General features: G+C 38.3%; 1 protein-coding gene across 1 annotated transcript; it reads left to right on the forward strand.

Annotated features, from left to right (window-relative positions):
* Nucleotides 1–25,195: 25,195 nt before the first annotated feature.
* CNOT2 (CCR4-NOT transcription complex subunit 2) lies at nt 25,196–109,479 on the forward strand. Its single transcript, XM_054278028.1, has 15 exons — nt 25,196–25,266; nt 75,037–75,159; nt 85,950–86,016; nt 89,348–89,495; nt 90,102–90,284; nt 92,664–92,743; nt 93,894–94,019; nt 96,534–96,658; nt 98,148–98,268; nt 98,380–98,536; nt 100,333–100,394; nt 100,491–100,540; nt 101,342–101,442; nt 102,026–102,170; nt 108,984–109,479. Exons 2-15 carry the CDS (start codon nt 75,049–75,051, stop codon nt 109,068–109,070), a joined length of 1,563 nt encoding a protein of 520 aa, XP_054134003.1. The 5' UTR covers nt 25,196–25,266; nt 75,037–75,048; the 3' UTR covers nt 109,071–109,479.
* The last annotated feature ends 4,599 nt before the right edge of the window (nt 109,480–114,078 follow it).

Consider the following 114,078-nt stretch of genomic DNA (forward strand, 5'->3'; position numbering starts at 1 on the left):
GAGGCAAATGGCAGCACAACGGGCTTTGGGCAGGCTGCCAGGGCAGCACCCTTGCTCTCCTCACACAGGGTGTATTGATGGGCAAAGCTGGCTGTCAGCGCCTCAAACTGTCCATGAGAACAAAATGTCATTTGGAAAAGCGTATGTGTTGATCAAACTGCTTGGAGAGACAAGCTCTCAGGGTTGAACACAACTCTTTCCCTGGTGCTTAGTTCTTAGGCTGGCCTGCAGAAGTCAGGGATCCTGGCATCCTTTACTCATTAATACTGAATTAATGCTGGAGCCTGGAGAAGCACAGCTTCAGTCTTGCCCAGGCACGTCTGCAGGCTGGAGCTAAGTTAACCCATGCACATGACAGAAAGTTCATGTTTCCAGCCTGGCTGTGGGAACACAAGCATTGCCTGACCTGATAGAAACTAAAAGTAGCAAAGAGAGACAATGCATGATCAAACATAAATGCTGTTGATGCAAAGTCTAATCACTGCTATTTTTGAGCAAAGTTGAATAATGAGTGTGTAATGGAGGATACATACTGTTGCTCAGTGTGGTTTCGATCTGGCTCCAGGAACCTGACCAGCAGCACCCTTATTGCACGGTCCAGCCTGAGGTATGTTTGCAGAGGTTGTCCATCCCAAAGATCTGTCAGGCAGCTCAGAAAGGGAGAGCAGCCAAAGTATAGGAACACTGAATAGTCTCAGAAACAGTCACACTTCAGATCTGCTCGATGTTCCTGCTGTCAGTTATACAAAGCAGCATTAGTGTTGTAGGACAGACTATTTTCAGATAGACAGAGTCAGATTTCAACATTCACTTAGATTCTTAGTTTTGCCATTGCATGTGTTAGGGGTTTTTTTGTTGGTTTGGTTTTTCTCCTCCACCCGAAATGGCTCAATTAGACCTAATGCCTGGCACATATTCCCTGGGATGGGCTGCCAAGCTGAACTGTGACTTATGCTTATTATTTAAGGCTCTTCTACTGTTACTTGGAGTGATTTTGGTTACACCAGTACTGCTCATGCTCTTCCAAAACAAATTAATCAGATGGGGTCTGTGATCCTCTACAAGTTTTAAGAGTCATGCTGCAGAGATGTGGGTAAAGGAAACTATGATCACCTGCTCAAAATCTTTTCAGCTGTTCAATTTATTTAAGATCCCTCCTTGGTAAAATAGGGGAACCAAGGAAAAAACCTTTGATAAAGCAAGTTAAAGTCCATGGACAAAAGTATCCAGAGAAAAATGTTTAGGTGTTGTAAGACTTAGCTCTTAATGAAGAATTTTCTTCCTTCCCAGTGAGATTGCTGTGCCATCCCACTTAGATTGTAATAATTATTTTTCTCTCCAGTACTTTCTTGCATTTGACATGTTTTTTACTATTTCTGAGAGTAGAAAAGACCTTACAGTGACCTCTTTACAAGGATATTAATAATTTAAACTCCCTGAGAATGAAACTCCTTTTGTCACTTATCCTCAGCGTCACATAAAGGACTTTCTCTGGATATGCAATTTGATCTCCCATTAGTCTCTTCTTGTGGCCTGAATTTCCTCTTTCATGTCCTCTCTCGCATTTTAACACTGTGGAGATTGTTTGAAGCCAGCAGCAAGCTACAGAAGTTTTTCACTGCTAGAATTTCTTTTTCAAAGAAGCCTTGCTATGGCCACTCCAGTCTCCATTAGCAGAGAAGGCCTTTGAAATGCATGAGGCTCCACAGCATGGTCATAGTAATGATGAGCACACACACACACACAAACCCCAAACAAAAACCAAACACACGCATAAAAAAAGAGCTGTTTGTCTTCACTGTTGGTAGCCACCATATAATTAAGGTGATGAGAAGGTCTAGAGTCTGTTTGTCTTTTAAAGGAAGGTTACTCACACACTGGTTTCTGCTTTGCTGCAGGTTGGGTAAACTATAGCCCTGCGACTCATGCTGTGACTGCCTTGTTATTTATGGTTTCCCAGATGGATTTGGCTCTTGCATCTTGTCACAGCCTCAGTGTTTCCCTGCTAAGCTGTGACTGTCTCCTGCGCTGTAAAGGTGAGGTTACCCATGCAGTGCAATATCTCCCGGAGCAACTGCAGGATGTCTGCACTGGGGGCTGCTCACTGACCTTAGGGTGTGACAGACACAGGACACACCCGGAGATGGCCTGGCCCTGGCCCCAAGGGGGTTTCTGTCCTTCAGCAAAGCAGGTACAAGCTGCAAATACCCCCTGGGAGCTCAGAAGCCATGAGATGGGCTCAGAGTGAGGAGGGCAAGGGCCCCAGTGTGTGGGCAAGGTCCTGGAGAAGTGCTTCCCTTCTTGGCACGGTGTCCTGCCAGTGGCCACTGCACCCTGTGCAGGTGCTGGCAGCAAGGGACTGGCTGGAGATGTAGCTAGAACGTGTTTGTTTGCTTGTTTTGGTGTGCCTTCAGCTACTGGACCTGGCTGGCAAACCCCTCCAGGGGTGAGACCTCACCACAGCCTCAAGCCAACAGCGAAGACCGTAGGTGTAAGTCCTAGGAGAGGCAATTCCTAACAAAGTAATGCAAGGAGAGCAAAGAGGAGAGTCAATCTGTTTCATCCTATCTGTAAGCACACAAAAGTACTCAGTGACTCTGCCAGGTAATCCTGGCCTGCATAGAATTAAGTTTGTTAGCCCCTTTGGTGAAGCAGTATTAGCTAAAATGAGAGCGCATTATATTCAATCTATCAAGCTAATCTGCTGTGCTAATGCAATAATCTTGAAAAGACAATTTGTGGGAGACCTCTAGGAAGCTGGGTGTTACTTTTGTTTTACTTTTTGCCATTTTTGTGAGAGTTCAAGGCTAAATCCATGAAACATCCAACTACTGAGAAGGTATTGGAGCTAAAAAGGATTAGTAGAAAACAATATAGCTCCATCCATGGAAGGACAAATTACTTCATCATTGCAAAATAAGCATTTTGTTACCACCACCACTTCTTTATAATCCATTTCAGATTGTATCCATGAAGGATTAGACAAATATATTAATAAGAGAGCAAAACATAAGATTTTACATGACTGTAGAAGGAAAAAAAGCAATGCGGATTAAACAAACACCCTATTGCTTGCTGATGCAGGTTAGCCTCTCCACAGCATCTGCTCTGCCCTGCCATTCTTGTGAACCTTAACAAAAGATGGCAAAGCTCACATTTGGAGGTGACAAGCTTTTTAACTTTGTGGAGTTAGGATCAGGAGGGTCACAGGGCACAAAATGGCCTTAACAGAGGTTAACACTGAGGCATTCTAGACTTTAATGATATCTGAAGAGAATCCCTTCCATGACAAAATGAGCCATGGTGACATGGGTACCTCACTGATCAGTCTTTGTCACACACAGGCAAACACTGTGATTCACTTGGCAAACTCAATGTCTCATCAATTTCCTCTCATGACTGGGTGACCTGCAGCTAACACCCACAGCAGTGGGTGCCTGCCTCTTAATTCTTACCCATAAGCTCTTGACTCATTCTTCATCCACCTCAAGGCAGTGCTCCACACATTCCAATTGCTCTCTCACATAAGGAATAGCTCCACCACTCTGTCTTGCTGTCCTGTCTCACCTACAAAGTCTGTAGCCATCCATGACAGCACTCCCATGCTGGGAACTATGCCACCATGTCCCTGTAACTGCAGTGAGGTCGTGGCACTGCGAGCACATGGAGGTCCCTGCTTATTCCTGTTTATTCCCTGGGCTGTGTGGGTTGGTGTACAGGCATTTCAGAGAGGGAATCAAGCAGCCAGACTTCCCAGGAGCGGGGCAAGAGGGTCACCACAGCTATATACACCCCTGAGGTGCTTTACCTTCTGGCTCTCCTCTAAGGAGATAGATAAGGAATGTTTGTTCCTGCTCTGGCTGGCCTGGCTTACTCCCTAAAAAGGCACTTTGGGTTATTCTCCAGAAATTCCTCAAAGCCATTTTGGTAATGTTGTGCCTCTGTCAGACCACTTAAGCCGGTGTATCCCTATTGAAAGGGGCATCTCCAGTATAACATGCTAGGCATTGGATGTGACGGGCTGGAAGACCTGTCTGTGCTGTAATCACCTGGAATTCAACAATAGTGTACCTGCAGGAGCTCTGTACATGTAGCTTATGGCTTTCATGAATCCAGCTAGATGGATATGTGAAAATACTTGTATTTTATTCACCAGTGGTATCTGGAACTTGTTGAAATTTTTATTTTCATTAAACATGCAAGACCACTATGTACTGTGGTGTGATTTGAATGTATAATTTAGAGGGAAAATTATTTCTTTATATTTTATGAGGGTTGTTTGCTGCTGTTTCTGCCTGAGTTTATTAAATCAGATTTCTTTTGTAAAACCAGTTACATATAAGGTAATAGAGGATGCAGCACTGCATCTACAGAGTCTTTTGCCAAAAGCAATACTAATTATACTTTAAAAATTATTTTTGTCAGTACTTATGAACTAGCTAAAATCTGTGGTTTTTAACGAAAATAATCTACAGAGTATGAAATGTTGACAAGTAATTCCCTGTATAATGCATTCAGCAGGTCAAAGTAATTATAATAAAAACGGATTGACTGGCCAGGTTTCAGAAGACAAAATCTGTGAGTCACTTCTGTCTTTACAACTGCAAAGGTTATTTGGTTGGATCCCACATTTTTAGTCTCCCCATTCATCTGAACTTGGAGCACTGTTCCATTGCTATTTTCTACTATGAAATCCAGCAGAAAATTTCCCAGGCTTTAATTGGTTTTGATACAATCCCATCAGCTGCACTCAATCACATACTACTCCAGACATTCCAGAAAGCCTATACTCCTGTACACAAATTTTATCAGGTCACTCATAGTAAAGTTTACTTTAAGATGAGCATGTTCACCATGGAGAGACCAGATTATGAATATTAATTTTACTGTATATAATTGCAGTGTTTAGTGTGAAATTCAAATACAGATACAGATTTGCACCATAAAGCTCTTGCTTCCACAAAATCCACTGAAGAAGAAAATAATTTTGAAGCTAAGAAAGACATGACCAAATAAAATCCCTTGATTGATACTCTGGATACTTGAGTTTTATGTGGCTTAGTCAAGCAATTTTCTACAGTTTACAAAACACTAACAACAATGCAGCTGAAAACTGTGATCTAGTATTTTAAAGGTCTTTCAGATTTTCAGGAAAATACATCACCATGTCATATCTGTTACAATGCATTAACATTGCTGACTTTTGTTTGTGGGATGAACTACTTTATCTGAACTACATTACAATAGCAGAATTGCTACTCTCTTCATGAAGAACTTCAGAAACATTTACAGATTGGTTAAATATTGATTGCAAAATTTTTACTAGGAAAAAATAGGACTTAAGTTGGAGAGGAGGGGAAAAATACCCCTCTATTTTTTTTTTCAAATTCTGCTTTATAAAGATAGAAAAAGACAGAATAAAGTGAAAGTAGTGGGAAGGCAAAAAGCTTAGTTATATATATTTGCTGGAAATGCTGTATGTATCAGCATGAAATGCTTGTAGCATTTGCTTTTACAAACCTTAATGGGAAAAAAATTTTCTCTGTTTAGTATGCAGACCTGCAGAGGCAATGTACAGCTTTACTTGGCCTGTGCCATGCAAGTGATTAACTGTGGATGTTTTTTTTCTCTTTGAGGACCAGGGAAGGTGTCCTGGGCCAGATGTGGATGGACATTTTGTCCCAGGACTCAGCACGGTATGGTCAGCACAAGCACCTGGACCTAGTGTGGTCAGGCAGCAGCGGGCAGGGAAGGCAGTGTCCATGAATATCCTCTGGTGTCCTCCCAGGATGTCCTACTCAGTCAGCCATGCTCCATGTTCTCACTTGGCAATTAGACCCTTAAATCTGACATGACAGATGACATTTTCCATTTTCAAATTTTTAAACTCTGCTCTGTCTTTGCTGAACCTTCACTGATGCCCTGAACGTGGGCTCATTAAAGGTTTTCTGTGATATCACCAAGGTGTTGCCACCAAGCTCTATTGTGCCTATCTATTGTGCCAGGGACAATAGATTGTCCCTGTCTATCTATTGTGCCAGGGACAGCCAAATTTAGCCATGTTTATCAAGTGATGCATGATGAGGTGTGTGTATTTGTCATTCCCATGCTTTAACATGTGCTGTCACGGCATTAGCAGAACGAAGATTTATTTTGTAGTAACTTTCATGAGGAGGCACTGTAAGAGATCCTTGTGATGGGATGCAAAGTGCTGGCAGCATGCCTGAAATTATCTCACTAATACATCCCATTATAATGTGGTAATTACAGGGGACCAGAATTATTTATAAACAATTGGGTAGGGAGTCTCAGAAATTGTTTTACGCACACGGGGAAAAGTATTCAGGCAGTTTCTAGTTTCAAGACGCCCAAGGAACAGGAAAAAGAGCTAATCATTTGGCCAGAAATGATTAAGGACAGACAAATGAGTAGTTTTGAGGCAGTTGACATGATTCAGCAGCTAGAAGCTGTGGTCATGTTGGTTCAAACTTAGAACCAAGCTGGAAAGCCCAAAAGCCACCCTGGTTTGCCCTTGTACCTCCAGCCTCATCTCTGCTATCACCAAAGCGTGTCCCTCCCACCTTCCTCCTGGAGGGAAAGCAGTGTGGAAGGAGGCGGTGAGGCCACCGGGATGCCTGCTCAGCACGGATGCCCACCGTAATTTGAGGAAGAACACGCCCTTAGCTGCTGACAGGCCTGGACACCCATGGAGGACAGCGGCAGCCGTGATGGGCACAGCAGCATCGGGCTGTGCGCCCTGCCAGCCGCCGGGAGGGATGCGCAGGGAAGCACCAGCAGCACGGTACCGTGTCACAAGCAGGACACAGACACCAGCCCAGCTCGCTGCGAGAAGCCCTCTGAGCACACGGACGGCATCGCTGGTGGCCAGCACAGCACCGAGAGGGCCACTAGAGGGCTCAGACACTGCAGACACCCAAACCCGTGCGGTTGCCGTGCTCCGCAGCTCAGCCATCGCTGCAGCGCACCTCCGTGAGATTTACTGCGGTGTGCACCTCACTGACCGCCACCAGGAATAAATGGCATCTGCAAAACACCTCCTTGTGCCTTTGACACAGCAGGCTCTTTACTCAGAGATGCGTGTCAGCATCATCGAGTCCTTCTGCAAGTGCAGGGCACTGATTGTTACTGAAACTGAGTCCTCAGAAGTTGAAAGCAATTACTTGAGGAATGAATGAAGTCCAAATTGCCACCTACAGGGGATTTCCCATTTTGGAAAAAATTTTACTTTCATCTTACTGAAAAAAAAGAGATAATAATTTACTGAATACTTCAAAGGTAATACAACAGGGAATTATGTCCCAGTGTCAGGTTATATTGTGTGCAGCTTATCTGTGTTTCTTGATTACTGAATAAAAAGGCAAGCTGTTCCTCAAGCTGAAATTGCTGATTTCTGCAATTTTTTTTTTTTTTTTTTTTTTTTTTTTTTTTTTTTTTTTTTTTTTTTTTTTTTTTTGCATAGCCTGTGAAAGCTGTTCAAAAGCATTTTGGCTGAACTGTATTCTGTCATTAAAATATAAATATTTTTCAGGAGTGTTTCAATTTAAACAAAATAAGAGATGACATAAAAGTCTTAAATAAGATCTCATAATGTAATTTTTTTTAATACTGATTACTAGCTCATTGACTGACCAGAATATCTCCATTGAATAGCTGAAACTAACTGCTTTTTCTGAGATTCTTCATGGGCCCTAATCTGCTGAGTTCAGACACATAGCAATGTGAAGTACTACACCTTTAAAATGCAAAAAAATCTTTCACATAAGGAAACTGCATTACCTGATGTACTCCTAATAATTCTCACTATTTAAGACATAAGTTTAAAGCACAGAGCTCACAGTTCATGTTCTTATTGTCACCTATCCACCTACAAAACAAAGCATTGTCTAAGCAGCATCAAATTCCTGCTTAATTCTGCAGACAGGATGCTTGTGTTTACTTTCATTTTAAATATAGTACATTGAATTTTATCCTGAAGGCATCATGACATAGCTAAGGAAAGTCAAGAAAGGCAGGTTTATCAGTGTAAGCCATGTGATCTTATGTTATTGCCCTTAAAATAAAGTAAACAATGAGATGTGCAATGGCTTCCATTTCACTTTTTACTATGAAGTGTGTAGGTAGGCATAACACATTTATCAAATTAGCTGAATTAAATGAACATACTGTCAGACAAACAGTTCTTACCTCACTCTAACAATATTATATAAAAAAACCAGATTTCTAGCCTGGGTTTTTTGACCCCTTTTTGCCAGAGCTGATGGAGATGCTGTGTGCTTAAAAGTTTCTCCTAGTTTTTGCAGATATTTAACAAAAATATCACCTCTTTCTGCAAGCATTTCCTTGTACCAGATTTTGGAGCATCATGCTTAAAACACTACTATGATAGGTATTTACTAAAACACTGATTTTTTTGTTGCTTGAAAAAATTTGCTTTAAATATTAATTTAAATATATATTTTTGTGCATCATTGAGTATTTTTGGTTGGCTACCAGTAAATATCCATTTCAGTGTTTATATCACCAAAGAAGTGTACTGTGGAATTTTATTTTTTTAGACCTGGGAAGATTGTTCTTGTGTACAGAGGTCTGAGTTACAGCCCTTCTTTGTTCATACCAGTGAATTGCACTGCCCTTGCCATTATTAAATATTTCACAGATATATTTAGTTATATTATATCTATGACATAATATAACTAAATGTCAGAGCTTCAATACTGAAAAAACTCAGAGCAAAATTCAGCAGATGCCAGGATTTAATCCTGATGGAAGGTGCCTACTGCATGTCCCCAGGTTGTTGCAGAATGGGTGTTGACCACAAGCCCCTGCTGTGGGCTGCCAGCACCAGAGACCCCCAGGGACCAAAGCACAGTGCAGAGAATAAAGACACTCTGTTCTCAGAGGGGTGCTCCTGTTAGAGAGAAATTCTGCAATTCCCCTCTGTTTTCTCTCTTGGTCAGCCAGTGAGTGCTGAAGAACCTCACTGTCAACAAGAGACTTTTTGTTGGTTGCAGGAGATGGAGACAGCCGCTGTTGATGCTCTCAGCATCCTGACAGGGCATTGATTCTGCAGTGACTCAGAAGGAAATGTGTCACATAATGAGTCACCTGCACTGCTGCTCTCAACACCTCTGCTCCAGCAATTTAGGTCTCCCATGCAAGCTGACAGTGACCTCATCTCACTTCTGATTTCTTGGGACGGTGGAAGCAAGAGATGTCATCACCATGAGGGAAAATTATCATGGAGATTGCTCAGCTGTTACTCTGGAGTTTGAGTTTGACTACACCTGTAGTCCTTTTTACACTTCTTCCTTTTTTTTTTTTTCTTTTTTTTTTTTTTTCTTTTTTTGATAAGGATGAGCAACTGCTCAGGTTCTCAAGCAATGAAAACCCAGGACAGCATTTTCAGTACACTGCAGCCACTATCAGTATAATTATAAATATTACTTATGATAAATCATCATACACTTTAGACTATGGGTATCTAACTATGATCCACCGCAGGACAAAAATTGTAAAATGTTTCCTTTTCTCTTTCCTTTTTTTTTTTTTTTTAATCTATTAAAGGATTACTACAAGGAAGAATTGGTTCACTTACAAAGTAAACTGGAAATTAAAAAGGCCGAGCCCTTACAGGAAGCAAAACGTGCCCCAAAGAAGCTACTCCTAAATAATACACACTCCTTCAGGGGAGGACCTAACACAACAAACAATCTCTCACTTTTTTCCATTTAGCTAAAGGTTTTGAGTTTTACTTTTTTACTTTTTTAATGCTACTTTTAAATGTAATGTTTCATTTATTTTTTTAAACTATTTAAATTAATTTTTAATATAAGTGGGCGATTTGTTTCCTGTGCTAATGTTTTTAACAATTGCTCCACCCTCTCTAGTCTGGCTACTCAGAAAACACAAGATACAGTAGCACATTGTTAAGGGAAAGATGCTTCTCTAAAAGCTGGTATTTCTAGTAGTAACATACTATAAAATTTTTGCTTCTGCATCTCCTACCAGACGTGGATCATGTTCTCCTGAAGATCTTAAATCTCCTTGTTTGAAAAGGCACCAAACCCTTTAAGGGCCCCTGAAGAACGAGAGCCTGCCATGAGGTGCTGTGTGACCTTGGCCTTGTCCCTCCAAACCCCGTCCTGGGTGCACAGAGCAGTGACCCCCGATGTCTAAAGGAGTCACAGAGCATGGCCAGAGGTGCTGCTGTGCTGGCATCAGGCATCCTTGCAGAATTTAATCTCCTGATGAAAAACACCTTGCATAATCAACGAATTGCACTATGTGAGACAGAATTCCTGAAACATCAGCAGTTTGGTGGTGTGCTTTTATGAGACCTGCCATCAACCAATATGCATATAAAGGCTTTTGATTTCCTAATCAAAAGGATGAATTTATCTTGATTCCCCATATGCTAAGTGAGATTGATTAGTGAAAGATATAATATATTAAAACTTCAGCTGATTAAAACTAGATTATTCATTGCAAATCAGTTATCTGACAAGCTGGCCATTATCATGTTTCTGAACCAATCAAAAACCAATCTAACATTCTCAAGCTCTATTTTGCAAGTTATTTTCAAGTACTGACAACACAGGATAAAAACATTTCAGAAAACAAACAAGAAAACAAACATGGGTACTTAGGTTGATTGTCCATCAATGCAAGATGGATAAGTCTGGGTCACTTGGACTGCTCTTAAGAGTTTTACTGAATGTCTGAAAAAATATACAGATACATCTTGTGCATCTTCCAGTACAACACTCTTACATATGAATTTTCTGTATCTTGCTAGAAGATACAGAAGATATTTAGAAGATATTTAGTTGTTAAAGAACTTGTTTTCTGTTAGAGGAGGGACACAGTGAAGCATTTACTAGTGTGTTTTTACGTTTCTGAAGAGGTGGGTCTGAACAGCTGCAGGATGCAAAATGGTGCTCAGGACCTTATGGCCTTTCTCAGGTTTTTCATGGACTGCAAGGCTACAATAACCCCTTTCTCTTTTATAAAACCAGCTTTACACACAGCAATAGTGCTTTTTCTACCTATAACATCTCAAAGCTTCCCTCTGCTTTCAAAGGATCAATGTAGCAAACGCTCCTGTATTTCACACTGCCAGGTTCCTAAGGAAGCAGTGTAACATACCAGCTTGCCACATTGCCCTGTGGTGGCATCAAGCCTTGGCACACCAGTGGGATGTGGCCCTGGCTCCAGTGGCTGCCACCTGCAGAGCTGGGACCAGTGCCCTCCCAAATGCTGCTCCCAGCTTCCTTCAGGGCTCAGTAGCAGCTAGGGTGAGCAAAGGCTTTTTGTAATCCCAAAAGCTGCTGTTTGTGGAGGGGTACCAGGCATCCTCCAATGCCTGTGTGCCCAAACAGCCCCATGGCCCAGCTGCCTGGATGCAGTGATGGGGACAGAGTTATCCATGCCCACATTATGGCACTGGTCGGTGGCTAAGGCTGGCACAAACCCTTGCCAGTGGGCTGGATGCCACATGAACAGATGAAAAGCAGCACAGCCATGCCAGGATCTGGCTGACTTCATCCCAGGAGCAGCAGCACCGGGGTCAGCAGCATCACACCTGCAAGTTGTCGGTGCCAATGAGCTTGGCTAAAGGTTTTAGACTGAGGGTAGTAACGAGGGGGGCACATTGACAGAGGAGCACGTTTCTGTCACTCCAGGCCAGAAGCAGATTATCCCAAAAATTTTAAATAGGAGTTTAATGGCTGCATGTGAGAAATGGCTGGACTGAGTTTTTAAATGAACAAAGAGGAAACAATTATTTGCAAGGAAGGTTTGGGCAGGGGTTTTGTTTGTGGGAGGGTTTTCAGGCTGTAAGATTATTTGGATTTTAGAAGCATCAGATTAGAAATCCCGTTTGAATTCTTCACACTAGAGGATGACTAGCATCTGAATTTTGATCAGGTTTTTGAACATTTTTCTTCTTTCAAACCAAAATATCTACATAAAAACATCTTTCAAGGAAAAATGTCACCCAGTTTTTTCATAATTAAAAGGATGTTTCAGGAAAGCAAAATCTTTTATCTACCTTTTAAACATGAATGTTGTATTTCCATCTGACTAGGAGGGTCACTAGAGTTTGAAACAGAGGTGTATAAAATGCATTTCCAGGAAAAAACTGCTTTGTTATTGAGCAAGGCTGCAGTTACTTAGACCCAATACTCCTGTCACAGTCCTTTCAGACAGAAAGAAGTAAAGGAGCCACCTACTGTGGATTATGTCTTTATTATTCTGTCTTTTCCCAGTCTCCTTTTGCAAGAGGAGTGGCTAAAGGGGTGAATAATTTCCAGAGAATTGTGCTCCTCTAAGTATTGCACGTCCTGGGCTGCCAGACTCATGTGTGTGTAGCTACTGACAGCAATGCCAGACTTTTCTCTGATCCAAGCACTTTTTTAGCTGCAATCCTTCTCACTTCTATGATGCAATTTCACGTGTGACACCAAGGCATGACTGCATCAAGGCCAAGGCTGGGGAGAGCTGGAGTGCATGACAGCAGCACCCGGGGGCCTGGAGCTGCACTCCGGCCGTCGCTGCCTTCCACAGGGAGAGATTTCATGGTCAACAGTCATGGCTGCCACATCCTTGGCCTTGGAGGTGATCCTCCATGATGTGCCATTGCTGGAAAAAAGCACTTGACTCCAAGGTGGGGTTCCCAGATGACAAAGCTTGTTTTGGCATGGTGGGGTACAAGTACAATCCCTGATGTATCGGTGTGCTCCGATGGCACTGAAGAAATATGTGTACTACACCTTCCCTCTGACAGCAGCAGCATAGCTAAAGGCCTATAAAAATTCTGTCATGCAAAAGAGTAAATAGGAGCTAAAAAGGTCATTCAGACTTCACACTGAGAAGAGAAGGTGGATGCTAAAGAAAGTGCTGGAAGGAGGCAAGTGTAGAATGCAGAATATACCAAGCAGGGAATACAAAACAAAGGTCCAAAAAAGCATCCAGGCTAGCAAAGTGCTTGCCAAAATTTGAAAAATTGAGAACAGTCTAAAAGAGAGAGGTTTATGGGCAAGAATGCCCTTTTCCACTGATGAACCAAATGGAGCTGAAGAAATCGTCAAAAGCCAGAGGGAGAGAGAAAGAAAGAGTCCCTGAGGAGATAAAGAGAGTAACCTAGAAGGGAATCCCAGAATGAGGGGGAGGAGGTATGACAAATGGTGTCATGAACAATAAAAATTTACTGACCTAAATCCCAAATAACACTAAAATGCAGTGGGGAAATCAAGCAGAGATTTATATGCTAAATTTCTTATGCTGCTTAAAATGAAATTCAGTTGAACATATTCAATTCAGAATAAGTGTATCCACAAGATTTGGATTCGGGGACAACACAAACCAAACCAATAGGGTGTATTCAGTGGTTATCACTGCTCCAGTGCTGCTCACCATAGCTACATCCCACTCACAGTTAGGAGATCATGATATGGAGATGTATATATCATAGACCTTTACTATCTACACTGACACAGGCATCCAGGGAGGGGCCTGAAGGGACAGTGGCAGAGCACTGCTGTGGGTTCCCCAGCCCAGGAAGGGACAGTGGCAGAGCACTGCTGTGGGCTCCCCAGCCCAGGAGAGGCTGGCAGCCACACAGGTCAGTGCTGGCTCACAGCACCTAGGCACACACAGTGGATGTCCAGCGTGGGCTTTTGTGTCAGCTTATGACACTCTGCAGGCATTTCATGCAATATCAGAATTTCATTTTGAAAGGTAGGTTTGGAATAACTCCATGTTGAATATATGATTTAGAGAGTACCAACGGATGAAAAATGTTTCTTTTATAAGATGTGAAAAGAAAATCACTTTGGGTCACTCCTTTGAGGAGGTAAACAGAAAAATATTTTTATATGTAAGCTATAAACAAAATATCAATATATCTACAGTAGAACTGATACAGGGAGGTGAATATCTCTGATATTTTTGTTGTGTTATGGCACTTTGTTTCCTTCTGTATGTGAAATGGATTTCATTTTTCTGGCAATTTTAGTTTGGTGTAGAAGTAGTGTTTCAATACTTCCACCACTGACATAAAATAATCAGGGTATATCCCCTCTGGAAAAGTTCACAGTCTAAAATAAGCAAGAACATGCACTTGAGAAGTATGTCTGTTGGCCAATGAGTGCAAATGCCAGCTATATCTTGCAGACAAGAGAAATCAGAATGCCTTTAAAAAATATTTTGGTTTTACCATTTTTTTCCAGTTAATTGTTATACCAGAATTTCAGGGAGGGAATGTTTGTGTGGAAATTATAACTAAGCATCTCTTTGTCTCAAGAAACCCAAAAGAAAAAGAAAGTAATGTGATATGCAGCATCAAGGATGACTAGTGAGCTTTTATTTCCATCCCAGGAGATGGGTTTAGAAAGTAGGATCCACAAATTCTTTGTTTCTCTCCAGAGAACTGTAACAGTACAGTATCCACACACACGACACACATGCATGTGACACAGCCTTAACACATAATTCTTAGTTATCTATCTTCCTTTCTGTGGGTGGGTAAAGCCTCAGTGCTCTTATAAAAGAAGTGAAAGACTGTTTGCCCAGTTTGGAGAATACAAATGAGGAATTATTCTAAAGCAATTCAATAGCTTTTCTTTTCCCCATACTGTGATAAAATGCAAAATATTTGGCAACATTGCAAACAAAAACATCACTGTTTGCACTTTTCCAGATTAATTTGTACAAATTATAGCTATATTATACCACGGGGATTTTAATTATATGTTACAAATAATAAATTTTTAATGCATTAGACATGATTAAACTTATGAAAATGTTCAGCAGTGGTAAGAAAAATGTAAAGATACATTTTTATGACTAGGGTTAGTTCCTTCCTCCAACTTAATTTTATCTATTGTATCAGGAACATCTTCTACGGAAACTACTGTGAGGCCAAGACACAGAAGTCACTTGACACAAGACTCAAGATATTTATTTGCTGATAACTACTGAAAATTTCATTGAATCATGCATTTATTTTATTTGCAATGGCAACAGATAATGGATGTAAAAGTTGAGGATGGACCCTTGCAACAGAGCAACCATGTGGAGAAAGAGAGAGAACAGGCTGCTTCTGGGGGCAGGTTGCAAGTGATCTGCCCCAGGCTTTGCTGAAAAATGATAACCCTGGCTCCACAGCAGCTGAGAGCTGTCCAGGGAACCTTTCAGGGCAGGTCCTGACCGAACACACTGCAACCTGGGCTCCGTTAAACACAAATCTTCCACAGGTAATTAGCAACTGTAACAGTGATCATACCTATAATAATACTGAATCTTGTCTTCCCAAATCCTGTTTATGAAGGGGAATTGCAAGGGTGTCTATAAAACTCCTTAGGTAAATGTGAATTCACTCATGAAGAGATAAACCAGCAGAGATTAATGCCTAGCAATCAGGGTTTAAGTTTCAGTTCAGATCCAGACAATTCTGGTATGAATGTCCCACAATTCACTCCCTTTTTTTTGCTTTGTTGGTTCAACAACTGGAAGTGATGGCTCCAGATGCTGCTTGAGTGGCTGATGGGACAGCAAACTCCACACCTGCACCAGAGGAGAGAGCAATGCCCCCTCAAGTAGCCCAGAGGTTGCTATGATGGCTGACTCATGTGTTTCCCCCAAGAAAAGGGGGAAGAAGCACAAAGGCCAAATTTCCTGGTGCCTCCTGCCCAGCAGAGCGATGCAAGGCAGTGCTCCCAGGGCAGGTCCACTTGATGTTTTGCAGACAGATGTGAGGCCTCTCCCACAGCTCATCCTCCCTGAAAACAACACAACTTTGTTAGATGAGCACAGAGATGTGATTATCAGGGTTCCTGGGCTAAGCAGCCTTTTGTCAGTTTGCAATGTGACTAGCTGTGGGATGAAAAAAGCAGCCCAAGACATGGCTGTCTACCCTCAGGCTGTGATGCCATGGTGCTCATGCTGGACCTACACATGGCTGGATCACTGCACACTCTGGTGCCCCCAGAATGGGCTTGCTGACCCACACAGAGCCAGTTCTAAGCTTTTCCTGATTTTATGTCAATGGCTGAAGGATGAACAGTACATGGTCTGGCATGAAGCTGGGCTCTTGATTTGGCACAAAGCCTGCTGCCACAAAATTATTCCATTTACATTTTTCTAAGCAAATGTAAACCAACAGAAGAAAGACCACTTTCTTTGAGAAACAATATTGGGAATGATGAAGTCAGATTTATTTTCTGACCAAACCTCGATTGTTTTCAGGGCTCAGAGTACCAACTATCCTTTTACTGGTTGAGCATGAGAAATATCCATAAATGTCCTCAATAAAGAAACATTGGAGGCTGAGTGGGGTATATGGCATAGGGCCAGATTATATCTGGTCCACTGAAGATATCTCAGATTATCTCATATTTGTACACTTAAAAAAAAAATAAATCATACTCATCAGCCTTTGACTAGTAGTTTACCTGGGTGCTAGTACAGATTGCTAACAAGGATGTGGCAACCATAACTATTCCTCACAAAATCTTTTTGTATCTTTTGCCATTCTAACAATACTAAAAAGAATAAAATTCTTGCTCATGGTATTCCATGTTTGAATAAAACTGTGATTTGTCATACTGTCTTTATCCCAAGGGAACACTTGAACTGGAAAGGCCAAGCTAACTGTAGGATAATCCAGTCCATTTGAAGTCCCAGTGAGCAGCTTTACCTCCTCATTGGAGCTTGATAGAGGATATTGTTACATGACTTTTAGCAAGCCACTTCAGTCCTTTTTCATCTTCTCCTCCATTTCTGTCTTGTCTGTTTTGACAGTAAGCACTCGGGAAAGATTGTCCAGCTATGTATTTATAACACTAGAACCTTGATCTCTGGAGTTTGTAATTTAAAATAAATGTGCCTTCATACTAAAAACCCAGACATAACAGAATCAATATGAAAACACTGATTGTTAGAGCTGATGCCTACATTTTAAGAAGTTAATAACAATTTCATGTTAAGAAATTGTTTTCCTGCAGTTGAGTTGAATTTTCCAGCCCTGAGAAAGGCAGGATCCTTTTGAGGTTTTTTGGTTTTTTCTTTTTTTTTTTTTTTTAGGAATAGACATCAGGATTACATTATTTTATATCTAGGATCTTTCTACTAAATTCAATAATTTCTGATTTTCTTATGCCAATATAACATTTCACCATATATTTTACCATGTGTACAAAAGAGAGACCTTTGTGCATACCTTCCTAACACAGGCCTGAGCAACAGATCTTTATATTTGTGCACAAATTTATTTTTCAGGAAACACTTCCTGAGTACACAGAAAAAGTAATATTTAGGCTTTTAATTTGAGGAAATGGACTGTACAATTTCTTCCAGCTAGCACCAGCCATCCAAGTGCCACATGTCCCACCTATGCCAGATCACAGGAGGGACACCCACCCTCAGGAGGCAGCAGAAGGAGTAAAAATTCCCCTGTCTCCCCACTGACTTGCAGGAAGACTGGATTAATGGCTTGGATCAGGCACTTCCTTCTCAGACAGCTAAAGGTGGTGAGATGAAGTCTGTCCCTAGCTTTCAAGTTCACCTGACTTAACATCAAAAGAAAATTTAAAAAGTAAAATATATTTGTGTATATGAGCTACAGGGCTCCTGCCAGTACGTGACACTGTGATACTTTGTCCCTTCAGTTACCAGTGGGAACCAGCCTTGCTCCATTGCTTGGTCAGAAGGGAAAGCATGTGTGCCTGTCCCTGTGCCCAGGCAGGCACCACCTGAGAAACTGCTGCAGAAATGGGGCTTTGGTGTTTCGTTTTCCAGCTGTCACAATCCACAGTGAAGCAGGAAACATCCTGGATGCAGATATCATAGCCATAAGTTTTACACAATATGAGCCATGTGTTTCAGGCCTGCACCAAATTCTGTAGGGGTCCCCAACAGGCACAGCAGTTTGTTTGCACAAGAGTCACAGCTGGAGTGAGGTCAGTCTCTTGAACTAGAAGGATTTGCTGCTTACTGCAGGAATATTTATATCACTGTGCATGTGATCTCTAAGAGACAGCAAGATGAGAGAAAGAGATAAATAGAGAGAGAAAGAGAAGGAGAGGAGGAGAGACAAAGGGAGAAAGAGAAGATCTCTTTGGATCTTCATCTCTGAAGATGCTGCCACTTTCTTCAGTGCCAATCCAAGCAATAAGCAGAGCTAGGCAAGGAGCATGGCTGCAATATGAACCCTGGGCTCTGCTGGTGGTGATGGGAGCATGGCAGGCCGCTGAATTTAAAATTCTGCTTACTTCTCCTGAGACATGGCTGACTGAGGAAGCAGCAAACTGCCTTCATCGGTTGATCTCCATGTGCAGAGCAACTCCTTTGCTCTCAGATGTGAGCAGTTCTTCCACTAAGACTACTGAAAATGATGAGCAGGATTGGAATGGGAAGAAGTGTGAGACGTTCAAATATTTCTGCATGCAATATTTACATCTGAATTTCTGTATCACGAGACTTCACAAATCGCTTGGGTTCATGGTAAATGAAAGTCTGAATTTATGGTCCTGAATGGGACTAGAATAGAGAATCATGCTGGTATCCAAGGTATCTGGGACAGATTTATAAAACACCAGCACCCAATCAACTGCAGCAAAACTCAGGCCTAGGAAACTTTTGGAGGGTCCTGAAATGCGATGTGCACATACTTATATATCTTGTTGAGCAGTGTAACAAAGGTGAATGAGAGGTCAAAGGTAGCTGCTGTTGCTCCATTAGAGAACACTATAATCCATGATGCAGTGGTGTTGCCCAGCTGGAAAGGCTCAGTCTCAGCCCTGTGATGGCAATGGCGACTGGAGTTTCCCAGAGATGCCAGGGTTTGGGTTTATGTACGCCAGAATAGAACATAATACAATTCAGCGTGCTAGCTGCAGACAGAGACCAGCTTTGATGCAGGAAATTCCCTCTCTCATCAGCCTAGCAAGATGTTGCTGCTTGAATTGGCTAAGGAGGTAAGCAACAGCTCTGAACTCAGAATCTGGGTTTCAGCCCTTATGGATATGAACGCAAGATACCCCAGACCTCTGCTGATGTTCATTCAGAGCCATCCCATGTGATGATCAGCATCCCATCAAAGCTTTCAACAGGGCAAGGGTCATGGGCTCATCGTGCTGCCCAGTGGGACAGTGATACTGGAGTCCTCTGGCTTCTGGTGGGATGGCAGACTATTGTCAGCTGGTGTACTGAGAGTTCATTTGTTGGCTCATTAACACTTATTCAGAGGAGAGCACATTTTTGGAAATAGGTCTGACTGTCAATCTTGAAAAACTGTCAAAAAGCAAGAACTAGAATTCAGCACTTTCCAGCCCCCCAGGCTGTTCCCTTTCCCAGTCAAGACCTGTCATAAGGGAAACAAATCATTCTTTTGCCTTATATACTGTGATGGCTTTCCTCAGGCTGCTGGTTATATTATATATTTGCCCATCATTTTTGAAAAATATTCCCAGCTTAACTTTTAATTATAACCATCTTAAGCACTTAAGCTTATGTTTCTTTCAATAGACAATGCAGCTTGATGGAGAGAATGCCCTATGTGGGTCACATTCATTGCAACTACAACAGTTAGTCACATGGAAAAGTCATGCCAAGGAGACCCCAACACCTGAAATAAAACATTGCCTGTCTTTTGACATGATCACAAGTGATGTCCTTTAGGCCTCAGTACGGGAGCCAGTTCTGTTTAACATCTTTATTAATGGTCTGAAAGAGGGAATTGAATGTACTTGCAGTTAGTTTACAGAGGACACTAAGTTGGGTGGGAGAGTTGATCTGCTGGAGGGTAGGAAGGCTCTGCAGAGGATTTGGACAAGCTGGATCAATGGGCCAAGGCCAATTGCAGGAGATTCAACAAGGCAAAGTGCCGGGTTCTGCACAACCACCCCATGCAGTGCTACGGGCTGGGAGCAGAGAGGCTGCAAAACTGGTCATCAGAAAAGGTCCTGGATCAACAGCTGGCTGAACATGAGCCAGTGTGTGCCTGGATGGCCAAGAAGGTGGCATCCTGGCCTGTATCAGCAATAGTGAGGCCAGCAGGACCAGGGCAGTGACTGTCCCCTGTACTGACTGGCACTGGTGGAGACACACCCTGAATCCTGTGCTCAGTTCTGGGCCCCTCGCTGCAAGAAGGACCTTAAGGCTCTAGAGCATGTCTAGAGAAGGGCAACAGACCTGAGGGAGGGTTTGAAGACAAAATTGCTGATAAGCAGCAGTTGATAGAGCTTGGGTTGTTTAAGCTGGATAAACAACCTGGCAGCTTAAGGGAGACCTCACTCCTCTCTACAACTGCCTGGAAGAAGTTTGTAGCCAGATGGGGATTGGTCTCTTCTCCCAGGTAACATGCACCAGCACAAGAGGAAATGGCCTTGAGTTGCAACAAGGGAGGTTTAGATGGGGTGTTATGAAAAATTTCTTTGCTGAAAATCCGGTCAGGAATTGGAACAGGCTGCCCAGGGAAAATGATGGCATTACTGTCCATGGAAGTGTTCAAAGAATGTGAGAAGGTGGCACTTGGGGACACAGGTTAGAGATGAACCTGGAAGTACTGGGTTAACAATTAGACTTTCTGATCTTAAAGGCGTTTTCCAACTTAAGCAATTCTATGATTCCATGATTCAATTGTTTCAAAAGAGAAACAGCACTTCTGACCAGGCAGCTCTCCAATGAGCACCAGCTGACTGCAATCTTGAGAACTAACATAAGAAGGGTTTCTCTTTCCCCACTGCCATAACTCCCATCTCTTTGGGGATAATGTTGTTCAGGAATGTCAGTCAGCACCTACTCTGGCACTAGCTTGTGTCTCTAATGCTTCTCTCCCATGGAAAACATATTTCCATCTGCATCATTATTCTTCTCTTTGTCTGAATAGACACTTGAAACTGCTATCTCTAATTCTTGATTTATCCTCTCATTTACTAGCACTCTGGCAGACTTCTTAGTTGCTATACAGCAATGTGAAGCATCTTATTTTGGGAAAATGCTACATTTTATCTCCTCTTTGGGGTCACATTACTTTCCAGAATTGGCAGACTTCTTTTTAAATTTGGTATTTTTTTCCCCCTGATACTCTGTTATAATTAGCACTAAATCAGACACTGAAGGCACTGGAGCAGAAGGCTGAGAAAGGGTTCCCTGGTAGTAAAAATATGAAAGACTGAGATAAAGATACTTCTGCTCCCAATATTCCCTCCTGGAAACTACAAATCCAGCAGATGAGAAGCCATCTGTGTGGATACCTTGTGATGCATTTTAATGCTAAAATAGTAATTGAGCTGCACTTCTAGGGCTTCCCTTGCCAGCAGCCATCCCTGGAAATCCCCTGTAGGAGTGAAAGGATAGATAAGGACAGTGCCATGGAAACAACTGATCCTTCCCTTACCTTTCCTAAATACACTAGCAACCGGAAGCTAATTGCAAAAGTCAAACTAACTAACCAAGTATGCACAAATCTAAATATTTTGTGCTCAATTTCAGTGTAATAGTTGAGAACTATGAGTAAATACACTAAGAAAATGTGAGGTCTCAGTACTTTTATTATTGAAAAAAAAGTGTTGTCAACACCTCTCTGTGGTGAGATCTCTAACATTAGATTTGGTGTACATTTTGACATACCTTTATCCTTCTGTTATAGAAATATTTAAAAAAATCAAATAGGCTCTACTAATGAAAAAAATCTGCCATGTTCTTCTAGGGCAATGATTAATGCAGTGCAGTGCTGTAACTCTACAACCTTCCAAAGGAAGCTATAGAGAGACTTTTGAACATCATTAAGTAAGAAAGACATTAGGGAGAAGCTGCAGCTTCAAAGTCATGAGTCTCACACTCACATTTGTAAGCCCAGCAGAAAACAGAAACCTCTGCTTTCTGCCAAAGCAGTATTTCACTGTTTTAGCTGATCAAACACACTTTGCAATTCAAGTTGTTTCTTCCAAGGGACTTAATCCGTAATCTGGGAAAGAAAAATACAACCTTGTTTCACCACTGCTGAAAAGCTGCCAACTCTTGCTCTAGGTGATTGCACTGTATTTGTTTTTCCTGAAGAATATGGTGACAATACATAGGCGGGAGAAAGAAAGACCCCTGCTGCATTCCAATTAACTTTTTGTTCTGTTTAAAAATTGCTTAGAAGGTTGCTAATTTACCATGTTCTGCCTCCACTCACAACTGAGGACGGTGACCTTACTATGATTAATTTAATTTCATGTTTTGGAGAAGTGGAACAGCCTAACCCTGCCCTACACATACTCTGGGCAATTTCTCCCACTTCTGCGACTGCATTGCCCACATCTGTTGGTGATGCTTTGAGTCACTGAGCACTGACAAACTCTCTGCAGCTAAGCCTCATAAAAACTGCAGAGAATTCCCAATGAACACTGAGATCCATAAAGCATTTGGGCATTCTAAGCACACCTGACTCTCTTGTTGACCTCTTCCCAAACTTGCCAGCAAAGTGCTGTAGGCTTTTATCCTTCTGTAGGTATTGGCAGAAGCATTGGCCAAGGAGTGCACAGGGCTGGCAGACAAGTGTTGTGAGTGCTTCAGAAAACACACATTCAGGGCCCAGCTCTCAGGAACTTCAGGTGGAAGGCTGTGTCAGTGGCACCACGAGGATTATTGACTGCAGGACAGGTTTTCTGTAATCCTGCTTTCTAGTTCCTTCACCTGTGCTGCTACAGACAAAAGTTTTCAGATTGACTCCTACAGGCATTCTTACACTGATTGAAGATGGATGTGTATCAGCCTAGCCTGTGTAATAAGTCAATAGTAAGAGAACATTGATTAAATGAGATTAAAAATAACAGATGCATATCAGTTGGTAGACAAAGACTTAAAAAAGGAGGTAAAACTGTACCATACATGGTTCAAAATGGATTAGGACTGTCCACACAAATTAGCAGTCCTTGTGTTACATGAGCTCAGGGCACTTCTTCAATTAAGCAGATGCAACTATGGGAAACAGGCCTCACCTTTGTAGCAAAATGTACTGAGTCAAGACTGAAAGCAGCAAATACATGAACACATACTTGGCAATACACCTTCTTTGTTGGTAGCCCTGGATGTTATTTTTACACATTAAAACACTAAATGCTTTCACTTTCTTTAAGAAAAAAAAAAGAGGAAGTAGAATACACAGTTACTACAGCTTGAGTAATGAACTTCCTCAACAAAACACAGACTTAGGCAGAAGGACAGGTTAGATTTTTTCAATTAACAAAATTTAAATCACAATTTAAATCACACATATTGTGAGTGCTAGTTATGTTGTTTATACTAAGCTAACCAGTCTAACACAATATAACACACTTTCTTCCCCATTACTAGCTCTGTTAAGCTATTCAAGCTTCTTGTCCTATAAATGCTAATTTATTTGCATGTAAACTGTAATTTTGTAATAAACAGAGAGATCAGACCATGTAGATGCAATGACAATATCAGGTTCTTAGTTTACTTGCATCATGTTGTTGGGAATTGTCTTAAATGACTTCTCTTTGGGAAAATGGAATGAAAATCAGCTTTTAAAAAAGAAACTCAGATCACTAAAGTGTGAAATGAAATATAATGAAGCAAAGTGTTTATAAACAGATATAAAAGAATCAGACTATCTAAACACTTATTTAATAACACTGAAGGTTAATTACATTGATTGCATTTTTCAGTCTAAAAGTACAACTCCTATATTTGATTTGTGGTAAAAGAGGAAATGTTTGATTTTTCAGACTGAACAACAAAAGTGGTCCAGAAGCTCATACTATAAACAGCATGTCACTTTTGGTTTGATTCTAGCAAATGCATGAATTTGTCACAAAGGAAAGGTTTATGATTGAATAATAAAATGCAGTGCTTTCCTGGATGGTGTATATACACATTTCATTTCAATGACACAGCAGCCATGCTCATCACACAACTACAGCTGGTGGCATTAAGAAACTGGTCTCCTGGCTTAAATGGAAGACTGCTCTTTTATCTTCAAAACATATTTATGTTGGCAGACATGTTACTGTAGTACTGTATTACTGTAGTAATATAAAATATTAGTGTTATGTAACTTGCTGAATTCTTCAGTAATTCTAAATTCAATTTGGAGGTTCAAAATCAATCCCGAGAAGAAAGCACACGTGTGAAACTATTGAAAGAAACATGCTATTTCTGCTCATCTCTTTGCTTGAAATTTTAAACTTTATGATGATTTTACAACCAAACTAAGGTGTCAGTGCCATTGGGGGTTTTTGATGGAGCAGAGCAGCCAGTTCACAATGATGTTGGACATCATCCTGTAAACACTTGTGCACAGGCTTAGCTTTTAACCATTGACAGTTTCATTGAATTCAAAGGGATTATTTGCATGAGTGTTTTGTGCATCAGCGCTTGCTGTATTCAAGCCACTGCTATAACACACAGGTTTTGAGGGTCGATAAATTAAAAATCCACATGGGTCATCTTGTAAATGCTTTTCCACTTTATTAACACACCCAGTGGATAGCTGGACCTGTCTATCCACTGCTATCACACTGCAGAGAAAACAGGAACCTTGACCCAATTTATCCCATCGTCGGGTCGTTCCTGACCTAGAACCTCCCCAGGATGACAGAGAGGCCAGGCCGTTCCTTCTGCCCTCTGGAATCCAAAGGGAGTTGTCAGAGCAGGGCCACGGGGGATGGGACGCCCCCTCTGGAAGCTGGGGCGCTTCCCACGGGAGCGCGTCCACCCGGGCCGGGTCTGCAGCGGCCCCGGCAGCCCGAGGGTGCGGGGCGAGGGAGGATCGGGAGCCCCGCTGCGCCCTGACCCCGCTCAGCCCCACGGCCCGGCGCTCCAGGCCTGCGCGCCGCCCTCTCCCCTCAGAGAACGGCATCTGGGCCGGGCGCGCCCCCGGCCAGCAGCGTCTCGGCGGGGCCGGCGGTGAGCGGCAGCATCCGGCAGCCCCGCGGCCTGCGGGCCCTGCCCCCAGCGCTGGGCCGCGAATCCCGCGGGAGGCGGAGGGAGCGCAGCCGAGGGAGCCTCGCTGCTCCTTCCTCCTCCCCTCCCTCCGGTCCCGCTCAGCCCCTGCGCAGGGCCGGGCCGTTGCGGGCGGTGCGGCGGCGCTGCCCCCGCCCCTCGGCGCTGGCGGCCGGGACGAGCGGCGGCGGGGTCACGGCGGCGGCCGGGTCAGAGGGTAAAGGTTGCTCCCCCAGCATCCTCCGTGCTGGATACTCAGCCATCTTGGATTCGCGGGACAAGAAAATTCATGCGGTGAGTCCGGCCCCGGCCGCCCCTCCCCGGCCCCGCCGTCGACCCGGGCCTCGCCGCCCTCTCGGCCGCGGCCCGATGCGGGAGGCCCGGGCGGCGGCGCGGCCCTCGGCGGGGCTCGGTGGACCTGGGACCGCCCCACCGGGTTTCCGTTTGCTTTTGTCTCCGAGGGGGAGCGGGGGGGACGCGCGGCGCCCGAGCCGGGGGCGCAGCCACAGGCCCGGCCCGGCCCGCCGCCCCCTTCCCTCCTCCGCGGCCGCGGGCGGCGGCGGCCCCCGGGTGCCGCTCCGGGGCCGGGCGAGGCCGCGGCCCGGCGGTGTTTGGGCCCCGCATCCCTGCGGCCGCCGTTGGCAGCTCGCCCTGCGGCCCGCTCGGCCCGCCCGGCCCGCCCGAACGGCTTCTTCCCGCCGCCGTCCCGCCGGCTGCTCCCAGGCCTCCTCCGTCTCTCCGAGCCCGGCCCCGCGGGGCCGCACGGCCCCCGCCCGCCGCCTTGCCCGGGCCCGGCGCCGGGGCAGCGGAACCTGCCGCCCACGGCCGGGGCTGCGGCGGCCCCGCGCTCCGCCGAGCGGCCGTGCGGCCTGCACCGCGGGCCCCGGGCGCAGAAAGGGGGTGAGACGGGGGTGCTGCTGGCTGGCCTTCGGGGGAAAAATTATTTTCTTTTTTCTTTTCTTTTTTTTTTTTTTTTCTGCCTGCGCCTGTTTCACTCTCCTCCTGGCGGTGGTTAAGGCGGTGTGTAAACAGGTTCTGGCTTTCCCTCGGACGTGTCTGTAAAACAAACTTGAAAGGGATAGAGGCGGTCGCCGGAGGAAGGAATCAGCCTTGCCCTGCCCGCCTGGGCGGCGATGACAGGCTGTGGCGTGAACCTGACCCGTGCTGGGAGAGGAGGTGGCACTGGGTGACAAGTTAGGGATAAGAGAGGGACAGTAGGGCAGTGGGGAAAGATGCAGGTGTCAGAGTTAGCAGTTTGGTTAGCGTATGTATGCTCCTGGTGAAAACAAGATACCAGCTAGTGGGTATTCTCGGTTTTAGGGTGGGTTTTTGTTGTTGAAGTTACAAGTAACTTTGTTTTGGAGGCTCTGTAGTGTGGGAAAATTAAAATATGCATGTGTAAGGTGGTATTTGCTTCTGCTGCCTATTCAAACCTCACACAAGCATGTTTAATTTCTGCTGTCTCTTTTGTCAGGGAAAAAGTTGTTTCCACCTTTGCACTGTTTTATCCCCAGGGGAGGAGAAGAACTTTCTGTGTATCTTTCATAAATATATATGTTTGTGTGGCTTGAGTGTGTGAAGGAGACACTCCTGTGTGCCCGAACGCCAGCAGCATCTGGTGCTGGTGACTGGCTGCTAGTCTTAACTCTTCTGCTGGGGAAAAATAGATGATCAAACCTGTTGTCATATCTGTTATTGGAAAACTTTATATTTTGGGAAACTTGGATTTGTTTCAAACTGTTAAGACTTGTGAAGACCTGCAAGAGCAAAGTAATTGTAGAAGTTTATATTGCAAAGGTGTCTTCCTTTGATCTGGAGGAATTGTTGTGTATGTGTTGATGTACTTTGAGCTCTCTTAAAATGACACATTAGTAGAACATGGCTCACAGGATCAAGTTTTGTGAACTTGAACATGATGTATCTGTCCCATACCTTGTTTTCCTCTTCTTTTTGTCCCCCAGTTCCACTGTTCTTTATGTTGAGTATTCAGCTGGTATGCTAAACTTCAAGGTGTTGACTGCTTCTGATTTTAGAAAGGGATTTGAATACTCACCTATCAAGAGCTGAGTGACTTGACTTGCGAGTGTATTTCCGTTTCATTTTCAGGAAGCCGTTGATAAAGCTAAGAGAGTAGTCGTAGATAAACCTTGTCTACACATCTCCTCTAGAAACTTAATATTGCTGTCAAAGTAGTCATTGTTATTGCAACCCATTTGTGTGTCAGTTCTATCAAGAAATGAAAGAAAAGCCCTTGGCTAAAATGGAGAATAAAGAAACCCCAGAAATTTATATGAAAAAAAAGATTTGAATTCTCTTTAACAGAATCTAGTTTTAGATAATTGTCATTTAGTGGAAAAAATAGGACAGTTAGTGTGTCCTGAAGTTTGATGCTAAAACATTTTCCCATAAGTGTCTGTTTCCACCTGAAAATTTTGGTCTTTACCTCAGTCACTTCATATGAGAATTCTGTGTGCCTGCAGCGGACCAATACATCTCAGAAAGTATTTCTGGTTAATTTTTATATTTCTAAGTGCATTTCTATTTGGATAGAGATTAGCTTTGAAATCAGGAACTTTATTGCTTTTTAAGTCTTTGTTGTAGCTTTCTTAAAAATTACCCAAATATTCACGTTAATGCAAGGTCTGTAGTGTTGTAATTGCTAAGTTGTAACCTCATTATGGTTTTAAAGGGGCCTTGTATCATAACTTTGTTTATTCAAACATATCTTCCACCTTCATCTTTTTATGAACTCAGGAAGTGTATAGAACTTAAAAATGCACCACAATTGAATTAAAGCAGAGCTTTCTGTCACCTGGCTTTCTGACTTTATCTGGAAGCTAAAGCAAAATATTGAATGGCTTGTTTTCCTGTGAGGTAGTATAGAAAGTGCACCAAGTATAGAATTTTATTCAAAAGGAAGTAGACCCCTGTATCTAACTTTTAAAATTATGTCTTGTCTTAAAGCTATAATTTGCTTGAATAAAAGGTGCCTTAAAAATGTGTTATTAAAAAGAAAAAAATAAAAATTCCTAAATTCATGGCAGAGTATTTGCCACATTTCTTGTACATGTTTATAAATGTTAGCTTAAATAGAAAGCCCTTTACCAGTTTCTATAGAAGTACAGTACCTTAGGAAGTCAAATCAGTATTTTTACAACAGATTTAAATGATTGCTCTGTAAATGAGCCAGTTTTTCTCATTTAAAATTACTCTTAATACAGTGTGTATGTAAATTTCAAGGATTGGTAAAAGCATAGAAGTTGAAGTTAGGTTAAATTTGCTTTATCTGAGCTTTTGAGACATAAATAAGTAAAAAAAAAAGTGTGTGAGCGTTCTGCTATACAGCAGCAATCTGCTAATATATTTGCTTTAAATTTATGTCTCAGTTGCACTGCACTGAACAATTCAATTTAACTTGTTTCAGTTGTTTTTCCTGAGTAGAATTGGCCTTTTTTTCCCTCTTTTTTTTTTTTTTCTTTCCAGAAATGCTTTAGTACATAGGTGCTATCTTTGTGTGTGTCCTGTTGGTCTCCTGACCCAAGTTCCTGGAAAAGAACACCTGAGCCTATGAACACCTGAAATTTGTGTGTAGTCTCCTTGACTCAAAAGCACCTGCTTACATGCTGATGGTTAACTTTGTGCATGAGTTTTCAGGATGGATGGTGTATTTTGACAGCTAATTATGCTTTTATTGAGCATTATAACAGCATAGCAAGAATTGTGTCAAATGAAAATACTGCACAGTAGGATATTTAAGTTGTCCTTGTGGAATTATTTTGATTTTTGGAGCAGGTGTGTATATACCAAGCATGGTCTGTGCTCATCAACAAGAGATTCTTATGTAGGATTGAAAATATTTTTGTGTTTTTGTGCAAAAATGAAGAAAAAACCTAACAAAAACCCCCAAAACCCAGCCATAAAATGTTCATATTGCTTATAATATATATTTTATCTTTCATTTTTAATACTCTAATAAAATAGAATATGTTTGTTGTGGTGGTGTGCACTAGCTCATCTTCTGCTCTGGTTGTGTAATGGGCTCCAAGTCAAGGTGTAAGTGGTTCTTGTCCAAAGGGGTTACTGAGAACCCTTAATTTGTCTTGCTGTAGCCCTGGTTATCAGTAACATTACAGAAAAGTGTGCATTATTTTTCCCCCTGTCTTGGTTACTCTGCCATCTGATTGCTTTTTGCAGTGCTAGTACGTATAATTTCACAACTCTACATTTCCTAGGAGGATTCCTTTCAAATTATGCTGGTAGGTTAAAATTTTATTATAATGAAGACTTTTTTTCAGACACATCTCTCTCTTGTTAAATTGAAATGTAAGAGTTGTTAATCAGAAATTCAGTAATAAGTAAACCATTGTTTCTTCCTGTTTCCCTTTTGATTTGGGATAATTTATGGGGTGATATTTTTTAAGTATTAGTTTTCACCCCATGTCACTTGGGATTTTTTTCCTTTTTTTTTTTTTGGTTTATTGAACTTCAGAAGCATTTTTAAAATCTTGCTTTCAGATTTTTTATGTGCTTGAGATCGATCAATTATGTTTGAATATAGTTTGCTGTGGTCAAGTTATTCATCAAAAGATGTAGTTTATTAAACTGAAAACAGGTATAAAAGGCTGCTGTATTTGTGGTACATAAAATAGGAACTCTTACTTTGCATTGCTATTGCTGAGCAGACAGTAATCCAGTGGGCTGAGTTGGGCCATGCTTTCTGTGTGAGTTACCTGCTGCAGTGGGTTACTCTGGGTAGGTCATTTAACCAGTTCATGGCCAAGTTCTAGTCTGCAGTAAGGGGATAATGGTTTCCTGTGTTTCACTTGCCTGCTTCAGGACTCCTGTGGAGCCACATGCCAGTAGCAGTTAGTACATATGGTTAGCAAAAACAATGTCAGCCCCCCAAAATGGCCCTATACCAAGTTCAGTAGGTCTGGTCTGTCCTTACAGGTTTCAGAATGGCATTGCCATTTGCATTGAATCTAAATATGTGTGCATTTGGAAACAATAGGAGGCGGTTTTTATGCACCAAAAAGAGGCAGTTGGACTTATTATGGCCAACTATTTTTAATTTTAAAATGTTAACATTTAGATTTGTAGGCAATGTCTTGGCAAGCAAGTTTTTCTAAAGCTGTCTTTGTAACACAGACATTGATAATGTAATATCATATATTGTCTTTTCTGTAAAAGGGTTGTCAGAAAATGCCTGTCGTGGTGTAAAATGAGCAACTAATGCTTGTGTCAGTGAACTCTACTTGTCTTACTGTCTACATCACTGTGAGTTTTTGCTTTGAGCTTCACTGGAATAGTATTTTTCCCCTTCCAGCTTATGAAAACCTTGCATTGTTTGGGGCAGAATGACTATTCCTTGTAGGCATTTTTTATTTGAATCATGAAAACTATTCTTGCAAAGGAAATGTTGCCAGAGAATTATAATGGTGGAAAAAATGTCTGCCAGTCTTCCTTCTGTTGCTCTGCTGTGTAGGGGACTTGTTTGGGTATATGCTTGAAGTCTTTCACCATTCAATAGTGATGAGGTTTGTGAGAAAGTACTTGTTGCATATAAATAATTATTTTTTGAAAAAGTTATAAAACAGGAAAATAGCCGTGAAGCACGTATTTTATGTAATGACCAAGTAAGCTAAAAACGTACAGAAGAATGTAATCTCTTGAATATTTGTACCATGTATTGTTATGTGGAGAAGTGGGAATCTGAAAGGTTTTCAAATAGAAATCAGCTGTGAGCAATGTCAACTTTGGAAAGACTGACAAGATGATGAGCAATTCTTAATGTTAAAGTACCGTGTAATACTGTGTCCATCTGTAAAACTGCTTGACTCAAAAAATCTTTCTAATGAGATGTTTGATTATTTATTGCAGTGCTGGTACTGATCTTGATACTTTTCCTAACATGTCGAAAGCACTATCATAAAGTAGAAAGGTACTTAAGGTACTTTATGTTGAAATCTTAATTTGTTGACTTATTTTCTGGATGTGGATGCACATTTCCAGTAAGATGAAATTGATCAAGATCAGCATTACACATGAGAGTAAGTCAGTATCACTTTTTATCTCATGGTGGAAGTCAAAGTAAATTCTGGAATTCAGGTTCCTTTGCTACTGTGGTATGGAGTTAAATTTTTTTTTTTTTTTTTTGCTTGTTGGGGTTTTTTGAGTTTTCTCTTGTGTGTGTTTTGTGTTTTGGTTTTGGAAATTTCAGGATGATATGTTTTGGACAATAAATATATGTTTTGTTTCCCCCAATCTCCTGGAAGTTTAATTAGGCAAGAACATAAATGTTGTGAGACATCGATGATGGAACAGGGACTTTCAAAATTTCTTGCAAGGATAAATTTAGTTTTCAGAAGTTTGGTGCTCTTTTGAGCTAAGCTTAGGTCAGTGTATGTTGTGAATACCGGCAGTATATGGTTGATGGCAAGTAGTATTTTCATTGGGATTAGTATTTTAATTAGGAATTGCAAACTCTCAATATTAGCTGTGATCCTAATCTTTTATTGTCTCTGAAAGACATATAACTAGTTTAAATTATTTTTTTAAAGCTACTGGCAGTTCTTTTGCAGTACACAGGGTAGATTAAATTTTACACTAGTCTGAATTAGATTTTATAGCAAGAGTTTATAACAAGTCTTGCAAACTGGGATGGCCAAGCGTAGGTTGGTAACCAGGAGTGACTCACTAAGAGCAGACATCTTTAACTTCCCCTTAACAATGTACTCCAGTGTCCAGCTGCTGGCCTTTTCTATACTAATGAATGCCTGCATCTGCTGAGTCCAGTTATTAAAGCAAAACCATTTTGAGCAGTGTATTTTAAAACTTAGTAGACTAAAGGTACTTCACAGGCCCTTGTGTTAATGTACTTAGGAGAGGGCCTGGAGAGGAGTAACTGAGGCTGCAAGTGAGCAAACGGTTGGTGGTAGTAAATGAATAAACTGTTGATAGTAGAATGTGCTTCATGGATTAATTTATGTTTGTAAGAAACATAAAAATATAAAATAAGTCAGATATATATAGATAATCCAACTTCGGGTTAACTCAAAAGTTAAGCATTTAACTGAGTTTGTATAAATATGCTTCTATGTGGAAACAGAACTCAGAAGGAGAAATTAAGATTGGAAATGTGGTCCTACAGACCTCATAAAATTGTGTCTAGGTGAAGGAAGGAATTTCAGATTAGTGCAACTTCTTGTAAAAGAAATAGACATGGCCTACAGGTATGTATTTGCTAGGATGGCAGCTGGTTAAGCATCTTGTAAACACAGGCAGACTTTGAGTGTCCGCACCACAGCTTTTCCCTGAAGTGGGGGGAAAGTCACAAAGAGATGTGGAAATAAGGAAGTTGAGGGTTATCATGGTTCAAGTATTAAGAAGCAGAACAAATCTTTAAGAAACTAATTTTTATTAATTCTTCTACTCATAACAAAGGTCTTTATGATTAGTAGGGCTTTTGTGTTTTGGTTTGTTTTTTGTGTATCTACTGAATGTAAGTTGAACTTTATAGTCTCAGATGGTTCAGTATTTTTGGGACTGTCAGGAGAGAGCTTCAGTCTGAATTGAACCTAATATTCAGCTCCAGCTGAGCAGTTGTTCTTTGTGCCTATTGATGCAACTGTCCATGGCTCTGCAACAGATTCCAGTGCAGTACTTAATTTTGTAATGTGCTTCTAAAAATAAGTGCACAGTCTTATGTAACACATCTTGTATTGTTAGCACCTAGAGGCTTCATCCCCACTGGTATGAAGTGGAACACATCCTACATGATTTTTGATTGTGGGTATTTACATCTGAAACACTTTCTCTGTCAGTGTCTATGGGCAAAGAGTAGCTTTGTTTAAGGAATGACTAGTAGTTTTAGGAATATCAGGGACCTTGTTTGCATGGTGAAGTATGTTTCTCCTCTGCATAATTGAGCAAAACAACAGTTGGAAAGGTACTACATAGTTCAGTAGAGATTTGTTTCCCTAAAGAAGCTCTGTGGATTCCTGCTCATGGGTATGTGCACCTTCTCAGAGCTCTCAACTTCATTTGGCTCTGCACTGCAACTGGAAGAGTTCTGAAAGTCTGTGGATGCTGCAGACATGAAAACGAGATGTTAATCATATTAAAGCAGCTTTGAGGGCAAACTCAAAATCTTGAAAAGAAGGGTGACATTTATGATCAAATTACACTATTCTCTTAGGTTTTGTACAACTCTTGCTGTAGTCTTAGCAATGTTTTGATCTCTTTAATGTGGCTTTTCTCATGCTTTTTTTGAATTCAGACTGCAAATAACATATTAGATGATAAAATGCATCATGTCTTGCTGATAGGATGACACCTGTACAGAGCAAACTTGTCATATGTAAATAAGGAACAGAAATCAAATTTACCAAGAGTTACAGCTTTATCTGAGTAACTTGGTTCTCATTTTTCACCACTGCTTGAAGCAGATGCTATGCTTTTATGTTAGAGGCCCAGCTGAAATTTCAGAGTAGAGGACTGAAAGTTCATCTCAAAGTCTGAGGCCAAAACAGAGGCAACCATTCTTTATTCTCTTAGAGTCACTCTAGAAGTTAATTTTCTATAGTGCTGTTTACAGACATCCCAAGTGCTTCACTGTACAAAATCTCTCTTTCCCTGAGAGATCTGGTACTTCAGTGAAGAATGAATTCAAAGGGATCTGAAGAAATAGATATTTGTAAAACTAAACAAACAGGTAATCTCTTGATTAGGTTGCATCTTTAACAATAAGTGAGATGTTTGTAGATGCTTTTAATAATTGTTTTATCTGAACAATTCAAATTATTTAATTTTCTAGCAACATCTAGGCCATAACTTTGGTGCTGGGAAGCACTGTCAGCCCTCAGACTTCCTTTGGTCAACCATGGAGGTAAAATCTGGTAAGACTGAAAATGTAAAGCTTGATATTTATGACACCAGAAGCCCAAGCTTCAGTGTTACGGTTACCCTTGGCAAAGTATGTGTTGCCTTTGTCTATCCTAACAAAGGCAAACAGCTCATATACAGGTAGTTAGATGTGTGCCATTTCTACATGTGTGGGTTTTGTTCTTTGCATGGAAAGGCTGAGACTGTTTCTGGGCCCTGGTGGAGCAGGCATGCCCCTCTGATAGGCAGGGAGAAGGTGGGCAAGGGAGGGAGGAGCCTCTGGTGTGCAGACCATGCCATGTTCTTCTGTCCCTGGTCTGTCAGCCCAGACCTAGCCTGTCATTAACACTGTGCTTGTAGAGAAGAAATAGCAAATATGTTCTGTTCTTTCTGGTATTATTTCCTCTTTTTCTTGAGTAGGTGTCCAGGGAGCCAAATGCAAGAATAATGTATTGGTTGTGTATTTCAGCATTTTTGTGCCAGTCCTTTTTTTTTTTTTAAAGCGTGTATCCCAGAGTTTGCTCGCCACAGCTGTCTGTCATCTGTTTGTTCACTGCTAAGAGAAGACTGCTAACATGAAGTAGGTCCTGCACTGAGCCTTCTTGGCCTGATTTGAGTAGGGCTGTGTCAGGAAAACATTGGTTTCACCAGGTTCATAGGGGGTTGTTGAGTGAGAAGAGTTTCATGAAAAGAATGTGCCATTTATTTTGGTGTGGAGAATCAGTACACACTTTACGTTAAACAGTAAAGTTTTACTTAATTGTCCTGTTAATATAAATTCTATTTGTGAAATTAGTGTGTTTATCCCTCACTCATCATATAACTTACTATTTATTAAAAGCTTCAGAGTTTTGTGGAAGATGGCATAACCTCCCTTTCCTGTCTAATTACGCAAAACTTTATAGTTTTATGTGAGGTTTATTCAATATCTACCTTCTTGACTTGCAGCTTATAGAGTGAATGGATGGTCTATTTTATTGATTAATACAGGGTCAGAATGAGCTCACATCCCTGTAATGTTGCTCTTGCCATGGCATGCCATAAAACTGTGTGGGTATGTTTTGATCCTTCTGAGATATGAATATTTTGGCAGTGAACATGTTTTCTGTGAAAACTCGTAGTCACTAATAATTGTAGTGACACTCTAAAGTATCTGTGACTGTTTTTACTGGAAAATAAAAAAGTGCATAAGACCACAGAGAATGACAGATTTTGCTTAGAAGGTAAGCTTCTGAAATTGTTATGCATGAAGATCATTCAAAATAATTCAGTTGTCAGTGTTAAGCTAATACTGAAACAAGAAAAAAAGTGAAAATAGTCTTGCTTAATCCGTTGCCCTCATGCTTTGTAGCGTCAAACCCAGAAGACGTATCAAATTTTGCCTTGGTTTGCAATACTGAGTTCCCTTTCGTGGTGTGTTTCTTCTGTATGAATGCAACTGCCACGCTTCTGCCCACAGCATCATTCTTTCTTTTCTTTCTTTCTCTTCTCTGTTTTCCTCTCAGAGGTGAGATTCCAGTGGTGGTAGGGATATGGGTGGTAAGAGTGCTATCTTAAAACAAGATAGACAGCTGCTAATAGAATGGGTTCCACAGCAAGGCCTTGTCATTCCTGGGAAATGTTGCCAGGTCCTGCTCCTGACAGCAGTCTGACTTCTGTGGAAACTGCCAAACTGGTAAAGTAAAATGGGCAAAAAATCAGAATTATAAAAGGCAAGATTACTAATGAAATGTGTCCCTTGAGTAAGAATGGGACTCCTAGTGATACCTTGTAATTACGCATCTGTTATGAGAATCTAATCTAAATTTGAGGTTTGAAGTGATAGAAATCTATGCAACACTGCTGATATGGTCATATTCTTCACTTATTTGTTCTTTAATATAGAATATGCTTTAAAATCTTAACTATTAGAAGTTTAAAATTTTTTTCATTTATTGTGAGAACCTTTGAGTTGGGTTAGCACATCAACCTGGAGAGGAGCAGCTCTGTTCCATCAAGTCATGAAGGCTTTCCAGTGTTAATATAGGCATGTTATTCTGAGAACTAAAGTTTTGTCTGAAGACAGGGGTTTAGGTAAGTGCAAGACACTCCAGGTAGCCTTTTTTTATCTCCTGTACTCCCAGAATGCCTCTCTTTTTTTTGGCTTAGGTATTGTTATGGTTTGTTGGTTTGTTTTTGTTTGGGGTTTTTTGTGCTTTTCTTACTCTTTCATCAGTTCTTTTTGCTGCGTTTCATTTCTTCTCCTGCAATTTAAGATTGAAAAGTGATGTTTTGGGTCACCTCATTATTCTTCCTGATGCTTAGTTTTTGTCTTGTGATGTCAAACTTGTGTAATTTTCAGTTCATAAACTGAGAGGGATATAGGTCACTGTTTAAATGAGTGTTTGAAGTTTTCTTGCAAACAAACCCCTCCCTCAGTACATAAAACCCTGCTTCAGTGGCCATTAAAATTGCAAACTCAAGGGAGTCTGAATTCAAGGAATGCTGGAATGAAGGCTTTCTTTCCCATCTTAACTCAGGTTCCATATACATGTCACTGTTACACAGTTTTTTTGATCAAATAATATTTTCCCCAGAGCACTCTGGTCTCATTGGTCAGAGAGGTTTCATGGTGTTCTCACACTGCGGTTTTTCTTTTTTAATCCTGTTTTTCAGATCATGCTATCCAAAATTATAGGCAAATACAGGATTAATGCTTTCTCTCCAATTTCTTCATTATAGTTTCATGGAAGTGCTTTATAATATGTTTTTGAAAAATTACATTTTTATATTGCCTCACTGAAATGACAGCGATGCATTACAAATAGAGAAATGGAGACACTGGCTTAGGATTTCATAACATAAATACCTTCATTTAATTTGGAGCTGTGAATGGTTAATGCTTCTCCATAGACTCATGAAATATTTCAAGCAGAAGGCACTTGTAAAAATCTGTGTGTGGCTCCCTCAGCGTTGTTAAAAAATAAAAGAAAATACAAACCTTTATGGACAGACATAAAATTAGTTTACATATGTGGCATTTAAACATCTTAGCTAGACATGTTTTCTCTCTGTAGTTTCTGTGTCATTAATTAGAAGAGGATAGAAGGAGATCTTGACGGTGGTTCGTGGTCCATTGAACAAAAGAATGGGAAAATCCAGAAGGGATGGGTCCAGGATCTGAGGCTCTGCATGCTGTAGTGTCTGAGTCTTTGGGGCTCTCTTCCTACCCATCAGAACCTAACACATCTGTCTTTTTCTTTCTGCAATCTCTTTGTTCTGCAATCTCTCTGTTCCTGTTCTGAACTCCAATTCCTCTTCTGGTTTCCTCCTCCTCTGTGTTCTAGCTATTCTCCTGGTAGCACCCAACTGGTATTTAAGACAATGCCAAGCATTTCTCAGTGCTAGGATGGCAGCTCCTTAGCTGTCTCGTGGCTGAGCTTGCATCCACAGCAGGCCCAGCAGTCCTGTGCACGAAGGGGAAATGTGTTGAGATCAGAGAGAGCCTGCACGGTCTCAGTGCAGCCCGTGAGCACGGCCGTGCACAGCCTTGCAGCTGAGGTGGATTGAGCAGCTCTTCATTGTGGTGCTACACAGTGGTTTCCTAAGACAAGAACGGACTGAACTTGTCACTGTTGCACAGCATTCAAGTACTAGAGCATCCCAACAGAACAGATTTTTAAAATGTTTTCAGCTGGAGGGGAGTGTTTTTCTGTTGAAAAACACTGAACTATCTTAGCTGCTCTAAAAAAGAATAAATTTGATCAGTTTGCCCGAAAGATGGTTAAAGGTTGTGTTTGGTCCTAAAAGGCTTATGCACTCTGTAGTTTGGGCAAGTGAAAGAATATGGGGTCTTAATGACTACTGCTATACAATGCAATATTACTGCCTGTGCTTTCTGTAACAAGTTAAGTTGGTCTTAATTTAATAAAACTGAATCAGTATGTTTTCATAGCTTTTTCTTCTTCCAAAGTAGTGCATTTGAAGGCATTTTTAAACAAGGCCCAGATTAAAGTGCATTTCATGTGCATGCAATTTATTGTGCTGTTCTGAACATGAAGCATAAGAACAACTGTAGAAAATGTTTTGAAAATTCCTTAGTTTAGAAATGTTGGCTTAAACTTCAAATTATAGGATTTTGTTCAGAAATCCCAACTTTAAAATACAGAATTTTCAAAGGGGACTATCTGCCCAAGATTTCTTTCGAAAATGGCTCAGGAGTTAAATGCTTAGAAAAAGTATTTTTGTGCTCTTGATTTTTTTAACATTTTCTTTTCTGAAATAAAGTGTCACTTTAGGAGATAAGTTGTGTCTATAGGAAGATTATTGATATTTTTAGAAATTGATTGGAAAGCAGTTAGCTGTAACTTCATGGTTAAGAAATGACTACCACTGTATTGTAAATGAAGATACTTTGTTGTAAGGGTATAGGAGAGTAATGTCATGAGAAATAGGGTGAAGCAATTAAAAGTGAAACTGTTACAAGAGTGGATGTTTTCAGGTGAGGTGAAGATTTTAGTTTTATTTGGTGTGTTCACCTGCATTAAAACTATTATGAAAATAGTAAAGATGTTTATTTAAGGAATATATGACTCATTTTTTCCACTTTGTGTTTTACAAGTGAGACTTAATACCCAGACTCAGTTGTAAGTCTTTGAGTGTCAGCTATAAGATCCAGATTTATCCCACATATCTTTCTGCACTTTGTTTTATTGCTGTTGAGTCTTCTGACTTCAGCTGGCTAATATGTAGGCATGTAGGCCTCTGCAAGACCAGGTAAAGATGTACAAGAGCTTGAGTGTCCTTGACAGTGCATGCATACAGCAGAAGTGGGCATTTGCTCTGTGATAGAATGTGCATAACTGAAAGAGTACCTGTGTTAGGGCAATGTGTATAACAGGTCACAGGGACACTGTCAATGTTGCTGTACCCTTGTCCTCTTCAGACTGTGCTTGTGGCAATACACTTATAGCCAGGCTTTATGTTGTGCAGATATGCTGCAAATAATAATTGGGGATTTTCACTAGGATGGACTTAAATGCGTGGGTTGCTGACATGGTGAGTTGCTGAACTTCCTCTTTTTATGCTTCAATTTCCAGATAGGGATATTTTTTCCTTATTATGCAGGTCTTGTTTTCTGCATGTAACCCAAGGTTTTGGTAAAAATCTTCCCATATAAATAGGGAGTAGAACTGCTAGACCTGTGCTAAGGCATAAGAACCCTGATAAACCTGGTGTCAGTGTAGCAATTACAGTATAATAATGATTGAAAAACCTTTGAATAATCTTTAAAAAACCCCACAAAAATCCAAAACCAAACCCCATGCAACAGTGTAGAGTCAGTAGGATCCCTCTGGGATTATGCATGTTTTGAAGACTGCCTCTATGTGTCTGTGTGAGTAGTGATTATCAAGATTTCAAATGGGACAATGGTTAGCATATTGTCCTGTTAGGGATCAGTTCTGGACTCACATTTTCTTCTCTGCCACTCTGTCCTCTCTGTGTTGTGGTCCTTGTCCTTCTTGGTGAGGGGCCTGTATTGAATTATGGTTTGTTTACTTCACAGACTGCTTACTGCCTGCTTTTTAGGCACAGTGCCCCTGGAATCTTTCCTTTTCAAACTTCTTTGTCTGACAGAGTCAGAGTTTGTACTTCAGAAAATTTATTTAGATTCTTTTGGTTGAGAGATGTGATAATTTTTTTGATGTATAATTTTATAAGGATGTGCGGTGTTGCTTTTGCTGTCTCAGTGTATGCTTCTCCTTTCAGATGCAAGTATTAATGATTACCAGTTCTGACTAAAAAATGTGTTTAAGTTATGGTTTCATGTGGATTTTTTCTTTTTAATGAATCGGAACAGTATAAATTGGATTAGGAGTAGAACATTCATAATAAAAAGTTTGCAATATGTAATTTTTGCTCAATGGCTCAGTGTCCTCTCTAATTGTGCACTTCTCTTGAGATCTATTATGAAAAGATCCCTACTGGGCCACCGTGCTGACAGTATGAAGTTAACTCAAGGTACAGACTTTGCTTATAAAAACCTCCTTAAAATGTGAGCTGCAGTACTTGCCACCATTCTGTCCTAACAAAGTTCAGAATCAGGCTACATTTTTCTCCAGCTTTTTCATTGCTTTTTTTATTGTATTTTTTTTCAAGTATGTAATGTACTTAAGAATCACTGAGTTTTAACAGTGTTAATTTATCTTTCTGGTGTTTTTGTTCTTTAAAATGTCTATTAGGCTTTCTAGCTGTAAAAATACACTTGATACTGATGGGCCTACATAAACTGGTGGACTTGCTTATAAACAATTACTTTAATTTTTTTTTTTAAAAAAAGAGTTCTGGATAATTAAGAAATGCAATGGAAAAATATTTTTTTCTGTAAAGAGACAGATACATAAATGGTTAAGGGAGCATCCATGAGGGCAGCAGACATACATTGCTCCCATGTACATCATGTAACTGACACATGTTAATTATGGTGTGCTTCAAATGAGTAAAACACTGACACAATTTCTTTCATTTGGGCTTTTACCTAACTAAACCAATTAGAAAAGATCATGACACTCTTTCATACTTCATTTAAAACTTTTAACTTATGTTTCATGTGGTTTTGAAAATTCTCGAAGGGTCTGTTCTTTTAAAAGGTGAATTTCCTGTTTTATTTAGTGTCAGCCTTGCTGGATTTCATGTCCAGCATTAAAACCAATAGTTTCTCAATATTGTAGTTAATAAATTTAGTTGTGAAGATTCCTTTTGTGTGTATTTATATATGTCTTCATCCTCTTAGAGAGAAGTATTGAGATTTCTGGATATTTTTTCGATTTTTGCTAATTCTTTAGTGAAGAGTTTATATGTTTACTCTTAATTTGCAAATATGAGTTGCAAGCTCTAAAGTGATATACCATCAGGTATATATTCCAAAATTGGACAGTTTAGATTTTTACATATAGATTAGTTTTGAGGGATAATATAACTTGAGATTGTGGATATGGTGCAATTTTTTTTTTTGCATAATTAAGTGAGCAATTCTCAGTGAACATCTTCCTTACAGAACGTTCTTATGGGAAATGCATCAAAATTAAAAGCATGATATCCATTTAAAAATATCTTTAGCTTATGTCCAGATAGGAGACAGAGAGTACTGTCTTCTATTTGTTTCAAAGTAGGCCTTTGTTAAGTGAACACTTTGGATTATTTGGATGTTTAAAATGACCTGATGGACATTCTAAATAAGGTCTTGTCTCTAATGTCTCTGTTAGCCCATTAAGTAAATAAGGTCTTTGTTAAGGGTTAACACAGACATTACTTAGGCATTAAGTCTAGCTTTCCTCACTTCAAGGAACTTGCCATAGGGTTGTTGTGAAAAGTAAATGTCCAGATCCAGTGATTCCGAATTAGGAGCGGGAGAACAGATTCAGAATCTTTTGGCTTTCAGTGTCCTGGAAGGTACAAGTAGTTGATAAACAGATACCATTAAAGACTGTGAGGAGGGTGCCCCTTGAAAGCTGTTTAAGGGCTTATAAAGTAGAAGTTATGATTATTAACCTTTTCTTCATTTATGTGGTCGCTCTGATTCCTTGCAGCTGGTCTTGCAGCTCACCAAGGGCAGAGAGGGATAAGTTGTGTCTCTTAGAATTATTTTTACTTATCTGTCGTATCTTGAGAATGCTGGTGTTAATCATTCATAGCCTGCAAAAGGTGTTTTCTGCAGGCAGTTGTAGTGGGTTTGGCTGAAATGAATTCATTTTCCCACAGCAGCCCTCACAGTGCTGTGCTTTGCATCAGTGGCTAGAAAGGGATTGATAACACACCACTGTTTTGGCTACAGCTGAGCAGCTCTGGCACAGCATCAGAGCTGTATCTCCAACATTTCCCCCACATCAGTAGGCTGGGGGTGGGCAAAATCCTGGGAGGGGACACAGCTAGGCCAGCTGACCCAAAATAACCAAAGGACGTTGTATACCATATGAAGTCAGTTGTGATGTAAAAGCTAAGACAAAGAGGAGGAAGGGGGGTGGTATTTGTTATTTTACAAAGTTTGCCTTCTGCAGCAGTTGCTACAGGTGCTGAGGCCCTCCTTCCTGGGAAGTGGCTTGCTGAGGGGAAGTGGAGAGTTAACCTTTTGTTTTCCTCTGTACTTCTGCGTGTGCAAACTTCTGGTTTTGGTTTAGGAAGTAAACTTACCTCTGGAGTTGTTTTCTGTCTTTCTTTCCCCTGTGCATGTGGGAGGGGAGAGTGATAGAGCAGCTTGGTGGGCACCTGGTATCCAGCCAAGGTCAACCCATCGCAGAAGCAAAAAACATTAGATGGAGAGATTTTAGAAAAATTGTGGAAATTGAGTTTTTGGACAATGTGGACTGTTCAGAACAGTGTCACATTTTCTCTTTTGGAAGCAAGACACAGAAACCATTTATGCAAGATGTTGGTTTCCCCTAGACAGAGATCATGGAAGAACAATATAAACATATTCTTGGTGTCAGCCTTCTGAGTGAAATATCAGCTGCAGAGCAATGGCTCTGATACAGCCATGTCTGAGCAAGCTATTTATGATCATTACCAGCAGAAAAAGCTTTGTGCTTCCTTTTGTCTCTGCATTCATAAATGCTTCCTGGCAAACAATGGTCTGCCAGCACAGGTACCTGTATGAGAGGGAAGTGAGCAGCTAAACAAACCCAGGAGATCTGGCCAGTCAGTAAACTGGCTAGAAAGTTGCTGTGAGAACCAATGCAGAAGTTGGTTGGCAGAGCCTCCTCTGATAAATGAGGAAAGTAATTTTTAACTGTTCCTTGCTAGACCGGCTTGCAAGCCCTGCCTTAGGCTCTAACAATTATCTCTGATTTCCAGCAATGCAGCTGAGTTAAAGAGAGCTGCTACATCCGGAAAAGATGAACAAGTTTCTAAAGAGATATTTCAGGTAGTTTGCTGTGCTTTTCTCCAGATTAAGCATGATCTAGGAAGCTATCACTGTTCTTGGAGGTTCTCACAGAATGAGGTTTTGGAGGTCACAGATGGGAGTATTTCATAGATGGAGCAAGATCTTGGCAATTAATTTAAACGTGTCATTGAACTAAGTTGTTTTTGGTCTGCTCATGGTGTGATATTTCACGGAGTATCCCCTGGAAATTGGCTGAGTTGAGGTGAAATCCGAAATTCTTTCTATGTAGGATGGCTTTTTCTGTTTGAGCATGCATAGTTCTTTTGCACACCATTTTCCGACTAAGTTCAGCTTTTTACAAATATCACTTAGTAAGCTACTAACCCAAAATAGAACAGTTCTGTTGGGATGAATTTGAAAAATGAGTTATGGCAAAATTAAGCTATGTGGAGGAAAATTTTCAAATCTGCCATCTTACATGCCTCTCTGTTTTATTTTGGGGGTTTTTTTTAGTTTGGTTTTCTTCATATTTTAGCTCTATGCCTGTCTTATCCAAAGGTAGTTTTCTGATGCTTTCCCAACAATCAAATTTCCTTTTGTCTTCAAGTGTGTCTGTTTCCAGGAGCCAGACTTCTGTGGTAGCAAGTCCTAAGTTGTGCTTTTGGCTGCTATAGGCTGAGTATCCCTTATAGTAGACTTACAGAATTTATTTTACTAAGAATAGCAGTTTTTATAGTAAGTTCTGTTTGTCTCACTTGTCAAACTTTAAATGGAGACAGAAGCTGCATTCTTTGCATTCTATCCATAGTGAGGGAATGAAGGAGGGAACTCGTGCTTTTCAGTAAAGTGTATAAACCTGGGATTTGCTCTTCTGCATAGTTGCAAAATATGCTAACAATTCCCTGTAACTTTTGTTTGTGTTACTATACTCAATTGGTTAAGATCTGTCCAGTACTAAAAATAAATTCAGTGCAGAATTTTAGCTTTAGAGATTCTTCAATAATATGCAAAGGAAGAAAAAATAGCTCTTGTCATGTTAATTCTCATTCCCAGTCTTAGGGACAATGGGGCTTACAGTATTAGCAATCTGTTGCTCTCAGTGTTTAAATGGTACTGTCTGAGACCTTTGGGGTTTTTTCCCTGGCCTCAGTTTCTCTTTATGTTCTTGTCAAAATGAGCAAAAATTTAATATAGATGTACATGTTCGAGTCAACTAAAAGCTAACTCAAGAAGAGACCTATTGTTTGATCATATTCTTTATTAAACATTAACTGTTATGTTATGCTTTTTTCAAATCTTTCAATTTGTTCTGTTATTCTTTTTTGTTTGAAGAGTGTGCTGAACTTTCAAAAATGTTTTGCATGTTGATATTGTAACTTAAAACATACTCAGACTCCTGATACGTATAAGAACAGAGATTATACCAGCATTATTTTTTAATTGATTTGCTATGGAATGGTTTTGAATACTTGTTTTGTTATTGTATTGTTACAGAGCTTTTTTTTAAGGGACAGAAGCTGTCAAATAGGTAGCAAGAAGTATTGGAATGTGAAGTAGCTGGCAATTAAACTATTGGGAAAACTTCCTAAAAATACTATGTATTTTTATATTTAAATCTATGTAACTATCATGATCACTAGCCTTGACTTTGGAGCATTTTTGGGTACTTTTGGATGATACATATCTTTTAATTGTGTATAATCAAGATAATCTCTGGGTGCTCATTTTCAGATGCTTAATACTGCAGAAGAAGGATTTAGCATACATAGTAACATTTGTAATAATGAAATTTGACTTAGTCTTAAATGTTCTAGTGTATCTTACTTTAAAGGAATGATTCTTAATATATTGTAAAATAAAGGAGTGCTCAGTTTAGCTGCATTTATGAGTGCCTGTGTAATGACACAGTTTTAATTACAAGCTCATTGTACTTTCAGATGTATCTGTGCTTACATTAAAGAGAATTTTTTTCTTTAGCTGCCATCTGAATGTTACTAGCGCCTTACAAACTAGTGAGTGCAATTACTGTTCTGGTCCATCTAGAAATTGAGAGTGGGGTAGCATAGACAATACTGAAACAATCAATAATTAGACCCAAAGAGTTTGCCATTTAGCTATTCCAATTTAAAGAGCAAAAGGCTGAATCATTTACTGACTTGAGAACTGAGCAGGTTTATGAGAGACAAAATGAATAAACTTCATGTTTTTTCTAGGTACTTTGGATTTACCAATCAGGAATAGAAAGGTGTTTTCTGATCAAAAGCAAAGTAACCTGGACACTAATCAGCTGCAAGAGATGTGCAGTTTGCTTAATTGTCAGTACTATCTTGCTCCATCTTATTAAATGAGTGTAAAATCTGGATGGGCCCTGGAAGGAGTAATTATAGGCTTACTTTCGGTGTTAAATGCAGCTAGATTTTTGTAATTTTGATTGAGAAGTACACGTGCTCTGCAAAGAATAAATTGTTTTATCTGTTAACCGTGTCTAAATATAAGCAGTTGAGTCTAAATTGTTAGTGTACTTGGCCAAAGACAGTTTTCAGTTAAACATTCAGTTATAAGAGACTGTGCTGTGATATTTAATGTGTAACCCAACCTTTTTGAAATTCCCGTATTAAGGATATGTTATTATGGGCAGATATATATACTGGTGTGCTTTTTTTATATCTTTCTCCTTGAATTTTTCTCCCTTGCTGTCTGTTTAAAGCAAGAGGAGGGAAAAACAAAGGGAAAGGTGAAAGTCCCTTCTGCAATCCTCTTTCCCTCCTTACAAAAAGGAATATGGTTACAGCTTTATTTTCAGACCCTAATTTAAAATGGTCTGTGCCCTGTTGGTATCAGTAAAATTCCCTGTGTGTAAAAGCACTTGCTTTGGGGAAGGGGCTGACTCCAATCCCTAACTAAACATAGCTTGATTTAACTCATGAGTTTCTGATTTGACTTCAGTGAGGCTCGTTGTGTATATGGCATTTCCACTTAGAGTGTGTTGTGTAAAAATAAAGTAGAAGAGTGATTGAAAGGGCACTGCTCATTTGTTTTAAGTTGATCTTTTCCAGTAACGTATTTTGAGTACTTTACCATGAGGCCTTTTTTATTCATTCAAATACACTTATTTTTCCCCCTTGCTGATGTACAATTTGCTGCAGAAACCTTTGCTAGTCAGCAAAGGTATCTTGCTACTCTGTTCTCCTGGAGCACCTTGTGCTGTCTGCTGTCTCTCCAGGGCCGGGGTTGTTGCCCTTGTACACTGGTTGGTCTGGGCAGATGGGAGTGCATGAGCAGAGCGCAGCGTCCACAGATACACCACAAAGGGGCTGTAAGAAGGAAACCAGTGATCTGCAAAGTGCTCTCAAGCCAAACAAGCAAAAAGGCTAATGATATTTTGAATTAACTTTCCTCAATGGTTTGGTATTTGTTTGCCAGCAGGGCTGACAAGAGCATAAACCACTGTTTCATGGTTTAATAAAGTTCATGAGGGTTATTTAGTGAAGTCATGTGTTCTTGATTCTCTACAGAGTATGAGAAGTACAGAGTACACATACAGAGTATGTGTATATTGAGGGTGAAGGCATATCTCCTTACCTTTTGTATTCCTGAGTCCTACTTAAGAGATATGTAGCTGTTTATCATTAATTGCAATTTTATTTTGCTCTGATATTGTTACTGCATTACTGTAAAGTTGCTCTACTGACAATCTAAAAATAAGGGCATTTGGAGTTATCTTAACATCCACTTAACCATCAGTGGATAAAATTCTTGAAACATACATGGGGTTATGTACTGTGGTGTTGAGTTAAATGGAACAATTGGAGAAAAAAGATACACCCATGTCTGGGCTGTGTTGTTTGAATAAATTAAACAAAATGGATCTGCATCAGTAGCTGACTGGATTAGACTAGCCCAGACATGTGCTTATAGCTCCACATAAATAAATGATGTTTGAGGAATTAAGTGGGAGAAAACTTGGAGAATCTATTAGATGAAATAGAGTGAAATTCAGTTTCAGTGTATGAATTGGTTTAGCTGCAATGGTGTGTACTGACCAGTTTCAAACAAAAAAGCAGGAATATTGCAGATGTGCCCAGATGAGTGCTGTTGGTGTGTGCTGAACTCCCAGTGTCCAGGGGCTGGGTTGTTGCTGTTGGAACTGTCTCGGCTCTGTTTCTGCACACGTTGTGCCAAAGGCTGCATGTGCTCTAAAGCTGGAGCTTAGATACTGCATAAAACAGCTGGACAAATACTTAGTTACCCTGTTAACTTATTTGCCCAAACATCTAATTGAATGTAATACTCCTTTAACTATACTAAACAAACAAAAAATTATTTTTGCAGGTTTTTAACAGATGTGAAGATTCCTTTACCTTTGAGGTATGAGTCATGTAGGTGTTCACACAGAGATCCTTGTATGCTCACAGCTATTTGAATTAGAGACTTCTTCTATTTGTAAGTGGTATATAGCTGGAGTATTCTTGGTGCCCTCCCCTGTTGAATGACAACACTTGGCTGTTTTTGTTTTTCCCTGAGCTGTGCGGTTTTTTACTTGGAGTTTCTGGCCTTTAAATCTACTTGCCCTACTTGTCATTGGCATTTGTGTTAGTGACTTTGTGATCTTTTCGAGCTCTGTGTATTGTAGGACAGGGCCAAAAGATGGTGGCAAGGTGAAAAAACTTCTCAATAGCAGATGAGAGGATGCTTGCTTATTTAACTTGTCTGAGCATGTGCTCCAGGATGCGGATTTGTGGGGCATGATGGTGGATCTCTCTTTCCCACATCATCTGGGAATGAAGTAACTTCATAAAACAATACAGGTCTGCAGTCATCTTTGTCTATCAGAGAGAGCACAACCCCTAGGTGTTAGTAGGATAATGGCTTTGCTTCCAGGATTTAGCTGAAGGCATGGCAATGGCCTGTGTACTAGAAACAGAAAAGGGAAGGGATGCGTCCTGCGACCTCACAGATGCTATGCGGTAGCTAGATTGTTCTTACCTGCAGGTATGGCTGAAGCCCAGCTCTGCTTCACTGCTGGTTTCTGTTTTCTTGGCTGTAGGAAAGAAATGTCAGGAGTTCTAGCCTTCTAGGGAGATATTCTTGGTGTTGCCTTCATGTCTGGCTCTCTTGACACAGTCAGAGAAATTTTAATAGAGTTTAGGGGTAGGCAGGAATATGTTTTGCCAAAGCACTTGTATCTGTTGTAGAGGATCTGCCTGCGTTGTTTGACCTGAAAACAGATGGTCTCATGTTGACAGGTTTTCTAGCTGACAGCATCCTTTCTTTTTTAGGGGCTTTTTTTCCCAAATAAGGTGACTTTTACACTTCTTGGAAACCTTGGCTTCAGCTTTTCCTCACTTTCTTTTCAGACATGAAGAAAAATAGTCACAGTTGAAGGCTTTATAAGCTTCACCTCTAGCTTTAATGCCCCATTTGTATTCACTCTGTTTGCTGTGACTGTAGGTGTCCCAGCAGGTTCATATTGCCCATTTTGTCCACCCTGCCAGCAGTTTTCTTTCTCTGAAGTGAAAAAAACCCAGAGAACCAACCAGACAACCAAGCCAAACCCACAACAAACTCTCTCTCTCCTGTTCTTGATGCACTTAGCCACAAGTCCTACCTTTCATACATGTCCTACAGTTTGTCACTACCTTTATCTTTCTGGAGTCACTGTGGAATTTTATTGTTTAAAATTTTATTGCACTACAGAGAGAGAGAATTTTTTATTGCCCGTTTTTCTAATATCAAAAAGGAGGAGAAAGATGAAATAATTTTATTCTGAACCATTCATCTTCTCCTCCCTTTTCCTTCAGTCTTTGTGACTGGCCATTCCCTTGGCCACTTGGGAAATTAATTGGTGTCTCTCTTGATTTCAAGACACTGCAATGGAAATATGGAAGTGAGCATCACAGAGGAAGTATCTGTATTTTTTTAGTGATGCAGATCTGCTAAGAGTAAAATACCTGATTGATTGGCTTCTTTGTGGCGCTAAGGTATGGTGATGATGTCTCCTTCAATGGGAATAAAATAGGGTTCTCTTAACTGAGATTCAAGAAACTGTATTGTTGACTTGAAGCATTTTTTTTTTTTCCCTTTTCTTCTCAATAGAAGACTAAACTTTAGACTCAGTGCCCAGAAATTTTGCCTATGTCCTATTAAGTTGGATACAGCTGACTGGAGTAATTTGTCCTGCTACCTGGATTAAGGTCCTTAGGGTTGTTTTCAAAACAACTTTCTCCTTCCAGTGTAAAGTGTAATTAGTGTTAGTTTTACTTAATCTACGATGGGATTCACAGGTCTTGCACTTAGAGTTGTCCATTCCAGAGAAACAGAAATGTTACATCATTTTTCTATAGCTGGTAAGTGAAATGGAAGGACTAAGAAGTTGCTGTCTTTGGGTGACAGTGATGATATATATCACTACAGTATAGCAGTATTGAAGGAAATGCTGTAAAGTCACGTGATGTTCATCAAGACAAAATAATTTAACACGTCAGGGATTGACTTTGCTTTTCGTTGTACTCTGGATGTTTTGAGTACCTTAGCAGAAGCCTCAGTCACTTCATGACTTGGATCCTGAGTGGGAGGTTTTGACCTGTGAGGTAGACATCTACAGATAGAGCTGTTATCTCTCTTATGCATTCAGAGAATAGTTCTTGAAATATCAATTTCAGTTTATGATTGTGCTGAAATGGTGTGTGTTGTGATTTGAGCACCTTAGCACAGCAGGGTCAAGGTTTGCCTTAGACCAGTGAGAAAGTTTTTTGCTCTTTTGAATAATATCCATGCTCCTGTTTGGACTTGCTTCCACCTATTGTTGGAAGGCTGAAGATATTTTTTCATTTTCATCGTTCCAGCAGTTAATGTCTTCCGGATTTAGGATAATTTGGGTCTAATATTTCTTTAATTAAAATTTGGGATTTAAATAGTAAATGGATATCGTGAAATATCCTTCTTGAGAAGAAAAACACTATAAAACAGCATAATGGTTTGGGTAGCTGTAATTTCCAAGTTCACAGAAGAGGGATGAGACCACAGAAGTGGGTAGCATCAACAGAAAATTGTGTCGTTTTACTGACATTGTAAACACTTACTTATGTTGGCCCAAACCAGAGTTACTACTTTTTTTCTTTTTAATTTTTTCTTTTACCATTCCCATGTGAAGTTGCTTTCATCTGCATGTTTATTCTCATTTTGGGTTATTTAAGCACTGGAAATGGCTCAGTATTACAGTGATGTCAATTAGCTACTTTCCATGCTTTTCCCTGTACAATACATTAAGATTTTCTTGCTAGTGTATTGTCTAAGAAGACTACTGGTGTTCATTTTTACCACTCCTCCTTGTAAGGAACCTCTGTTGCATCTGTGCAGTGGGGACCAAGTCAGTGTCTTTGCAGTGCTGTATTTTTATGAGTTTTTGTGGTGACATTTACTTGCCCCTTTTTATCCATTTAGCAGACTGAAATCTAATTAAATGAATGTTTTGTAATTTTTTAGTCATCTTTATTAAAAATAAGTAGTCTTTCCATTGGAAATTCACTGCCTGGATGAAATCTTCAGTGTATATGCTCTCCCAAGTACAGAGAAAGACATGACTGTGTGCACAGATAAGAGGTGTTGATTTTAGTTATCTTGTCAGAGGTCCAGTATGTGGAGGAATTAAAAGTGGAAGATCAAAAGGAGTTGTCAAGTCATACAGGCTAATGAAGAATTTTGAAGGAAGCAGTTGAGAAATGCAGTTGAATGGGAATATGATTTGCCAGAAACTGAATATTATCTTAGGTTTTATGAATTTGAATACTCTTCCATTGCTCTTTGTGATCTTTTCAGGACAGGAGGAATAAAAGAAAGCTTACATTATAAGAGTTTTATATTTAATTTAAAAAAAAAAAAATCCTGCCAGTTAGTAAAGCTTTTGACATCTGTAGTTGGTTGGGAGACCTTTTTATTGAGATCTGTATGTACACACACGTGTGTATGTGTTGTTTATATCTTGATCTATGGATTGTTATTCCCCTGTCCCTTAAGTCTGGTGAAGTGAGAATGTTCTGCTGGGATTGTTAGGTTGTCTCTGTGATGCAAGTGAACAAGAATGTGGTTGTAAGGTAAGGCACCAAGTAGAGAGGGTTCATTTTTGTTTACAAGGATACTTGACAGAAAAGTATATAGACATGTGCATGTTTTAGGATTATCTCTCCATTAATATGTCAAGGCTAGTAATTCATAATCCTGCATTATTTTTCTTCATAATTATCAGATGATGACTCTTTCTGAATGGAAACCGTTGTTGTAATTTGAATTTACTATGCAAAGAAAAGACAACAGTGATTTTATTTCATGAAGTGGTTAAAGGGGAAACTGATGCTAGGACAAACTCCAAGTTTTTTCTCCCTACTTAATTTTACCTGCATAGTTAGAAGATTAACTTGGATATTTCTGTGCATCTCTACTTACTAAGTCGAGTCTAGGAGGTGAACTTGTCTGCAAAGTCGTGGTGGTTCTGCTTTGAGAGCTGTCTCCCACTTAATAGTGGTTATGTCTGTAGTAAAAGATCATTCAGAATTACTGGTCTTTTATGCTTAATATTTGCTTTCTGTTAACTGTCTTTTGTGTAGTTATTTTGTGCTCTTGCCAAAACTCTGCACATTTGAGCAGTTTATAAATAATTTTTGATTGTCCTAAGAGCAGTTGATTGATGCCTGTTCTACTTCAGGCTTCAGGTGCTGCATCCTGAGAAACTAATGTCAATGTAGGGCTGTCTTAGGTGAGTGTAAGATGCAGTTGAAATAGAATATGGGAAAGAATAAGTAAATGAGCTCTAAATAAATATAATAAGTGGTAAACACTGTTTTATTTTGTTGTGCGTGGCTGTTCAGTTACTCATTTTAAATGCTAGTTGCATATCTGTGTGACAGATAAAATGATCTTATTCTCTTTAGCATGAGCCATTAGAATTCTGGTGTGACAAATTTAGCATTATTGGCTTTGTTCCAATCAGTAAGATCAGAGGAAATGTGAAGTATGCTCCAGTAGATGCAGTGACTAGGTCTGCCTCACTTATGCTTTACTGCTTCTAACAAGTTTGAAATGTGATTCACCTGCCTCGTCAGAAATCTGCTATAGGCAGTGGCTTGAGGTCACTCCAGGAGCGATTCTGTCCCTGACGCTTCTCTTGCCTGTTAAACGTAGGTGTTGCTTTTGAAAGCACGATTCTTAATGCAGCTGTTTCTGAGTTCTTCAATTACTGGCAAAGAACCTGTACTGCAGACTTGGTTGGTTTGGTGGAGCATACAAAAGGGCCTTATTACCTAGAGAAACCTCTTTTTTTTTTTTTTTTTTTTTTTTTTTAATTTATGCATTAGTAGACAGAGGAGGACAGTGCTATTTCTCTGTAAGTAAAAAAAAAAATAAAAATTCTCTGGACAGTTTTTTCCTGAAAAAGACCTGAAGTAGTTTGGATTAGGATCACTGATCAGATGAAGGTTTTCAGGTGTGTAAAGTCAAAGCAGTGTAAGAATATTTGAATTTAAAGAACAATGCTGTAATGAAATTAATATTCAACTATGGCAAATGCAAATCAAAATTAAAAATAATGAAATTGTCCATCAAGACAATTGAGTCTGAGGCTACAGAGAAAACATCTTTCAAAGTAATTTTTCTACAGGGAAAAATGCAGACAGAAAAATACAAATATTAAACTAATATATCTCAAATAGAAGCAGACTGTAAGAAGCTGTATCTGAGTTTAACATAGAGGAAATTTTGCAAAATGACATGCATATTTTAATGTGCTTCAGTATAAACACTGTTTTGACTGGATTTTTTACTGGAATTTCAAAATTAAATAATGAAATCTTTCCAGTAGTGAAATACTTACTGTTGTCTTTGCTCTGTGTAACCTAAGGTTTTCATGTCAGAAGCATTTTTGGTTTAGCTTTGCATTAATCTGTATTAAAGTTTGGAATGCTTGAAGGAACGCTTTTCAGTTTTTCTGGCCCATATTGTGTGTGTTTTGGTATATTTTTTTAACTGAGATTTCTTTGGATTGAGACACTTGTCCAAACTGTATGGTCTGAGGTTCAAAGTGGGACTTGCCAATGTGAATACTGCATAGATTTTCTGAAAATCAAATGGGGGAGGGAGGAAGAGAAGCTGTTCTTTAAGAAAATATTTTATTTTCTTTTTTTTCTCTCAAATCTAATATTAATAGTAATTTTTTTCTTTTTATTTTTCACAGATTTTTATTTATTTTCTGTGACCTCTACTCTGTCTTACTTTCTTCTTAAATAAGATTGTTCTTTGTGTATGTTTTCTTTTTTGGGTTTTTTTTTGTTTGTTTCTTTGTTTCTTTTTGTAATGTTATTGTTAAGATTTTTAAACCCCTAGTAATGTTTTTTCTCAGCCTTGTTAAAATGGAGGGTGAGTAACTTAGGGTTTGAAAGCTAAAGCCTAAACTTAGGTTGCAGATGGAGTCTGATTGGGTGTTTCTCTTGAAGCTTATTTTGAAAGGTTTTGTACAAAACCAAACTGTGCTGAAACAACCGTGTGTTCTCCAGTGGTGGAGCAGGATATTTGAGTAGAGAAGCAATCGATCCTGTGTATTTCAACAAGAGATTCTGGCATACACTGGTACAGTCTACATAGCTTAGTTAAGGTGTGTCATAGACTGAAGCTTCTGTAAGTTGTTTGGAAAACTGTACTATGAATATTTCACTGTGCAATTGTAGGAAATTTCAGGTTTCATATGCATTTTCTTGAGGCTTGTACTTGACACTACTTGTCCTGAATTATTGACAGATAGAATAGAAAGTAAATGTACACACTTTGCACAAAAAGGCAAATACAGAAATGCCAAACAGTACAAATATATGATAAGGAATACTGCTCAGTTAGCAGGAAAGGAGGTAGTGCTTGCACTGAGCAGTAAGACATTCAAACCTGCAGTATGTTGTTGAGGGAAAGAGGGAAACTGACCCCGTGTTGGGATGTATTCATAGGAGTGCCTGTGTCCAAACACTAGTGAAATACTGCGGCTGTGTTCAACAGTGTTAGGACCTCACATGGAACATTGTACTTAAAGAAGTATATTAACTGTTACAAGGACTAAAAAGGAGTGGTTCTAGCAATTTGGACCCGAAATGCAGAGAAGAAGAACTGGAGCTGTGCAACAGGAAAGTGAGAGGGAAGTGGAATTGACAATATTGTTATAAAGCTTTGAATAAAAGCATTTTTAGGAAGCTGGATAGTATTCGGATAGGTGTGGTCAGATGCTGGGGATAGGTTCCTCAGGGAGATTATATAAGGACTCTTATGAGTTTGAGAGCCATTTAATGGTGTTGTTACCCAGTAGATACTGGCTCCTACCTTCTGGAGAACTGAAAGCCAGAAACTACCATGCAGGGTATGGCAGCAACTGCTCCTCTTCAGTGTGAGATATCTATTTGCTACATTTCCTGCAAAATTTTTAATCAAATTAACATCTAATTTGGAAGGGAAGAATACTGTTTGTTGCACAGCCTTTGGGCTGAAGAATTCTCATTTCCTATAAAACACAGAAAATTAGGTGAAATTAGGGTGATTTTAATGAGAATAGAGTTTGTGTTCATAGAGGTGAAATAGAGTAATATTTGGATAAGCATGTTCTCTTCTTAATATAACGTTATTTACATATGGAACAAAACAATGAAGATCGACATTTTCTCATTGAAAAGGTTATTTCCAATTTGGTTTGGCTATAGTGCTCTCAAGTCTTGCCTATTTTGTTACTTGAGTACCCAAAGGTACTTGAGTACTTGAGGATCCCACTCATGCTTTATCAATCCCTTTCTTAGGGATGATGAGACTGGAGTGTTGTGGAATTTCAGCAATACTGTTTTAATAGTTCTGGTAAAGTTCACATTGTAATGGTGTAAGATGTCTTTCTTTCATTGTAACTAAACAAAAGGCTGTTTTTTGTAGTTTGATGCTGTAAAGAGAGGAGAAGGAGGAGCTGAGTGAAACCCAGCTCCCACGGTGGCACTGCCTAGAGAGGCTTTGCAACCCAAGCCCTTTGCCTTTTTGAAAGGCAAAGGAGCAATCTAGTCTTGTGTTGGAATTATGACACTTCAGGGATTATACCCTGATACCAATTGCCTATGCTGTGATTAAGTTTGTCATATCTGATCAGGAAAACAATATAACCCTTTCTCTCCAATTTCTCTTACGACTTTGTTATTACTTGCATGCCAGCAATGTGCATGCTTCCATCAGTAGGTTTATAAGACTTGTTGACAGAAGCCATTCCATGTAGTGCAAGTCTGAACTTAATGTAATAAATAAATGTAGTAGCCTTCATGACTACAGTGTTAGAAGAAGCACTTAGGGATGCTAGAATCAAAATCATAACATTTTAAGGCAAGTAAAGAAAGCAGCATTAGGGAGTGTGAGGTGAATACAGAATCTACCCAGAAGGGAGTTGAGCAAGCTGCGAAGTTTTGTCCTACACGTTGAAGCTCCTGAAAGATCCAGTCCCTTTCCAGGCAGGATTGTTTCTGTAAGGCTTAGGTGGTGTAAATCGTACTTTTTATAGCCAATGAAGTTATTATAGAAATCTCTTCCTCAAAAAAAGAAGCCTGTGGGTTTTCCACAGTATTTGATACCACCTCCATTTTGTCAGATGAAGAGCCAGCTGTCAGACACATCCTTGTATCCAGCAGTGCCAAGTCCTACTTGCTTTGGGCAGCAGTACTGCTCTTTGCTACTGCTGGTGCAGGGAGAGTGTCTCTGGATTATCTGGTTATGTAGCTCGGGAGACCAGGTTCACTTGCAGGGCCAGAGGCATCTGAAGCTTTCTGCTGGCTTTTTGGTGGTGTATGTTGACTTTGCAGCCTTTTTAAGTGGAAGGAGGAAGACAGCAGCTTGCCTACTATCCTCTGTGTCTTTGCTGGATGTGATGAGGCCGAGTGTGCTGTACAGTGTGTGCAGACACTGGAGACAACAGCCTGCCCTGCTTTCCTTCCTCCCGTTGCCCCACCATTGCCAAACTGGGTTGTGTTGCATGGTGCACTGGACCTGGGGCTGTGCTTCAATGGCTCAGGGACCACAAGGCTGACTGCTGAGGACCTGGGCAGCTTGGTTTCTTTTTTCAGGCTTTCTTCTAGGCTCTGTTTGGTGGTAGCCTCCATGAATAGGTCCCCTACAGTGTCAGTGCTTCGGGAATGATTTCACTGAAGGCTTTTGGGTGAATGGCTTAAAAAATTTTGCAGAATAAGTATGTCCAAATTACTTAGCAAATGTAGCTTGAAATGTTGCCACTTTTCTGAGGTAGGGAACTGTAGGAAAGTATTGTGAGAAGCGATGATGCAAAACATTTGGTGGAGTTCTACCATGCAGCTGCAGGACCAACACCTGGTTGTGTTATGCCTCTTCTGGGCATTACTCTTACAGTGTGGATGTGCTCTTTGGCTTCCTGGTGAAAAACAAGTTACAACTTTGTGATTGTGTGCAACAGCAGGATCCTTCTCTAGACCCTGAAAGGTCACCATCTGCTTTCCCCATTGCTTTTTGGTGATCTTTTGTTTTCTGTTTGTTTGTTTTTAATTTTTTTTTTCTTTCCATTTATTTTCTCAATAAACTAAGTTTTCTTTAGGGGGTGGTTTTGCTGCTTCTTATTTTTCTCCTTTGGATTTGGAAATAGGGAATTTGTGCTTTCAGCTTCTGGTTTTGTCTTTCCAGTCATCTCTGAAAACTATTGGTTCATGAATTTGAACTTGATCTTTCGCTGTCACAAGCACTGGGTTTGGAAGCATTTCTGTCTTTTTGTAAGAAGGAAAAGTTCCCTGTAAGGTAGATAATAGAAAGAGTTGTCAGTATTCAAGCTCTGTTGAGGTTAACAGAGAATAAATTACGCACAGTTAAAAATAACTTCAGGGCCATTTGTGATTTCTTATGTGGTATTCTTATAAGGCAAATCTGTATTACTAGAATAACTTGTCTGTACAGGGTAAAGGCATTTATGGCTTTGTGTTTAGAGAAAGGGTCTCTAGATACTATAGATCTAGATCTCTGCAGCCTTTAATTTTTTTTTTTCTCTGGGAAAAAAGACCCCAGCACTTACTGCTGATCCATCTTTTTTTCCTAAATCTTTGAACGAGTAATAGTTTTGTTTTAAAAATGAAATTCCTCTAGTTAATGACTCCTGCTTTAGTTTGAGTGTGGTTGTTGCTTTTTTATGGCATTTGGATTTTGCTTTAAAACTACTCAGAACCTTTTTAGTTTATTTTCATTTTATTTTCAGTATATAAAATGTTTTCAAATTATTTTTTCCTATTTATGGAACAATAGGACTTGTAAGAAGGTTGGAAGATAACAGTACATTTTACTAATAATGTTTTATTATCTACTTCATTTACAGGAAGTGGTCACTGGTCAAAATTTGCTTACCTGAGCAGACACAAAAAATTAATGGGCAAAAGTACAGTGTGTAGGTACATTGTGATTTTTAGTGTGCTTAAGGTTCTTTGAGGGGAACCTTATTCTAAGGGAATGGGATTGGGTCTCAAAATGTAAGATTTTGGGTTTTAAAGTATTTAGGTAGTAGATTCAACAATGATGTGTTGAAGGAACTGGCTTTGAAGTGTATTAATGTGTTCCCCTTTTCAGTTTTTATTAAAAAGTGACAAGAAATGTTGATGCATTTGAGTGGTCAAGAGAAATTTTTAAAAGTCTACCTGTACTTCAAAAATTTTTGCAAATACTTTTCTTTAAGTTTTGTAAACACAGTGTTCCCAAAGTGATAGTCTTCCCAAATTTGAACATTGCTAATTTATAAAGTGTTTTAGCATCTTTAGTTTTTGTTGGATGGGGTTTTACTACATTGAGTGCATTGAAACATAGTGCAATAGTTGTTACACTTCAGTATCATTTACTGCAGTCTGTAATCATAACAAAAGTTAGTCAGGGTTCTGTGATTGTAAATTTGCAGCAGCTTTACCACACAGAGAGTGGTTGAGTTCTGCATTTTGGAATATGAATAAGAAACATGTTTTATTTATCCCCTTAAAAAAAAAAATCCTTCATATTAACAGTCTGCTTTACACACAAACATTTTTTGGAAGCCCTAGTGTTCCTTCAGCTGAAATGGCAAAGGCTAAAAAGATCTACGAGTCTTTGGTCTTGCTTATACAGAAATGTATATTGTTAATAATGATTTGAAATACTTTAAGATAGCATTGCATTTAATTCAGTAAAATCATCTTTGAAGATGAAAGGTTCAGTTTCAGGACTGTTTTTTATTTTAACATCAATAAGTAGAATTTCAGTGGCTGTGTTTTTTATTGCACGTCTCAAACTGTGGTGCTATGCTGTGTAGCCAGTTTTGATATTTATGCCTAAACATAGAGTAGGAAGGAGGTGACGTTTCTAAATTGGGTATTATGCCATTTTAAATGTAAAATTTGTTACATTCTTGTGAATTAGGGAGGAATTTGGTGGACTGGACTCTGGGGGTTAGTAAAAGCTGACAAATTACTGGGAAAAAAAGTGAATGTGATAAAGCATGAAGTTAAAACCAGATGAGTTAGCTTTGGGGTTTTGCCAAATTGCATTTGAAAGTAGCATGGTCACGTTCCCAGGAACATGTCATGACGTGCTTAGGATTCATTAAGCTAAGATGAGCAGAAGAGTCAAAACCTCAAGAATAGCTTGCTTTTGTGATAACTGTGTTTTACATTTTGGCAATATGTGTTTGATTTTAATGATACACTCTGGAAAGTCCCAGAAGTGATTTTGAAGAATTTTTCCTCTCTGTTGTCATGTATTGTTTGTTATGCTCAGTTGGCACAGGTTAGTTTCTTGTTCCTCAGGGTAATTTATCAGTGTGTTCCTTTTGCATCCAAGGTAGTCTCCAGATTGTTTTGGCTTTCTTAGAGCAAGGCTGGGTAGGTAGTTTACCATTAGGGACTGTGGCTTTCACCAGTAGCTTCTGAAATTATTTTTGTGGCAGTTGGTTTCTCCTCAGTCTCTCTTGCAGTGCTTAGGCTGAGACCAGAGAATCCTGTGGTGTGGAATTGCAGTTCCCTATGCAGGTGAGAGCTATGCAGCAATGATATGTGCATACTGGTAACCAGGAGTTTGAAAAGTTGTAGTTCCAGATATCCTTGGTATCAGGATGACAGAAGTTGTCATGACTGACTTAGTTGCTGTGATAAGGAAGGCAGATGAGTGTTCTTGTTCATGAATTTATATATTCTGAACCAGGCAGTAGGGTCCCTTCTTAAAGCCAGTAGTGCTTGACACACATGCAGGTACCAGGGTAGGAGGAATAAGGACTAGCAGAGCTTGAGAGCCCCATGGGATATGATTCAGCTTATTTAAATTTGGACTAGATCTGATACTTCATGAAGCAGTACCAGACAGACCTGTTTTGAAAAACTGGATCCACAGATGAAAAGTCATTCATTTATTGAGAGTGATCTTCAGCTTTGTTCTTTCTAAAGCATTTTAATGAATTTGCCTTGTAAAAGAAACCTTCTTTGGTTGAGTACTTCTCTGTCCATGTTGTCTCTCATTTCCAGTCTAGCACTTTTTATACCAAGGAATTTTACAGAAGCCTGTTATCCAAGACTGAATGCTTTGCTTCCTTTAAAAGTAGGTACTTTTAAAGGAAACACGGCTTAAAATTGAGGGATGCTTTTGTAAGAACGTTTTCAGATGTAGATTTTTGTTAGTATTAAATCCTTTGTTGATTTGAACAGGAATGAGAAAGTTGTATTTCAGAGCCCCTGATTCAGAGAGATGTTTGTCCCTATGAACATACATGGGAAAGAGGAAGCAAACTGTAAAGTTCTACTTTATGTTAAAGTGCAAGGCCACTTATAAAATTTAGTAATGTTTATGTAAAAGGATTGGAAAATTGCTGTAGAGAACCGCATGCATACTTTGCTCTTGATGAGAAGAAATTCAGAAACATCAATACAGAGTAGAAGATCAGATAAGTATTAGAAGTCACAAACTTCCCAGAGGGGCTCCTGTCTTTCTCCTAACTAGGCTAAGTCACAGCTTTTCTTCCTTGTTTGTTGGATCACTTTAAATAATTGATATTTGAAATAATTTTTCCTCTGAAATTTACCAGCATTTTAAGAAAGAAGGCTGTTAAACTGGAAAACAATAACAAAAGGAGAAAATTAGAACTAACCAAGGATGCACTTTCTAGAAAACAAAAAGTTTTTCATTTCAGTCTTTTGTCAATTAATCTGACTATAGACTTCACAGGAATCCCAGAGGAATGAGTACACAAAGGATTCAGAGAATACTTTCAAAGTGCACAAAGCCATAGTATAGAGGAAGTCTTCATAGAATTAATTTTTCATGAATAACCTGAAATGTAGAAACTTTTTTAAGACAGTAAAAATGTAAGTCCTTTTTAAAAGAAAATTTATAGCTCGTTAATTTTATCTGCTTAACTAGGGCTATGCATGCCCACACTAGCTATCTAAGCATTTAATCTAAAGTTTAGCAAATTTATCTTTATTAACAAAAAAAGGCTCTTCAGATGATGCATCTTTTCTCTGTATGCTCTTCATGGCTTGCTGACAGATTGTTTTCCTTTAGTGTTTTTGAATCATTAATTAACAGGCATTGGTCAATATTTTGTTCTTTTCAATTGAAAATTTAGGCTGGGGGTTAATGTTTGATGTTATGTGAGAAGCGTACAGGTGACAATAGTTAAGATCTTCTAGTACCCATGGATTTATTAGGGTTTTATTGTCATTTTTTCCCAGTGGAAAGGCAATTGAGCAGATAAAGAAAACCATGCCCAGGTGCTGGGTGCTGACTGACACCCTGTGCTGGAGAAATGGAGTGGTGCATGTGGTTGTTCCCCTCATCTGTGCTCGTGCTCCTGTCCCAGAGGTTTCTGTACTTGCTGTAGGGATGGTTGGACAAGGTATTGTAGCAAGGCCTGTGTGAAATTCAGTGTAACCTACCAGAAGTAAATCGGTGGTACTTCAGTTGCTACTTGTGTTTGCAGCTTGTCAGCAGCAGCCCTTGTGGAGCAGGCATGATGGAGAAATTTAGGATAGCAACTTCATTGGTCACCCTAGTTCAATTTCACCATCACAGACAATCTTGCTTAATAGTGTTTTCCATCATACAAAAATTCATCCTTTTGATAAAGTGAAAATGGACAACAGAGTGCTTGCCTTGATCTTCTGATACACTTTCTTGGGTGTTAAGATACTGTAAATTGAGGCTGTGGCTATTACATTGTCCCACCTGCTATGGCATAGTGTAACCATGGCTGTAACCACAGCTGGGCCAAGAACACAGCTGGCTGAAAACTTAAGGAGGCAGCCAGGAGCAGGACTGTGACAGTAGACTTCACTGCTGTTAAACTATGCCTTGTGAAAATTATGCTCTGTGATGATTCCCACTGTAGTAAATCTTCCATTATGAAACACAAATTTTTTGTATTCAAAGCCTTAGTATAAAAATTATATTCTTAATGTAAGAATTGTCCACTGAATGTATAGAAGGTTTCCCTCTGTCACTTCAAAATCCAAAAAGCTTGCTTATTAAAATTTTGTAGTTGCAGCCTGTAGTAGATGGTGGTTATGTGTTTGTATTCCACCTTCCCTGTAACTGATTTATTGTCACCTTTTAACTAATTTTAAAGTATCCTAAATAACCTTATTCTCAAAAAATGTTTTGAGAGTTAAGTGAATGGCATTCTACCAGCTATCTGTAGTATATCTGGTTTTCCTTGTTCTGCTTTTAAAGCTTTTGTTAGGTGTTTAATTTATTGAATCATCTAGACTTTTCTTTGCAGTTGCTTAAAATAATTCATGTTAGTACTTTAGAAGTAGTAGATCCTCCTTTCCAGCAATCTCCAGCATTGGAGGAACTGGTTTGTGTGCATTAGAATTTGTTAGGTAGCTGTTTAAGTTCAGATTCTTTTTAAAAAAATCATGTGTTTGTGACTGATTCTTTTTCTGCATTTCAATTAGATGTGGGTGATATAGTCTTATAGTCTTGTCACAGTTTTTTTGGTTAATCAGCAAAAAGATTTAGATGTGTGATAGATATCCAGTCACTATATGAAATAGATGGTTTTGGCTCTTTTATGCTACTTGTAGATGTTAATAATATTGCCATTTCTGAACTAGTTTGAAGATAAATTCTGGTCAGAGCTAGGAAAACATGCTTTTTTGTGTATGACTAGGTTTGGGGAGTTACAGATTGTGCACTGTGCTTGCTCTATAGGCTGTTCATTTGTGCTGCCTCTGGGAACATTATTCTTCATAGCAATAAGCATTTGGGTAAGTTCCCTTTTAAAAAGGGGGAAGGGTTAACAAAAGCTGCAAGAAATATATTTAACAGAAAAAACTTATGACACCACAGAGATACATAAATGATTTTTTAAAAAGTGACAGTATTGAAGGAGATCAAACACAAAGGATACTTCAATATTTGTAAACACTTTTGACATTTGCAGTTTTTGAGAGCTAGTTAGTGTACACTTCAGTCACTTAAAGAGAGCTGCAGTATCTGGGTGGTATTTTGTTTAAATTAAGAATAACTATAAACTTATGCAACATGTAGCTGCCTCCAGTTATCTGGTATATTGGTCCATGATGAAATGTATCACCCTCCATATTCTTGCCAGCCTGATGCTAAGAGAAAGACATATTCATGACTTTACTGTATTCATTTAGACTTTGAAAATATTATAAAGAAATTACTTTTTATCTTTCCTGAACAAGATTTATATCTGGAACAATTTTTTTTTAAAATCTTCTAAGATTCTGTTTCAAAATTGTGGAGGCTGGAGAGGGCAGGAAAGGGATTGTATCACTCAAGAAGCAAGAACTTCTTTCAGGACTTGGCTGACTCTGAGTATACTTCAAAGAATTTGGCATCAGATCATGGTGTAGTGATTTAAATCTTCTGCTTTCTCCATCTGCAATACTGGTAAAATATGTTGAGACGAAAATTCATTTGAGTGTTTTGCTATTGCAAGTTTAGATGAAAGTGAAGTAATGTTGCTGGTCAGGATAACTTCTGAATTTTGTGAAATCAGAACTAGGAACTCTTGAGTAAAGTGTATACATTAGCTGAAGATTGAGAAGTCACAATTAAAAGTACTCTTTTTTTATGGGAGTGTGACCAGAATAATGGAAAGCAGTGCCCTGTTGGTTGTTTTAGGAGGCTGTTGAGGCACTAAATGTTGCTGTTCTGTTTTGGGGCACTGCATACAGCTACTGTCTCAGAAACTGTGAGGAAGGTATGAGATGGAGGGGACCATCCCACGTCTGGGGCTTGGGCCAGGTCTCAGCAACATTTGCAGTCTGAGCTTAGACTGCCAATTTGAGATAGCTCTGTTTTAAAATGTTGTGGTGTAAAGTCTGTCCATTCCAAGAAGAGTTGCTTTTAATTTAAAACTGGTGTGTTATTTCAGTTTCTGATATTTGAACAAAGTTTACAGCATAAAGCCAGATTTTTACAATATGGAAATCTGACTAAAGTCCATGTGCATAGAGAGGGTGCATAGCTAGTCTGATTTAATTTTTGACAGCTTTAATGGACAACAGAATGATTGGAGAGGTTGAAATTAAACATGTGCAAGATTAGTACAGTGGAAAGGCATGATAGGTGCATTTACCACTTCCTTAATTCTACTTGTTGATTGCATTTGTGATAGTGTTGTAGGGAGCTCAGTCTATGTACAATTTATCTTTTCCACTGTGGAGTAGTATCGAATAATAAAAATTATGAGGAATTGCAGTTCAGAAATTTAAAGTCTTAAATAATTCCGGTACCTTCCCATTATCTTTTTTAAAAGATCAGCAAATTCTTTTTAAGACTGGTTTGGCCTTGTACTTCAGATATGATGTGAAAACATTCAAAGTTGTTTTGTCATGCTTTATTTTGTGTCTGAACCTGGTATAGCTGTAATCACAACATAGTCTGGCTGTGTAATCAGAAGGTTGCAAGAAACAGGCCCTGGAATACTTAGGAAGCATCTGAAGAGTTTCATTTAATAAAAAGCACGGTAAATAAATAACCAGAGGGGTAAAAGTTTGTAATTTTGACTTGGATTTTTTCATTTGCCCTGAAGAGTCACAGACTCGTACGTATGTTTTAGAAGGACACTCCAAAAACCCATAAATGAATTTAACTTCAGCATGTCTGCGCTCCTGGGAAGTGTTTCTGCTTTTGCAGACCATAACATTAGTCTGGAGAAGGAGAGTCACTGAGAGGCAAGTATGCTGCCAGGAGGTTGTGGCAGCTCATAAATACTTCTTTTCCTTCAAGCATTCAATATATTAAACACACTTGATGTTTTGAATTTTCCAGTTGTATTTTAATGTAAGACAAGATGTTTGATGTGCTGTGTGTGCAGAATAAATTTTTTGGCCTGAAATATTCTCAGCTATTTCTATTTTTAAAATACCTCCAGGAGGAAAAAAAAAAAAGCGCTAACCAAAGGGAGGCCTGTATTTCTTAAAATTCAACTTAAATTAAAAGTACTGTTATTACCTCTTTCCTGAGGTGTTTCAAAGAAATGGTTAGCAGCTTACATTAAAAACTTTATAAATGAATGTACTGATAGAAGGTAAAAAAGTAGTGGCTCTCTTATTCAGTTAAGATTTATCTACCTTGTGCTCCCTCTACTAGAAGCCCTCCCACACCCAAAGCCACCAACAATACACCTTCCCCCACCCCTCACCTTGGCAGAAGCTGGAGTAGAAATGGGTCTGTAGTAGTACTGATTTATTTAATGTCAACAAACTCCATCAGAGTAATGAAAGAAAAAAATATTCTGTTCTTACTTTGTTAATCATGCTGCACATCTCACTGTACAGTGCTTAACTGCAGGAAATGCCCAGGGAACCAGGGCTTATTTAAAATACAGTATTTTAGATTAACCAAACATGAAAGTTTTGACTCTATCCAGAAAGAAAAAGGAAGGCAGTGCAGCTGTCATAAAAAATTAGTGGAATTGGTGCTGTGCCAAAAAAAAAAAAAAGAAAAAAAAGATAACTGCAATATTCCTGGAAAGAAGAAAATTTTTGTGGAAATGTCCCAGCTGGGGCAATGGTTTCCCTTTTAGCTGAAGCACAGATGCAGAAATCTAGCCTCCTGGCTGAGAGTATCAGCTGAAAGCAAATAAGTCAAAGGAGCCCTGTTGTTTAATTTTTAATCTTTTATTCTTCTCATACAATAAATGAGATTTGGCATGATGAAAACACCTAAATCATGCAATTATGAACCAAAATTGAATTAACACTTCAGAGTTTGTTTTTTCATTTGGTTTACAGGCTTTCATCTGTATGTGTGATATATAGTACAAAAGTTTTTAAACAGTAAATCAACCAACAGAAAACAGGGTTCAGTGAACAGATGCAGCATACTTGTGTGACAAACACCATCTAATAAGACTTATTATTTTGTAGGAATACAGATCTAGAAAGCTGATTTGGGTGTGTAGGAAGTGTTAAATACTGCTTGAACAGTATGTGAAGTAGTGACTACAGAGATAGCTGGAGGCACTTAGCAGATGAAACTCTGTCAGCTTGGCTTAGGTGTCCTGTAAGGGACCTCAGCAAGGTTAAGAGAAATGGGAAAAAGCACTCTTGCAGCAATAGAGCAGGCGTGTGGTAATGGTGATGTGGTAAAATACTTGCTCACTGACAAGCATTTCAACCATGCCCTTGTAACCATCTTCCCTTGCCTGTGAGGCCCAGCTGACCTTCATGTTTCCATCCACTCCCATCCCGTGTTGCCACCTCCTGCCCTGGCAGTGTCCTTGATGCAGGCCATTTTCACTTTTGATCCCCTGGAGGGGTACAGCCTCCCTAAAATCTGGGAGTGTTGTTTCCTCTTTCCTCACCACTAGCTTTCCTTGTAAACATTTCTGATTTGGCAGATTCTGATTTCAGTGTAAGTGTTTCTGTGTTGCTCCACCAGGGGTTTTCTTTTGTTTTGATAGCTTCTTAGAGGATTCATCAACATAAAAGGTTTTTGAGCAGCTCCCTATAATGGAACCTTTGTATCATTTCTTTGATACTGGGAGCAGTTACCTCTGCTTCAGAAGTCAGACTATAGTGCTGGCTTGGAGTAGATGAGGACCTGGTTCGTTTTCCAGTTTAAGCTGTGTTGGTCTATTTTTGCATTGTCTTGAGTTGTCTGTTGTTTGTGGAAAATATTTTTGAGCAGCTGTGAGTGATACAAAGCATCAGAGGTGGCAAAGTGTGTCATGCTGATATCAAAGCTGTAACAGTTGATAGAGAAAAAATACTTCAGCACTGCAGCTCTATTAATTGTGAAACTGGACTCCAAAGTATTTAATCTTACTTAGTTAGCTTCTGTTATAATTGCTATTAAAAAGTATTTTTTTATTAAATACATGATGACTGTTAAATACCAGTGATGAAGGAAAAGTCTTTAAAGTGTTTTTCTTCTCTCAGAACTGTTCCGAGCTTTTTATCAGAAGTCATCCTGTATTTCTCTTTGTATTTTTGAACATATTTGACCTGTCTGGGGATTCAGTGAGTTAAGATGCTGGAATTCCAAACTTGGCTTATGGCCTGTCTGATTATCACTTAACCTGCTTACCTCCCTTCACAGGAGTGCATTTATGTCCCTTAAGAATCTTTGCTCTGCTACGTGCCCATACACGTGTCACAAAACATGTATTGAGCAACTGCCCTGTTCTAGTGCATTCTAGCAGAGGGGCACTGCTTACCTGAAGAGAGGACCACTACTCTGAGGTCAGATTGGTATGTCCCTGTTAAAATCCATTTTTCTATTGCCAGTACAAGATGGAGCAACTTTTTTGAGACACAAGCTTCTTATGCCCTCTATATGCTTTGCCTCATCTGGCATCCCTGTTTGAATTTTCAGCTGAAGTTACTTATAACCAGTTCTATGACTTACTTCATACAGAAAGGAGTTTTTAGAGTAGGAATTGTAAACTTCTTTAAACTATTGACTTTGGTCACAATTTCCTTTTTTGCTTCCATGAGAAATTTATAGAATCGGTTACATTTCTAAGTAATTCAGAACAATGTGCATGTGCTTAGTGTAATTTTACTTTATGGGTTCATTTCTGCAGTTACCTTAATCCTTTCAGCTTTCAGACTGCACATGCATCATGTGAGTTTGGCCATATGCACACTTGGCTGCAACAGAATTTTGCTGAACACAGAAGTTGCATGTTTATCAATTTGCTCTGAGGATCACAGTGTTTAAGAAAATTCCACATTCCAACTTCTTTCTTTGGGGCCTGGAGGAAATGGTAGCATTTTGTTATATCTGAAGAACTTAATGTATTAGGGATTTTCTGATCTTCTAAAGCTGGGCTTTACGATTGTATGTGCTCTATTAAGGAAGTCTCCAGAGGGTATCTGAGTAGATCTAGAATTTCTAATTGAATAAATTGTCTTTTTATTTCATTTTTAGAAGAATGTGCCACAAAGCAACAAAAAAAGGCAAGCCCAGGTATGAAACTGGAAATAAAATTCAAATAGATGAACTTGCTGAATAAGAGGTTATCTTATTCTGATTTGTTACAAAAGGAAAATTGCTGAAAAACAACTAAACTTGTTGTGTCAACGGTGAAATACTTAAAAGCACTAATACAGCTCATATGGCAAACTGCAATTTTTTCAATTACAAAATCAATTTTTAGTTCAAACTGCAAGTAGTTTTCAACCACTGTGTTTCTGAATTACATAATGGGATGAGTCAAAGGTTATCAAGCAAAAGACAGTAGGAAGGTGCCATTCTGATACCTGCCAATGTCAGTTTTTTATTATGGCTGAGATGTAAAATAGTGATTGAGAGGAACTCACAAAATAAATTTCTGAGCAGCCAGGAAAAGTGTCACTGCAGTAATAAGCTTATTGTAAGGGTATTTGAAGACATTTAATTATCTTTCTGAAATGGAGTCCTGAGGTTTTTTTGGTTATTTATCTACCGACTTTACAGCTGAATTTCTTGTGAGAGTCACCCATTCCTACATTAACCAAGTACCAGTTTTTGTAGGAAAGGTTTATTTTTATAATAATATCAGAGAAGTAGTCATTGTTCCCAATGGACAATATTCCTTAAACCATGGCCTTGACAAGAAAATACAGCTGTGTATTTTACAGTGTGTGTGTGGGTGTGCAGATGTGTGCAGTAGTCAGGACTTGTGATTTCATTGCCATGTCTGCAGAGGACACACACTCCTCCTTCTCAGCTCCTGTCATTGACTAAGGTGGAATGCATGTGGCATCATCCTGATTTCTCCCCAGACTGCTCTAGATGGAGTGTGAGTTTGTTTGCCCTTGTCACTTCTGCAAATCTGCTGCTGCCTTTCTTGTATTTGAAAATACAAGAAAGGCAGCAGCAGATTTGCAGAAGTGTATGTGTTTTATGTGTTTGGATTTCGTTCGAATGGTCTATCAGAAGATTCTTTTCCCTATGAGTATAACTCATTGATCAAACCCATAAAAGGCATCCAGCTTAAAGAGAAGTCATATCCCAAACTGCTGTTGGTTGCTAATATATTTCAAGTGTTGTGTCTGTACCAGGAGGACAACCTGCAAGACTTTTTCCCAGGATGGACATGGTGTCAACCATGTTACAAGACAAAGTGGAGTTTCTTATACTCACAATTTTCCAGTTCAGCTTTAGTAATTTCAATGTTGGATTATTCTTATTTTAATGTAGGATAATTTTTTCCTATTCCTCCTATGCTATTTCAGGAGTGTTTTAAAATGTTTATTTTGTAAGAGTTAAAGATGATTAACAACAGTTAGCATGTTGATCTTGTTCAGGAGAATTTCTGTGGCTTGTTTGATGTTAGGGACTGCCATTTCTTGGATATAGTTTGGATGCAGCATAGATTCACAGTTGTAGTGTAGCTTTTGAAAGAAATATAGTGAAATACTCGGTTTGCCATGATGATGTTCTTTTGGTACTACAAAGTTGTTGTTTGTTATCATAGCATTATCATACAGTGTTCTGGTAGAGGTTATCATTCACCTTGAAGAAGTAGACAAACTGCAATTATGAAATGAGAAAACAGAGGATCTCCACTTCTGGTTTTGTTTTGTCTTGCGTGTAGAAAATGAAATCCATTTCTATCAGTGTACTTTTCATATATATTTTGTAATAGCTTTAACTTATCGCTAAAGGTTTGGGATTTGGAAGGTTTTTTGCATTTAGCAACTTGGTAATATATATTCTATTGTATATCAGTTCCACTTTAAGTTAAATAGGAATTATCTTTGGCAAGAAATAGGACCATAAACTGTAGTAGTTTTTGCTATAAATTTAATTTATGCTAGCAAACCAACTGATGGAATTCCAACTTCTGTATTTTCACTTAAATTGCGGGCTCATTTTGTGTTTCATGTGATTTTTGATAGACATTTTGAGAGACTCTTATTTCTCACTAAAATTCTCAATAAGGGTCACTTTTGTAGATCCTTCCCATGTGTAAGTATGTCATCTTCTGTGAAAACAGTGATTTGTGACAGACAAGAAATACAGTAAATTATTGCCTTTGCTTGTTAATACCTAGGCAGCAGCATCAGCAGCAATAGTAGATAATTGGGTAGAAGCTCTGTAACATCAAACTGAGATTACAACTTTTAATTGCTTCCATGTAATGATAGTGTGCCTGTTGACAAACACTGTAGTCACGGGAGAGGCAGGAAAGGGAAGATACTGCTAGAATTCCTAAAAGGGTTTCTCTTTTTTTTCCCAGCTTGTATTACTGTGTATAGTTTTAATCTCACAAAGATGATGAGTTTCATCAGTTGTAATTCAATGTTGGTTTTTCTACTCTATGGAAAATTAAAAGTTTTCATTCTCCTCTGCAATTTTATAGTATCATCTTAGTTTAGATTTGGCTATGTTAATGGTGTGAGTGAGTGCTCTGTAGGCACTGCCTATAGTAATATGGCAAAACAAAAAATATAATTAGTTTTCATTTTTTAATAATTTGCTTCAGGATGTTAAACTAACATTGATACACAATCATAGAACGACTTTATAAGTAAATTTTTAAGATTTTCTTGCAGCTTAAGACAATTTTTAGTAGATTTTCATAAAAATTGAGTTTCAATAAGATATTTTTCAGTTGTTGGTGAGACATTTTTGTGTGCTGAATTATGCTATACTGCAGTATTCCTCCCAATTTAAAATACTTCTCTTTATATCTTCTTTAAAATAAGTACTGATTGTTGTTTTGGGTTATTTTCCCAGCTGAAGTATAAAGGTCAGTGACCACAGCAAACTGGTTATTAGATCCTTCAAGTTCATAAGATTTGTACAGTGCTTCAAGTTCTCCTGTTGTTAGGAAATGTTCCACAGAAGAATTTAAAGGTCTTACCAGGTTTCTGACTGCATTTTGCTTGATGAACATTAGCTTGAAGTTGTAAGTTCTAAACATAGAATCACAGAATGGCTAGACTGGAAAGGGCCTTAAAGATAATCTGTTTCCAGATCCCTGCCGTGGCAGAGATACTTTTCATTAGACCAGGTTGCTCACAGCCCCATCCAACCTGAAAACTGGGGATGGGGCATCCACAACTTCTCTGGGCAGCCTCATTGTGCCAGTGCCTTATTACCCTCACAGTAAGGAATTTCTTCATAACATTAACCTAAACCTGCTTGCTGTCAGTTTAAAATAATTTCCTTCTTGTCCTGTCAGTACATGATTCATATTTTTTGTGTGGCTCCCTTCAGGTACTGGAAGGCCACAAATAAAATACCCTCAAAACTTCTCTTTTCCAGGCTAAATAATCTCATTTCTCTCTGCCTTTCCTCATAGGAGAGGTGCTCCATCCCTGCAGTCATCTTGGTGGCCCTTTGGTGGATTCATTCCATTAGGGTGATGTCCTTCCCATGCTGGGAACTCCAGAGCTGGATGCAGCTCTCCAAGTGGGGTCTCACCAAAGCAGAGCAGAGGGACAGAATCCCCTCCCTCGCCCTGCTGCCCACGCTGCTTTGGATTGCCAAGATCCAGTGGGTGTTCTGGTCTTTGAGTGCACACTGCTGCCACATGTCCAGCCTCTCATTCACCAACACACCCAAGCCCTTTTGGCAGGGCTGCTCTCGATCTGTTCATCCCCCAGCCTCTGTTGATACCAAGGGTTGCCCTGAGCCACGTGCAGCCCATGCTTTGAAGGAAGTGCATGTGTTCACTTGATCAGAAGTGGACAATGTGGTTTGTGGCCATGTATTAGGTTAGTTCTCTTAACTCCACCCTAATATGTAGCTCCTTCCCTTTCTTTCCTCTGTCACCTTGAATATTTTCTAATAATATTTTGCATGGGACTATCAGTGGGAGTTGTAAGTACTTTTGCAACATTACGCTAAAGAATGAATTGACCTAAGTGCACCGTTTTTACATTTTTAATGAATGGTTATACTGCCAGTGTGTCTTGTGCAATGGAGAACTGAGTTCCCACAGTAGCAAAGAAAGTACTTAGAGGATTAGGAGAGGGGAATCATGACATTAGTCTGAGAGACAAGAATTCTGTGTGTAATAAAATTGTCATGCAGTTGGCATACCACTTCTGTGAGATTGTGTTGGCATGTGTATATGGATATATATGAAAGAGGAACTGAAATATAAAGGCTGATTTCTACCTCTCTTCACCTCACCAATTTAGACCTGTACCTGAAAGTCGAAAACTTCTGATCACTGTTAATTTCCAAAGGGTTTAAGATCTGTTTGTAAGGGCTTCATGAACTCTGCTGTATTTACTTTCATAGCTGATTGGGCAGCGATCTGTCAGTCTGTGTATGAGGTTTCTCAGTGGCTTCTTGTCCTAGGAAATAAGCAACTAAGTTCCATCTGCAGATCTGTCTGCATTTGGCACAGACCCAGTTATTCTCACACCTTCTTACAAAGAGTACCACAACAGTGTTTTTCCAATATCTCTGCATATGCTTGTAGCATGAGTGACTAATGAGCGTGTTAGTGAATCCTGGAATAAGTTACCATGGATTGGAAGGTGCCTGCTGCTAACCTGGCAGCAGTATGACACTGTCATTGCATAAACCTGCTGTAATATAAAAGTCTGCATGGGGATAAGTGCTCTGATTCAGAAGTCTGCCAGCCGTTCACTGTCACCAGTGACTATTGGGAAGTAGGTAAATTGGCTGCTGGTTTTAGCTTCAGAATGAGCACAAAGTAAGCAACCTGGCTACAGCAGCTGCAGTTCAAGTCTCTAATCCCAGTTCCTGCTCTTTCTGTTACTGGTTTTTAGCAGCTTGCCTCATGTTACTCTGCTGTTAGTTTTGTGACAGGGCTGGATAGTGTTGGTAATTGTACCACCACATTTCTCTGTTGTGATCTGTGCTGTGGTTCACCCCAAGAGCAGGAGACAGCTTTTTCTAGTGGAGTGGAATCATGTTAGGAGTGCCTAACATGAATCCTTTGGGTGCTTGCCAGAATGCCCTCCCCTGCCTGCACCACTTCCCTCAGTGGGAGTTTGGACAGCTTGAACACTGCATGCGACTGCTTTGCTTGGCAGCTTTGACCAACACAAAATCACATACAAAAAAGCTGTTGTGAGGAAGTGTCAGCAAAAAGTCTTCGAAGGTCTTCAGGATACTTGGGTGCAGTGATGCAGCTGGGTAGCAGACAGGAGCACTGCAGGCTCCTCAGCCTTCCTGAACTCTTCCCTAGAGCTGCAGCCTGCTGTGTTTTCTCTGGAGTTCATCAGCACAGTTCTGTTAGGTGTCATGTAGAAATATGGATTTCCAATAAAAAAACCAATATTTATCTAATTATTAGAAGTTTTCTTCATTTTCTTTCTTTATAACCATGCCCTTGTCAGACTCCATATTAGTATCATTGTACTTCATCAGTCTTCAGGGAGTAGTCTTGATTAGTTTTTTGCGCCACTGTCATTTATGATTTTCAGTATAGAAAATAATATTTTAGAAAGTTTGAATTTAGTGGGGAATTTAAAATATTTTTCAACTTTTCAGTAGAAAGACTACATTTGGACATACTTTCTTGGAGCAGCTATAGACATATATTTTGAGAGGTCTGACCCACTGACTTAGAGATCTTTACAGTACATATGTAGCCAGCCATGTGTAATCCTTTGAAGAAATAAGATCAAAATCTGCTGGGTCAAAGACAATAGTTTTTCCCCCTTATATAGCTCCTGTATTGTAGCTCAGGGTTTCTTATTACTTTAGTACAGTACCACATATGCATCAGGGACTTGCTTTCTATCGCAATTCAGTTGCTATTCTGATGATGTATCACAAGAGAAGGTTATGTGACAAAAAATAATCCTTTACTTATCCCAGGTATTGTTAAAGGAGTACCAAAGAATTCTTTGGGACTTGTGTAAAGCTGCTTTTCTGCTTCTCAGGAGCAGTAGTTGGGTGAGACTCCAGCTTCTCTATTGCTGAAGATAGCTTTGCCAGAGCATTTCACTATCTTTTTTACTGCAGTTAAAGGCAACTGCTCATCTCTCTGCACTTTACTCAGGCAGAGCAAAGGACAAGATAATCCCCTTAGCCTGTTAAATGCTCCATCCCATCTGGTAGGTGATAATTGCATTGTAAGGGGATTAACACAGTGGGATATGCTTACAGTGTAATGAAAGCTTCACTATAAGTGTGAAAGTCAGCTGATTGCATTCTAGCACTTGGGGACCTTATATTTGCACATATTTTGTAAAAAACATAAAAGACAAGTTTCATCTGGGGAAGGTATGTAGTATCTTTACATGCCATCCTTCACATATTTGTAACAGATTTTACATTTGTTCTGGAATATCAGTAGTCTGAATATCTGAAATCCTCTTGTAGGAGTAGTGCAGCAGACTCTTGTTTAGCCAAATGTTTTGAGATCATTCTGTGGGGTATAGCTGTATTAAATGCATCCCAGGTGTTGACTACTGTTAATCAAAAGTACTATGACTTTGAAACCATGGGGCTTGATTGTTACCAGTCTAGGAACAGCCATGTTATTTAAATACAGCTTGGAAATCTTCATCAGTAAAGGTGAAATTTGAATAAGCCATACTGTGAGGAATATCACAGTAATTTTGTGTCAGCAGGGATTTCTGTCAAGAGGATTTCTGGCTGAAAGTAACTCTTCTTGAAGCCAACCAAAATAAATATTTTGAAACTTCAGTTTCAAGCATGAGCCTAAGGTAATGCAGACTGATTTTTTTTTTTTTTTAAAGAAGTTTGAAATCTTATGTTTTTAAGTTTGTCTAATGCTGTAGTGAAGACAGTAAATTTTAAGGTTCAGAGCATTTCATAAGTGAACTCTACCTTAGCTTCCTTACCTTTCGAGATTATAAAGATCCTTGTGAAGATAAGTTCTGTAGGGCAGTAGCTCAGGGTTGATTATCACCCTGTTGGATTGCACTCTCTCCAGTCTCCCCATGTGGTACAAGAAGCTGGGAAGTTGCTCTGTGCTGACCTGCATGTGCCACTTGGCTGGTTTGAACATTAACCTGGGTGGTTAAAACAGGGCTTGGTTAGCGCGCGCCGTGCTGGGCCAGAGCTTCATAGCCAGGTGATCAAATGAGAGGTAGAGAAGTACACACTGTGTGCAGGGGATGCTTTAGTGACATTGTGTGACCCTGCTGCAGGATTGAATTTTCTAATGAATTAAGGTTCTGTGACCAGCTGTGTGGCTGCTGTTTCTCTGGCTTCCATTTCCTGACTTAGCAGCACTGTGTGCATGTGTGATCCTGGGAGTAAGGGTAAAATAAAGCCTAGTGGGTTTTTGTGGGCTGTCTGCAGTAACTTTGCCAGTCTGGGATGAAGTTGTTGAGTGTGGTTAAGCTCAGTCTTCTCTTAGTTATCATGGATCTGAGTGGGGTCAAGTTGAAAGCTGGTTTTCTGGTGATGAGATATGGAAGATTTCACAGATCTTTCTTTTTTCTTCTCTCTTTTATTTTTGCTATTTCTTTTAAGGTGACTGGGCTCTAAAGAATATTCTTAATTATTTCGTTTTAGGCTGAATGTTTACCTGAGGAGAGGAAAACTAAGGAAGTTTGCTCTTTTATTTTCTGACATGTTGTAATTTTAAGTAAGCTTGAGTGTAAAATAAACATAACAACACCCTTCCAAAAAATGTAAATATGTCCCCTTTCCCCACCCCAGTTGTTTCTGGAATATGAGTTCGTCACATGAAAATCCATCTTGAAAGCACCATTACGCTGGCAATATATGGAAAGTATTTTTAAGAGGAATTTTCAGATATTTAGAAATGGGTTTTAACCATCCTTCTACCGATATGTATTTAAAATATATACCAACTATGTAACAAACCAAATAATATATGGTGTATAATACATTTTCTTCTTATTTAGGTGACAAACAGCATGTTTGGTGCTTCAAGGAAGAAGTTTGTAGAGGGGGTTGATGGTGACTACCATGATGAGAACATGTACTACAGCCAATCATCGATGTTCCCACATCGGTCAGAAAAAGATGTAAGTTGAATAAGCTTATTTTTTCTCCTTTCAGTACTGAGATAGTTTCAATATGTGGAATGTATGTGAGGAAGATCTTCATTTAGCTTTAAGCTGTACATTTCCAGCAGCAAGTGCTTTAATTTCGGTGAATTTATTCACGTAAACTTCAGCCATATACTTGCTAGTGTTGTTTTGTGGGTTTTTTTTTTTTTCATCTTGAAGCATTGTGTTTGTAATTTAAATTGGGTTATTGATTACATCTTGTGCTCCTGTGCAGGGTCTTCAGGTTTTTTGTTGTGGTTTTGCGTTTTACATCTTCAGCCATTTTTAGTTTCTGATGAAAATGCTTTGTGCAGTTTGTTTACTGAAGTAATCTAAGTTATGTATTTCTCCTATTTGGAATGCCACACAGTTGCAAAACTAGCAATTCCTAAACATTTTTTCCACTCATTAATGACAAATTGTATGTTAGAACTGCATTGACATTAGTGAAGCTCTGCTGCTTCTTACCAAAGATAAATATATTAGGCAGTAAAGTATGTCACTTTTACATGAAGTAGCATGAAGAAATACATGGAGGACTTGAAAGTGTGGCTTGAAGTTCATGTCACCTGCAGGTCAGTAATATAATCTCATGGTAGGCTTGTATTTGATACGTGTAGGCAACACATCCTTCCTAATTTAAAAAAAAAAACAATTCCATTCAAATTTTTAAGAAGGTGAAAATGCTTCAAGTCTGCCTCCAAGACTGTCTAGAAATATGGTTAATAGCAGTTGTGAACATAGTCTTGATAGACCTTGGCCTGTGTCAAGAGAAGCATTTCCTACAGACTCTTAGCTGAATTTTAATTTAGATTTTCAAAGAGAAGGAAATAGGTTTAGAGAGTAGAAGGCTTTTTCAGACAAAATGAAATTTTAAAAAAAGCATAAATGCAGCTTTCCAATTCAGTTTCATAAATTGATAAAGAGCCAGCAAAGGATGAAAATGTAGTAGAGTGTAAACAAAACTAAATGGGCTGCTCTTTTCTCTTTATGTTGATTACACATTGTCATGTACCACAGATGCACATAGGCACAGTGGAATATTTTTAGTGTGGAATTACATCCTTTCTGTGGTCACCGAGAGGTGCAGCTAGCACTCAAAAACAATAGAGAGAATTTTTCCAAAGTGATTTTGGTACATTAAATCCCTACTTTTAGATTTGATGCACTGAGGGTGAAATCATTATGGTGTAGTAAGAAAGATAAAGTGAGGTAAATGCTATGCTGCACAGCATACACAGTGAAAGCTGATGGCTTGTCACATCGTTGACACAGTGAATGAATGTTTTAGTTGCCTACTTTTTCTGTAGGTAGAGTTGCAGAAGTGGATCTTAGAATGGCACTTCAAGAGGAAGAAGGTGGGTGTTCCATACACCAGGAATGACAAATGAGAAATCTTGAAGGCCTGTGGGAGAAGTGGCCAAAATGGGGCATAGAAGCCTGTAGTTGGCAGAAGAATGATGTCATTCCAACAGGAAATAGAAGAGTGGATTTGCAAAAGCTTTTTAAAATTTTATTTCTAAATTATTTTAAGGTTCCCCAAGTCCTGGAGCTTAACTGTTGACCATTACAACTTTCAGAGTTTATGCTTAAGAAATTTTAAACTGTTATATGCTATTCTGACTTTTTTATAAGTTTATACAAATAAATTTATGGCAATAATATTGACTGTACACCGTTGATCACTCAGGTATAGCTAAATGCATACTGTGTATTACATGTTCCATTTGCTCTTTCACTTGGCTCACAGTAGATAAGGAGGTTTGGAAAGGTTGTTACATTCTCTTAAGTTTCCAACTTCTTGCGCAGCTTTGTAAACCTTTGCCTCTTGAAAATAACCATGTTTTCAAATAGTCTTTCAACTAGAATTCAGCTAAAAGTGTATATGAAAGTAAAATAAATATATTGACTCTGTATTGACAGGCTAAAATAAAATTGCTCAGAAGTTTTTCCAAGTAAGCTAATAAAGACTAATGTTCAAAACCTAGATCCAGTTTTATGAACACCTGGGGGAAAATTCCAGCGTTTTAGATCTTGAAGCACTTTGAATCTTTCTGTCTTCACATCTACTATGGTAATAAAATAAAGGCAGAAGACATATCGGGCAAAGAAGCAAATTACTCTTATATTATCTAAACAAGGTGCAATTTTACTGCAGTTTGTTATTCTTCCTTTTTCAACTTCAGCTCCATTTATGTCTTTACTGAAAGCAGATACAATTAATGTGGTAGGCATTTGCAACTGACCTATAAAAATACTGAAATGTAATTTTTTTCTCTCCAGTGTATGATATGTAGATATGAATGCAGAGTCCTTCATTTATGCTTCATTTATTTTCTAGAGTTCTTCCAACTGAAATAGAATGGTTTTGGTGGAAGCTTCTGTGAATAGACTCACTAAATTCTGTTTTTCAGCAAGGGCTAAAGCTTGTTTAATATTTGCCCTTATACTGGATATAGCTAGGTATTTCTCGTTTTCATTTTGTTGAAATTTTAGTGATTCTCATCTTGAGAGTTGCTGCTTTCCAAGGAACTGTTGCTGCTTGTGTGTAGGTGTACTCAAAGCTGGGGAGTACAGGAATGGGGGAACATAGGGAATGGTGAAATCCTTCTAAAATTTAGAGTAAAGGCTATTACTGCAAGCCTTTGTATAAACTTCAAAACTTACTTTTCACTTTATTTTTACAGTAAAGTCAAGCTAAATCCTGTCCTAAATTTCAAATATTTTTGACATGGGGAAAGAACTAGCAGCAAATAATTTTGGACATGTTACTTTTATTTCAGCCTCTGTGTAGCTAAGAGATAAAAGTTTTCTTTTAATTTACCTATTGTTTCACTAGAGAAAGCAGTTGTAAATAAACAGGACTAATACGGTAGTTGAAATGCAAAAGTTGCCTGTTACTCACAAACACAAGTCCTTTCAAGATCATACAGATACAGATTGGATAAGTTATTTTAGGCCCACAATTATGGTTCCTTAGATGAGATTACATCTTGTTCAAGCCATCTATAGGCTTTTTTTTTTTACTGAATAAGTTGCTTTGACTTGAATCATCACATGCTTGCTGAGCTAAGTAGGGGAGAGAAATAGAGTATATGCATGAATGCTCTGTCTGAATCTTTCTGCACTTGGTCCGTGAATTATAAGCAGGTTAATAATCCTTTGGGAAATGAATTAGGTATTTTACAGTACTTACAGAACAAAGAACGGGTTAAGAAAATAGTGTAACTTTTTGCTGGCAACAAGTGGGATCCTTTTAATATAAATTGATAAGATGATGGACTGAGCACCTGCCAAACAATTGCAGAGCTTACTTGTTGCTAATTTCACAAACTTAATTGAGCTGTCTGTGCACTCAGCAAAATAACTTTCAGGACATGGATACATGTCTTTTTATTTGAATAGAGAACTGTAGAAATTGGTAACTCATGGTGCTCATGTATTTCTGAAACTACAGTTGTTAAATGAAAAAAACAAAAATGCAGATGAGCTTTGAGAAAAGATTGGACCAATTCAATCTGAACTTCTTTGATTTCTCATGTATGAGAATGTAAGAAGGGCTCCACAAGGTTTGACCAATTTAGTCCAACCTACTGAAAATGTGTACTTGAGAGTGTGAGATAAGGTCACCTTCTGTTTTGTAGCCATAAATCTGACAGTAGACACACGTGCATTTTAATGAAGGTCTACCCAATCAGAAAACTTAGGAGATTTTTTCAATTAATATTTTTTTCAAGTCTTGGCCCAGACCTTCACTGTTCATTTTCTTTTCCAGTTGCTCAACAGATAATAAAATGCTTGCAGTGAGGTGGTAGTAATACTTCTGATTTGTGTTTTTAATTGTAGCAGGTGAGATTTAGCTTGAAGAGTTGATTTGTCTCATTACAATTGTTTGTGTAACTCCCTAGCACTAGGGAGTCCCCAGATTTGGATATTGTGTACAGAAAAATGGATTGTTGATTCTGGGAGCCTGCTTTCCAAAGGTTTCTTCCATCTTGAGCTGAAGCATGTCTGTGGTGGATGAAATTCAGGGGTTCCTCTGTCATGAGACAGTTGCACGAAGGCAGATTTCAGTGATGCTGATACAACAAAGGGTGGTCAAAGGCCTCTTACTGTGATTCTATTAAACTCCTAGAACCTTTACTTTTACTGTGTTTTGAAATACTTGGCCTTACAAGGAGGTGGTACTTTTACAAGAGAGAAAACCCTGAAGGTTTAGCTTGCCATCATGATTGAGATCCAGAATCTTGCTAAGTTTTGGAAACTAAGTGTGTAAGAGTTTAGTCAGTTTTCTGGAGACAACTTTGACTTTAAGGCTGCTGAACCTCATTGATCCAGATGAATTGCTGGCTTTTTAATGCTGTTATTTCAGAATTCTGAGGAAACCTATGGTATCATGTTTCCTAAGGTATCTTTCTTGCCTTAGTCATAATTTTACATCAGATGCTTCATATGGACTTGTATGTATTTAAGAATTCCCATGAAACCCCCTTGTGTCAGGAGCAGTTGTAGCATTCACACTAATGCTGCTTGGCTGAATAGAGATACTGTACATTAGCCTAACTTGTAATTGTCTGAATTGTTTTGATCCATTTGTGGAGGGAGAAAAAACCCTAAAGTTTATTTTGAGAAATAGATTAATGTCTTAATTATAAATGGCAAATGAATATTTTCACATGCATTACTTTGCATGTAAGCATTCTTGTAGATTTGACTGAATAGTGAGTTGGTTTGCCTTGCTTGCTTTGTGAAACATGACTTAGGCTTCACTCTTTGAAGTGTGAGCTACAAAGCAATAAGAGTTACTTTTCACCTTTCAGAAGAGTGATTAAACATTCCTTGCATATATTAATGAGTACACAATAATGTTTTTAAAAAAAAACCACCCTAACAACCAACAAAAGGAAAAAACCAAGAACAAACAAATGAAAACCCTATTGGAAAGAAACAAACTTAAAATGTATGGAAATTGCAATGCAATTGATAGTGGCAAAAGTGGAAAAATACTTGGAAGGATTGGCAGGGAATGAGATTAGTAACAATTTCAGGAGCTTTGTGTTTTAATGCAGTTCTCTTTCAGGGCCTATAATCGTTCTGCCTAGAGTGTGCATTTTCATAAGAAAGTTATACAGTATGCTGAAAGAACAAAAAGTTTCAAATACAAAATGTACCCTTTACTGTGTCACCTATGAATTTGCACATGAACGGATTTATCAAATAAGACAATACATCATAAATTAATTTTGCTTAGAGACAAAAGTGTGTTTTTATACTATTTCACACAGTGTGCAAATATGTGTCTGAAAAATGTCCAAATGTAAGTTAGTTTACATCCCTTTACAATTTGGAATTATGTCACAAGGAAACTAATTTTACTGTTGATGACTGTAGTATAATTTTCATTATGATTCTGTTTGTATTTAGGCTTTTTATAGAATAATTGAATGACTGTGGTAGGTGTTCTATACTTTCCTGATTTTCATCTTAGCTTCATCTAGAAGCTTTATTTTACTGCATCTCCACTTCACAATGTATAATAATTTTTATATGTCAATTCTAGCTTTTGAAGTGAGGCCTTTTAACTAGATTAATTCCATGCATAAAATCATGTGCATTTTCTAGAAGGGGAGGATTATGGTTTCTTACCCAATAACTCATTTCATTGAACATGCTGTTTTGTAATATTGATGGTTTATGAGCTCAGGGGTGGGCATTTTGGTTTTGTTTTTTTTGTATGCAGCTGGTTATTTAATTGGTGTAAAATATTTGCTTTGTTGGCCTAGTTCTCAATTTCTTTGGCTTTTTTATAGCATCTTTCAGTGAGCTTTCAGTAGTCATTTGGCTCACTGATAAACTGTACTATCAGACGATTTAATGTCTCTACACAGGGAGAATTTGTTTTTACTTGGGTAGCCATGTTAACAGTGTCATTGTCATTCAAAAGTAGCATCTTGTCTCTAAGATATTGAGATATTGCTGCCATCAGAAGTGTGGTCCTACCTCCTTGGGCTCTCCAAGTGCTGCTGGAGGCAAAAGATCACAACCAATCAGAAATTATGAAATATGAAAGACTGAATAAAATTTCATTTATTTTGCAGTATTGTATTTGAGTTTATATTTCACAAATTATTTACATCAGTAATAATTTTCACTGGCAGATAATAACCTGTATTTATATATGTATACAAGGTTTTCATTGTTTTATGATACTGAGATTTGGAAATACTTTCTTGTAATATGGGACTGTTGTGGGTGCTATATTAGAAGGTGGTGTAACGAGGAAGACTAATAACACTACTAAAAAACTGCCAGAGTCTAGTATTTTTATCTGTTATTTCTTGACTTGTTTTACTACTGGTTTTTACGTCAGTATAACACTTCTTTTGAGGCTGTGTGGGTCAGAAGTTGTTAATAAATAGTGCAGCACAGATGGCAGATACCAGAAATAAAGTAGTGTAAATACAAAATTATGCTGATGTTTGCATCTGTGAGAATCCCACCATTTATCAGGCCAGATACTTCTCACAAACTTGCTTATTCTAACACATTTTGCTTCTAGGAGTTGACTTTGTAGTGCTTTATCAATATACTTTAGCTAGGCTTGCTTCATGTTTAAAAAGTAGCTTTGGGCTATAACTGTGTTACGTAGCAGCCTTCACAGAATTGTTTTCTGAGTTTTCTGGGTGCCACCCTGCTGACGTGTGCTGCCGTGGCAGTGCTGGCCCAGGCAGCTGTCCCCAGGCTGAGCTGGGGCTTTGCAGGGCCTCCTCCCACTGCCCCTCTGCTCCTGTGTTCTGCACCCTCCCGAGACGGCTGTAAAGTGCAGTGTTTTCTTCACACTTCTGGCAAATTTGAACATTTCTTGGTGCTGGTGTTTTTTTAGATTTGTTGACAATCTGAAATTAATTTCCTGCAGTAAACTGATCAAGAGTAATGAAAGTAGTTACAGAAAAATCTCTCAGTACTAGGGATAGGGAATTGTCTGAGAGCCCCTTGCAGCTTATTGGTGCTTGGTGTGGACCAGTCCAGCAAAATTGGGCAGAATTGATAATTTGGATCATCAGTTGGTTTGAGTTTAGATGCATAATCTTCCACAATCAAAATTGCAGTCACTGTTTGAGACGTGTGAGTAAAATGATGTCCATGTCTTGAGTGTCATCAACCTGCCAGTACTGAGTGTTGGTCTTTCCTGTATCCTGCAAAATAAAGTGCAGCCTTCATGTTACACAAGGTCTTTTTTGCCCAGTAGTCCCCCTGTCCCATGGGAGAGGCAAGTCATAGGCCGTCTCTGTCTTGTAATAGCAACGTTGGGAAGGCTAATAGAAAAAAAAATCTGCCTAGTTCAGTGACACAACTTTGGAATAGAAGCAGAAATCCCATGCTGGGTTTTGTGGCTGTTAACCACTTACAAATTGATCTAGGTTGTTGCAAATGTAATTCTGAGTGGGTTTTCCCTAAGATTGTAACGTAATTGGGTAAAGCGTAATAGGTCTTAGCAACTGGAAGAGGCTTTAGTCACCTTGAGGCTTAGTCTGCTTTGGTTTTTATTAAGGTTATGACTTTTGGCCATTGTAGACAAAAAGAAATTCAAGTGACTACCAGTCACAGTTGCCAGTATGCTCTTGTAGAGTTGTTATATATTCTGTGTGGCATAATAATAATATATATATTATGTGTGGCAAGTAGCCCAGTCAGATGAAATAATGATTGCAAAGTGCCAGAAGAAATGTTTTTAGTACTACTAATACCATTCATCTTGAATCTTCATTATCTTTGCTGGACCAAGCTTGAGTAGACTATAATAGTGACTCAGAGGCTTTGAATGCAAGTCAAGGTTCTGGTAATAGAGGTTAAGGTTTTGCTGAATTTAATTTTTGTTGCTGATCTAAATTGTATGGAAATAATAAAAAACCAAGACAATTTTAAACTGATCCTTACTTAGATATGACAGAAAAAGATGTTTAATAAAGTAGAGATGAAATGAGATATCCATGCAGCATATTCCTGGTCCATAAGATTTGAGAAATGCTGCATTTAATCTGCCTGGAACAGATCCACAGGATTTTTATTGATTTATTTCTTGAGGCTTGTTATCTTTGATGTTCTAAGTATGTTATGACATTAAATTATCAGACTTACTGAATTCAACACTTGGCCTTTATTATGATTTTCTATAAAGGTTTCTCTACAAGTCATTTTGCAATTAACTTTTCATGTAAAAGTAAGTGGCACAATAGATGTGACCTACTTTGCAATGTTTCAAAAGAAAATCCTCTTTCTAATAAGCAGTGTTCAATATAAATTTTATTTGCTACTGCTTTTAATTGAATTTTAAAAATCAAGTAGTACTCATTGTACAAGAGGTGGGATTCTTTTTTCTCTCTTTAAAGTAATCTATTGCTTCTTAGGAGTTTTCTAATTATTGGGATTTTTACCCCAAGTTAACATTAAAAATAAAAGACTTTATGCTGAGGTCTGTACCGTGTTCTGCTTATTACATCATATGCCACCACAGCAATTTTTTAATTCCCTGAGCAGCTGTGCTTATGGGATATTCCTTTTTGGCTTAGCTGTTTTGCTTATCTGTCCCAAAGCTGGTGGTACTTTTTGATTGATGTTTCTAGCTCAGTGTCTGGTGTGTTGACTTTTATTTTTGAACTTGTGTGCCTTTATCATTGTCTCAGAAGGTGTCTTATGACTTTCTGCCTCTTATTTTTTCCTATAGAATAACAATATTTCACACCTTGCAACATGTTGCTAGGATTTTCCAACTTGTCAAACTTGAATGTTGTTTTTTGAACCTCACCATTTCACTTTGTCTTTCCTTTCTTAAAAACTACTATGTCAGCTTGTTTTATCAGTGTTTAATGAACATCAAGCTAACATTTGTTATCTTGGGGTGGTGGGGAAAGTGTGCTTTTGAAATCTTGTCTCCCATGTGTCCCTACTTCAGCATTCTCTGGTTCGTGTTGTAAAGCATTATTAAGTGTGAGTGAATTTTATTCCTTCTGAATGAAAACAGGTTGGAAGAGATGCTGCAGCACTGCGCTGGACATGTGCCACTCACTAATGGACATCTAGTCCATGGCATCAAGTGGTTTAGTTTAGGAAAGCATACAGCAGCTGGTAGGCCCCCAGAACCAACTTTTTTTTTTTTTTACAAATTTATTTCCCTCCGTCTGCATCACTTGCTGATGTAGATATGGCCTGTGAACCTGAGCTGAAGCCACTGGGTGTTACTTAAAGTGGGTTTCTGTTCACAGTTAGTTCTTCACTGAGAAAGATCTTGCTTGTCTTGCTATTTCAAACTTCTTTGTATGTGTGGATGGTTGTTCCTGTAGTTGCTTACTGTCAAATACCTGCACTTTTTTCTCAATATGTGTAAAATGTATGCTGAGTTAGATTCTGATATATTTTCTGATGCTCTACGGTAATTGCCTGCTGTAATTTCTTTTATCATGTCTTTTGTATATATACAAAAAACCCCATAAATACTTTGTGACTTACAGATATGAATGCTACTTTTGATACTTAGTGACTTACCCTGCCTGTCTTCTTTCTCATTTCTACCATCTGGATTTGGCCCCGGTATGGACAACTAGCAGATTTGGTTTATAAGTTTGTTTGAATTTTACATCTGCCTAGATTATATCAACAAAGCAGTTTGCAGTTATCACAGTAAAGTTATTTTGATTTGAAATCTTTACTCTTAAGCTGAAAACCCTTGAAGTTGCCTTATGTCTAAGAATCCAGACATTTTTTTCCTTGAAACCATCCTGAAATTTAGTCCAAGTCCAGACTAATTGACTAAACAAGCAGCTATTTGCCCTTGTGTTACTAAGTAGAAATAGCGTGTTCTGTTGTGGATGGAGGGATTAGGTCAGCTAATAACTTCTTGCTGCAGGGGGACAGTCAGCTGTACCTAGTGTTGGTGAACAGCTGATCAGCAAAAGCAGGGATGTATGTTCCAATATTTAACTTCCTTTAAGATTACAAAGGGGTTTTTTCCCAAGTGTTTAAGTATATGTCCTGTTTCTCAAAGTTATTAATACCTTACATTTCTTTGGAAGCATGGAGAACAGCTTATTCTTTTCCTCTTCGAACAATGGCTGGAAATCTAGTGTCAAGTGCCTACATTAGTTTCCTTCTTTCTTGGTAATACCTGATTTCTCTAAAGTGGGCATGGTAGAGCAGGAAATATTGCTTCTGACATTTGTAGGTCCTGTTCATATCTATGTACAAGCATGAAGCCAGCTCTTAGGGCAATATATTATAATTTTAACATTAGAGTCTTACCTAAAGTTCATATCTGTTCGTATATACCTGCTGCTACCTAGCCAATCATATTGTGAATGACAATATGAAGCACCCCTTTGTTGAGCAGGAAAGGATATGGTTGTATGAGGTGTGTTTTGCAGTGGAAAAAGACCTCTGATTTAAGTAAATGAGTATTTCTTTTTTCTGTAACGATGCTCTTCTGGATGCATGGGTAGAAAACCTGAAAGCTTTTAGATCTTCTGTGGTCTTTGTTGCAAGTAAAATCTGTGTTTATACAGGTAAAGTCACACATTTTTATTGATGTGTAATATACTGCTACAGGTGTTACTGTGCAGATATTTTGGGGAGTTTCTAAAATTTTTCATGACTCTGAACAAGTTTTCGGTTGTTTTGGTTTTCTTGGCGTAACATTGTGTTGTCAACCTCCAGAGCAAGATAGCACAATATCTTTATGTCTTTAATAACCTCTTATTCTTCTTACATTTTAGATGCTGGCATCACCATCAACATCAGGTCAGCTGTCTCAGTTTGGGGCAAGTTTATACGGGCAACAAAGTAAGAATTCTTTTTGTTAATAATACGTTTATTTTATGCTAAATATATTACAGTTTGACACTCAGGAACATGCAGATGGCTTTGTTTTCTGGTGATTGTGTAAAAATGACAGTATGTCTCCTTACATACAATTATTTTAAGATATATTTTTGCTTTGCTTCATATGCATTTTTTGCAGTGTTTAGTGTATTTAGTATTTAGCAAAATATTATATTGTCACTTTATAACTGCTAAATATCCAAATGCAATCATACTATAAAAAATTTCTGTGACTTAACAGACTCTCTGAAGGAAAGCATAAAGAAAGCTGAGCTAAAATGAGCCTAGTTCAGAAAACTATGTAAGGAATAGAAGGAAATTATACATTAAACATAACTGATATTTCATGCTCTACAGGAGCACAGTAAATCTTGTGTACATGTTTGGCAACTTGCATTTGGCAAAGAGCTATGCCATTAAGATTATTGCTTTCTGCATCACTGTTTTTTTCTTTCCTTGACAATGTCATGTGTCTGCCACTCCTATGGACACTGTTGTAATAGAAGAGCTATAGAGTGACAGTCACAGTGTAATGCTCCCTCAAGGACCACCTAACTTAGGGCCAGCATTGAGAACTGAACCTCCTGGTAACTGAGAGGTGCAGTCAGGCAGTGTCTCAGAATACCTGAGTTAGATACTGTTCCACAAGTAAAACTGGTTGTGAATGTCATCTGTCCCGTGTCACTACAGTGCTTTTAAATGTGTTCTGCTGTCTTGCTAAGTGCATCTGAGTCAGATTCCAAGAAAAAGTGTCTTCAGAGTACTTTAGAGAATCTGAACTTTTTTATCTAGTCAAACTAAAAGCTTTGTTTGCTAGATGCATGGCCTTCCAACTTCTTTTGGCTTTCTTCAAATGGTTTAAAAAACACAGTGGCGTTTTGGGGTGGTTTTTTTGTTTGTTTTTGGTGGCGTTGGTTTTTTGGAAGGTTTTTTCCCCTCTCTGTGGTTGTTGAAGAGTGACCCTGTAGTATAAACTGCCATTTTATTATGCTGCTGAGATTTATATGAGCAGCTTCTAGCCTTTCTTAGAGTCATGTTTGGCTCTTGTCTTATAGGTGCTGATTTTGGCACTGTTGAACCTTTCAGACTTTACTGTATACAGATACTGAAAAAGTATATTCATTCTGCTTGTCACAGTCATTTGTTGTTTATTTTTTAAGGTCATCTTTTTAATCAACTTGGCTTTTCATTCAGTTGGTTGCTGTGCCTAGGATGTAATCTCTGTGACATGGAGACATACATGCCTACGACCTTGAAAGTAAATATTATCAGGTGTCAGTTTCTACCAGATCTTGAGAAAAAGGGTCAAGAAACTTTTTTGTTGAAGTCATAGTTAACAATTAAAATACTCTTTAGGAAAAACAAAGCTGATAGTGCCTATGCACTTTTAAGGATTGGTAGCTGTCAGTCATTAAGCAAGATGTCATATTGCAGCATCAATGTAACCTTGACCAGTAAACTTGATCAGTAGTAAGGAAATCTGCCATTTCATTGCATTCTGCCTTCAACATAACCCATATAGATCTTGTCTCAGTTAGAAAACTGGAAAAAGAAAGTGTAAGAAAAGAGGGTTTGAGGTTTTTTTTCTTCTTACAGTGAGTATTTCAACTGCCTCTCCTTGCTGGCAGTATGGTTCTACTTCACTGTAACAACCCTCATCAGTAAAAAAATCTAGCTTAAAGAAAGCCAGTAAGAAGAAATAACCATCAGTCTAAAAGTGGCTTTGCTAAAACGAATGCTTGCACAAAATTAGGTTGAATATCCTTATTGTGTTTTTTTTGGTGTGCTGTATCTAGTTTGGAAGCGTATGTATTTTTTCTATACCATTTTATTTTTAAAATCCCATGTAATTTTTAATCAACATGAAATATTATTTATAATACATATTTATGCTCATTGAAATTATTCTGATGCAGGAAATTGCCAAAATATTTACAGTGAACACTGATGCAATCAACATTTAATGAAATGTTAGGATGCTTCTTATAGCAAGTCACACTACCTCTTAATCTGAATGTATAGAGATAAATCTGAGTGTTATACACTTGAGTTTTATTGCAAACTCCCTGGATTTGCAAATTGTAGGGTAGGACACAGACTGCAGTTCTTACAGTGCAAAAATTGAATGACTGGGACATTTCTTCAGACTTTGTCCACGATGATACTTTGAGCATATGCTGTGTCTGTTCTTTGCATTCTTAGTATTTAACCACGTTATGCATTGTCATATTCAGCTCTTCTGCTGGGGTGTTCTACCATGGGAGAGTGCTAATCCATCAGAATTTTCTTTTGTTTGGTCTGCAAGATAAGATTTTGAGTTCTGTCAGTCTGCCTCAGCAGCCTTATGCCAAAGCAGTAGGAACTGTCACAGCCATCGTTTTTTATATGCTTTGTTATTATTGCCATCTTGCACTAAATGACTTTTCTTGTCTTTGAACATAATTCTGAAACTACTTAACACAGAAAAGTGACATGAGAATGATGAAAAACGTTTGGGCATTTTGAAACAGGGCAGTAACTGGTTATTTTCTGCCGTTCTCAGTTGTACCTCACTGAAGTGCTTGCTTTATTCGGTCACACACGATTGTTTCGATTTAACAATGGGATCAATAGCATTTTCTATACATTCTGTATGTTTTTAAATGCTGAAAGAGAGGTGTTAAAATTCTGCTTGCTTTCTTTTCTGATAAGGTCAAACTTGATCACAGACACTGAAGTACTGTTGCTATAAAGAAGCAACTTTATGTAAAGAGAGAATTGGCCTCAAATGTTGCTTTTGTTGTCCTAAAAGCAGTGTTATTGTTAATTAAAGATCCATCACTTTCATTTTTTTATCAGAGATTTGCTTAATTTTTAGCAAGACAAATCAGTGTTCTAAATACTGTTCAAATACTTATTTATTCAAGAGTAATTAGCATATTTCTTGAGTGCAGTTACTGATTTTCCTAAAATGCTGCCGCCTTCTGAGATAAATTGTAGAATTTCGTGTCCTTATTGAAAAACTCAAAATTCAATCCTTCATCTACAGTATATGTCTCAAAGGAAGCAAAGTTTTGTGACTTCAGAGAAATTCCTCAAAGAGCCATTCCAAAGTTAAACAGATATAGCCCTAAATTTGATAGTTGAGTTTCTTCTATCCAAACAAGGACGTAGTTTTTACACTGCACTTTCCTTCAGTCTTTACACTCCTTTTGTACGTTGTCAGCAAAAATTGTTTCCATCTATACCTGATGGAGAAGACCTTGTTCCTGATTGCTCTGTATCTCCACCCCTCTGAATTTTTTTTCAATAGGTGCACTAGGCCTTCCAATGAGGGGAATGAGCAACAATACCCCTCAGTTAAATCGCAGCTTATCACAAGGCACTCAGTTACCGAGCCACGTAACGCCAACAACAGGGGTACCAACAATGTCACTTCACACGCCTCCATCTCCGAGCAGGTATTTATCAATAGCTGATATTTCTGCCATTGTGTCTTTCTGCAGAGCTCTTGTTAAATGTTCTGCATATTTTGCCTCATACTTTACAGTCTGATAAATTTAAAAAGAGGAAAAGTAGTGTCTATGGACCACTTACTTTGTTAGGGAAATAATACCATAAAAAAAAGTAAGCGTTTACTGTAAGACAGTATTTTATTTTTGTATGTAAAGGACAAATTGCTGGCAAATTCTGCTTCAGAATGTAAGAGGTAGTTATTTGATTGTGCAGTTAAAACTTTGCTATGGTGTCATACACTGCATGAGAATATAAAGATAGTAGGTCTGAAGTGCTCATTAGAAAAGAGCTGTAACACCTTTTCATATGTATAATACTTAAGTATTTATGTAAACCTGATGAAGGACTTGATTAGCATGTAATAGGTCATTTGGTATTTCTGAAGAAATCCAGAACTGCATTAATTATAGAGAGTAATCCAAACACAGTGTTTGGTCACTAAGCACAAATTAAATTGCAACAGCTTGGAGTCCATCCTGCATTAGTAATGTAAATGAGTAGCCAAATACTGTTGTACAGATTCATCTCTGTGGATGGTTTTTCTTTTTCAGGGGGATATTGCCTATGAATCCTAGGAATATGATGAACCACTCCCAGGTTGGTCAGGGCATTGGAATTCCCAGCAGGACAAACAGCATGAGCAGTTCAGGGTTAGGCAGCCCTAACAGAAGCTCTCCAAGCATAATATGTATGCCAAAGCAGCAACCCTCTCGACAACCTTTTACTGTGAACAGGTAAGGCTCTTTAATTGAACCGTCCCTGTACAGCCAGAGACATGCTGCTCTGGAAATGTAATTTTTATCCATTAGAATAAATCTTGAAACCTGTGCCATGTACTCATGTCTGGGCAATAAACTTGGAAGCTCCTTGTAATATTCATGTAAGGTCTTTGAGGCCTTTAAGCTAAGTTCTTTTCCTGACTATTGAACTTCTGCTGCATCCACTTTAAAGTAAGTGATGTTGCTCATGTATTCCCAAGGTTATTTTTGAAACATACCTTAAATTTTCAGCATATGCATGTGTTTTAAAATTGTTCATCTGGGACTTTGGGAAGAAGTAAGGCAGAATTTAAAAATATGATAGTTATTCTAGAAGGGAAGTAAACTGATTAGGACACAGTAAGGATCTGGTATTTCTTTAAATAATGCAGAAAATAGTGGCTTGCCATTAATTTAAGGATTTAGTGCTCATTTGGATGCCAAAAGTTTCTCAATAGCTTTTTCTCTTTTTCTAACTTGGGGCAGGATACTAACATCACAAATCATTAGGCTTTTTAACAGTGTTACAGTCCTCTGTTTATGCTTCATTCATATTGATAAACTTGTAGTAAGCACTGACTTAGTTCTAATTATTTAATGTGCGTAGTCACAGCTTAGCATGGCTGGCTGCTTTTAAAGCTCAGTTCCATTACCTCATGATCTCTGTGCTCCCAGTGAAGTCCTTTTTCTTCCTTCAGGCCCTTCCTTAGAGGAGTGACTGTTAGATGGAGCATAAACAAGCTCATGGTGGTCAGGTGCCACCTCTAACCCCATCGCATATTTTACAAAATAGATAAAGGAAAGTGAAGACAAACATCACAGTTATCTGATATTTGATCAGATTGTTTCGTTTTGTAGTTTCACATTGATATATACATATAACAGATACTGTTCTCAAGCACAGCAAATAGTGATCCCCTAATAGCAGTTTGTGGTCATGAAGCATGAAAAGACTTTGTATCTTGCCTCTCATTACAGTAAATTTGCCTTTTCTGTCCTGTCTAGTGGCAAGTAGAGCTGATAATTTTAAAAGATAATATATTTTAAAGTATTTTTGAAATTTGAGATCACAAACAGATGAAATAGTAATATACTTAAAAACTGTGTGCAGAGGACAATGATATTGGATATTGATACATGTATAGAAAGTACTGTTCAAATAGTATTCAGCTGTAGGGTAGATAATGAAATCCCTGTGTGTAGGAACTTTTGAATTAAAAGGCTCATCTTTTACTCTTTGCATTGCTCACTTTCAATAAGCTACGAGTTTTACAAACTGAGAAGGAAATTTCTCTGAAACAATGACTGGCTCTTACTCCACAGTTTATTAACCTGTCGAAGTATAGTAGTATACATGTCCAATGGCTAATTAAGGTGTTTAACAAAATTTTGAAATTACTCTTGGGGAAAAGAATTTATGGCATTTGCTTGTCAGGTGCATGAATTATGTGACTTGCAAAGAAGCATTTTCTAAATAGTTTTTTAGTTGGAGCAATGAAAGTTTTTAGGCTAGATTTTTGAATGTGAAGCTTTTGAAGGTGTTTCAAATTAGAGTTAAATGCTTCAGATTTGTAACTGTAAAAAGTTTGCATTCGTAAAATTTCCACTAGGGAACCTTTTCATATTTTTATTTATGGAAACTTCCAAAATATCACCTTCTATCCTGTTTCAGGGAGAAGTGGATGTTGTGATTTTCCACAGGGCAGACATTCAGAATTTCACTTAGCAGGGGGCCTAACTTTGGACTTCTCAACAGGATGAAATGGATTATTTGTGAAGTTGTCTGTGCAACCACAGTAGTCCTACATGATACTTAGATTTTTTCAAACATTTTTGCTTGACTTTATGAACCTTTAGCTCATGTCCTTGTATGACAGAGACCATCCTTCTGCTCACAGTAATGCCATGTGTACATGGCCATGATTGCACACCATAACTGTTCAGCTTATAAATGAGTCGTGACAAACTTGGTCTTTGTCATGACCCAGCTTCCCACCTGCCTGTGTATGGATTGCAGCCTGACTTTTAACTACTGCATTTAATGCGGCTTGATTTTTGTGTATGAAATTATTGAGTAATGATCATGTTAGTCATAACTTGTTTGTTGAGAGATGTCTTAGTACACAATGGCTATTAAAAAACTAAGTTGTTTTGAAGTCATTCCAGTTGACCTGATTAAGCAGTGCCTGATACTGCTGCTCATTGTTTTCAGAAAATAATTAAAAACCAAGTTTAGGCTAATATGGGTTGTTTAGGCTTGAAATAATTTCAATTTTTTTTCTCCCCTTAATTTTTTCCACTAGAAATACAAAGTATATATATCCTTTTGTCTGACTTTCTGGATTTTTTTCACAGTATGTCTGGATTTGGGATGAACAGAAATCAGGCATTTGGAATGAATAACTCCTTATCAAGTAACATTTTTAATGGAACGGGTGAGTTTACTCTCTTTAATGTTGACCTTAAACTACAGCAGAGTTTTTTTTTAAATAAGACTAATTAATAATATTTTGTTCTGTTGCAGTGCAACGTTCTAACAATTTTCAGATGTTCCATAGAAACCCTGCTCCAAAAGCAGTGCTAGGTAACTGGTACTGCTTTATAGCAGTGGATTTTAAAACTTTCAAAGACAAAGTGAAAGTAGTTCTGTTGTATATTTGCTGTATGTCACCTCCCTGTAGATTATACTTATTCAGTTAGAAATACAAAACAGCTCTTGAACTTGAAAAGGGTATTGGAGAAGATTTATCCATATTCTATGAAAACATTAGGCATGTAAAAGCAGTGTGAAAGCATTTTTTTTTTAATCTCAAACTCCTTTTGAGCAGCTGAATTGTCATGTAATCCTTTCAGTTAGTTGTTTAAGTTGTGATTTCTCTCTGGAAATTACTTCTTCACCTGAATTTAATGAACTAGAGAGGGGAAAATATCTTTGTCCGTAAATGATTTAGGTTGATGTGTGCTGTTGTTTCTGTATGTGGCTGCGTATATGAAGCAACCTGAGGTGCTGGTGATGTCACAAGAGTGGAATGGTTTGGGCATTCCCTAGGACATTGTGACATTTTTATAGAGCTGCAGCTCTGGCCTCACCTCTGTAGCATTTCCTGCTGCAAATCAAAAAGTGTTCCCATGTAATTTGCACTGCATTGGCTTTTCAGCTGCTTCAGCTTTATCTTACCTTATCTAAGGACAATAGAGCTCTTTGATGCTGCTGCTAATATGGGTTATTCTCTCAAATTTCTTCTTGATAATTCTTCAAACTTAAAACAGATTTAAGACAAATTTCAATACCTATTCTAGAACTGGAATTTTGGTAGTTTGCCTGTATTCTGCATGTACAGACTTTAATTCAAGTGGAGTAGGCTTTACTAAATGCTACTTATCTGTCGTTTGAAAGCAAACTTCAAACATCCTGATGCTCTTTAGGGTCATCTTGTAACACAAAGGCTGTAGTTATATGTAATAATTACTTGAATGAGAAAAAATATCAACTTGAAAGAAAATACTTCCTACATTTATCTTGCTCATAATGAAGTCTCTGACAAAAATACATAAGGGAGTTAAGAATACCTGTTTTTGTTGTAGATGGAAGTGAAAATGTGACAGGACTGGACCTCTCAGATTTTCCAGCACTAGCAGACAGAAACAGAAGGGAAGGAAGTGGCAATCCAACTCCATTAATAAACCCTTTAGCTGGAAGGGCACCCTATGGTAAGACCAAACTTTTGAAAGCTCTCTGAATGAAATGAAATTTGCTTGATTCACCTGTAGCTGTTCATAAGATTATAGACAGTCTTTTCAAAAATGCCAGACATGTGAGCTGCTAAGACTCATTTTTAAAAATGAATAATTGATACCTGTGATTGGAGACTCCTGTTCATAAGTACTAGAACACGTGTGTTCTAGTTTTACTGTCAATAGGGATTGTTGGGGTTTTTGGTTTGTATAGTATGATTGCTCTGAGGCTGCTCACTCTAGAAATTTCTTAGGCAATAGGTTTTATTCAAATTACATATAGACAAGAGCTGTTGATGTCTGAGTAGCAACTTGCAGGAATAGTGTTTTATTAGTAGAGGTGTTACTGTGTAAAAAGTCATAAGCTGTAAACGTACTGTAAACTTTCACTGTTTATTTGATAGTATTTGCTGTTGTACTGTTCAGTGTCACCCTTATGATGAGTGTCAGATTTCAAAAAATAACCTGTAAGCATCAATTATTATCACTCAGATTCCAAGTATGTGTCATATAATTCTTGCTGTACAGGTTAAAAAAATAATAAAAGGAAAAACCTTTAGGTGGATACAAATCTTACTATTTGGGTCTTGAAAAAATTCAGGTAAGCTTAGCGTGAGGTACAAAACCTTCTTTTTGTTACTGCTTTAGTAGATTTTGTTACGCATGTTGCATCAGCTCTTGTGAAAAGTTGCTTTTATAACCATAAGTTATTTTTGTGACACTTGTCAAATTTTGAACCAAAAATAACTTAGTGTTTTCCAGCTATAAAACATTAGTGTTCTTCAGAGATAGCTCCAACTTCAGTTGGACAAAAGAGATACCACATTATCAAGAGAAAGTAGCTGCATGGATTTGGCATAACCAGGGCCCTCTGCATAAGATAGCTGTGAGAAAGAGTTAAGCAAATTAAACTGAATTGTTAAACATGGGGGAAAAGTGACTTCCCCACATAATGACACTCAAAACCAAGCATGAATGGAGACTTAGTACAGCTTGAGGCTTATGTATGATTTTGTCCAACATAAAATGGCTTGGATGGGAAGGAACCCTAAGGACAATCTAGTTCCAGCTCTGGAAAAAGAAGACAGTATGTGAAAAACTGATAGAAGATAGGAGGGAGATCCACACAGATGCACTTCCAGCAGGGAGCTTGAATTCAGTATTAAACAGCACTGCAGCATAAAAATGTCTGTAATTGTTCTTTTGCTTACACCATTTCCCAATTTTGGTGCTAGCATAGCTATTGCATGACTGCATGATAAACCACGAAATACAGTTCTCCAAAGAGCTACCCTGAGCATCTGCTTAGTGCAGCAGTTGAGTATGGAGGTAGAAGCAGTCAAAAAATGAAAATGTGAATACTTTGGATGTTGTCTTCCAGCACAAAATAAGGAGAGCACTTCTGGTTGTGGACAAGAAAGAGCAAGCTCAAAACAGAGCAGAGACCTACTTTCCTCATGCTTAATTATTCAGGAAAATTGTACTTCAAATAGCTTTTAGATGGAATAAGAATATCCATTAAAGTTAATTCATTATCAATTTTATTCATCCAGTGGAAGAAATTGTAATAACTCTGGATGAAAAGGCTGAACAGCAGAAACAATTAACTCAATGTTGGTTTATTTCCTTAAATAAAGAAACATTGATCTCTAATTCCAGAACACTGAAGAAAGTCATGTGTTGTCATCTACGGAACCATTTTAGTCCTATCCATCTACTAAGAATCTTCAAAAACCAGGACCTAGACTTCCTTCTGTCTTCTGTTCTTCTAGTGCAGTGTCCTTTGCAACCAAATCACTGAATTATGTCTCAGCAAAGTCTAGTCACCCTTGGATGTGTGATGTGGTGGCTTGTTTGGTTTGGTTTGAACTGGCATTAAAAACAAGTTCCTGTTCAGTTGTCAGAATCCATGTTCCTATGTGACTGGGCTGCTTTTTTAAAGTTAGGATCAGAGCACTGAGAGTTACAGGCTAAATGTTTTCAGTTTTTACACTGAAAGTAGGAGTCACCTTCATGTCACAGGCAAGTATTTAATTGTTAACATATTCTGCTGCAAGTTAGCTGGTTGTCCTTTGAGAATACATGCTTCTGAAGAGATTATGCAAAAAAAATTCTTCATGTACTTTGGGGATGGAGAAAAAATGTATTATACTTCTAAAAGCAGTACATCCTTATCAGTGGATTTACCCAAATACAGCTTTAACAATGCCTGTAAAGATGATTTGATTATTTAGATGTGCGAAACAGGTGCAGTGGATGTGCCTATGAACTTAACCCAGAGTGTGTCTCAGCTCACACTTAAATAAGAGGCTTTAGTCTAATATGTGTGGATGTTTTGAATGAATACGCTTTGTTTTGCTTTACCTGTTCCTTAAGTCATCGCTGTACAGCTTGCGCGTAATGAAAATGGACAGTAAGCAAGATCAGCAGAAGAAAGCGTTTTTACTTAGCAGTCATTTAATATTATTCTTGCTTTCATTTTGATGATAGTTGGGATGGTAACAAAACCAGCAAGTGAGCAGTCCCAGGACTTTTCAATACACAATGAAGATTTTCCAGCATTACCAGGCTCCAGCTACAAAGATCCAACATCGAGTAATGACGACAATAAATCTGTAAGCAAACCTTAAATCTTCTCTTATTTTCAGTGTTCATATTTCTTTTGGTGATTATATTTTGAAATGGTCAGTGATTATATTTGCAATAAGAGATTTTTTCAGTTTTTCCCTTCTAAATTAATGAGAGATTTTGTATAAGCAGCATTTAAAATGTGATTATGTAAATGGAATTTCTCAGTAAGGTTTTTGGTCCAAACAGTCGCCCTGCTTGGACACGTCAAAACTTATTTTTGAGAATTGGTAATATTTTTTAAGTTTATAATTTGTAATTTTTTTTCTATCAACTGTAGCTCATCTTTTTGCTACTGATGCCTCTCATCAGTAGTAGTTATCTACACATTTTAAGATTTTTCTTCAAAGTTGTCCAGTCCTTTAAAAGTTAGGTGGTACAATATCTCTTTAAGGTGAAATGCTTAATGGAGATGTGGAATCAGAGGGAACAAACTCTCTTAATAGAGAGCATTGATGACTATATTGTAGACTAGTGAGGTACATGATATCTTAAGTATTGGCATAATTACTGTCCATTAGATATATAGCTGAGAGCATAAGATTGTGGGCTGTTCTTCATTGTTTACTCTGAAAACTTTGTAATAAAAAAAAATGGTATTATATGCAAACAGTGAGCTAGTTTCTACTTACTGATTGGTTTATTACTTCTAATTGCAAATAATATGTTAATGACAGTGCCATAATTACTGAATAAGTAGTAGACATGACTACAAACTCATGTAAGAACTGAAAAATGAACTGCTCAAAAAGAGAGACATGAGGAAGTCTGGCCCCGCCCCCAAGTGTTGTGGGCAGTTTTATAATGAGGAAAATGTTCTGATAGGATTAGTACTGTGTACAGTAAGGAGAGGGGAGAGTAAATGTGATTAATTCTGTAACTGTAGACTTGTTATAAAGACTATGAAAGAGTTAGAAATTATACACATGGCAAATATATTTTGTCAGTAGGTAGATTCCTGGAGCATAGTCTGTTTTCTTGCCAGACACAGTGTGTCTGGCATAGTGTTTATATCAGATATAATGTTTATATGTCTTTCCTGATAGCTGCAAATGTGCCAGTTGTATGTTACTTGCACCTGAATTTGGCTTAAGTATTATCTGTTACTGTGTCATGGAGTGTTATGCAGGAGCAGGACTATGGGGAATATCCATGATGTGGTGAGCCAAGGAACCTCTAGTCACAGGCACTTGGGATATCGACTGTGTATTCCAACTCGAGTGTAAAATAATTTATTCTTGTAGACTGCAAACTTTTAGCCTATTAATGGTAGTTCTGTATGACAGGTATACTTTGGAAAATGATTCAATACTACATAAGGTTTGTCAGCAGAACTCAGGGGCTTCAGCTTGATGGCATTTATTGAAGTGACTTGATGTACTGGCTTAGAGTGCTTGACTGAAAAGATATGGGAAATAAATATTTCCATTTTGGTTTTTTTTCCATCATACCAACTCTGCAAATTATCTTTAATAGAATTTGAGTACATCAGGCAAAACATCATCCAGCACAGATGGGCCCAAGTTTCCTGGAGATAAAAGTTCAACTACGCAAAACAACAACCAGCAGAAAAAAGGGATCCAGGTGTTACCTGATGGTATGTGTCATTCCACTTTTTCTGCTTTAAAAGTTTTGACAGTCATTTAGATTACCTTGTTGATTCCTCTACTTCTTAAAAAGAGAAAATTAATTTGTTGTTCTTTCGCAGGTCGGGTTACCAACATTCCTCAAGGGATGGTGACGGACCAGTTTGGAATGATTGGCTTGTTAACATTCATCAGGGCAGCAGAGACAGATCCAGGAATGGTACATCTTGCATTAGGAAGTGATTTAACAACACTAGGTCTCAATCTCAACTCTCCTGAGTAAGTTTCTGGGATTTAATCCTGTCTTCACGTTTGGTTTTATTATGCTGTCATTCATAGTCCGTTCACTTGGTCCACTCAGCTATTAAACCCGCAAGCTGGTTTGCCAAATAACATTTGAAAATGTAATGACAATAAAATAAAATTTTCATAACAAAGAGAATTGTGCTTCAGGGCAAGCTTTCAGTAAACCTGGCTTTGTTTATTCTCCTAACTTCTTTAGGACTTTTTTCAAGGAATTGACAGTATATTGTTTATAAATGTAATGTATACATTCCTTTTCTAATAATAATATTCCTTGGGGATATTTACACTTAACTCTCAGCAGTTTGGGGATAAATTAGATTTATATAGTGTAATGATGAACAGAACACCTGTAGTGTTAGGCTGCACTGAAGATTAGTTTAAATGAAAGTAGTTGACTTCCAGTGACTCAGTTCACCTAAATAAACTAGTTTAGTCATCTAGGTTTGCAATAGAGGCAGTGGGGAGGAAAGTAGTTAGTGACTGCACAAATGCTAGAAGGAGTGCTTTAGACTTAGGGGAGATGAATAACCAGCCAACCCAGGGTACCTTTATTTTTACACTAATTACTGAAGGAACTCAGATCAGTTTAGACAAAACTAGTGTCTTTCAGATGACTGCAGTTGTGAAAAAAAAATTAATTTCTGGTGCTCTTTCAGATGAAAATCTCACACCTTTTTGTTTTATCACAGATTTATATAGTGTTAGCCTTATAGACAGAGTACTATATATATTTTAAGGTCTGCACATAATATATTAAAAAAAACAAAGACCAGACAGCGTACACACATAGTTTCCATCTTTCATAAATTTATATGGAGCTGTACGTAATCAGGGAAGCTTGATGAATGTGGATATCAAGCACAGGAAAAATGGCTCCTTATTATTCTGCTTTTCTTAGCAGCTATGCCGTAAATAACTGTATTTTTAGTATTTAATTACTGTACATAGTGTATTTAGATTCTTGGATGGAGAGGATAGGAGCTAACATTTGATGCAGACAGTTTATATACTATAAAGCTGGTTTTACTTCATGCTGCAAAAAAGCTTTGCAAGCAGCCCATGTAGACCTCAGTGTCTGGTCTGCCATCTCTCCTTATGTTAAATGTTCTTCCCTTGCTCTGTGGATTGTTGTTGGAAAAACTAAAACTATGTCACATATGAAAAGGCAAATGTTTCTGCCCTGTGTGGTAGCTTGGTTGGTAAAAATACCTATGTGACATAAAAACTTAGAAACTAATGTTCTTTTAGAAACAAAATTTTAGAATTTTGTATTTATTGCTAGTGGCTTAAATTATCCTTTCTAACTCCCGTATTGAGGAAGAGTAAAATCTTTACTGGTTAGTTTTAAATAGCAACCTGCCAGAACAAATTTTTCCTCCCCTTTTACGTTGTAGGCTAATAAATCAGAACCCACCAGGGTTGTGACAACTGTTCCTAGTTAAGTTGAAACCCTGCATAATAACACTGGATACCTGAAAAAGGTTGGGACCTCTGGCACCCAACCTGAAGGAAAGATAGATTTAGAAGAAAATTTTGACCCTGTAGTTTCCAATAGCAGTTTAAATGCAACATTGCTCTGCATATTAAAAAGAAAAATAATAAATGTGACTGCTTTAGGAAAGTTTCCTTTTATCTTCTCACCCCAGCTGAGGATTTGGTTGTGTGATATAGCTCTTAGGTTTGTGAAATTGATTATGGAAGGGTTGGTTGGTTGGTTGGTTGGTTTGGAGGCTAATTTTTATTAATTTATGCTTTTCTTTTTTCTTCAGAAATCTTTATCCCAAATTTGCATCCCCATGGGCATCATCACCTTGTCGACCTCAAGACATAGGTAAGAGAGAAATAACTATTAAATTCAGTATTAATATTTGCAAATTATATTCATTTACATGTCTTAATAGTTGCATCAATTCCGATTCTTTTTTAGACTTCCATGTTCCATCTGAATACTTAACTAACATTCACATTAGGGATAAGGTGAGTACGTGTGTGTGTGTGTGAGTGCATTTTTTGTTAATTTATTACCAGTAATTTTCTAAATTTCTTTTCAGATAGGTGTTCAAAGTCAGTGCATTTTGTGCATGTCCTCAATCTTTCTAGAAGCAGTGTTGAGTTAACAGGCTGATGTGACACACTGAGCACCCATTATATCCTACAAAAAGAGAATGGACATGCAAAAGAATAGCTAAAAAGCACAACGCGTGTTTAAGAGTTTGCCCTTCATGTGAAGTTGAATTTTTTTGTGATAGAGTTCAAATGGCAAATTAAATTGAGATATTTCTTCTTGAGATAAGATCAGAATTGTGTTCTCATTTATCTGTTGCATTCCATATCTACATGAAAAGGAATTTTTTGAGATATATTTTCTTTCAACTGTTTGAAGGGATCATTGAAAAATAGCATAAGAAATTTTAGTAGTGTTACTTAATAGGGTGTGAAGGGAACATATACATGCAGAAGTTGTGGTTTTGATTTTTTTGAAATAAAATATGTAGATGGGAATACGCACTTAACAGGGAGAAAATTCTGTCTTGTTCGTTTGTTACATCTCTATTTTTCTATTGTAACCTCTAACTTGGAAAGGCTAACTAAAAGTGGAGAAAAATTAATTGTTTTAATAATTATTACTCCTGTTGTATTAGAATATCATTTTCAACACACTTAGAATAGAAGGATGGAAGTTCTGGATGTATTCTTATGTTATTTAAGTGGGGTAGTGTGTTTTAAAACATTTGTCTATTGTGATTTTTCATCCTCATTTTCTTCAATCTTTTGCAGCTGGCTGCAATAAAACTTGGCCGATATGGAGAAGATCTCCTGTTTTATCTCTATTACATGAATGGAGGAGATGTATTACAGCTATTAGCAGCAGTAGAGCTGTACGTTCAAACTATTTTGTCAGTCTTATATGAGTTAAGCTATTGCAATAATGAAATGGCAGATGTTAAAAAAAAAAAAACCAAAACAAAAACCAGAACACCCAACAAGTTAGACATTGAAAGCAGGAAGCTTAGTAAATCTCGAACGGTAAAGCTTTTTTAAAATACCTCCTCCAACCTTGGTGTCATTTTGTACAGAGTTTTTTTACATTTGTATAGTGGAAATCAAAGGCCCATCTCATGTATTTTGCATTATGAAGCACTGTGGAAAATATGGCAGGTGCCAGTCATTATTGAATGTGTAACTTGCCTGTCATCAACCAAATCAGAACCAAGTAAATACTCATAAAAAGAGTTTGCTGGTAGAACCTACCAGACTTGAACTTTCTTATGTATTTTAGTTTGAGGTATAAGAACTGTATGGAAGAGGTATGAAATCACAGGTTTAACCATGTTGGAGAAATTTTGTTTGGGATTTGAGTGCATTGTATAGTAAAGATTGAAACCCATAAAGTTAGTTTATTAAGTCAGTTTCAGATAACTCACACTAAGAATTACTTTTCCTTTCTGTTACAAATGAAAGATTTAACCGGGATTGGAGATACCACAAAGAAGAACGAGTATGGATCACCAGGGCACCCGGCATGGAGCCAACAATGAAAACCAATACGTACGAGAGGGGAACATATTACTTCTTTGACTGTCTTAACTGGAGGAAAGTAGCTAAGGTATCTCTTTTCCTTTGTGTAGATACTTTAAATACACTGTGAACTGTGTATTTTTACAACAACAAGAGTAAAACACAAAAATCTTCACAAAGATATCTGACTTTTTCTTCTCCTGTTATATAGGTTCATTGCCTTAATTTCTGATGTCTGAGAGAAATAAGGTTGTCTAAAACACTGCCCTGCTTGTGGAAAATAAGGAGCTGTCTCTCTTATTTCCACTTTTCTTTGGGAGGTAGAAGGACATAGGACTTCTTTTAGGAGTTTTGTTAAAATTGAAAGCTCTTCTCACAGCATAGAGTTGAGTGGAAAGCATTATTTGGCATTTTAGAAATTGCACTTGCAAACATTTTTTTACTTTGTTTTAGAAAATGAAATAGGATGCTATCACACCTCACTTAGGAATTTAAAATGGATGTTGGATGGGTGCAGGGAACGCTTTTTTGGTTTTTGGGTACAATCTCTCCTTAACCATACCCGGGAATTCCATGCTCTGTTGTTTGAAAATCAGAGTTCTTTGAAATAAATAACTTCTTCTAAGGAGGAGGCATATTTCCATGATGCTTGTTTTCTATCCTGTAGACCAAGAGGCATTAAAAAATCAGAAAGCTATAGCTTTTTCCCTCCCCAACCGTCATGATCTGTTGGTCCCATTCTGTCCATAATGTTTTATGTCAGACCATCTGTAGATACTGTATCACACTCTTCTTTTCTCTAAAAAACAACAGATCAAATCAGATTAACCTTGAAGCCTTGAACTTAATAGATGTGATTCCAGCATGTTGTAACTATGTTTTGTGGTTCCACAGGCTTAGGTATTTCATAGAATAAGAAATCTTTTCACCTGCAGCCCAACTTATGAATTGTTCGCTGAAAATGCATTTCATTTGGAGATTAGGGAACATTGCATGAAATAGTTACATGTCTGTTGATGTGTTTATAAACACCTATTTTAAAGAGAATAAAGTTCAGTGTCCTCCTCTGTCTATACTGCCACTTGGCATCTAGACATGAACTAGTTACATGATATTTTTATTTCCTTCCCCCCTCCACCCAGTAATTTGGCATAGTTTGTGCAAAGTCCCCTCAAGAATCAACATTCCAGTTGCCCTGAAGGGTACAGGAGATTCTTTATCCAATTGTACGTGTGACTCCTTGCTTCTGCTGACTTTCTACTGCTACTGGAAAACCCAGGAGTCTGTAACTGACAGGTTTAATGGTGAGCCCTGCTATTAAAGGTTTTCCTAAGTGCAAGGTAATTCCAAAATTTCCAAACAAAAGTGCCACGCCTCAATAAGAAAACACAAACAGAAGGAAACCATTTGTTTCTACTTGAAGTACTCATTTGCTGCATGGTATACTTCCTTGGATTCCCCAAGATGCTGTTTGAAGCTAATTTATTATTGCCTAAGATCATCAGAGGGGATGTAATTACCTTTAGAAAGGATAGATTTCTTTTCTGGAGTCAAATGAATGTGTTCTGTTTATTTACAAGCAACAAGCCTTGTGTAGTTTCACATGTCAGTGGAATTGCCGTTTTAGTTTGTGTGGACACACAGCATTTCTTTTTACTAGGAGGAAAAAGATAATACCCATTGTATAAGGGTAATAATAACCTCTTCAGTGTCTCCTTTTTCTATCTGTGGTAAATGTATGCAGCTGCTATTTGATGCTTAGCATTACTCTAGGACAGTATTGTCTCTGTTTGGAATCTTGAGTGCTATTCTGAAACTCAGGATCCAGTGCTTGAGTGATGTACACTCCATCCTCCTGCTGGGCATTCCTGAGATATGGAGAGACAGGAACACTACTGTTCTCTGAATGGTTTTTCACAAGGTCTACATAGATTCTCTTCTTTTTATTTGCATGCTGAAAGTAATTCCCCAGCAGTAAGAACCGATTGACAGCTAGTAAGAAGAGAGATAGTATTTTCTAAAGTTTTGTACTTGTAGTGGTATTGCAACAATGAATGTGATTATTTTATTTATTCTCCCCCAATGTCCATAAGAAGCAATAATATCTTGTCTTCTAGGCTTGTGTATTCCATAATGTAAAAAATTGAACTGGAATATTATTTTGAAATTTTTATTTAACTTTGAGCAGGCAAATTGGCCATTGGTCACAGGTAGCTAGAGTATGATTTTGGGGGAAACTGAGATTTTTGTTGCATGGAAAATGAGTTGCATACTAGAATTAATTCTGTGACATTTTCACCTTTGATAAATAAATAAGAACTTAGGTACATGTCATGTGATCTTAGCATTCCATGGTAATGTTACCTGTGGTATTAATTTCTATAGTGCACATTTCCTCTGAGGAGGACTAATGCAGACTCACCCTAACAAGAACAGCAATACTTGGTAACACCGTGTTGCTTTGGATGCAAAGAAAAGTACAGCAAAGTAGTTTTTTTCCTAACAAATGCAGAAGTAATTCATAAATATTTCAGGAAATTAGACCTATAAGGAACTGGAAAAGAGAATTCTGATAAATTGCAATCTCTTATTGTAACTGTTACATTATTAGTGGATGCTGGGAATATCAGTGCCTTAGAAGGCCACAATAATAATTGCTGCTGAACAGTTTCACTAGTCCTTCATTGAAGCTGGTGTACAGGAATACTTGCTCATAAATTACTGTCTCATGTGTGCATATTCAATTATTTTTCAAGGTGCTTTATAAATTTGGTTCTTGTTCTAGTGTAGATGCTCAAATATAGGGCAGCACATACCCTAATGTGCTGTGCTTTGTAGAAATAGTGTATTTTGCATTATGAGCTTATGTATTTATTGTCCCTATTTTAAATTACACTGCAGTGGGAAATATTGCTGCACTGAAATACAGCAGTTTACTTTAGGTAGCACAACTAAATCTTAAAACTTACATTTTTAAAAACATAAACCAGTTGTGATTTAGTAGATTTAGTGTTCTGGACTGGTTATAACAAAAGCAAAGAAGGCTGAATAACTTCTTTCAAGAAAAATCAAGTAATATTTTTATCTTTTTTATTAAACTGTAGGCTCTACTTTTATGTTCTTAATGGGTAATAGAAGCAAAGTAGCAGAGTAATGAGAATTCCTGAACTACTAGGAAATAAAATTAATTCTGATTTGATACATGGTAGTAAAAAGTGAAAAAAAAATATGAGTGATAAACTTCAAATTCACCTTAAATGCAAAATAAAAAGCAGAAAAATTCTGATTACACATGTTTGTTACATACTTTCCACATCCTAGGGCATGTGAAGATGCCCTAGGTTAAAGACATGCTGAGGTTAAAGACACTGATTTTTTTTTTTTTTTTGGCTGAGGTTTTGGCTATAGTTTGCTGCTGTTGAGGAGACATGAGAGAGGAGGGGAAGTACCTCTGACACCAAAAGTGCTTTCTGCAATTGCACACTTACTGAAATCCTGACTTAAGTTGTCTGAAGTAAGCGGCTTGAATTTTCTTCTTACTTTTCAGTAAGGAGAATTAATTTAGAGTCCAAGATTGTAAAACCATTTTACATTGATGATGTAGTTCTAAAACATGGAATTCTTCATGGGAGAGGAAATTAAATTTTTAAGTGTTTATTTGCTTGTCAGGGTTGTTGTCTAGACTAAATTATTCCCTATCCTGTCAAGATCAGTATTAATTGAAATAATAATTTCTGTTATAATTACTAGAAAGTTAAATTTATTATTCCAGTAAAGATGTGGCATAGTATTTTAGTTCAGCCCCTAAAGTGGGTCTTTGCATCCATCTTTAAGTCAGTATAAATGCTACTTTTAAGTCCCATTGGGAATTTTTAAGCTAGCCATGGAATTTTTACTCTGCTCTCGTGGACTTAAACAATCCAGAATATTTTGTCCTCAGGCCTATTCTGGTAACTTTTTTTGTTTAGTTTTGCTCTATAACTGCTATGGATCATCCTAAGCAATCCTCTCCTACCTTAAGTATCCTTGCCTGTTACTGTTTGTACATGTACAGACTCATGTACTTTGCTATCAAATAGGTTTTCACAATGACATGAGAGGTGATTATTTTGTTTGCATAGAACAATTTATTTAGTGTCACACAAGCTGTAAGTTTTCACACACATTCAGTACTCATTATTTCTGGTTAATAAAGGGTATTTAAGTTTTAATTCTTACCTCCATGTGGAAAAGAAAGCAATTTAGCACATTTATCAATGGATAAGTGGGATTTTTTAGGTTTTTTCATATCTGTTTATGTTAAATAATACCACTGCTGCTGTTGACATCCTAAACTACAGTGGCAAAAGCAAAAACATAAAGTGTACCTGTAAGTATTTTCCCCTATGTAATAAATAATTGGCTTTTAGTTTCCAGAAATACTGGTCAGTGAAGTCTTTTTTAGGTATTGTCAGGCAGAACTTCAGGTGTTCCTACGTGCTACTGAATATTGAATTTGAGCTTTACTGACACTGGGATGCAAATCAAGGCTGTTTTCAGCCTGTTTATTTTAACAGTCAATGACAGTTTGAAATACGAACTCACATACTTGTAGAGAAAATTTGATAGGGAAACATACTCCTTCTGAAGGAGGGACTTCCAGTTTGTGGGACACAAAGGATTGCTCAGCCCCCTGAGCTTTTTTACAGACACCTTATTAGCAGCTCCCACTGCCAGTAGAGGCTCACAACAGCCTTAACTTTGGAAAACCTTTTTTTAGGATACTGATACTCTCTGGTTTCTGATACTTACTGTATCTTACTGGTTTAATTAGCAATTTGCCAAGGGTCATTTTGAAGGCATTTCAGAGCTTGTGGAAGCTCAGTTAACTGATTGAAGTTGACCATAGATGGATAGTATCTATTGGCCCTTCCATGGTTATGTGAAAGAAAGAGACTTTGACAGCCATGAAAGGCAGAGAAAGCTTGAGTGGTATCTTTACTATTATAAAATGACTGCAGAATTACTGGAGATCATTGAATCATAGAATGATTAGGTTGGAAAAACATTAAAGACCATCTAGTTAAACCCCTGTACCATGGACAAGAACACCTTCCACTAGACCAGGTTGCTCAAAGCCCCATCCAACCTGGTCTTAAACACTTCAGGGATGGGGTAGCCGCAGCTTTTCTGGGTAGCCTGTTCCAGTGCCTTGCCACCCTCATAGTGAAGAATTTATTTCTAGTACTCAGTCTAAATGCTGCCATTCTTCAGCTTAAAGCCACTTCCCTTTGTCCTGTGCCCTTGCAAAAAGTCCCTCTCCACCCTTCCTGTAGGCCCCCTGAGATCCACCCAGCCTAATCCAGCCTTTGACACCAAAGTACACGTATGGATTTGTACCCCTTGATCTTGCTTCTTACCCAATCTCTTCAGTCTCAGCCTATGTGTATCTGCCCAAAAAGACAGCATGCACCAACTGGCATGCAGTTTTTATTAGGAATGCCAGAAGTAATTCACTTGTGTATATATGACCTAAAAAAGCTCAAACAAACAAACACAACACCTAAATAAATAAAGTACCCCCAAAAACCAACCAACCAAACAAAACCCAACAACAAAAAATCTTTGGCTGGAGTAGAGAGCTGGGAACTAGAAATGAAGCAGATGTGCAGCATTTCAGTACAGATGGCTGTATAGTTTTTGCTAGGGTTTTCCAGTTTTAGGGATAGCATTCTCAGGGGAGTGCACAATGCTTCGCATTTTCCTCTACTTTGTTTCTTTGCCATGCTGAATGTTCTTTTTATGCTAAATGGACCTTGTTTTGCCTTGAAAGAAGAGAGTTATAAGAGTTGGATTTCCTAGATTTTATTTCTGTTCTTGCATTGATTTAATGCAGATTTACATGTACTGAAGTATTATACTATTTAATCACTTTAGAGAGTGTTCTAAAATAATCTCTTCATTGCTCATGTGTTTTCATCTCTGTGTGAAAATAGTGGGCTAAGTTTGCTTTGCAGATACAAAGGTTGTTCTGCTGAGGTTCTCCACCAAGTTAGATAAAATAATTTTCTGTGCATGTCCAAAGTTGTTGTTGTTGAATTACCAAGAAGTACCCCTAAAAAACACTTCTGAAACTTCTGCTTACCCTGTTTCTTGAATGAAGATTAAATGGGATGAGACACAATTAAACTGCTTAAAGGGTCTGAAGAATATAATATTTCAGATTTGGTGGGCCTAGGGTGTAAATATGAGTATGAAATATGGAGGAATATTTCTATGAATTTTGGCTTAAGTGGGTCTCAGTACTTTGTACCTGGACATTTTCACAGAATCATTTAGGTTAGAAGAGACCTCTAAGATCAAATCCAGCCTTTGACTGATCACCACCATGTCAAACAGACCTTAGCACTAAGTCCAGTTGTTTCTGGAACACCTCCCTCATGTCCATCCTGAACCTCCCCTGGTGCTTCATGAAGCTATTTGGTCTGGTAGTATGACACAAAAATATTCCCAAACTTTAGTTCATCCAGAATAAGCCTCTGTACTCTGTCTCTTTGAAAGACAGCTTGTGTTTATAATTCAGCTCATGCTGTGACTGTGTATTTGTGTTTTGTGTATGTGCATATATAAAATTGTTTGAGATTATAACAGGGGTTCTGAGAGTCATGTAGCATTCAAAAGAATAAGAGAAGTCTGCATGTTGTGGGTGTAAAGGCTTAGGATTGTTGTAATATATACTTTTTTCTTCTTAAAATATGGAATTCAAGGTAGCAAAGTCATGTGGTTTTGCCTTAGGATAAGTTAGTACATGATCCCCTCTGTATTTGTGCTTTTCAAGTATGCCTGGTAGACTAGGTGTTCACAGGTAAATGATACATTGTTTTAAAAGAGTTTGTCTTTTTTTCTCTTTTTTTAATTGTAGGAGTTCCACCTGGAATATGACAAATTAGAAGAAAGGCCTCATCTGCCATCAACCTTCAACTACAACCCTGCTCAGCAAGCCTTCTAAAGACTTCCCTTTTCTTGGGGTATGGCTGTCTCAGCACAATACTCAACATAACTGCAGAACTGATGTGGCTCAGGCATCCTGGTTTTAATTCCTTGAGGATCTGGCAATTGGCTCATGCGAAGGGTCACCATTTGAGGTCCTGCCTTACTAATTATGTGCTGCCCAACAACTAAATTTGTAATTGTTTTTCTTTAGTTTGAGCAGGGTCTGAATTTTTGTTTTTGTTTCCTTTTTTGCCAGCAGACAAGCTTGGGTCTGTAAAGACAAGCGAGTACACTGACAAAAGTTTACCACTTAGTTTTCCAAAATGTAAAAACAAAAAAAAAGAAAAAAGACAAAAAATTAGACAACAAAATTTGCATTGTTCATTGTAGCACTATTGGTAATAAAAAATGTTTGTGCATTTTTATGTGAAGATCCTTCTCGTATTTCATTTGGAAAGATGAGCAAGGTTTGCTTCCTTCATTTTACTTCCCCTTCTGTCTTTGAAAGGCAGTTTTCGCCAAGCTTAATGCAAGAATATCTGACTGTTTAGAAGAAAGATATTGCCACAGTCTCTGGTTAGTTTCCAGGGTTGTGTATTACTGAGCTTCATCTTTCCAGAATGAGCAAAACACTGTCCAGTCTTTGTTACGATTTTGTAATAAATGTGTACATTTTTTTTAAATTTTTGGACATCACATGAATAAAGGTATGTATGTACGAATGTGTATATATTATATATATGACATCTATTTTGGAAAATGTTTGCCCTGCTGTACCTCATTTTTAGGAGGTGTGCATGGATGCAATATATGAAAACGGGACATTCTGGAACTGCTGGTCAGGGGACTACTTTGTCGCCCTGTGCACTAAAGGGCCAGATTTTCAGCAGCCAAGGACATCCATACCCAAGTGAATGTGATGGGACTTAAAGAAGTGAACTGAGACAATTCACTCTGGCTGTTTGAACAGCAGCGTTTCATAGGAAGAGAAAAAAAAAAGATCAATCTTGTATTTTCTGACCACATAAAGGCTTCTTCTCTTTGTAATAAAGTAGAAAAGCTCTCCTCACTGCAGTGTTGACTTTGATTTGAGATTGTGAAATTATTTCTTCAACAATGAAAAATGGAAAAAAAATTGAAGTATTAAAACTATCGAGCTGTACAGTGGTTAAGACACTTGAAGAGTCTTTTTGCTGCTGACAAGTAAATTTATGAGAATTTCATATTCTTTTCCACAGTAAAGTTTCCACGGCTAAAAACTTTGGTTAACCTTGGTTTCAGATCCCCTCTTTATAATAGCAAATAATTTTTAGAAAGATGGGTGGGTACCATGTCAAATAATAGGAAGATGCTTCAAGAATTCATCACTTGGGAGAAGCTTGGGTTAGAGCTGATCACAGCTTATTTCCATATTGGTGTTTTCCCACTTAAAACAGAAATACATTTCATTTGGTGATTGCTATTACTTGAACTTCTAGATGCAAATAAACATGAACATAGACTGTTTCTGAAAACTGTAACTGTTCTGAGCGGAGAAAGAAAAATCTGAACTGTTGGAATGGTTTTCTTTTTCTAGATATTATTGCCACTTCTTATTGAGTTGCCTCTGGTGATGCAGATCATTGAAAAATACCTGAAATTACCAAAGCAAGACATGTTAGTGAATCCTGGAATTTTTTTTTCCATTTTAACCTATTTTTCTATGTAGTGCAAAAGCAGCTTGTTTTGCATGTATTTGAATTATGCTTGGAAATTGGACCATTAGTGGCCTTGCTGTGGTTCTGTATCAGGTATATGGCGAATCTTCAATTCTGAATTTTTTAATATCTATTTTAAGATGGTAAACATAAAAATATTATTCTGTTGATTATATTTTTTTTTCTATTATTAAAGCAAAGTTTTCCCAGCTTGAAAGAAGAGAATGGTTATAATCCATATAATTAACACAGCTGAAAAAGATTGTGGCTTGTTCTGTTTCTCAAACCAGAGCAGATTCAAACATATATTTGATTATCCAAATATAAATTTATAAATTTTCAGAATTATAATTTTCCAAAAGCATATTGTTCCCGCTACAATTAATGTTACATTTTTTTACTGTCAGGTTCATTATGACCTGAGTTTTTAGGTTGGTTTTTTGTTGGGTTTTTTGGGATTTTTTTTTTTTGCTAAGGATTCCTGAAGTGATATTTCCTTCTTCAAATCAAATGTCATTATTTCTCATGTTTATGGAAATTAACAACATATGGTAGAGGGAGTAAGATCAGCTGCATTAAAATACTAAGTACCTATGACACTTCTAAAAACAGTTAAGCTGAAATTGGGAACCTAAGTTCTCCCAAAAAATACTTGATGTTACAGTTGTTTTCAACTGCCCAGTGTTTCAGAAATCTGAAATGCCTGAGTTTTGGGAAACTTCTCACCGGTGAGCACAGAACTGGTGCTTTGCTGCTTCCAGGTGGGAGAACAGTATGGCTCTCCTTTATCAGTTAAATAAGTATGTATGGAGACTTTAAAATCTGTGACTTAATTTCATATTACACTGTGGGTTGAAGCAAGAGAAACAGATATAAAGAGAAAACAAGGTGTAAGGTTGAAGCGATTTCTTAACTGATACCATATTAATTTTAAAAACTAAAAAAAAGAACATACTGCGTTTTTTACTGAAAGGAAGAATACCTCAGCCCTCATCTACCATACTCATGTGGCAAATGGGTGACTGAATTGCCCTGCAGATTTTCAGACTGACAATTAAGGTCTGAGGCTTATTTAATATGTTTTTACATTACACTAACACTATAAATAGGAATATACTAGAAGCCTGTTTTTAAATTTGAGGTGGGTGTTTTTCCCCATAACTAGTTTTGTACAACAGTGTGCAAGGTAAGTTCTGGGTAGAAAACCCAGTGTTCTTGGAAAAAAATATTCCTATTTCTGGCGTGTCCAACATGCTCTCATAGTCCTTGTTGCATATTGTTTAAAAATCTTCATTGAATAGTTAGCTCCACTTTCTCTGCAAATCCACTACCTTCAACTTCCAAGGTTTAACAGCAGTTTCACTGATTTGATTACACCCACTATTGCAGAAGATACTTCGTATTTCAACAGTTGGTACTCAAACCACCCTGCTTGTGGAAAAATCAAGGGTACCAGAGTGTCCTGAAGGAAAAGGATAAGGATGCTCCACTGAGCTGCGTAGAAATAAACAAAAACCACCCTGCACTCCATCTCCTCCACCTTAGTGGTCTGGTGCCACAAACACATGAGCACCTGAGAACCTTCATGGGCTTGATTAATCTAATTCAAGATCCAAGTAACCCAGGGAAGCCTGCAGGTACTCACATGGGTAAAAATATTTTTCATATGACTGTGACCTTCTGTGAAGTGTCAGCTGCACCTGTGTTGGGATTCACAGCTGAGCACACCACTCCCTCCTGGCTGTGTAGCATTTCTGCAGTGCAAGGATGTATGATTATATCACTTGGCTGCATGGCAGGCCTGAAATCCTCTCTGACCCCCAGCCAGTACTTCTTGTACTGGTCTGATTCCGTTTTACAGTTTCCATGAAAAAAGGGAGAATGTACCCAAATAAGAATTTGTGTGTTGTGGTCAGATGCAAGATTTTTGCAGTCTTGACAGACTGTTTCTGTTGACCATGAAGAGACAAGAAAGAATCTTTGGCATGACCTAGGCAGTGCTGGGAAAGAGAGGTCTGTGGGGTCATCATCTTGGTCCTGAGTGGCTCCTCAATGGCCATGGCCATGGAAGAAGGCTGTCCATCTTCTAAATAATACTGTTTAAAGTTACTAGTCACTTAAAAGTAACTTTCCCCCCCACCCAATTCCTTGTAACTTCCATTTTAAAATCCTTCCATGGCTGGACATTGAATGAAACAAAAAGGAAAAACTGGTTGCTATCTGTCACACTCAAGAAAAGCCTCTAAATGCACAGCTGCCATCCTAAGCATGGGATAGCTAGACAGTGCTTTTGGTTTAAGGTCCTAAATATAACAATTCTTTTCAAGCCAAATTTCACTGTGCTTAGTTTTCAAGTACCTTTTCATTGTGTCCCTCAAAATTTGCCACTGGCCAAAATTATTGCTAGTAGAAGTTGAATTCTGATAGTGCAGAGTGGACTAAGAAGTTAGTCTGGATTGACGGCTGATGCTTTTATTTTCGTATATAGTATCTGAATTAATTTTTTTTTCTCTGTGATAAGCATGCATGCTCTCGTTTCCATAAATCTGAAAGCTTCCAGTACATTAAAAAGACCTGAGGAAATGCAGCTGGATAACCTACTTTGAAATTTTGGCTTTAATATTTTCAGTACCTTTACTCCTTAAAACCACTTTAGTGTTAGAGGTGAACTTTTTATTTTTGAAAGTAATGTTAAAGCACATTGAACAATAGCCATGACTGTTACTGATTCAGTTCACTTCTGGATTCGCAGATGTGAACCAAGTTTGTGTGGTTTTTTTCTAGGCTTCAGTTTCTCATTTGTATTTCATATTGTCTTCTTGGTACTAAAGAGCTAATATATGTGGGTATATGTCAAGTTTTTTCCTGATGAAACTACCAACATAATTTTCTGTAAAATCACCTTTTGAACTCCCTGTGGTTTAGCAAACAATCCAGTGAAGTAGCCAGTTGTCATGATTGGGCCATCCTGCATCAGCTGTAAACAGTCCTGATGAGGAGCCAAAGGAAGGCAGGTGTCCCAGAGCTGCTCTGGTGCAGGCATTGATGAACCTCTGTGGAAACCCTTCAGTGCTCTCTAAACTCATTCTTGACTAAAGGGTGGCTTTGGTGGTTCCAGAGATCTCTCTTCCCTGGGAAGGCCCGTTGACTTTCTGGTGCACATCACAGTATTGGTTTTATAAAGGCATTCTGTTGTTTTATATAAACATTTGCTTTTGGAAAAGGCAGTTCCCTTCCCGGGAGAGGCAGCATCCCACGGAGCAGCACCGGGCTTGTGCAAGGGAACGGGAGCGGGGCGCTGTGAGCCCGGCCCCATGAGCGGCCTGG

This window comes from Melozone crissalis, unplaced genomic scaffold (genome assembly GCF_028551555.1).
Source record: "Melozone crissalis strain CALT ecotype California unplaced genomic scaffold, PUWL_Pcris_2 ptg000004l_1, whole genome shotgun sequence".
In the NCBI taxonomy this organism is placed as follows: Eukaryota; Metazoa; Chordata; class Aves; order Passeriformes; family Passerellidae; genus Melozone; species Melozone crissalis.

Excerpts from the sequence above, each read along its gene's own strand:
- CNOT2 (XM_054278028.1), top strand. The coding sequence starts at position 75,049 with ATGTTTGGTGCTTCAAGGAAGAAGTTTGTAGAGGGGGTTGATGGTGAC. Across the intron at positions 100,395-100,490 it reads TTGTCGACCTCAAGACATAG|ACTTCCATGTTCCATCTGAA; the intron begins GTAAGAGAGAAA and ends ATTCTTTTTTAG. Across the intron at positions 101,443-102,025 it reads CTATTAGCAGCAGTAGAGCT|ATTTAACCGGGATTGGAGAT; the intron begins GTACGTTCAAAC and ends TACAAATGAAAG.